At 36.8% G+C, this 144,179-nt stretch overlaps 1 protein-coding gene across 1 annotated transcript; it reads right to left on the reverse strand.

Moving 5' to 3' along the window:
• Positions 1 to 53,830: 53,830 nt before the first annotated feature.
• Positions 53,831 to 54,476, reverse strand: LOC147497299 (large ribosomal subunit protein uL15x). Its single transcript, XM_086559910.1, has one exon. The coding sequence runs from the start codon at positions 54,429 to 54,431 to the stop codon at positions 53,991 to 53,993; it is 441 nt and encodes a 146-aa protein (XP_086416036.1). The 5' UTR covers positions 54,432 to 54,476; the 3' UTR covers positions 53,831 to 53,990.
• Between the last annotated feature and the right edge of the window lie 89,703 nt (positions 54,477 to 144,179).

Raw genomic sequence — 144,179 nt, forward strand, 5'->3', positions numbered from 1 at the left:
GCTTTTATTGAGCCACATTTATGGGGGCCGGTACAGATACTGCCCCATACTCACATTTGTAAAACATACCAACTCTCTATAATGATCTTGTCCATGGTTTTCAAATAAGCCAAATGACTGTAAGGAACAATTCATCTTTGCCATAGAGTCATAATCAAGTAAGCGGAGCAAATGTTTTTGAGAGGGGTGGGGGGGTACGTGGCCTAAAATGTAGTTTGGTTTAGATATTTCTACACTTGTTAAGTCGTTAGTGTTTGCAGATTGAACTGTAATGGATCTATTGATAGCGTAAGTTGAAATGAGTTCCCCATGTATTTTAACTGTGAAATGATAATGGTCAATGATTGAAGAAACATCAATTCAACTTATACATAATGGGAAACTTAAACTTACTTACATAAGTTCGTAGAAAAACAACTAGAACTCAACAAATGGACAATTAGACAAACACCAATAGATGTGATAGATAAATAGAGGGGTTTCCTGATTAAGTTTGTTAACCTGTTAGAGAAATACTATGTTGTCTTACAGTATAGTTATATTGTGTTAAAAGGAAACCTTAAGGAAAGGACATGACATGTTTAATTAAGTACTAATTGAACATAATGCAGTGCTTCCTGCAAGTCCAACACAATGACTCTATATTTCTGTAAGCAAGGGATAAACAAAGGTCACAGGTTTATAAAGTGCAGAAGTCAACCTAGATGCGGCGCTTTCAAATGGATTGATCTCCCGGATGAAGAAAGCCATGAAGCCAGCCATCAAACAACTAAAACTAGGTAAGAAAAGGTCACAGAAGGAGGGAAGGTGAAGGTAACAGTGGAGGGGAACTATACCTCCAAAATTACCATTGAAGGGACTGTTTCAAATATTTCAGCACTTGTCAAGTCTTTAGGGTTTGCCGATTGAACTATAATAGATCTACTGATAGCATAAGTTGAAATGAGTGAACATTTTGGATGTATTTTAACTGTAATTGATGTAGTTTAACTATAAAATGATAATGGGTAATGATTCAAGAAACATGAATTCAGCTTAAACATAATGGGAAACTTACACACAATTACAAAAGTTCATAGAAAAACAACAAGAACTCAACAAAGGGACAATTACAAATAGGTGTTTCCAGTTATGTAAGTTACTCTATTAGAGATACACTGTGTTGTCTTCATACATAGTTATGTTGTTGTGTATTTAACCATTGACTAAAGGACATAACATGTTTAATAAGTAATAATTTCACATAACCATAACACAATGCAGTGCTTCCTGCAGTTGATACATAATAAGTACCCAGTCTATTAAAACATACTGACTAACAGGAAAGAAATAATTACATATATAAATGATTAGTTAAATTGGGTTTCGGCAAAGTCTGACATGAATGGGAAAATGGAGTGAATGCCATTTGCTGGGATTACTTGATCTGCTAGGACCTTCTTCTCCCTGAAACTATACCATATGATCTTGTTATACCAACTGAAAACTCCAATGTCTGATGGCAGTAGGTCGACAAAGTTTGAATGGCGAAAACTTTCATACAATATAAACATCCTCGATTCACTCCCCACATAGTTCTCGTACCACTGTAAAACCCGGAGTTCTAATATTTCAGTGTCGGTGACTTCCTCACCCCAAGAAGAGAACATAATAGATATGGAGCCATCATAGGGAAACAACGTGTACGACTTCGGTGGACATTGAGTCTCCAGTAGCCTAATCCTTATCCATTGCTCACGTCGAACGTTAAAAACTAATATTCCCGCAGCCCAAAGAGACCAATGAAGATTTCCTTTTGCAACAACTCCAGCATTCCTTTTAAGGAGTTCATCATTAAAAGACAACTCTAGGTCCTCCAACCTTCTCCATTGGTTAACTTAGGAATCAAACAATTCAACGTGATAGATGATACATTTCTTCAATTTGTTGTCCCTTGAAGGCCTTACAATGTTGTGGTTGGGTACTGAGAGCCTAACTATAGTGAATCGCAAAGGTTCCACAGAGTTAACCACCATTCCCACACATTCTGTGAAGAATCTGTTCCTAGGATTATTTAGGCGATGAAGGTTTCTAGTCATTGGTTTGCATACATAGAACTTTTGGTTTTTTTTCGTAAGGTGTTCAAGAGAACAATACCTTCCATTGACAAGGCAAAGACCGATGTGCCATCAGGTTTGAAGTCCAAAGTTGTGCCTAGAATTGGTGGGTTGTTTACAATGCTGGATGCCAAAGATATCCTGGATTCCCATTTGTATTCTGTATTTATGATGTAACCAAGAAAAGATCCCATCAGCAATGCATAGTCCTTAGTGAAGGAACTTGAACTTGTAAAGGATGCCCATTTTTGGCAGACAAACATTGTTTTTTTGAGAACTGGAAGTGGAGTACATTTGACTATCTCTTCAGAAGTTTCATCTGGCATTTCCATGTTGTTGTTGTTGATGTTGTTGATGTTGTTGGTGTTGTTGCTGTTGTGGTTGTTGGTGCTGGTGTTGGTGTTGGTGTTGGTGTTGGTGGAGTTGTTCTTGTTTTTTTTGGATACAGATGAAGAAGATCCTTCTATTGTTGTTCTGTTCAGGTGGGTTTGATATCAAGTGTGTAGTTTTTAGGTTTGATATCCTCTCAATGCTTACAAGTTTCCCAATAAATGGAAATGAATGCTTTTAATCTTGGGAGACGTTTAGTCTTTCAGAAAACCATTTATTGAAGAACTGAAAGGTCGTGACTTATTTATAAAGTGAATCTAACAACCTAATTAATAAAAGAAACAAAGATCTATGGTGATCACTTTAACCATAGTTGGAAAACACAATGTTGTATAGGTGAAGTATGTTGTTATATAAGGAACGTTGTGTCTTTAGAGTTATCTAATTTGAATAACGATTCTAGGCTTAGATTCTAACCATAAAGATAACACATAAATTGATGTTACACTCTTTCCTACTGTATGGAATCCTAATGGTCTATATGACAGCTATGTTGTCATATCATTTAGGTGTGTGTTCAGGGCAATCTAATTTGAAATTTGAATCTAACCGCCTAATGAACTTCTAAAACATTTGCTTCTCAAATTGACTACAGGATGGTATACATAATGTCTAAACCAGAATCTATGTTGTCATATCACGCACGTGTCATCTTCGGGATGCACTAATTTGAAATTTGAATCTAACCAACTAATTAACACAATCACATTTGTTCCTCATTATGACTAGAGGATGGTATACATATACATAATCTATGCTGTCACATCAGCAATATTTCGTCTTCAGGGTGCTCTAATTTCAAATTTGAATCTAACTACCTAATTATAACCTTGGGAAATGGTGCTTCTCTCTTGCCACTAGATAATTGTACACTTACTGGATTATATGGATGTTGCATTGTCATACTTGGTACGTTTCATGTTCTTTGTGTTCTAATTTTTAATTTGAATTTGACCGCCTAATTAACACAAAATCGTTGGTTCTCCATTCCGACAACAAGATGGTGTACATAATGTCATGTAAGGACTTTAAGTTTCCCTATTAGAAACATGTTTTGTTCATGCATGGTGCTTTATTACAACATCTAATTTTAAGTTCCAAATATAAATACAGATATATATTACTAGTTATACTGAGTTAGGCCAAAGTGAGTTTCGCCAAAGTTTGACATGAATGGTAGAATGGAGTGAACGCCAATTGTTGGGATTTTTTATTCTGATAACACCTCCTTGTCCTTGAAACTGTACCATATGATCCTGTTGTTCCAACTGAAAACTCCAACTTCTGTTGATAGTAAGTCAACAAATTTCGGATGACGGTAACATTCATACAATTTGTCCAACAAATACTTCCTCGGTTCACTCCACAACCTGTTCTCGTATTGATGTTATACCTTCAGTTCTAATATTTTAGTAGTAATGTTGTCCTCACCCCAGTAGGAGAACATAACAGCAATCGTGCCATCGAAGCGAAAAAGTTTGTAGGACTTGGTCGGGGATTCGGTTTGCGGTAACATAATCTTTGTCCATTGTTGCCAGCCAATGTTAAATACCAATATGCCTTCTTCATAAAGATACCAATGGAGACATCCCTTTGCATCCACCCCGGGTTGCCTGTTTATGTGTTCAGCATTAAAGGACAATGCCAAGTCGTTCAACCTTTGCCAATTGAATGTTTGTGAATCAAATAATTCAACATGGTGAATGATTGAAAATTCCTTCTTGTTGTCTCGTCTTTGTCTAACAGTGTTGTAGTTGGGTTTTGAGATCCTAACTATAGTGAAACTTAAAGGTGCCATGGATTTCACCGACATTCCCACACATTGAGTGAAGAATTTGATCCTAGGATTATTCAAGCGACACACTTGTCTAGTCGTCGATTTGCACACATAAATTTTTTGGTCTTTCTCGTGTGGGGTGTTCAAGAGAACTATACCTTCCAATGAAGACGCAATTGCCGACATACCATACGGTTTGAAGTCCATAGTTGGGGTTGGAATTGCGGGGTTGTGGCCAATGCTGGAGGCAAAAGATATTATTGATTCCCATCTTCTTTCCGTGTCTATCATGTATCCCAGAAATGATCTTGTCTTCAACGCGTGCTCCTTTCTGAAGGAACTTGAATTTGTAAAGGTTTTCCATTTTCGAGAGACAAACTTAGCCTTTTTAAGAAATGGAAGTGGAGCATGTTTGACAATTTCTACACAAAGGTCATGCGGCATGTTGTATCCTTGGCTATGGTAGTCACCATTCGAAGAAAAGACCACCATTGTAAGTTTCTGGTTGATGGTGTTTTTGAAATGGTGAACTTATGTGACTTTTCAGGACCTACTTCTCTATGTTACTGGTTTTATAACCGTGGTATTCGCTCTATGGGGCGGTTAGAAATAGCCAAATAATTTGGATAACTGTATTTCATCAGTACTCTAACTGTATATCAATTCAAAAACCGTTTGACACTATTATCTATAATGTCCCAAACCATCTTTATATTGTCTTATAATGCAGTTGGTCTGTCCTGAAAAGTCTATTGTGATGGGCACATGTGGTTTTCAGATGGGCCACGCTACCACTTTAATGATGATGTGTGCGGCATACCAGATAACATCGGTTATGGGGGGGAAAAACCATTGGGAACTGAAATGAATGCTTTTCGACACATCAACTCCAATTTCTTCTCAAACTGTGACCACATTCCTCCTTAAACCGTGACCAAATTTATTCTCAAACTCAGAAATCGCCTAAATCATGACAAACCCTAAAATGATACGCCCCAAAACTCGAAGTAATGGCCGAACTTATATCAAAGCCCAAAAATGTGGGGTTTTACAGATGTGGACCGTCCTTTGTGTGTTATTTTGTCCTATAGAGAGCAAAAAGAACCCTATCTTATTAAATGGACTAGAATTAAACTCGTGGCTATGCCACTCAAAAGTCATGGGGATGCCTTTCATACTCAGCGTGTCAACACTACAAATTACATCTAGTCTTCGTGGAGGCGATAAAAAATTACATATGTTTCCAAATAATCATACACAATTTATCTAACTTGAATGACATTTTTACAATACGAATGTATAGTAACGTGATCTAGAAATTACCCTTGTCTTCAACCTGAATGATTCTTGATTTTGTTTCTCACCATTTACTATGTATCTAACAAAGTAATATAAAACCTTGGAATTCATTTTCTCTTTTTTCTCAACTCACAAAGCTTTATAGATAACAGCCGATGGAACTAAGTTATCTCAGCCCACCCCGAGAGCAAACTAAGATGAAAGGGGAGTCATTAATTTCGATTATTGGGAGCATACCCAGAAGAGTTCATGGATTATTGGAGGCATCTTCAGGTTTCAAACCATAAGTAGCAAATCACTTTAACATGGATTATCATTTTCCTTTCTCTATCAAACACCTATCTGCACACTTGCACTGCAAATAAGATAAGCATATTGAATATTTGCTACACGTTTTCATAAAGATTGTTTCCTAATTTGAATCAACTTACTCTTTAATCGTGCCAGTCTACCATTAGATGTACTTATTACATTAACTATTAGGCATCTGATGTAGGAATTTGTCGATAAAAAGGCTATGAGGATTAATATCATCAGTACGTTAGAATTTAGATAACTTTAGATAAATTTAGATAAGTTATTTAGATAAGTTTCATAAATTATAGATAAGTTAGTAGTAATTTCTTTGAGTATGTTTTCATAAAGATTGTTTCCTAATTTGAATCAACTTACTCTTTAATCGTGTTGGTCTACCGTCAGATGTACTGATTATATTAACTATTAGCCATCCGATGTAGGCTTCACACAAACCACTTAAAAACCTAAGAAGTGGATTATCCTCTTCTTTCGTATTTCTTTGCATTCCAATAAACATTCAGCTCAAACTCTCTCCCCTACAAAAACATAATGATGTTTTATATTTACTCACCATTTTCCAAGAATCATGACTATAACCAAACACACCTCCATTCTTTTTTTTCACAGAAAAATTAGACATTACAGTCAGTTAGGCCCTATGACACAAGTTATGAAGCTAACGATCAATCAAAATCTTTACAAGCTTTTGAGTAGTTTCCTAATTGGAATCAACTTAGATTAGATTTATATAGCCTTGGATCCTGTGGATATATATATATATATATATATATATATATATATTCAAATGAAGATATTAGATATAATTTAATATATATATCTATGAGGATTAATATCAATCAGTATCTTTGAGTAGTTTCCTAATTGGAATCAACTAACTCTCTAATCGTGCCGGTCTACCGTCAGATGTACTGATTGTATTAATTGTTAGTTGTCTGATGTATGCTTCACACAAAGCGCTTAAAGACCATGCTATTTTATTATATAGATAATGCCTTTAACCGTCTTTATATTGTCCTATGAGGCAGTTGGGTTGTCCTACAAAGTCTATTGTGATGGTTACACTTGGTTTATAGACGGACCACACTACCACTTTAATTATGATGTGTGCGGCATACCAGATAACATCAGTTTTGGGGGGAAAACATCCCAAATACCATTAGGAACTGAGATGTACGCTTGTTCGACACATCAACTCCAACCCCTTCAAATTCCTCCTTAAACCTTGACCGAATTTCTTCTTGAACTCAGAATCACCTAAATCATGACAAACCCTAAAACGATACGCCCCAAAACTGAAAGGTTCGTTTTTTTTTGTTCCTTGCTTTTATATAGTTTCCTTTGATTACATGTTTTTTTTAATAAAAAAGAAAACCTTAGTAGGGTTATTCCTTTGTCTGGTATTTTAGTTTTTAATTCAATACTTTAGTTATCTGTGTTTTATATTCGGTCGACCTTAGAGAATTCGATTATATTTAGGCAGTATGCGTCTAATTAATTTAATTACCTATAGCCATAGTTTTTTTTTACCCATGCTTTGTTGTCCTAATACTATCACACTATGGCTTGATGTGTGCTGTGTAGTGGAAAGAGGAAGAAACCTGAAGCACTGGCATGGATGTTAGGAATGAAGATTACTTATCGATGTTGTCCTAAAATGCTTCGAGAGAAGCTTTTCCGAAGGTTTGATATGGAGGAAATAAGTAGTTTTGCTTCATCTTCATTTGGGTTTGTACTGACTGTTTATGTCAATGTGGACCCTCTGGATCCAAAACAAAGGAAGTACAATCATTTTACCCACCCCCAATTGGTTGTCTCCATTCTGAAAAGAAGAATTGCACCATTGACTTACCATATTGGGAACAAATATATTAGTTTTAAGTCTTCCGATTTCTCGCTACTCACTGGGCTTTCCACCGCCCGTCCAAGCAACAATAAGAATCCGACTGATTTCAGATTGAGGCATTTTAAGGAAAGTCGTGGTTCCCTACGTGGTCAAATTGGACTAACTGCTATTGAGCGAGCTAGGGAGGTGGCAACAGCTAATGCATTACACAATGTGGAGATGAAGAATGACATACATCGCCTTAATAGGTTGTACGCTCTTGGATCTTTCCTCATACCTACTGGCTCGAAAGGAGTCGATGTAAGATGGGTTGACATTGCTGCTAATTTGGAGGTGTTTGATGCTTTTCCTTAGGGGTATCTTGCCTATGAACTCCTTTGTAAAAAGTTAGAAGAGTTGTATCATAGTATTACAGACCACTTTCTCCAAGGTGCTACCCAGCAGTATACTGGCACACTCCAGGGTTATGCCCTTGCATTCACCCTTTGGGTATTCCTCCACATTCCATCTCTGGAAGCAAGAAGGTTGGATCCACTAACCTTCCCATGGTTTAAAGGGTGGGTGAAAGTTGCTGGACACAGTTGCCGTGACAGTGCATGGGATAAAAGCTTAGTAATAAGAAAAAACTAGTGGTTCTGGAATGGTTAGACATTCCCCCAGTTGTTAGGGAAGAATCGGTGGTTAGGGTTGTTTGGAGGTGTATATTCATATTCATTTACCCAACTGTTCACAGCCTTCTAAATTCGTTTGTGTTAAACATATTTTCATGCTTGTTTTAATACTTTTATGTTTTATTGTGACAGCGAGAGTGGCTCAGTCTGACTATGGCATACAATCTCCTGTTGGAAAACAAAAGACTAGACCAGAAGACTGAATCGGTATGGCTATGATGCATACCTTTTGTTTGCCTTGCTATTCTTATACTATTTTTGCATTTCTGTTTCTTATTGTTTCCTTTATGTTTATTCATTTCAGGTGATGAACAAAACTGCAAAGGAGTTCCTTGTTGCTGCTCATGAGACTGGCCAACCCAATATAGTTGTCAGGAAAAAGGTTAGAAGAGAACTTAGCAATGAAAATAGTGAGGGTAATGGGGAAGAGGATGAAAAGGAAGAATGGCTTAGAAGTGAAGAAGAGTCCACTGCTAAAAGGGTGCGACGTCCCACTGCCAGGGAAAGCAGCTCCACAAAACTGGGGAGTCTGGCTAAGAAACAACATACGGTCATCACCATGAAGACACATGTTGCTGCTATGACAAACAATCAAGAAACCGCAAGTTTGAACAAGAAATAAGTACCACCACCTTTGAAGAAGACACCTCCAGCAACTATGAAGAAGAATGGAAACCCTCCAAAAAATAAGGCTACAACCCAAAACACAGTCCTAAATAGGGTGTCTGGTATTGCTTCCACTTAGAGGTTACCACGATCAGCGATGAAGGTCACCACGGATACAACAACTTCTTCAACTAACAGTTTGCCTGACACAATGCCTGTTGCAAAATATGTCCAAAGCAAACGTAAACCATTGTCCAAGGTAGACAGAACTCCATTTGCTTCCCAGCGTGTTGGGGGGACTGAACCGGAGCCTCTATCGTCCCCTGGGAAAGTTGAAGATAGGCGCCTTGAACTCGGAATAAGCCGAACTAGCCTACCAAAACATGTCAACAATCCACTACTAGAGGAGGAGCCTGCTCTAAATTAGAGACTGTGGAAGCCAAGTGAACGTTTGGTGAGTGAAATGGTCATTTTCACGACATAAGTGGGACATGGTTTGTTAGTTGTTTTTGCAACCACCTCTGTGGCTAAGTATGACAAAATAACTTCTATTTCTATGTTTTGTCTCTAACAGGATTTCAATCACATCCACAATGCATCTGAACTGGGTCACACCACCAACCACCAAGTGCCAACTCAACTTCAACTGGGTCAGATTGATAACCCTAGTGAAGATACTGAGGTGCAACAAATAGTTATGTGCACTGCTCATGCCATTAACTCCTCTGTCCCTCCCGATGAATTGGAAAGGATGTTCAGAACCTACCGAGGCGGGCAGTTGTCTGGGAGTCAACCTGATGTTATTGATAGGGGAGGAGAAGACTTGCTGAAAGATGTTTCCGCTGAAGAATTTAACAAGTGTTATACTGAGCAGAGTCAACCTGAGCCGGCTGTTAGGGCTGGTGAACACCTGAGGGGGAGCATGAGTGACATGGAAGTCTACCAATCGTATGTGTCAAGGAATCAACAATTTCAAATAGAGGCAATGGGTAATGAGAAGATGCTTCCTGAGATTGAGACAGCGGGTATCGATGGGGATCAAACTCATCGAGAGGAAAATTTATGTAATGAAATTACACGAATTTCAGCTGTGGATGTCGTAAGTGCATCCAAGGTAATTGAAATTTAAATCTGTCCCTATAACTTATTATCCCCTTATTTATCTTCTCAGTGGAAATTAAATACTTTGTATATGGGTGGGACTTTATGTGGCTTCGTTGAGACATCATATCTACTTTCTGAGCTTATATAAAGTTTGTTTATTTAGGTTGTCTGTGTGACTCCTAGTGATGGTGATGGTGAAGTTGAATTTGTTCTAATTTGTGAGGACAACTTAGAAGATGGGGAACTATAATTTGATCCTAACGAACAATACACTGATGATTTTGCATTTGATATGGTAATACCGATGCTTGGGCTTCACTATTAATTTTTTTTTCAAAATATTGTCGTGTCTATAGGTTATTATTATGTTTTTTTAGGCTACTATTTTGAAGTAATTGGGGATGCAAGCCAAAGAAAGATGCACAATGCCTGCTGTGAGTGTTCAGGGTGGTGGTGTTGATGTTATGGAAGGTGTTGATTATGAACAAAACTGTGTTCGTGGGAACCCTATGTCCAAAATTCTAATTGCTCCAACTACTCCTTTAGAAGGGGAAACTGCAGTCAAGGTACATTATTCTTTTTTTACCTAACTCCCAAATTACTCTAAGTTATCATCTAAATGTGGATGGAAAGGTTGCTATTTTAGTGGGACATTATGTCCCTGCTATGAGACATCATATATGCTTTTTGACTTCTTCCATTTTTGGCACAGGATACTTTTGAGACATCTGTTGTGGATGATCGTGTTATTGGACTTTCTGATAATTTGTTGTTGTCAGAGAATATGGAGGAAGATTGCATCATGGTTGATGACGAAGAAGATGAACACAATTTTGTCCCTGCTTCTGTGCTGCAGGATGATAAGGCACGGAGGTCGCATCTACGAATGTTCCCAGAAAACAAGAGGAGTCAACTCGAGGTGGAAGTGGCTGACATTTGCCATGATTTGATTCTTGGTGTTTTCAATAAGGGAGTGGGATTGCTAAAAAGAGCTCCTGGTGTTGCTAGTTGGAAAAGTGTTGGAGATGACCTGACGGAATTGCATACCTCGTATGTACAAGTGCCGTGTTACTGGAATAAGCACGACAATGATGAAACCAGTCACTCTGAAATTGTTAGACGGTACGAGAGTGAGTTTCAAGTTGACATTAGCAGCTTTTATAGACTGTTTGGGGGAGGATGGCTTAATGATGTGGTATGTCTCTTTTTATTAAAAGTACTTCCTCTGCATATACTTGTTGCTTATTTATTCTTGTTTTTTGGGTTCTAAGTACTAGACTCCTACATGTACTTACTGAGTCAGTGGTACACTGCCATAGCACACCCCGGTGGAATGGAGAATTTGTACATCATAGTTGTCGAGTCGTGGTTCTCGGTAATTTCACACATGTTTCTAGTCATTTATTCTATAATGATTTATTTGTTCAGTATAATGATTTATTTAATTTTATTATTGTAATGACAACATTATTTGTGTGATTTGAACAACGGATTGGCCACAGTTTTAGAAGAAAATAAGATTCCCATAGAAGATAAGCTTTCTGCAGCAAGACTGCAAATTGTAAGTAATTTAAAGACTCGTATCACCGGACTGGTTCAGCTTGACAATTCGGGGCCAGACTTGAGAAACTATCGTGGGTTGATGATGATGGTGAATGTTGAAGGAGTGTATTGGATCCTCATCATCGTTAACTTTGTCACGTGGGGTGTTCAAATCTATGACTCATTGGAGAAACCGAAGGATGGTGCCAACTGGGTTCTTGACCCAACACCACATTAAACCAAGTTGTTGACAGTGCTTCCTTACACACTTCTGAGCCTGGATAGTGGATGTATAGACATGGCCAAATTGGGTAGTTAGTGGAATCTGGAGTTTGCGAAATGCGCCAAACAGGACGACGACAACAGCTGTGGCGTTACCCTTGCCTTTGCAGACTGCCTACTCCAAAATTTGTCACCTGTCTTTGCATCGAAAAGGCGAACATATATTAGGAAAAGAATAGCAAAGGACTTGTTAGAGTGTGGGATTACTGAGGAAGAGAATTGTCGGCGCCAAGGTGGTCGGGGTTTGGACTTTGATGCGGCAGATAAAACTGCTGATGTTAATGGTTTAGCTTTTAAAAATGATGTTGAAAGAATTGCTGATATGAAGGGCCGAATATATGAAGTCCAAATTGGACCAACTGCTGCTACAAAGGTGGAACAGGCTGACAAGGTTGTTTAAATATGTACCAAACACTATATAGTACATTATGTGGCAGTTCTAAGACATTTTTGGGGTTCCTGATAAGCACCCAAAACTGTAATATTAAACTCTATTGAGACATATAAATTTGGTTAATTATGTGTTTAATAATCATGAAATAAGTATATTTTCGTACTTTTGCATGTCTTCGCAGTAAGCATAAAAATATTGGTTAAACCTACGTTAAAGCACGGGGAACGATGTATATATGAATTCTTCCAAATCAGCAATGTGAAGCTAAACAAAGACGAATCAAAACCGATGACTCAAACATGATAGAATCGAGTCAGAACGGGACTATGTAAAGGAAAGCGTAAACTTTCGGAGCTCATATCTCGTTAACCTGGACTCCGATTTTGGCAAGTAAGCTGCCTAAATGATCAGCATGACTAACTCTACCTTAGGCCAGAAATTGCAGAAATTGACTTCCAGACCCACCAATGGACATTGCGCATGGACCCACCTTTCGGGCCCACAAGAAGAGATGGGTCATCAATCATGGAGCATGTCAAGACAAAAGTGCCAAATTATTGGTGCAAAGCTGACACCTTGCATGTAATTAATAAAATTAGGTGTTAACAGTGAAAAAAAACAAGGTGTCACTTTGTTTTAATGTGGTGGATAAAAGTGAATTAAATGTGTGTGTGTGTGTGTTTCCACGTGGGATGAGGGAGAGAATTCTAGAAAGGAAGAAAAAAACAAAACAAGTGGGGATGCACTTCATTTACTTCCTTGACTTCTTTTCTTTTATCATGCATTATTTGTTTTAGCTCCTTAGTAGGAGAAGTAGTAGTAGTTTTAGTTTTTAGTTTTGGATTTTTTTTTATGAAAAAACTTGTAATAGCTTTAATGGTAAAACTTTTTGTGTTCTTGTTTTAAATGTAATCTAAACTCCTTAATGCAAGTGAGTTCTTTTATTATTCTTCTTCTTCTTCTTTCTCATTTTACATGTCTATTTGCTTCTTTCATTTATATCCCTAGGATTATGAGCTAAATCCTTCCCATTGTGGGGGCTAAATGATGCTCATGTGATGGATATTCTTAGTGATGTGATTTCAGTAAGTTGTTTAGGAAGAACAACTAGACTTACATCCTATCCCAAAATGGTAGTTGGTGTAGAGTCTAGTTAGGAATCAAGGTGATGGTCTTAGAGATAAGTCATTGCTTTGGTTCTACATGCTAGCAATATGATCTTAGAGATGAGTCATAGTGTGAGGGATCAAGTTAATCTTTATTAGGACTTGTCTATGAGTTCTAGGAAAGTTAAGATGCAAGAACCTAAAATCATACAATAGAGGTTATCTTCACATGAGGAGAACTAACTCTCCACACCTATCTAGAAGTAAATTGTTATCTTTGTTTTAGTTGCATGTTTACGTAACTTAAAGTTTTCATTTTGTGCATTAAAAGAAACCAAGTAGTTATTATTTATACAATCATAGCTAAACTTACTCACTAGTTTCCTAAAATAGTAAAACCAAGTTGTAAGTGGTCTTAGACTTAGGATGGTTCAAAATCCCTACTCATAGCTATACACACGAATATCGTGAGTAAGGAAAATTCTTTGTTTTCCCACTTTGTCCAATTAGAGAAACAAATCTCTAACACTACCAAAAGGTGAACATCAAAATGGCGCCGCTACCGTCCTAAGGACCAAAAGACTTTCCATTACAAGCTGGAATTGCTCTAAGGGGAAACCCCCACTATCATTCATATCCATCGTTTTTTCGTTTTCATCGTTTTTTTTTTTTTTTAAAAAAAATTCCCGCATTTCGCTACTAATCCGTGTTTGAACTTTTGGTTGCACTTACAGGAACAAAAAGTTAGGACCTGGAACATAATCTATACACTAAAATAAGATTGTTGTAAAAATTTGGGCTGACTGCGGAAGAATCCTACACGTGCGCGATACTGGACACGCGTCCGCTAGTTGAACTCGCGTCCTCGGGTGTCTATTCTCTGTTGGTGCTACTTTTCCATCTCCAGCATCCACTGATAAATCTTGTTCCATTCCCAGGCCTTACTCTCTAGACCTGTAACAAATACTTCAAATATCTTCTGGGATTAAGGATGTCGACGGGTTGAAGCGTCTGTTTCATTTCTTCAACAAACTTGCGGGAAGCTACAGGTTCCAAATTTTATACTGTTTTGGCATGAATACCATGTATGTAGTTATTAGGTACTAGTTTATAGATTATTATTTATGTATTAGGCTAGAAATATGCATGAATCATGTTAATACGCCTGTAAATATATATATGAGATTAAGTGGTTATGAATTGCATATTAATGTATATATACATACAAATGGTACTTTTTTGCATGGCTATATCTATCTATACGTATAAGTGTCTATTGTTGCATGTTTAGTATTTCTCTACGTATAAGTACACGGTCTTGTTTAATATGTCGATTTTGTCAAGAAAGAGGAGAACATTCAAACGAGGCTTAAAATCTGAGTTGGGTAAGTTGTTTCTAAACCCTACGGGGTGAAGCTGCTCTCTATATGACAAATCTCAATGAGTATTGACGAAATCGAATTATTATGCAATACAAGAGTCGTATTTTAGTTTAGGTATAATACGTTGCATGTTTAGTTTACATTTTTGCATTGTCATATCTATCCACGTACGTATAATATCTTCGCATGCTAATGTATCTAGATACGTATGAATGATTACAATTTGCCTGTTAGTGTAGGTATACGTATACAAAATATATATCTACCTATTTGCCTACATGTACATATTATTGATGTGTATTTGCCTATACGTATTGAAGTATTTATTGATGATACAACCTTGCCTATTCGTATTGCTATACGTATGAGTAAAGTATCTTCACATGCTACTGCATCTAGTATTGTATGAGTAGGTCGTATTTGCATGCTTATACTTTCTCCCATGCATAAATCTTATATAATAAAAAAAATAAAAAAAAATAAAAAAAAAAATTAAAAATTAAAAATTAAATAAAATAAAATTAATTAGGACCTTGCATAAATTTTAATTCCATAAATCTTAATCATATTCCAACAGTGTCTAGGAAACTTGGAAGATTGAGGTTACTTAATTAGAACCGTGGTTGCACAGAAAGCCTCCTTCATAACTCTCTTGTGACATGGTTGTTGGTTTATGCACACGTATTCCTAGCTTCACTGCTACGTTAGCAGCAGCTTAGGCCTACGTTGTTCAACTCTAATGCTTGAAGATAATCAGAAAATTCATGAAATAATAAGTTCCTTCTGTCAATTAGATCTAATTTTATGCTTGCATGAGATTAAGGTCTGGTTCTACTAAAGAATTTGAACTTACTTATCGTAGGAGAAAATATGATAAGCATTTGCGTAAGTTTTCACCTCCACAAAGTTCTTCATCTATTAATCCAAATCAAAAAGATTTGTCACCATTCACATCATTCATTATGGCTGACGAAAATCCGCCAGCTGAGAAGCCCCTTTCAGACTTATGTACAGCATTACAAGAAGGACCTTCTTCTGGCATCAAACTAGAAGACATTGTTGGTGATTTTAGAATTCTGCCAAACACTTTTAGTTTGTTGCCTGTGTATCATGGTTTGGATCATGAAAAACCATACAATCATCTTCGTAGGCTTCAGCAAGTGGCCACAACATGTCACCATCCAGCTGTCTCTAAGGAACAACTCTTGCTGCGGCTGTTTCCATTCACTTTAGCGGAAAAAGCGTTAATTTGGCTTGTAGGACAACAGCCACAATCCATAGATACATGGAATAAACTTGTTCAAGCTTTCATGCTTCAATTTGATACTCAGAAGAAAACTACTGAAATGCTTCAGAAAATTCAATTCTTTCGTCAAAATCCTCATGAATCCTTTACGGAAGCATGGAGTCGCTTTACTGATCTTCTTTTAGAATGTCCTCATCACCAACTAGACAAAGTTGTCCATGTTCGTTCATTCTTTAATGGACTTTCTGATCATTAAAAAGAAACTCTTGATATAATGAACGGCCGTTGCTTCATGGACAAAGGAGCTACTTAAGCATATACTTTTCTAGAAAAACAAGCGAAAAAAGGTACACATTGGGGTAACACTGATTCTTCTAGGTCATCTAAGGATACTGTTACAAAAGCTACGTCTATTTTTGAGGTAAAACCCGATCCCAAATTAAAAAATTTGATAGAATCTCTCACTAAAAAAGTAGATGCCCTTGCAGTTCAAGTAAACGATCAACTCCCAAAACAGGTCATGAACGTTGACACATCCCCATGTGTTCTTTGTCTCAGTCCTGACCATCCTGATGCTTATTGTCCCTTGTTATATGCCTCCCCTTCTCAACCATCAGAAGAGGCAGGTGCATTCAACATTCTTAATGCACCTTGGCGACAACATCCAAATTTCTCTTGGCGCCCACCTCCACAACAGATGCCTCCTCCAGGTTTTGCTAATCCACCTGTTCAACCACCCAACAACTTTATTCCATACCGCCAAGGAAATAATCAGCAATACCAACAAAGTCAAAATCAATTTCAAAATAATTCCAATGCTAACTATCAAACCAACCGCAGCCTTGTTCTAGCCAATCCAAATCCCAGCTATAATCAACAACTTCTCAGCAATAATCGTGAACTAGTACGTGTTGCACAAACTGCGCCACTCGTTACGGATAGGACAAGCGAGACTTTCTTAGCTTATATGAACCAACAATCTCAAATTCTAACGTCTATCTAACAATCACTTCAATAATTGACTGACGATCAAGAATCCCATTTAATAGATGTCATTCAACAACACCGTTCTGCTATTAGATGGTCCATTGATGACATTAAGGGCATTGACCCTAGTGTATGCACCTATCGCATACATCTTAAAGAAAATGCTAAGACGTCGCGCGAACCGCAGCGTCGTCTAAACCCAACCATGAAAGATGTGGTACGCGAGGAAGTTTTAAGGTTACTCGATGCGGGTATTATCTATCCTATCTCCGATAGTGTTTGGGTGAGTCCAGTACACGTTGTTCCAAAGAAATCCGGCATTACAGTTGTGCGCAATGATAAAGATGAATGCATCTCTGCTCGTATTCCAGTGGAATGGCGAATATGCATTGATTATCACAAACTTAATGCAGTCACTCATAAGGATCACTTCCCACTGCCCTTCATCGATCAGATGCTTGAATGGTTAGCCGGTCATGCATATTACAGTTTTCTTGATGGTTATTTAGGATATTTTTAGATAGTCATAGATCCTGCTGATCAAGAAAAGACTACGTTCACCTGTCCTTTTGGTACATTTGCAATGCACCTAGTACTTTCTAACGCTGTATGCTTCACATTTTCAGTGATATGGTTGAACGTTTTATGGAAGTATTCATGGACGACTTCTCAATATATGGCGATTCTTTCGATAGCTGTCTATCAAATCTGGAAAAGGTTTTCACACGTTGTGAAGAGAAAAACATTGTTCTTAATTGGGAAAAATGTCATTTCATGGTTACAAAAGGAATAGTTCTAGGACATATTGTTTCAAAGGACGGAATCGAAGTCGATAAAGCTAAGATTGAAAAAATTGCTTCATTTCCTATACCAAAAATAGTTCGTGACATTCACGCATTTTTAGGACATGCAGGTTTCTATAGGAGATTTATTCGACCTTTAACCAATCTCCTGCTTAAAGATGTCGCTTTTGACTTCACTTTCAATTGCAAACAAGCTTTTGAGACCTTAAAATCCGCCCTAACTACCGCTCCCATAATTCAACCACCTGATTGGTCTAAACCTTTTGAATTAATGTGTGACACGAGCGACTATGCTATTGGAGCTGTACTAGGACAACGCCGAGAAGATAAGCCAATTGTCATTTACTACGCGAGTAAAACCCTTAATGAAGCACAACGTAACTATACCACCACTGAGAAAGAGTTTCTCACCATTGTATATGCCTTGGATAAGTTTCGTCCTTACCTAGTGGGTTCTTCTACAAATATCTACACTGACCATGCGGCGCTTCGTTACCCGAAAAAGGATGCAAAACAGAGGTTGATCCTTTGGATTCTCCTCTTGCAAGAATTTACTCTAGAAATTAGAGATAAAAAAGGTTGCAAAAATGTGGTTGCAGATGATAACCCGGTAAAAGTGAATATAATTCTACTCCGAATAAACGACGAAGTCTAAATGCAAGTAAAACTATTTCTTTTACGTATACTATTTATCAAAGATTTCTACTCTCGATACTATTGAAATAGAGTGGAGAAAAATATTCGTTCCACTCCTAGTTCTTTAGCATTCAAGTTTCCTACGACTATCAATCCTACCAAAGTCAATGAGAGTTTTACGAATTATACTATGATGCAATTTATACTAACAAGATATTGAGATTATAATGATTCAACTACGAAATGCTATGTAATACTCAAGTTTGAATTTAGAATAAGAATTAGGGGGGAATTGAATCCACCTTGAATCCAACTTAAAAACTAGCATAGATTGTTGTAATCTAATTTTTATGTTCTTACGGTAAGAATTGGTCGTTCTAATCCCTAATTATACATGTCATCTCTACCAATTCATAACTAGCATGTGAGGAAGTCCATCAATTCTCATGGCGAATCAACGACTTTCTAAAGTGGAATAGACTCTTACAACGATTCTACACTACACAATCAAGTTTTTATCAAGGTTTCATCAAACACCTCTAATGGAGGTTTAGCCTTGATTCATCAAACTATCATTTCCATATGAATTAAAACTAGACATCATAAAAAGATTAGAACTTTACAAATTTAACTAATCAACAGATTCAAATCTAAATTAACAACTAAGAAATAAAATTGATAACTAAATAATTTAAACTAGATTATGATTAACTAATTAACAATTGAAGACAACTACTTTACAAAATTAACAATACTAAAACTAAACAAGAATTGAATCAATAAACTAAATCAGAATTAAAGATGAATACTTTATTATAAAACTAAATGTGATTCTAAATTAATCATTTACTTGTTCTAACTAATCTATTGCAAAGTAAAAACTAAATCTAAAACAAGAATAACAACTAATTAAATAATTGAAAAACTAGATCTAGAACTAAGCTTTAATGGCCACTTTCTATCCTAACCTAATTGATGCTTAAGAGCTAAGTCTTGTGTGTGGAAATGGAGGACACCAGATCCACATTTTCGTGCATGGGCTGAGGGTCCATATTTTGGGCCGAAAAATCGAGCCCAAAGCCTAATTTCTTCAGTCCACAGGGCCCTTTTCAGCTGACTTTGACTTAAATAGGCTTTTCGTCCACGTCTGCTTCTCTGATTGGGTCAAGATTTGAACCATTGGAAAGCTCTGTCCGAGCCGGTCGTTTTGACATAAGGTATGCCCAATTCCAAGGCCTGAGTCCAAAGATACTGTCTTCGGATATTCTGCTGACTTTTGTGTGTTGTTTCTGCCCACCTTGGCCTTTAATCACAGAACTTCTTAGCAACCAACCCTTGCTCCTTTATATCGCCAAAGTGGCACATTTCTGCACATACTTGACTTCAATACCTGAAATACATAAAAGCACGTAATTAGCATTAACTCTTATTTATTACTCGCATAATTAGTCTAAAAGTATTATTGTTAAGGGGTTAAAACTACAGTTTTTGGCTCTTATCAAACCACCCCCAAACATCATTTTGCTTGTCCTCAAGCAAATATGAGAAATTAGTATAAGTGACCAAAAATAGAGTTCTAACTAATCTCGTTTCGCCGAGTGCTATTGCATTGACCATATGCAACAAGGCCTTAAACCACTAGGAATTTCCTAGTGAACGAGTTATAGCCTCGTGAGAATTTTCCAGTGAAGGTACTCACAAACTTCATCTATACTACAACGACTCAGAAATAAAACTATTGTTTCCTTATCTATGTCTCAATTATCTATACATCTCACTAGCAATGAATATAGAATAATCAAGTCAAAATCTAAGCTAATATATGCATAATAATTAATCATCTACGAATAAACATATATACAATGAGTAATACTATGAGATGAACTAGCAGGTCCGTTTCTAAAAACTCGGAATAGCGTCCTTAAGTAGGTCCTCACATAAATGTCAAGACAAAAACCACTCTGATTTTTCTGCTCAAGTTTCACTACTCTAGTGTGCAGTGGGCACACTTTACCTTACAATCTCAATGACACACAAGAAAGTCGGAGTCGATCAAACACATCTACCACTTACTATCACACTAATATATTCCTAATTGAGCTAGAGGTCTTTATTAGGTGTTGCAGGGCTTAGGAGATGGTTTAAGAAAGAAGGAAATGGATATTCAAAAAGGACAAGTCTGAGATAATAGAGGTTTCATATTATGCAACTAGAGAAACCCTTGTTCTTTACTTTTACTTCTACACTTTGTTTCCATCTTTAGCCATTTTTTTTTTCTTTTTCTTTGGTTTTTGACTACTTGATTCTATTTTTAGAGTTCTAACTCTTTATTTTCTTTTATTTTTTTTTTTTTTTTTTATTTTGGATGGAAACTTACTTTTCTTATCTGAAGCGACTAACAAATTCTTGATTTCAAAGGTTCTTCTCTTTTCTATTTTTCATCTCTATTCTCAGACTTATTCAAAGAATTGGGTAGGTTGATTTTTTTTTTTTTATTTTGTTTTGTTTTGTAACAAGGTAAAGGATTTGTTGTTTATGAAAGACTAAAGAAAGGCTCAGAGGGGCGACTAGCAGAAAATAATTCATAGGTTTGAATTTCTGGCTATATCGATCCAAAGAGGGCCTAAATTGTCGCTTAGGATATGGTATAGTGATCAAGCAAGTGGACGTGTGATTTTTCTATCCTGATTTTACTTCTCCTTTGTGTCATTTCTCAAATGTTCACTCATATAAAGCTTTAGGCTATATTCTCATAGGATTTGTAGAATAAGTACTTTAGCCTAGATTTCAGAAACTTACTGCCAACAATCATAGATACTCATGTAACATATTTATAGATAGATGTAAAGATTATTACCTACATATTAGCCTAAGTTTCTAAAAACTATTTGATAAGAGCCTAAAATTGTAGTTTTAACCCCTCAATAATACTAATTTTAAACCAATTATGCGAGTAATAAATAAGAGTTAATGTTAATTACGTGCTTTTATGTATTTCAGGCATGGAACTCAATTATGTGCAGAAAGGTGCCACTTTGGCGATATAAAGGAGCAAAGGGTTGGTTGCTAAGAAGTTCTGTGATAAAGGCCAAGGTTCAAGGAGACAAAGCCTTTATGAAGTCCGGTCAAAAGCTGAAAAGTCAACATTGGCAGAAATAGTGCACAAGTTAGCAGAACTTCCGAATATCATATCTTTGGACTCAAGCCTCGGATTTGGGCCTACCTTATGTAAAAATGACTGGCTTGGAAGGAGCTTTCCAATGGTCCAAGCCTTGACCCAATCAAAGGAGCAGAAGTAGACGAAAAGTCTGCTGAAGTCAAAGCCAACTGAAACGGGCTCTGTAGACTTAAGAAATTGGGCTTTGGCTCGATTTTCCGGCCCAAAACATGGCTCCTCAGCCCATGCACAAAATTGTGGATCTGGTCTCCTCCTTTACATAAAACAAGACTTAGCTCTTAAGAAAGAGATAGTTAGATAGCTTAGTTAGAAAAGTAGCCATTAAAATAGCTTGTAGATCTAGTTTTTGAATTAAATTAGTTAAATTAATTAGTTTCATACATTGTTTTAGATTAATTCTTTGAACCATAGTTCTTCATTGATTAGATAAATAAAATAGTTATTTCTTGTTCATTTTAATTTTGTCATTTAAAATTGTTAGATCTAAATTCAGTTGTTGTTATTCAATTCTTAGTTATTAATTTAGAATTCAATTATTGTTAGTTAAATTTAATAAAGTTTTAATCTTTATATTACGTCTAGTTTTAATTCACATCGTAGTATAATTCCCACCATTGCTCTCATTAGACTTTGAATAGATTAGTCAATCTAGGAAACTTGAATGCTAAAGAACTAAGAGTGGAACGGACTTTTTACTCCACTCTATTTCGATAGAATTGAGAGTATAGAAATCTTTGATAGCAACGCGTAATTAAGTTTAGTTTCACTTGCGTTTTGAGTTTCATCGTTCATTTCGTAGGTAAATTATTCAATTTTACGTATATCACTATTCTAATGCAAAAGCTACGTGAGATTTGTAGATTATCAAGGGCCTAGAGAAGGAAACAATACCAATATTCCTAAGTGTATAGCATAAACTCTTTATTTTCTTTTTCTTTTTCTTTTTTTATTTTTGAATTTTTAACTAGAAAACAAGTGCATATTATACATATCTTTATCCTAACAAATGCCTTAATTACATGTGTTTCTATGCCCCCAAACAAGAAGCATGTTTTGTCCTCAAAGTATTTAAATAAATAGGGTAGAGAAATACCATAGAAACGCGTGAAATTCTGGAACATCTGCAAAACAAGGTTAAACATACTAATATAGAAAATAAAAACTGACGCAACTCTATAAGAGTTCCACCCATTATGGGTTTAATGAGAAATAAATTGCTTGGGACATAAGCAGACACTAACTGTAATAAAAACAAACCTTAACTCCCGTTTAAGCATTTTCCTCATTTCCCTCAATAAAGAAATGAGGTTCCTTCGCATCTTGCCACGCCATGGTAATTTGCCAAGCCCGCCGCCGTGTGTCATCAACTTGTGCTAACTTGTGTAGTGTTACTATGTCTGATGGGGTGTAAGGAACAACCAAATGAGGTTGCACCTGCCATCCCGGCCAAGTCATTACTCGATATGAGCGAACCACCCAATTGGTGGGTCTCATGACTTCAACCCTTTTCCAATCTGTGAACTGGGTATAGAATTCAGGTAGACAACTAAGCATGATGCGGCAAACCAAAACAGGCATAAGAAGATACTTATGTCGCATGATTTGGGCTCTCTTAAGACTAGCCACTAATACTCAGGGAATGTCATATCGGTGACGTCCCTCAAAAAAAAGCAAGGAAAACGCCACACCACCGGTACTATTTGCAGAGGTAAACTGCCAATCCCCTAAAATATTCATTAGGATGAATAACATAGTGGTGCCTACATTTAGGGACAGGCTACCAAGGGCTATGTTGTAACGCCCTTAGTCCATTATAAGAAATAGCCCTCCCCCATAATACTTATGGAAATATGTATAGTCATAGAGGTATGCATTATCGGTCATATATCCCCACGTGTGAATAGGATTAGGTATTGGTATTCCCGAAACTAATGATACCATATACTTAATGAATTCTAGGGTGTGTCATCAACCGTGACGGAGAATTCTTGTTCTCCATCCTGGTTACAACAGAACTTAACATTATTGTAAAAAAATTCAGTAAGCTTAGGTGAATACGAGTCGTCTTCACTTACCAGAAGATGCCTCCATCCGAACTTCATGATCCTTTCGCGAAACCAATGTCCATAAGACTCGCTCCCCAACAAGTGTTTGAAAGACTGCTCCGGTATTACTATAGGAGAAGTTATCACAAAACTACTCTCTAGAACAGCTGCAACAATCTTGGAACAACCCACAAAAAATTGGAATTTTTCTTGGCCACGGGGTTCTGGGCGCGGGTGTGCTCAACCTATGCCTGGGTAGGGCGCGGGGTGCGCCTGGGTGATTTTCGAGTTATAGGCACTTGGGCGTGGGAGGCGCTCACTTTTTACCTGTGATGGACGCGGGTCGCACTCAGCTCTAGGCTTAGTAGGGCGTGGGTCGCGCTCTGATGAAATTCTGGATGGCAGTGCCTAGGGCCCGAGCGTACTCCGAGCTGCTAAGTTGCTAAAATGGTGAAGAAAAATGGGAAACGTGGGAGTGAAAGGTGAGAAATGGAAGTGAGGTGTAGTGTAGGTTGTGAGTGTAGAATGAATGAAGTTTTTATAGGTTTTAAGTTGCTAAAACTAATCGGGAAGTTGCCAAAAAGCTTTAAGGCAATTGCTGGAAACAAAAAAAATTCTAAAACAGAAAACGGAAACAACTCATATTCTTGATTCTAAAACAACCCTAATATCTTTTAGGTTGAATTTAGGATAGAAACTGCCTAACTTACCGAGATTTCATCCTACCACAATATCTATTCATAGCCATGCCCATATCGGCAATATTCTCAATCCTCACTCCAACACAAATTCTAAATTGGAGGATCATATCAAAAATCATGCTAGAGTAAATAATACCACCCCCAAACAATTCGGGAAGGTGGGATTAACGATAAAAATAATGCACAATTTGAAAAAAACCATATTATATTAAAACTAAAATTCAAACAACATTTAACAACCAAATTCAAATTTAAATACGGATTCATAAATTAACATCCGAACTGAATAAAAAGCAAATACAAAACAACATCAACTCATAATATTCCCAAACCACTCGTTGCTGGTAGTGGAAGGGACATGGGAAGGTGATGGCTCCTGAGCTCCTGATGGGCCAGAGCCATCCGTCCTGCGGCGAAGACGCTGGCCTCATAGACTACTCCTCAAAAGAAGCACCCCCCCTGGGGTGGAAAACGTGCAAGCATATCGTCTCGAAACTTGTACTGAGCTTCCATCTCGGCCTTCGTCTGTTCCCACCGCTCATCCTCATGCTGAGCACTAGTCTCGAAGTTATGATGCATGGTAGCCTGTCGAGTCCAGAGGTCTTCGCAAATAGTATTGAGAGAACGCATGCCACGATGAATCATAGCCATACGTTCTGCATCCGACCTACACCTCTCCAAGGCATCAGCATCAAAACATGTCGTGTCCTCCTCAACCTCCAAGTCATCCTCTTCAACTACCCTCTCTTCAGGCAACCTCCAAACTCTTTTGATACACTCCGTATAAATATGAGGATTTCGGTGCTCTTTCAGGCAAATCCTATCAGACGTCGGAGTCGGTCTCAAGGTCATCATGATCTTCGTTATCAAAACAAGGAGAGGTGCAATACTCTTCCCAACTCCCCTAATCATGTTACTCAAAAACTTCAAAATACAGAACTCATACTTCTGCTCCTAGAGTATCCATAGAATGTGAAGGCAGTTCAGACCAATGTCGCTGACTTTTTCCTTTCCTATGACATTCCTACCAATCCACTAAGCTACAACCAGTTGGTTGGTTCTGAGAGATGACTGGCGAACACAATGCGAGCTCGCATTGTAGTTCCCTTCCGAAACAGTTGTGTTCATCAATGGCTCGACCCCAGTAAATTAGGAATCCTATAATGTGGCATTGAGATGGCGTCTAGGCGGAATGCCTAAAATCTCAGCCAACAACCCAATAGATACTTCTCTCCTCCTCCCAGCCACCTTAACAAAAATCCTATTTCCATCCAACTCCCTTGTCCTATAAAACTGTTGGACCAAATCTTCATGGTAAAAATCGTATGTCAAGTACCACAAGCCACTCCAATCTCTCCTAACCATCTCGTCACCGTAAAACGACGCGAAGTGGTCGGCAGTAAATGCATGCTCCGGCAAAATCCGACGTCTTTGAGCCATTGATATTTTCGAATGATTTGGGGGTTTAAAGGATGTGTAGGAACAAGTTGAAACAACCTTACAAAAAAAAAAGATGGTGATGGCGCGTGGGTGGCGCGGCAGTTCAATTTTTTTTTTTTTGGTGGTTTCGGTGGTGGAAATTGTTAGGGGAATGAGTTGGAGAAGAATATATGGTTTGGGAATGAATTTAGGCGTGGGTTAAGTTTTTTTATTATTATTATTATTATTATTATTTTGGTTCTTGGTTGAAAAGATGTTAATAGCGGTGGTGAAGGTGAGGAAGAAGAATGCGATGTGTTCTTGGGTTGTACTGTGGGCTTGGGCCCAAGCCCAATTCGAATTCCAAAAAAAAAATTGATTTTTAGCGCAACTTCAAAATAAAATTGCCGCTTCGTTACCGGTCCGATTTTTGTGAATGAGATATGGAAATGATTAGGAGAGAATTTCCAATCCAATGAACCATAAAACACTCTATTCAGATCGTGGATGACATATAAGAAGATGAAAAACGCCTCTAAATGCATGCATGACGTAAGTTATGCGAACGAATGAACTCTAATTTCATAGATAATGTCAACCCGAATCGGAATATAATTAAATGGCCTAAACAACACAACTAGAAAGTTGAACAATCCAGGACAGAAACGAACATCCCACCCCCAAACAAATTTTAGACAACAGAGTTTGAAAATTTGTTTTTAAAAGTGGGTCTTTTAAAGTTAGATTCCCGAGACTTCCTAACTTACTATTTTTATGATTTTAACAATTTTTTTTTTATGAAAAATATTTAATACAAGAAAAGAAGAAAATAACAAGAGTGGAAAACGTGAATTATGTTTAACGTGGACTTAGGATCCGGTACTTACAGCCACACACTCCATAGGGAGGTCCCGGTTATCTGAATGGTGCACTTACCAATATATGAAAATGAACGGAAGTACACCAACGAAAAGGTCAGTCTGCATAGATAGGGTCCTGTAAATGGACTTCCTCTACATCAGGGGACAAAAGCTCGTGGAAATGTTTCAACCGTTGGCCATTGACTTGGAAGGTACTGTTGTCCTTGGGATTTACCAAGGTGATTGCCCCGTGAGGGGTGACTTCAGTAACCAGAAAAGGACTAGACCAACGGGTTTTTAATTTCCCTAGAAAAATATGTAGATGGGAGTTGTAAAGTAAGACCTTTTGACCTACCACAAACTCTTTGCGCAAGATTTGCTTATCATGAACACGTTTCATGTTACCTTTACAATCCTTCACAATATCATAAGAATCGCTACGGATTTCTTCAAGCACATTCAATTATAACTTGCGCTTGACACCCGCCTCATCAAAATTGAAGTTAAGGCTTTTTATAGCCCACATAGCACGGTGCTCCAACTCAACGGGCAAATGACAAGGTTTTCCAAATACAAGTCTAAAGGGAGACATACCTATAAGAGTTTTGAAAGCAATCCTATATGCCCATAAGGCTTCAGATAGACGCTTTGACCAGTCTTTCCTATCAGGATTTACAATTGTTTCTAATATCTTTTTGATTTCCCTATTAGAAACTTCTACTTGTCCGCTAGTTTGTGGATGATATGGAGTTGCTACCTTATGTATAACTCCATATTTTTTCACGGGAGATGCAATAACTCTATTGCAAAAATGTGTTCCACCATCACTAATGAGGGCTTTGGGAATGCCAAATCGATAGAAAATATACTATGTACATTGTTACGGCATGCCATGGCCTCTATCCATTTAGACACGTAGTCCACGGCAACTAGAATATAAATGAAACCGTGGGAAACTGGAAAGGGACCCATAAAATCAATGCCCCATATGTTAAAAATTTCTACCACCACGATTGGATTTAATGGCATCATATTACGCTTCGTGATTCGCCCAAGTTATTGGCAATGAATGCACGTCTTGCAATGCACTTGGGCATCCTTAAAGGGAGTAGGCCAATAAAACCCACGTTGAAGAATTTTAGCAGCTATTTTCAAACCACTAAAATGGCCACCACACTCTTTGTCATGGCAGAATGAGAGAACCTCATTATATTCCCATTGGGGAATACAACGACGAATAATCTAATCCGCACAATACTTGGAAAGGTAGGGCTCATCCCAGTAGTATAGCTTAACTCTGGCCAAGAACTTCTTACGTTCATTTCTTGACCAATCATAAGGAATAACATCAGACGCTAAATAATGCACAATGTCAACATACCATGGTGCAGAATAAATAGCATACAGGTGCTCATCAGGAAAAAAGTCCGGTATGGAGTCAGAATCACTATCATCGTCGTTTGTAAGTCTAGATAAGTGGTCGCCAACTACGTTTTTGACCCCATGTTTGTCCTTTATTTCTAATGTGAATTCTTGCAGGAGAAGAATCCATCGGATTAATCTCTGCTTACCATCCTTCTTTGTGAGAAGGTACCTAAGGGCTGCATGGTCCGTGTAAATTAAAGTCTTAGAACTAACCAAATAAGGACGAAACTTATCTAAAGCATAAACGACAGCTAAGAATTCTTTTTCAGTAGTTGTATAATTCCTTTGAGCAGCGTTTAGAGTTTTACTAGCATAATGAATAACAGTGGATTTATTATCTAGTTTCTATCCTAAAACAGCACCAACTGCATAATCACTAGCATCACACATGAGTTCGAAAGGTTTAAACCAATCGAGAGGTTGTATAATGGGTGCATAAGTTAAGACGGCTTTTAAAGTTTCAAAAGCCTGTTTACAGTTAAAATTAAAATCAACAATGGCATCTTTTAAAAGCAGATTAGTTAACGGCCTAGCTATTTTCGAAAAATCTTTGATAAAGTGCCTATAAAAACCTGCATGGCCTAGAAAGGCTTTAATATCATGGACAGTCTGTGGTATAGGTAGAGTCGCTATCTTATTTAGTTTTGCCTTATCTACTTTGATGCCATCACTAGATACGCTGTGACCTAGTACTATGCCTTTTTTCACCATGAAGTGATATTTTTCCCAATTTAAAATGAGACTCTTCTCTTCACATCATGTCAAAACTTTAGACAGGTTAGACAGGCATTCAGTGAAAGTGTCTCCATAGATAGAAAAATCATCCATGAACACTTCCATAAAATGCTCTACCATGTCACTAAATATATGAAGCATACACTGTTGGAAGGTACTAGGAGCATTACAAAGGCCAAAAGGCATTCGTTTATAGGCGTATGTTCCAAAAGGACATGTGAATGTAGTCTTTTCTTGGTCATCAATATCAGTAATAATTTGGAAATAGCCAGAGTAGCCATCCAAAAAACAATAAAAAGCATGACCAGCTAGACGTTCAAACATCTGATCTATAAAGGGTAAAGGAAAATGATCCTTTCATGTCATGGCATTTAAATGTCTCTAATCAATACAGATCCTCCATTTCATAGGACCATGCATGGCAACATATTCACCCTTGGCATTACGTACCATGGTAATCCCTAATTTCTTTGGAACTACATGAATGGGACTTACCCATTCACTATCAGAGATTGGGTATATGATTCCCACATCGAGTAACCGTAAGACCTCTTCCCTAACCACCTCTTTCATGGCAGGGTTCAAGTGACGCTGAGGTTCGCAAGAAGGCTTTGCGTTATCCTCCAAATGGATACGATGAGTGCATACATTATGGTCAATTCCCTTAATGTCGGATAGGGACCAACTAATCGCAGAACGATGTTCCCTAATCACCCTGATCAACCGTGTCTCTTCCTCCTTAGATAATAGAGAAGATATAATTACCGGATGACTACCATCCGAATCAAGTTGAATATACTTTAACTCATGAGGAAGAGGTTTAAGCACCAGGGTGGAAGGAATATCGATAAATGCTTCTGGAGGGTCCTCATCTTGAGTAATGAATACTTGCTTAGGCAGCAGGTCTTCAAACTCTGTATATGGAGCAACCGAAGGGTCTACAATTTGTGTAGACTCGAAGATGGTGTTGACTTCCTCTACGTAGGAGTCATCGACAAAATCTGAACTTCCAAAAGAAAGGAATTTATGCATATAGTTTTCTGGAAATGTGTTATTAAAGTAATCTTGAGCTAAGCTCTCGATCATGCTAACCTCTCAATCTATAGACGAATCTGGTAACTGCTTCATCATTTTAAAAACATTTACCTCAACTGAAAGATGGCCAAAAGACAAGGACATCGAACCATCGCGGCAGTTTATAAGCGCGTTGGCAGTCGCCAAGAAGGGACGCCCTAAGATGATCGGAACAGAGTCGTTAGCAACTTCTGTATCGAGGATAACAAAATCAGCAGGATAGTAGAAATCCTAGACCTTAACAAGCACGTTTTCAACCACACCCTTAGGGTACTTAATAGATCGATCCGCTAATTGCAATGTCATTTTAGTAGGTTGCATCTTTTGTAGATCTATTTGTTTGTATAGATAATACGGGAGTAAGTTAACACTCGCCCCCAGGTCTAGTAAAGTGGTCGTCATGTGGGAATCTCCTAAGGTGCATTATGCGATGGGGGATCGACCGGGGGTCCTTGTACTTAACGATTCAATTGTGTTCCGTTAAAGTTAGAAACTGTTCAGTTAAAAAGGCGTCTTTAGGAATATTTGTCTTACGCCTTTTAGTGCACAACTCTTTGAGAAACTTAGCATGGTGAGATAATTTTTTAATTGCCTCCAGAAAAGGTAAGTTTATCATTAGATTTTTTAAAACTTCCCTAATCTCATCGAAGTTTGTATCTCTATTTAACATAGCTAATTTCTGGGAAAATGGTGGTTTCTCTCTATATTTAGCGTATGGATCAACTGGATGTTTAACCTTTGCTTTCTGTTTCTTAGGTTGTGGTTTAACTGGTACCTCTACAGGGGTAGGCTCTTCAGTTTCTATTACGGTATCTAGTTTAATCTCCCGTGTAGGGACAACTGGTGGGATAACTATAGGCATAGTTACTTTATTATCAACCACTCTCCCAAAACGGAGAGTGGAGATGGCATTTAGCTCACCTACGTTTTCATTTTTCGTACTAGTATTACGATTTACCTCAAAGGCTGTGTTTGTTGTTTTAGGATTAGCTATCGCTTGACCTGGAAACACACCTTTGGGTTGTACTTTCTTTTGAGCTAACTGATGTAAGGAAAGTTGGATGGGCTTGTAAAATCTGTTGTTGAGATTGCATAATGGTATCGAAACGATCCGGTTGTGGAGGAGTGTTAGGTATAGGTTGTGTGACAGGAACTATGTCACGTTGATTATTAATTGGTGGATTTTGATAGTTATTATTGACCAGAACGATATCTCTATTAGTATTATAATTATGATTGTTATAATTATTATAATTACCCTGACCTTGTCCTTGTCGTGGTTGAGCTTGGTTGCTATAATTATAATTACCCTGACCTTGTCCTTGACCTTGTCGTGGTGGGCCTTGGTTATAATTGTTTGCTGGCTTAATATTTTGATTATTAAATCCTGGAGGTGTTACTTGTTGATTATTTCTCCAACTGAAGTTGGGATGTTGTCTCCAAGGGGCATTAGGAATATGAAAACTATTAATCGAGCAAACATTATCTTGTTGTGACTGTTGTTGTTCATAGGCGAGAGGACAATAGGAGTCGGGATGCTCTGGACTCAAACAGAAATTACATGGATTGGAGTTGACATTCATGACGGGGATAGGCGTTTGTTGAACAGAAATAGCCTCTACTTTTTTAGTTAGAGATTTGATTAAATTTTTAAGTTCCGGATCGGGTTTCATCTCAAACATACCGGCAGCTTTAACTGTTGTAGAAGAACTAGCGGAACGGGAGAAATCATCACTACCCCCCCAGTTATTATTATGCTTAGTTTGATCTTCTAAAAATTTATAAGCCTCTGAGGCTCCCTTACTTAGGAAACTACCATCATTCATTATGTCAAGCACCTCCTTGTGGTGGTGTAACAGTCTCTTGAAAAAGGCACGAACTAGCGTGTCTTTCGCGAGGTTATGGTGTGGACACTCTATAAGAAGATCGGTGAAATGATTCCAAGCCTCTGAAAATGATTCATGAGGATTCTGTCAAAAGAAATAAATCTTGGAAAGCATTTCATCGGTCTTCAGTGGTGGGTAAAAATGTTACATAAACAGTTGAACAAGTTTAGCCCACAAGTCCACGTAATTAAAGGCTAGGGCGGCGCTTAACAAGACGCCCGCCTTATCGGCTAAAGTGAAAGGAAATACCCTTAGTTTAATTTGTTCAGCACCAACCGTAGGATGGTGGAATGTAGTAAGGACTTGGTCAATCCTACGCATGTGCTGATAAGGCTTTTCATGGTCTAACCGATGAAAAACGGGTAACAAATTAAATATATTTGGGGGGATTCGGAAATCCCCCACTGGGTCTGATAGAACGATGCAAGATTTAAGGCTATCGTTCAAGGCTTTGTAAAAGTCCGAGAGAGGAGACTCTTTTTCTTCAGCCATTATTTCATGTGGTGTGTGTGGTATATTAGCTAGAGGTGTAGTGAATGGTATACTAGAAAGGCGTGTTTGTTAACGTTGTTGGTTGATTACATTAGGCGTTTTTCTTCGGCCTGACCTTAATTTCATGCAAGGCTAAGCCAATCTTAACAAAACACAACAACACTTCAAACAATCCTGATATGCTAGTATGAACCTCTAACAGGAGATGCGAGGTGTTGAAGAAAAGAGTACCTGAATGCCTCCTTGCTTCGCTTATGAATAGCGTCTTCTTTACGCATGCTCAGTGTGTATAACAAGTTAGAACACTGAAAACTATGAAAGAAATGGAAGTTTGAAACAAACCTGTGGAAATCGGGCAGTTTCAACAGAGGGCGCAGGTCGTGCTCAGGTCAAGCTGGAGTTCCAGGCGTTTGGGCGAGGGTGGCGCTCCAATTTAGCCTTGGTAGGGCGCGGGTCGCACTCAGGGAAAACCTCAAGGTCCAGGCGCTTCAGCGTGGGGGGCGCTCGTGTTTTGCCTTGGCAAGGCGCGGGTCGCGCTCAGCCAAAAACTGGAGTTCCAGGCGTTTGGGCATGGGTGGCGCTCCAATTTAGCTTGCCCAGGACACGGGTCATGCTCCGTGTAATTCTTCGAGGAAAATTTTCAGTGCTGAAACGGACAACCACAGTGAGAATCAAACAAGGGTGGGTAGGTTATGGGATTTTAGAAAATTAACAATTCTAAAGAAAACAATACTAAAGGGAACTAAGATGGCAGCGGCGCCATTTGATAACCCGTAAAAACTATTTCTAACCTTATTCTTACGGTTTATCAATATTTTATTTCCTAATCTCACATATATATTCATGCAATACATAGAGTACGGAATCGTTCCACTCTTAAACTAGCAAGACATAAGTGAATTCAACTAATCAAACACAAGGAATAATGGTGAGAGTAATGAGATGTAAAATTTCTATTCTAAATAACAACTATTCTAATAAGCAATCATCCTCATATGGCTTCCTTAATCTCCTCTAATGGAGGTTTTAGCCTAATATCATTATACTATCATTCCCAACACAAGAACAATAATAACAAGTCATAATTTAATAACTAATTTAAACTTTATAAATCTAATTTTAACAATAGTCTAAGAATCAAAATGAAGACAACCTAATTTATGAATTTAAAACAACTAAAACTAAACAAGAATTGAATCAATAAACTAAATTGGAATTAAAGATGAATACTTTATTATAAAACTAAATGTGATTCTAAATTAATCATTTACTTGTTCTAACTAATCTATTGCAAAATAAAAACTAGATCTAAAACAAGAATAACAACTAATTAAATAATTGAAAAACTAGATCTAGAACTAAGCTTTAATGGCCACTTTCTATCCTAACCTAATTGATGCTTAAGAGCTAAGTCTTGTGTGTGGAAATGGAGGAGACCAGATCCATATTTTCGTGCATGGGTTGTTTTGGGCCGGAAAATCGAGCCCAAAGCCCAATTTCTTCAGTCCACATGGCCCTTTTCAACTGCCTTTGGCTTCAATAGGATTTTCGTCCAATTTTGCTCCTCTGATTGGGTCAAGATTTAAACCATTGGAAAGCTCTTTCCGAGCCGGTCGTTTTGACATAAGGTATGCCCAATTTGGAGGCTTGAGTCCAAAGATACGGTCTTTGGAAATTCTGCTGACTTTTGTGTGCTGTTTCTGCCCGCCTTGGCCTTTAATCACAAAACTTCTTAACAACCAACCCTTGCTCCTTTATATCGCCAAAGTGGCATATTTCTGCACATAATTGACTTCAATTCCTGAAATACATAAAAGCACGTAATTAGCATTAACTCTTATTTATTACTCGCATAATTGGTCTAAAATTATTATTGTTGAGAGGTTAAAACTACAGTTTTGGGCTCTTATCAGCAGACCATTTATCATGACTCGTCAGTGAGGTCGATAATGATACAGAACCCATCTGTGATTCCTTTCCTGATGAACACTTGTATTCTATTTTTTCGTCCCCTTGGTACGCTGACATAGTAAATTACTTAGTTACCGAGGAAGCTAAGTTCTTTCATCTTGGTCTCGTAATAACCAAAAAAATTTCTTATATACTGTGAAATTTTATTTCTGGGATTATCCCTACCTCTTCAAGTATTGTTCAGACCAACTTATAGGTCGTTGCATTCCCGACTAGGAACACAATGACGTGTTATCCTTCTTCCATGAACAATCTTGTGGTGGTCATTTCAGTGGAAAGAAAACAGCAGCCAAGGTTCTACAATATGGATTTTATTGGCCAACACTGTTTCGAGATGCACATGAGCATTGCAAAGAATGCAACCGCTGCTAGCAGCTAGGACGCATTACTCAATGGAATATGATGCCCTTAAATCCCATTTTAATTGTAGAAATCTTTGATGTATGGGGCATCGACTTCATGGCTCCCTTTCCAAATTCTCATGGCTTCCTATACATACTGGTAGCCATTGACTACGTGTCCAAATGGATTGAGGCTTTGGCATGTCGTTCTAATGATCATAAAACGGTCGTTCTGTTCATAAAGGAAAATATTTTCTCACGATTTGGTGTTTCCAAAGCTATAATTAGTGATGGGGGAAAACATTTCTGTAATAAAATTTTTGAATCATTAGTAAAGAAATATGGAGTCACGCACAAAGTGGCAACTCCGTATCATCCTCAGACTAATGGCCAAGTAGAAGTCTCTAATAGAGAGATCAAATCCATTTTGGAAAAAATTGTTAATCCATCTAAAAAAGACTGACCTCTAAGATTATCTGATGCCTTATGGGCATATAGAACAGCTTTTAAGACACCTATAGGGATGTCTCCTTATCGCCTCGTTTTTGGAAAACCTTGTCATCTGCCGGTTGAACTTGAGAATCGTGCTCTATGAGCCATCAAAAGCCTCAATTATAATAACAATGCGGCAGGCGAGAAGCAAAAATTGCAGTTAAATGAGCTTGAGAAAATTCGGAGCGATGCCTATGATCTCTCGAAGTCCTATAAAGCCAATATGAAAAGAGTGCATGACAAGCACATATTGAGAAACGATTTCAAAGTTGGTCAAAAAGTTTTGTTGTACAACTCGAGATTACACATTTTTCCAGGAAAATTAAAAACTCGATGGTCTAGTCCTTTCACTGTCTCTGTTGTCACCCCTTATGGGGCTATATCTTTGAAAAATTTAAACGATAGCAGCGAATTTCAAGTAAATGGCCAACATCTAAAACATTATCATGAGTTGCGTTCTCCAGATGTCAAAAAGACTCTTCTCCAAGATCCAGTCTACATAGACTAATAGATTCGCTGGTGTACCTCCTTTCATGTGATTTAAATAGGGAAAGTACGCCATTAGGGTAGCCGGGCCCTCTTCTATTTTCTTTTCTAAAAATCCCTAGAGTGTGTGGTTACAAGTGTCAGAACCTTAGTCCATAAAAACTCTAATCAAAACTGAGTATAAATGTCTTCTGTTAATCGAGCAAACGTGCCTTCTGGTAAACAATGGGTACCCAAAATTTCCCCTCCTTCCTTCTCTTCCTTTTTCTATTCCCTTCCTCGCAAACTTCAACTAATCATTTGGTGTAAGTCTCACCCATCTCGAATAGGTAATGGTCGTAGTACTTTTGCTTGAAAGCGACTTGCACAAAGGATGGGGTGGTGTATGAATTGTCAAACACCTTTCTTTCCAAGTCTTGATCTACTATCCGATATGAGCTGGTATAAGGTATATTATTGTCTGACACCAGTTCAGCAAGACAAACTTCATCGTCGTCTCGTTGCTCCCACAGGTTGGGATTCATCTTGAGGATCTGACGTTAAAAGACTCAACATGTATATACTCGTGTCTTTTATTTTCACCTTTGCACTAAGTGTTGTGCACAAAGAGAGTCATGATATGCAACATCAAATGGTCCCTCGTTCGCACAGGCAATGGATTTCACTAGGCTAACCCCGAATAGTTTTCTATTTGATGACAGTTCGGGGCGGTTTGAGGCTATACCATATGTACTAAGGGTAATATTATTATTAGACCATTGCACATTGATCAGGGATGGTACCGTCTTGAACCCTAGGCCCCCAAAACATAAAGGTTAAGCCACAGTTTGGCTGGATTGGGTTCGCCCCAGAGCCGACATGACAGTTGCCTGATTTTACAGTAATGGTTTTCTTCTTGAAGTCCGAGGTTGTTGACACATTCATCTCCCATTGTAGAAAAAAAAAGGGGGGGGAGGGGGGGGGTGCGTTTTGTTTTTACGTATTCAACCCCCCAACATTCCCTCCAGCGGAACCAACTAGCAGTCACGCAATGGTTGGCCTACAACGTCATCGGTACATCGAAGACTTCTGACATCAACAAGACATTCTTGCATCTGCTCTGGATACTTCAGGAGAAGAAAGAAACTTTCTGCATGGTCCATTTCCTTGGCCATGTACTTAGGACTGCTTCTAACAGGTCAGCTCCTCTTGCTGTACTTGTTACACAGATTATGACAAATTTAGGGTTCCAGTCCGCTAGTCCATTAATTCAAACAAAGTCTTTCAAAAATTTTGCAATTTTCGAGACTTGTGTCATGGACCACTGGGAACCTATAGCGAGAGATAATATTGAGCGTGATAACGTACCACCTCCTCCTCCTTCACCACCCAACTATTTTAATGAGGATACCATGCGCTAAATTAGCACTCCCATGGAAGCTTTGAGACACATAAACTCAGGAATGTGTAGCATGTTTGTCCGCCAGGATAAGTTTCAGTAGAAATTATGTGATCGTCTGGGCCATTTCGAGCGCATGATGATGGCTAATCAGCAACAGTTTCAAGAACAGGTGGTTAGGTCTTTGGCAACCATACAAGAACAGTTATCTCAACCAGGAGTTCGCAGTACTCGTCGTCGTCGGAACCCTGGTTCATCATCAGCTAACCCTGAGGATTCACAGTAGCAGCTTGTTCCTCTTAGTCTAAAAAAATGACTCTGTCATTTATTTCCCTTATGCACTGTATTTTTATTTTTCTAGTGATGAAAAATGATATATCATTTCATTTCTCATAATTTTGTATCTCCATCCGGTTTGAATGAGAAATTATTTATGTTATGCGATTATTGTCTTTCCTAAAATGGTAGCTTGTTCCTTGATGCACTGGGCCTACTCTCTAAGCCCAACGGTCAGATTTTCCATTATAAATCCAACTCTCCTCTTCAACCTTCACTCATCCCCTTCTCTCACTCTCCTCAAATTTAACTTCACAAATTCTCATTTTCTTCAACATAATGAATCCAATCGAGCTCGATTGGAAATGGAGCAACGCGAATGGGCTATCACATTATTCGTAATAACAGTGTTTATCATTGTTCTACTGTTGCTCATGCATAGCATGCTACAAAATATCTAGATCTATGTAATCGACATCTCTCTTTCCCTATGTCGTTTTGTATATTAGTATGGTGTGTTAAATAATTCTCACACATTTATACGGTTTACGTATTAAATGGAGAAGTTCCCTATTTTATATTTGTGTGTGTTAGTTGTATTTTTAAATTTCTAAAAAAAATAAAAAAAAAATGATCAAAACCATAACAAAGAAGAAAAATTAATAACTCACCAAAATAATTCAATCTCAACTCATGGTGTTCATAGAAGATCGCACACGCTACACGATACGCCTAAAAACCATTGAGCACGCTGCTCAATTATTTTTTTCATCTTCCATTATTGAGGTATGATCAACAATTCAGAAATTACATGTAGGTCTAACAGCACTGTGAAACCTTCATCCGTATTTTCTAACAATGAAACATCTCATTAATTGTTTTTGGAAATCTAGCATGAAAAGACTTACTATGGATACCCATATTTGCCGTTCATAAAGGTATGTATCAAAACAACACATGAGTCACTTGTGTTTTCATATAGTAATTCCAGATTTAACTACACTTGGAACCCAGATTGGTACAGACTCATAGATTGGCTATAAATCTCTTCTTTTCAGCCATTCTCATATCAAGCATTCTTCACTATCCTTCCCTCCGTAATACTTCCAAATGGATCACCCAAGAAAAATAATGTCTGAGAAAGACTACCTAAAAATGTTTGATGATGGCCAGTTTTCTCCTTATTTTGACACAAAATTGTACGTCGAGGATGGATGCCCCTTCTATATCATTCAGTAGTTGGTTATTCCAGAGAATTGGCTTTGATGTTCTACCAATTTAGCAGTCCTGAAGATGGAAAATTCTACTTCAATGTCTATGGACAACGATTTGAATTGACTAGGGAAATTATCTCCGACATACTTCAAATTCCAATGAATACACAAGAGTTCCTTTTTCCAGAGTCAACATTTGATTCCGTCAAAACTTTACTACGACCTACCGTATCTCGTGGCGAAGTTGGAAATAGATATCACGTTGTTCTTCAACGCTCTTTGAAACAAAATCAACGAGTTGTGCTCCACTGGTTGGGACATAATGTGGTAGGGACATCACACCAATCAGAAGTTACAAAGCCTCAACTTCACATACTTTGGATTTTGCAGACTCAAAGGGATGATTTTTGTCTAATCCAACATCTCTGGAATGCGATCACCAGGAAAATGAGAAGGTTAGCACCTCTACCTACTTTAGTCACGAAAATTATGATGCGTTGGGGTTATCTAATAATTTCTCCAAAGACACCCCTTTAAAGAGCAAATATTAGTGCACTCCACACAGACTACTCCGTTCGTTATTGGACTCTTGATAGTCTGACAGATGAACAGAACGACCCAAGCTTAAACTCTTAACATTTCTTTGATGAACATGCTATGCTAAACATTTTTAATCCCATGGAAGGCATTCAATTTCTTCATCAAGGTATGTGAGAACTACACGCTCGTCAGGAAGTAATCATTAAAACTTTTAAGGATTTCCAAGAACGTCAAGCAATGCATGATGTTGAAGAGGAGGAAATCTTGGAAAATCATTTTTAGTCCTTGCAATATCACGCTCTCCTAATGGAGAATCAAACTACACTCTCTGCTAGCCAAGGGAACATTCAGATGCAGCTCAGCCAACAAATTGAAGAACTAAACAGTGTGGTGCACGATATGTGTCTCCAGAATCATCATAATAATCCATGATTTTCTTATTGAATAAAAATAAAATAATAATATTAAGTCAATAAATAAATAATCGAATATATCATTACGTTTTTCGTCATATTATGAATTTTGTTGTTATCTTTGTGTCTTCTTTTGTAAGAAATGCCTACTAGAATTGTCATAATTCACGTTGTGACAAGAACAATTTTAACATGTGATTTTCAATGTCATTACAGGAGGGTCTATTTTCTTCCATACTCATTTATCCATCCAGTTTGTCATTATCCTTACCCATTTCTTTGGCATCTTCATCCAACATGGCATCTTCATCAAACACTGCATCTTCATCAAACATGACACCTCCGAAACTCATTCCTGAGCAATCTTTTCAGTCTATGATGGATTCCAATACTTATGGCCATCTCTTCCGTGACTACATCACTAACATTGGGTGGTCTTCCCTAGTTCTTCAACCTGATCAAACTTATTCACCAAGTTTGGCTGCATACTTCTATGCTAATATGGAAGACACACCAGTTGGTGGCACAATCATAGTTGGTGGCACACGTCATATTTTTTCTAAATAACAGCTTGCCCTAACTTTGGATCTTCCCTATCACGATCCAGCAGAAGCATGGTATTACAACTTCCATAATTCTCACATGTCCTTTCATTGGCTAGCTTTTCGCGCAGCATACGGTGATGGTCTTGAAATTAAACAAGTAGGAACTGGACCGATACAATGGCGAGCCATCACCATTCCCTTAGCAAGCATGACCATGAACATGGGGACTGTGATGTTGTTTATACTCCTGAACGTCATGGGAGATTGGCATTTTTCTACGGCCAATGAGGCTGCCTGCGTAGTATTCAATGCACTTGCTCAGCGTCATTCACTATTTGATATTTCAGGTCGTGTCATCTCCAATCTGAAGTAAGCACGCATTGTTCAGGATCAGTATATACTATTGCCAGTAACTGCTTGCCGAATCATGAAGACACATTTCCCACAGTTTTTAGCTACATTTCATGACTGGGTTAAGGTTGATTCTATGTGCCCGACAAACAAAATAATCTGCTCATTGAGGTTTCGGCAATGGAGACGTCCTGCTAGATACCTGAGGCATGTTCGTTGTTACATGAACGATGAAAAATTGTTGGAACATTGGAATAACTCCAGAGAACAACGATGGGCAGAAATTTGGCAGCAAATTATCTTTTGGCGTGATGCTAAGGAAATGCATTTCATTCAAGAAGACGCCAGACCAGCAAGTCCTACTGGATGGTGACTTTGTAGGACATTGTACATATATCTAGCTATAAATAATAATGTTTCGTGTGCTATTGTTTTTCGTTGTTTCTTTCTAAATAATATATTATGTTCTCCAACCTTTCGATTCCAGCAATCCAGCCCTAATTTTGCTCAAGGTTCTCAGGTACTTTCTTTCTTTATCTATTGATACTTCGAGGACTAAGCATCATTCAGTTTGGGGGTGCTTTAAACCTGTAGCAAAAATTAGGCAAATTGTAGCATGTATATAGTTTTTATTTTCTTGTTAATAATTGTACTTGGTGGCAAAGTCTTGTTTCCTTTTCAATGATGAAAATTGTCTAGAAATCTCACATTAGTACCCGAATTAGGATTTGTTTTTAAGAAACTTAAGATAATACATATGCAATAGTTTATACATCTTTTCATGAACATTCATGCACTGAGTATCATCGATTGTACATAGTAGTAAGTTTCTGGAACCAACGGTTAGTTACTTAAATGATCAATCCTGTGAGAATCTAACCAAAAAGCCTCGATATGTATGATATGTGAGTAATGACATAGAGGAGTAGTTTTTCCGAATATAGAAAATCACGCGTCTACTTACTTGATCACCACTCGAACTCTAGGTGAGAATTTAGGCCTTCTTTGGATTGACATAGCTAAAAATTCTTATCTGTTATAAATTTTACCGCTAGTCACTCCACTGAACCTTTCATTAAACCTTTCACTTTCACCAAAAATTCATTGCCCATCTATTAACCATAAATAGAAGAACCTACCTAAGTGATGAGTATAAGAAATAGGATGAAATGTAGAAAGGTAAAGAGAAAGACTTGACCTAAATAAAAGTTAGTTACTTGCTTCAGCCAAGGAAAATAGAATTATGTTTCTTAAGCTTCTTGTTTTATTAAAAAAAAAAATAGAGTGTGAAATAAGTACAAGGCTTAAGAGCAAAGTAGGAAAACTCAGGTAGAAACAGGAAAAGAAAACAAGGATTTCTCGAATGTAAATATCTTGAAGACCCTATTCTCTTATACTTATCATTTTTTATTATCCATTTCCATTTTCTTCTACACTACCACCTAAGCCCATAATAGCTAATAAAGACCTCTAGCTCAATTAAGAGTAGGATGGTGTGATAAGAAGTAGTAGATGTGATTGATCGACTTCGGCTCCTTAGACTGTCATTGAGTATGTGAGGAAATGTGTGCCCACTGCACACTGAAGTTAGCAAAACCTAAGTGGAAAAATTATGAGTGAATTTGTGTTTCGACACATACCTGTGAGAACCCATTTAGGTACGCTCTCCAAAGGATATGATCATATGTAGATGTTTTAATTATTGAATGCATATTAACTTGAGTTTCAAAGAAATCAATTCTTGTTCCTTGCTAAGGAGATGTATGGATATCTGAGATCAATTTAGGAAACGAGTTTTTGTCACTGAGTCGTTGTAGTATAAATGAAGTTTGTGAGTATCTTCTCTGGAAAACTCTCACAAGGCTATAACTCGTCTACTAGGGAATTCCTAGTGGTTTAAGGCATTGTTGCATATGGTCAATGCAACTGCACTCTGCGAAACGAGATTTAGTTAGGAGTACACATTTTTGGCCACTTATCTGTTTTAATGTCTCTTCTTTGCTTGAGGACAAGCAAAGTGCTGTTTAGGAGTAGTGTGATAAGCACCCAAAACTGTAATATTAAACCCCATTGAGACATATAAATTTGGTTAATTATGTGTTTAATAATCATGAAATAAGTATATTTTTGTACTTTTGCAGGTCTTCGCAGTAAACATGAAAATATTGGTTAAACCTGCGTTAAAGCAGGGGAACGATGTATATATGAATTCTTCCAAATCAGCCATGTGAAGCTAAACAAAGATAGATCAAAGCCGGGGATTCAAACATGATAGAATCGAGTCAGAACAAGACTATATAAAGGAAAGCGTAAACTTTCGGAGCTCATATCTCGTTAATCTGGACTCCTATTTCAGCAAGTAAGCTGCCCAGATGATCAGCATGACTAGCTCTACCTTAGGCCAGAAATTGCAGAAATCGACGTCCAGACCTACCAATGGACATTGCGCATGGACCCACCTTTCGAGCCCACAAGAAAAGATGAGTCATCAATCATGGAGCATGTCACGACAAAAGTGCCAAATTATTGGTGCAAAGTTGACACCTTGCATGTAATTAATAAAATTAGGTGTTAATAGTGAAAAAAAAACAAGGTGTCACTTTATTTTAATGTGGTGGATAAAAGTAAATTAAATGTGTGTGTGTGTTTTCACGTGGGATGAGGAAAGGAAGAAAAAAACAAAACAAGTGGGGATGCACTTCATTTACTCCCTTGACTTCTTTTCTTTTATCATGCATTATTTGTTTTAGCTCCTTAGTAGGAGAAGTAGTAGTAGTTTTAGTTGTACTTTTAGTTTTTAGTTTTTGAGTTTTTTTTTATAAAAAAGCTTGTAATAGTTTTAATGGTAGAACTTTTTGTGTTCTTGTTTTAAATGTAATCTAAACTCCTTAATGCAAGTGAGTTCTTTTATTATTATTCTTCTTCTTCTTTCTCATTTTACATGTCTATTTGCTACTTTCATTTATATCCATAGGATCATGAGATAAATCCTTCCCTTTGTGGGGGGTTAATGATGCTCATGTGAGGGATAACTTTAGTGATGTGATTTTAGTAAGTTGTTTAGGAAGAACAACTAGACATACATCCTATCCCAAAATGGTAGTTGGTGTAGAGTCTAGTTATGAATCAAGGTGATGATCTTAGAGATAAGTCATTGCTTTGGTTCTACATGCTAGCAATATGATCTTATAGATTAGTCATAGTGTTAGGGATCAAATTAATCTTTATTAGGACTTGTCTATGAGTTCTAGGAAGATTAAGATGCAAGAACTTAAAATCACACAATAGAGGTTATCTTCACATTAGGAAAATTAACTCTCCACTTTTATCTTAGTCAATTTTTATTTTTGTTTTAGTTGTATGTTTACGTAACTTAAAGTTTTCATTTTGTGCATTAAAAGAAACCAAGTAGTTAGTATTTATACAATCATAGCTAAACTTACTCACTAGTTTCCTAAAATAGCAAAACCAAGTTGTAAGTGGTCTTAGACTTAGGATGGTTCGAAATCCCTACTCAAAGCTATACACACGAATATCGTGAGTAAGGAATATTCTTTGTTTTCACACTTTGTCCAATTAAAGGAACAAATCTCTAACACTACAAAAAGGTGAACATCAGTTCCCTTCTGACTTCTAACCATAATTTTCGCAGGTGGCTTGTGGGATTAAAACTCCATTGGTAATGACTATGGGGAGATCTTCAAAATATATTAAAGTGTCACATATCATATTGTTATTGTTCCCTTGTCGAGACAAGATACTTACTATCTCTTTCGATTTTGATTTTTTCTTAGGTTATCGATGGGAAAGTTCTGGGTCAGGAAGAAATTGTCAATCATGGTACTGTGAGTTGCTCTAGGAGTTCTAGTCACACTGCTCTGGGAGTTGCTCAGTTGAATCGGTGGAATAAATTGAGTGATCTGGAGGAGCAAGCTGCCGAATTATGTGATCAGAGGCTTCTGGAACACATGATTGTGGGTGGCCCATTAATAAAGAGGAATTCCTCCATTGTTACCAGGAGAAATATGCCTTTGGAGCCCGCATTTTGCACTGATCCAAAATACCTTGCACAGTTGTATTGGTGGTACCATGAACGCAACCTATTAAAGTCTAGTGTTTCTAACTTTGTAAAGCTCAGGTTTTATGGTCGGGGTTTGGACTTAAGCATGAGCACATACCACTTGCTTAGCCCTAATCAGTAGCTAAATGATGAGGTATGTCAACTGTTGCTCTGAACTTACCCAACTTAATTCGCAACTCGTTTCGTCTTATTGATAAATTCGTTATTTCTTTTTGTCGCCAAGGTTATTTCGCTCTACATGGCGCTTCTTGACAGGGCCCATAACAGACTTGCCAACTCTGATGATGTACTCAGAACACGTGATTCGTCATAGTCCTACACTGTCATCCCCGATACACTGATCCCGGTTATTTGACCGAAACCCACTTCTTTTCTCATACTTTTCTAGGCTTTATGAGGCCGTGCAAATAACTTTTGTTTCAACTGATGCAGGTCAGCTGGGAGTCATTGTATATGACTGTTGAAGTGAGCCTTACCAATCCGAGCCTGACTACGAAACAAAAGATTTATGTCCTTGCTTCCAACCTTTCATCGAACCAAAAGATGACCTTCAGAGATATGCTCCAACCAAACACATGCATTGGATACTGGTGGTCTTCAACTTCCCCACTTGGACTTGCTGGATATATGATTCGTTGGCGGAGCCTATCGCCGATCCTAAACCCTACCTCGAAAAGCTCAGTACCCTACTTTAGTATGCCCTCTTAATGCTCGACAAAGGTTGTATACCACAATCGAAGCTCCGGAAAAAGTGGAATATCAAATACGCTAACTGTGTAAAGCAGACAGATTCTTACAATTATGGGGTCTTCGTATTGGCTTTTGCAGATCAGCTACTGCAAAATCAGCGTCTCAATTTCACCCGGACTGGGGCCTTGATAAGAAATACGGTGGCCAAAGACTTGCTTGCCTGTGGCTTAACCTGCTTGCCGGGTTGAACAGAATGGTAAAATCGGGGTTGACCGTGAAAAAACACAAAAATGCAGTGCTTTAGTCCTTGGATGGACAAACTAAACGACGTGCTATTAGATTTTGTTTTTAATTGCTTTAATTAAGATTAATCTTTCTTAATTAAGTACTTTTGCCTACACTACTAACATCACATAAACGAAGACGACATGCCGTCAATTGGAGTATGCCACGAATTGAACGTTTATATAGATCTTTCTTTACCACGTGATCTATTTTCGAGACTAAAACAACATACAATACCATTGAGACATTATAAACCTTCTTTGGAAATAAATTGATCTCTGATGCCTCTGCTCATATTACCAATTTCTAAACAACATCATAGCTTTCCAGTACTAATTATTGAAGCTGCTCACGTGGTGCTTCTTAAATTTGTTTGTATATTGGTACTTAATATATATATGAGCAAGATCATACTCCACTACATGTTTTGACTTCTCTATTTCGATATTGAGTTTTGGGCATACACATATTTGTTCTTACCCAGGTATACATTTGTACAACAAATAAAAACTAGAACTACAATGTTCTACCGTCGCATTCACATCTTTATTTTTTTCGGGTATACTTTTGTACTGATAAAAACTATGTTGTTCTGCCATATACTTATAATGGGATTAACAAAACCATATCTTTGATTAAAACGAAAAAGCAGGCCCTGTCATACATTTTCTATACAAGAACTTCATTTTACAACAACTAAACTAAGATATAAGACAATAGGAAAGCTCCCAAACATTTTCAATGCCATTTGGTCAATATGGTAGGAGAAAAGAGAGGGAAAGGAATTGGAATTTGGGCGGGAACAAAGAGAGTTTTCGTTGGTGACTTTGTACTTAATAGTGTAAGTTGTTGAGAGAAAAAAAGAGACGTCCTGTTTGGGTAGGAATAGGAGAGAGAAAATAACTTCTGATGTACTTGGTAGGAAGAGATGTGACAAGAGGGTGGGAAATGTTCAAGGGTATATATGTAAATTCGTATAATGATATATCATTTTTTCTAAAAAAAAAACACTAATACCTTGAAGGGTATTAAGGATATTTCATACAATCAGTAAGTGGGGGCCATGTCCAGCAGTGGAATAAATCATCTCTGCCGTATTCAACGGGTTCAGTTGTCCTAAAGATTAAGTCAACGTCCGATTCAGGAAGCTTCCCTTTTTTGAATATAGAGTCCAATTTCTTGAATTCACATTATATATCCCCACTATTCCCCAGTGTATAAAAGAAATGAGATTAAGATTCTCATAATCTCATGTTAGTACGAAAAAGCGATTTATGCTGAGGATATGAAAATCATAGGATGTTAACAGGTTACAAGTTACAGGTTACACTTCGTATTTTGGGATTCATTCAATGGGCTTATCCAAAAGGTTAAGGACCTAGTTCAAATAGAGTTCCAATATAGCACAACTTTATAGAAAAGATATATTGTCAGAAAGTCTCATTTAAAAATTTACAGTGAAATAACAGTACATGAAATATCAGATGATTTGAAATAGGATGCAGATGGTAATGTAGTAGTCATATTTATGACAAGTAACATCACATATATTATATGCCTAAAATATAGTACTTGCATGAGATGAGAGTACATAAACTTAATTCAAAAGGGGTACAGAGAGACAAGTAGGTAATTTTGGACCATGAGATGGAAAAGAAAGATCAAGAGTTAGAAAAACACTTAGGAAATAGTATAAAACCCATAATAAATAGGGTTAAGGAGGAAGAAGAAAAAGAAAAAAAAAAGGCTACTCTACAAACAAGAAAAAGAGGGATAGAGAGGAGAGAAAAAAGAGAGTTACAGCGTGGCTTGATCCCCTAGTAAGGGGGCACGTAAGGAACCCAAATGGGTTCAGCCGATCAATTCAAATGACCTCTTCCCCGATCTAAAACCAAGAAGAACAAACCAATTTAATTTCTGAATCATTCCCACACACTTGAGTTGATCACTATTTATAAAGGGTGACATATAAGGTTAATGGTATGAAAATGAGTTCATACAATAGAATTGAAAGTATGTTTAATAAAAAAAAAAGACAATCTGAAATGCAAAGTAAAGTGCATGCATCGGTTAGTGTATTGGCATGCACTTACAGAAGGTACAAGGAAGCAACTCATTCTAGCTTTATACTTTAAAAGAGTACTCACACCAGATTTACAGTGTCACGGATGAAGGACAACAGTACATTAAAATGTTTAACAAGTCTTGAACTACGATTAGTGACTGGGGAGTATTTATGAATGCTGCACTGTGATTCAGAATACAGCATAAATGCAGTACTAAAAATCTTTATGCAACATGGAGTTCCACAGCTGACTTCTCCAGTGGAACATAATTGTTGGAAACTTCATTAAACTTGCATTACAAGAATTCACACCACATATACGTTGTACCAGAAACCAAAATAGCCTCTCAGAATGACAATCTCGCTGAAAAATAAAATCTGTACCACTTTTATTTACTTCTGAGTTTCTAAAACAGAATAGCCAGGCAGGGATTTACTAAATCATACCAGAAGGAGAAACAAATTAAGTGTGAAGGGTGCACCTGCTTCCCATTTGCATATGTTGTTTTTCCTTTTTTGATATAAAACCAATTTTTATTTACAGAGATTGGGCCTAAAGCCCACGGTTCCAAAATAATTATAGAGAAAAGACACCCCATTTGTTATTTATGAATAAAACCCACCCAGTTGACTTTTTAGTTATATTACAAGTTTGCCCTTTAATACAAACGTCAAATATATGAAACCTGGCTTGCGTTGTTTTAAAAACTTGTGAACTTTGTTTTGAAATCTTTGCGAAATTTCTTCCGGTATTTTTGTCTTCAACCATTCTTTAGATTTCTCTAGCGAAATTTCTCCCGAAACTAGATATTCCACTACAACATAAATGTTGTAATGTCAAGCGAAATTTCCCCTAAAACTAGATATCCCACTGCAACATGAATGTTACAATGTCGAATGCACTTGACATTGCTACCAAGTTATTGTTCATCCAAGAAAGTCTCATGCTTCAAATATCAATTGGTGTTGAATATAAAACTTGTATCATTTATGGTAAAGAAGTATAATTGACAATCACAATAAGTCATATACACACTCAAAACCAAACTGTCACTAATCATAAGCTCCCTACTTATCATCTCTCTTATTCCAATTTATTGGACCTATCCTAACTTGTGTGCATAAAACGTCACAATTCTTAATCAATTTGCAATGTCAAGTACACTTGACATTGCAAATTCACAACGTCAAACTCATTTGACTTCCTAACCAACAAAAACAACATAGAAGCAATCGAAATGATAACTATCCTAGATCCTATTGTTTAAAAGTAATAACATTAATTTCTTTGTAAAGCTACTACAAATTTCGATTATAAGACATACGAACACTACCATCGAACCATATTTTTTTTCTAACTAAAACTAGTAGTAATAACTCGTCGGATCTAGATGGATTTCAACCATCACCCTCTCACTTAATAATAATTCTAAACTAACACATAAAAAATAACACGGTCAACTAACACAATGACATGGCACTCCAACATCAATATTGTACCATGAAAAACCACCACTGCAACATCAATGTTGCACCTAGAAATATCACTACAATATCAATGTTGCACCATGAACAACCACCACTGTAACATACATGTTGCACTGATTGCAACATCAATGTTGCACCTTGAAAAACCATCATTGCAACATCAATGTTGCACTATGAAAACCACTGCAACATCAATGTTGCACTATAAAACCAACTATTGCAGTGACTACAACATCAATGTTCCATCGAGAAATATCACTGCAACATCAATGTTGCACCATAAAAATCACTGCAACATTAATGTTGCACCGAAAAAATACCACTGCAACATCAATGTTGCACCGAGAAATATCATTGCAACATCAAAGATGCACAATGAAAAATAAGTAGAATGGATGATTTGCTATGAATGGAAAGAGAATAAGGTTGTGTTTGGTTCAAGGAAAATTGAGAAAAAGAAAGTGTTTTCAAGGAAATTGAAAACTTTTGAATGTTTAGTTCACAATGGAAAATGAAAAACTAGAAAGCAGATTCTTCAAATGTGTTCAAAAGGAGGAAAGCAACATCCATTTTAACAGAGAAGAAGTTGTTTTCTATTTTTGACGGAGGCTTGCAAGAAAGAGAGGGAGAGATTTTAGAGATTGTAGGTTTCAAAAGGTTTTGATTCTCTACTTTGCGCAAATTTCACAAGCCTTGATCCAGTACTCCCAAACTACAATCAACCACAACAAACTTTTCCATTTCCAACCAAACACACAAAATCCAAATTCTTAGAATATCAACATGGAAAACCAAATCAAAGAATCTGTTTTCTTTTAGAATCAGATTTCAGTGAACCAAACACAGCCTAAGTGTTTTTAGAGAGAGAAAATAAATTTTTATCTCTTATTTTCACCTAGGTGGACACAAGTCAACATGCCACGACATTGTGTCATTTTTTCTGTGTTAGTGTGCAAGATTATTGCTTACTTACTGAGTGCTCTTCCATTTTGAGCAGATCATTTGTCAACCCACACATACCAGCTTGAACTCTAAGCATTGATGTTAATGATCAAATTATTTTGTGGTCACATCCATATTAGCTTGTAACATCAATATGAACTGCTTATTCTCAAATGAGAAAACACAGCCATGACTGCACTTACCAAAATTCAAAAGAACTAATATAATGCTCTAATGAATTCACAAGCGTAAGTTGCCGTGCATATCATTCCATGGAAAATCTTATACAGTTGCAAACACACACTAAATTAAGTTGATCGACTAGTTAAATAACCAATAACACTTGAACTTATAGGACAAGAGCAAATGACTTGTCACCATAGATTTCATTTATTGCATAGTTCACATGTTTATCTGGCTCTATATATATATTAACAATTAACATCTAGACATAGCTTTCAGAACTGAAAAGGTTTAAGCAACAAAGTCAGGCAAGCTAACGATTATGGATATCCAAGGAACATTGTATAATTCATCTACTCATGCATACTCTATATAACTCATTGATATATAAGTACTTCATGCATATCGATTATAAATTAATTATATGGTCTGCTTTGTACTGTGCACCACCTAAGTGGATGACTAACATTGCACACCTAAAAAGCATCTTCCTTTACTAAACTTTCCAAAACACAAAAATAATACTTCCACACCTAACTCAAATTCAACTGCAACACTCATTTGACAGCACGAATTCGATTCACACTTGAGTATTCTAACATTTACATCTTTAAAGTGATCAATCTCAAACAAATTCAAATGCAAAGCTCAATTGAATGCAAAACACCTCAATGTCAATTTGATAAAATACAAAATAAATTGGACAACGTTAACTTCCACCCTCTGTAATTTTGACACACAAGAAACACAAGAGTGAGTGGTGGAGAAAGCATTATCGATTGATGAATTAATTTGGAAAAGAGAGGAAGATGTTGATGTTGGTTATTAGGAGAAAGATTTTGTTCTTGAAATGGAATGGCCGAGAACCTTTCCATGATCAGACAATGGTCTCCATCAACTTCTTCATCGTCTTCTCTGTCTTTTATTTTCTTCCGGATCTATTGAGAAGAACTACTAACTCATGATAGAATAGAAGAAAGGTTAAAACAGACATTAAAAAAACTAAAGAAGATGAAATAGTTGGGTCAATGCCCTTATCCTACAAACTTAATGTATCGGACTCTTTTAAATCATAACTAAAAAAGCCAGGTGGGCTTTAGCCGTAATTGCCGAAGTCAATGCCTTTTAAGCTAATTAATTCTGGATTCAGGGTTTTAAACCTAGTTTTATGTTTTATTTATTGAACCAGTCCAAAAGTGGCGCTTACGAAGTAGTTTTAGGCTTTTAGCAAATATAAGAAAGTGTGTGCATTAACTGGTACCCTGTAAAACTTCTCATCCTGATGTTTACAAGGACAGGAAATAACTACACAGTACATGGTACTGAACCAATCAACAAACAATATATATCAACAGCCAACAGATTGAAAATACAACAATCAACATACATGCCACAACAGGAATTCAGAATTGCTGTGCTCAGGCTAAATGACTGGCCATATGAACTTCGATATCACTTGCAACATTCATAATATACAACTGCACTCATTCAGCATTATGCCCATCAGAAGATGGGTGAATTAGTTGAATCATTTGGGCACCACAAACAATGCAAGGGGTCCTAACTGACAATTTGTCAATGAAATTCTATATCACCTAACCATTTATCTTTGATCCAGTACACCATAAAATTAGATCTATAGGAAATGCTCGACACAATGACAAGTGTAATCTCTTTCAATTTCATCGAGTCTCCTGAGTCAGGGTCGGCCCTGCCTATAGGAAATGATCCATAAAAAATATAACAATCCAGTTCACCAAAATCCAAAAGAAGAAATGGGCACAAATGAATCAATTAAGTACAGACAACATTTAAGGGTCCATTAAAAAGAGATAAACTTTCACTAATGCATACTGCAGTCATAATACTAGTATTTCCCTAAAGCAGTGTCCAAAAGAACCGTTGCAGTTAAAAAGAGATTAACTTTCACTAATGCATACTGCAGTCATAATACTAGTATTTCCCTAAAGCAGCGTCCAAAAGAACCGTTGCAGTCAAAATACAACAGTGATAAAAATTAACATAGTTCTCTATACTTGATATATTTGATAGAGCTCAAACAATGCAATCCAAAGCCCTTTCAGCAGGAAACACAGGGTAACAAGGCAATCAAAGAGCAAAATACAAAAGGATCCGCATCGCAGAATACACAGGGTAACAAGGCAATCAAAGAGCAAAAACAAAAATACTTCAAAGAATTTTTGCTAAAGATCTTGAAACATGAAAAGAATGCAAAAAACTTGCTCAGGCCAAAACAGGATAGAATAACATTTTCTTTATAATACAACTTTCAGTGGGTAACCAAACAATAAAAGAGTGAGGAAAACAGAAGGGCACAACACGTGCCAAATGGGGGACATTAGAGGTGGTCGACGCATATGTTCAAAATCCCACAGCTTTTGACAAATGACAAAAGCGAAAAAATCCAAAAGAAACAACTGAAAGAGCAACATAACAGACTGCTACCACACAAAAATAAAATATTTATATTAATAACAAGTTTGTAGCACAACCAACCAAGAAGAGTGGCCTTGTCCTCGATTGAATATCCTTCAAATGGCTTCAGAAGGTACCAATACTACTATCAGTCTAATCAGCCACTCTTGGGTTTGCAAAAACATTGCGAATGTCTGTATAAACTCTTAACCACTCCCTATCTAATACCCTGTAGATCATCATCTTTCAAGTTGGATTCCAATAGATCTCACAGTAGTCTTACACCTGACCATACTTACAGTTAACACCAAATATTGGAACAAAAACTTCCCCAATCAATGGTTGCCTCCACAACCACCAAGTTTACTCTAAATCTATTTATTCCCACTTGTGCAGTTACACATCACTCGTCAACAATATACGAGAGAAGAAACAATCTAAGAGCTTAACAAATAACCCTGCCTATGTTATCAAATTCCTGTTTCTCCTTTCTCAAAGAAATGACTGCAGTAAGAAGCAAAGGCAAAAGTCGTCATATCTCGTCCAAACTTACCTTCCCTTTCCTAACAGGTTCACTATAAAATTTGGCCTTCTAGATCATGTAAAAAACATGAAACATCAAGGAATGCCTTTGTTAAAATCTAACCTCTGAACCTATTTGAAGTTAATCATTTAAGTAAGGTACCATTAAAAAGTATTTAATTATAAGACAGTGACTGATAAAACCATGCTAAACTTGAATATTAACATTACAAAGTACGAAAAATAACAACTAAAGTACCCCTAGCATTATAACAAAAGATTTCCATTATCAGTAAAACTTAAAGGTGCAATACATGTAAAACTCACTGTCGCTTCCCACAAACTGACTCTGAAACACTTAGTTCCATTCCACCTTCCTTTCATTTCAGTAACTTTTATCATCTAGGGCTTTTAATACTTCACTGAAGCAAGCGCTAGAATGTTAAAAATTCATAATTATTAGTTAAGGAGTGTCAAGGGAAAACATAGAAAGGTTATGCAGAACTGTTTCATCCAATAACATTGTTATTGCTGGCCTATTTTCAATTGTTCTACCTACTATAGTTCTTCCATATTGACTTACAAAGCATTGTTATATGGATAATCAACTAACCAACACTGTTTGCCTCTTCGAGTCATATTAATAATCCATATATAACATTTCACACTTTTACACTAATCATCCAAATGAGAGGTAAAACACAAACATCTATGCAAACAATTCAAAATTACTAACAAACAATAGACTTTCAAGACAACCATATAACATAAATCAAATCTTCAAACAACATCAATAATGACCACAATATCACGATATAAAATGACAACCAAAACTAAATAATCCAGCAATTAACCATAGTCAATAAAAAAAGGAACATATAACAATGTCTTAAACAGAACTTAAATCACCAGATCCAAAGTAAACATTTTACCTAAACAATAGAACATAAAAATAAAAGTCTTTAAACCAAATTTCCAAAACATCAGACACCTCCTAGGCAGTAAGAACAACAGCACCACCAGCCTCCTTAATCTTCTTCTCAGCAGTCTTGGAAATCAACTTAGCCTTAACAACAATAGGCTGATTCACAGGCAACATACCTTTACCAAGAACTTTAAAATACCCCATTTGAGTAACATCCAAAACAGGTGCATTATCCTTAGTAGCTTTATCTTTAGCTTCTTGTGGAACCAATGACCAGAGTTTGTCAATATTAACAATAGGACAGTAAAACTTGTTACGTAGTTTATGGAAATACCTCATACCAACTTTACCGAAATAACCAGGATGGTATTTGTCGAATAAGATACGGTGGTGGTGCATTCCTCCTGCGTTACCACGTCCTCCTGGATGCTTACGGTGCTTTCCGATGCGTCCATGTCCTGCTGATACGTGGCCTCTCTTCTTTCGGTTCTTCTTCAAACGAGTGGTCATTTCTCTATTTTGGGTTTGGGGAAAAAATGAGGCGAGGGAGAGTTTGAGGTAGGAATTGTAGGTTTTATAGTGAGGTGTGGTTCTAGGGTTATGAATTTGTGTGACGAATTTGTCCTTCGTGGGTTGGGTTTTTGTTTCTGGGTAAGGCCCATTTTATATAGTTAGATTTGTTTGTTTGGACTTTCATGTCTGGATGGATCAATGGCTTCGCAATGTCGACCGAGTTAGAAGTTCTTCTCAGGCTGATGCGGACTTTGGGCTTAGAATTGACCAAGGCCCAAAATATCGATATCGATCAATATATCGGTGTACTCAAAAACCGATATATATCGGATATATCCATTTTTTTGGTAACCAGTCCAAACTATTTAAAATATCGGAAATATCGAAAATATAATATCGGAAATATCGGATATATCGGAAATATATTGGAAATATCGGATTTATATTTTAAAATGGTAAAAAAGTCAACCGATATATATCGATTATATCGGAAATATCGATTATATCGGCGATATAAAGTTTCATATCGGAAATTCCGATATATATCGGAAAAAAAAGAGTTCTATATTCGGTGGATATATGTCGGAAATATCGATGTCGGTGTACCAAAATACCGATATATATCGGCGATATATCGGATATATCGGCGATATTTTGGTCCATGGAATTGACTATGTTTAGCACTATGGTTTAGCTTTAGATGCTAGATAAAATTTTGATTATCGATAAGCCTATCTTAAAGGAGAATATCTACAATCAAAAGAGTAGAGGCATGCTACACGGACCTACTTTTTAGACCTACTATTGCGACTCACTATTTGAATAACGTTGGTTTGCATTACAATACACACGGACACGTATTTCTATGTAAATCAATGGTTATTATTAGTATGTCAAATTAGTATGTCAAATTAGTAGGTCAATGTATCATTACTGTAATCAAAATGGTCACGCTAAGGCTAGCTAGGCTAATGATGCAAAAAGTAAGATTATTTTTAGGGTCCCGTTAGATACACGCCCCGGTTCCTAAGAGGGCACTCTCCGACATGGGAACCAGTTTGGGTTAAGAAAAAACCGCCCAGTCCACAAGAAAATTAGAGGGGCATGCTCCATGTAAACTGGTGACTGGTTATATTGGTTTTGGTGTTGTTATTGTCGGTTAAGGGTTTGCAAACTTCGAATTTATCCATTTCAATTTCCTTAACACTTTCCTCCTCCCTCTTCGCCACCTCTCTCCTGCGCTAGTTTTGTTTCCATCATTCTCTCTCATCAAAACAAAAACTCTACAAAACTAGTTTTGTTTCCATCTTCCATCAAAAATTTTTGTTTTCGTTTCGTTGTAAAAAGTAAAAATAAAATATAACTATATAACTGCGTTCATGATCAAGAAAACGAAAAATCGATGAAAGAAACTAGAAGATAAACAAAGAAACGGGTTTTTGAGTTAGATGTCACTCAGTTGAGTTGCAAAGAAACACTAGTTGATTTTCGTTACATTCTTTGAGTAACCTCAATTGAGTTCAGGATCAAGAACACAAAGAAACTGGTTTACACTGCTCGTGAGACTTTTTATAATATGCCTGTTGCAAACTAAATCAGGCGAGTTTTACTTTATACTTGAATGTTGTTCCCTTATACAATGTCCTTAATTTCTAACCTTGGTGACACTGAATTTTGGCAAAATTTGTGGTTATATATATGCAATGGCTTAGAAATATTAGTTGGGTTTGTTCGAATATCAAAAGGGATATCTAATTATTTTCACTTATCTATCTCTTTGTTGTTGTACCTACAATTGTAGATAGAACATACTATTTGTTTGTTGTACCTTGTCCTTGTGAGTGCTTCTCTTGCTCCATCTTGACTAGCTCATTTCGTTTCTTCTCATCACATGCATGCAGATGCTCAGTTTTTATTAAGTTATGTTATTCCTCGCAAGGGGAAAGATTTCGCGTCTTCGATATTTGCAGCAATTGTCGAAACGAAATGTGAGTATGTCCCTCATTTGGTATTTGATGTTTTGATGAATGCTTATATGGATATTGGTTTAGTTTATGATGCTATATAGTGTTTTAGATTAGTTCAGAAGCATGGTTTATTTTAAGGTTCCTTATAATTCATGTGCGTGTTTATTAGATAATTTTAGGAAGTCGAATTCAAGTAGTGAAGCTTGGGCGTTTTATTTGGAGATTTTGGATGGTGGGTTTCCGCCTAATGTGTATACTTTTAACATTTTGATGCATAAGTTTTGTAAAGAGAGAAAAATTAAAGAAGCCCAATTGATTTTTAATGAAATTCTGTGAAGAGGGTTGAGTCCTAGTGTAATTAGTTACAATACTTTGATCAATGGGTATTGTAAGATGGGGGATTTGGAAGAAGGGTTTAGGTTGAAAAATGTAATGACAGAATCTTGATTTGAATTATATTCTTTATACAAATTATTCTTGCCGACTCTTATTTTAAATCCAAGTGGCGAGACTAAAAGAAATGAAATTTGTTTCCTTGATTATCTGAAGTGTTATCTTTTCTAGCCTTTGAAAATTTTGGTTTCAAGACCTTGTTTTTAATTTTGTCTACTCACCCTCACCCCATCCAGATCCCCTGCCAACACAAGTAAAAAAATAATCACAAGTTAGAGTAGAAAAACTTTATGTTCTGATCAATACCCACCCATTGCTTTAATTTGAAGTTATTTTGTATCCTTAGTTTTGGTAAGTTTCGATTTTTGTTTATGTAATTATGTAGGCCAGGATGGAAGGAAACGGATGGGTTTGAACTTCAATAGAGTGATCGAAGTAAGTATGTTTTACATTCTAATATTCATTGTTAATTTGTTATGGTTCTTGGTAGTCTATGAAGTGATATTCTTTTTGAGGAATGCAATATTATATTAGTTCTATGTAAATACGTAATATAATGACGGTAGCTTGGGATGAAGGTGACCATCGCATCAATAAGTTGTCAATTCATGAGTGATAATACAAAAGAATAATGAAATAATGTTTATATGTAGAACACATGGAAGATATGCTCCCACCTTATTAAAGGGATGGCCTCTTTTGTCAATAAGTACTCTCCTTTTAACTTAAGTGTTATTGACACGCATATGAAGTATCCAACACGGCATAGGTATATAAGTTTCAATATGTCCGTGTGTCCAATTCAACACGAATACACTGCTAGCTATCCAACGAGGACTTTCTATTTTTATTTTTTTCGGTTCAATATGTAGTGTCGATGTTGTATAGCTATTTTCTAGAGTTAGTGGCCTTCAATTCATTCTTGGACATGAAGAAACCTTCAGTATCAAGTATAGATTATGTCTTAGTTTAATTTGATGCAATTCATGCAATAAATGTTTACATTGTCTAATTTAGTTAAGAAGATGTTCTTTGGAGTGTTTTCGTTTATCGTAAATTTAAGGTTTATGGACTAATGACCAAACACAAGTCATTAGTCCTTATTAATTTCCATTCTTCCACTAAAGTAGAGCTCTTTCGTTGTGGAAGGGCAAGTATCATATGTTGTTGGTGAAACATTCGACAGTTGTGAAGCGTTTGCTCTTTTCGGCTTTCTTCGCACTCAAGTATAGCTTATTTCTTTCATTTTTTTTTTCATTTTTTTTATTGTGATTTAATTGGTTTTAGGCTTATAATTTATATGTATGATTGCTTGGGTAGTGATGTTTTTTAGTTGTAGTTTATAGTTATGTATGTTATTACGTTCAATGTAGCATCACTGCTTACATTTGTAACTTCTTCTATCAATCTTTAAAACTTCATGAATTTTTCATTGTTAATTCCTGTCCAATGACCATAATTGAACACAAAGAATTTGGCAATAGGAGGGGAAATTTGCAATTTGAATGGAACAAACATGCAATGAATAATAATGTGATCATCTTTTAGTATTTTACAATTTTAACCAGGGGCGGCTCAAGACATTTGGGGGCCCTAAGAAAAATCCGAATACTAATGGATGCGAAGAGTTTTTTTGTTGGAGAAGGATGAGGAAAACGTAGGATAGAGCGAGGGAACGAAGGGTTTTAGAACTAATTTAATTTTCTAATTTCCAATTTAAAACGTTATAAACCGTTAAAATAATGGGATGAAAAACAATAGTGGGCTAAATTATATTGGGGCCCTTGGGCTGTGGGGCCCTAAGCAGTTGCTTATTTGGCTATAGGGTAGAGCTGGCCTTGGTTTTAACAATGCTTGAAGCTTCCTAAAGAAGTGCCTGGCTAGTGTTTCACTTCTAAGTTTGCTGTATTATATATCAGACAGACTTAGATTAAGATGGACAAACCATAGTCACCAACAAATTTGCATAGGTCAAATACAAGAAACACCGAAGTCCACTAAATTAGGAATTCTAGGAGTTAATTATTTTTGTTGTATTAGTCTATTCTAATTGGTAAGGAGATTTATAGGATGTGGGAACATTATAAAATTGAAATTCTTGGAAATATAGAAGTGTCATTATCACCTTTATGATTGAGTTGATTGTTTTGTAGCAATGGCAAGGACAACGATAACCAAAAGATAGGATAATGAACAGAGGAAATTAAGATTTCCTAATAAGGCTTTGGAATTGCATCCCTCGAAAGAATTGGTTAGTAACGAAGAACCTTTAAAAAATAAAAAAAAGCCCCCGACTACTTCAAACCGAAGGAAGAACAAGAAAGTAGCAATGGATTACAGAAAAACCCATTGTGTTGAGGTTGAAGTAGAAAATAGTGAAATTCGTATGGATGTCAATGAGACTGAGAATGTAGATGGCGGTAATAGTTCCCATCTTGTGGCTAGGGATGGTAGTGGTGATGATAATGATGGTAAGGGTATGGAAGAAGATGTCAATGGTGAGGGTATAGAAGAAGATGTCGACAAAGATGGTGAAAATGAAAGTGATGGTGATCAGTCTAAGGAAATGGGTGGAGGAGGTTGGAGTGAATAAAAAAAGAAAAGGTAAAGCTCAAACTAAAGACTTGGAGGCTAACGAAAGCAAGTTTTGTGGTGGTCCTACAGACTCCTCCATTTTGTATGGTTATAAATGTCACTTGGCTCATGATGTATGGATTGGAAAGCTAATTTAAATGCACTGATAATTACATCCTTTGGTCCTTTTATAAACCACTTACTAATAGTTGTAATTCATGTTGTTTGTCATTTCCTTTTCATGCGTTTGTAATTCACGTTGTCTTTCTTTCAGGAGTGTGGTGTTATAATAATGTGCATTCAATAGTTGGCCAAATTGGATCAGTGAAAATTGGAAAATGAATGTAAAGGTTTCCACAAGAAGCTGAGAGAAACCGGTTACATGGTTTGGTGTATATAGACATGTGAATCTAGTGTTGGCTTGTACCTTTTTTGAAAGATTGCATTCGGAGACCAACTCTTTTCATCTTCTGTTTGGGGAGATGACCATCACCCTGGATGACGTCGAACAAATTTTTAACCTTCCTATCAATGGAAAACCAGTGTTTGGTGAGTTGAAAATATCAAATGCTGAGGCGAAAACCTTGCTTTTTGAAGGTCTTGGGTTAGAAAAAAAATTGATTGATAAAGTGATGCCAGGAACCACCACAAAAATAAAGCTAGAACTACTTAAGAAACATTTGGTGGAGAAGGTGAAAGACCCAAAAGAAGAACTCAATGGAAAAGAAGATAATGAGAAATGAAGAAGAAGAAGAAGAAAAGAAGAAGACGGATGAAGGATGAAGGATCAAGTGAGGAAGAATTGAACGTGTTGTTAAAGGATACCTTTTGTTCTTCTTCGGTTGTACTGTGTTCTATGACCAGTCCAGAGTTTCCTGATAGAGATTTAATCGGCCTAAATTAATAGACTAATCTAACCCCAGTATTAAACCGCAAGCGCACAACTATCGTTGAAAATAGTTGCGGCAAACGGGTCGATCCCATAGGGATTGCTACTTAGGACAAATGAGTATTAAAATTATACTTAACTAATTCAGACAATATTCTTTTTATGGAAAATGGAATTAATTACTCACTAAACTATTTAAACTACGAAAACTATAAACTAAATAATTGGGTTTTATCAAATAGAGAGAATTATAGAACTGTTGAATCCACCTTAGACTTCTGTTTATATTTCTAGTAGTAATTTTAATATTCTAGATTTAATACGAGTAGCACGAGAGAAAGGTAACCCTTGCTTTCTCGAAGATATGATCGTGATAACTTTTAACTAAACATGTATCTTCTAAAAGTTCAGCACTAATGATCAAACTCAAAAGATTACTCATCTTTTTATGGCACGAGTAATATCTAAACTTGATACAAACAGTTAAAACAAGCTTAACCAATAACGACGAATATCGAACTATATCGCATGCGTGACATACTATATGAAAGATAAATTCTTGCTATCAAATTACGAACTTAGAAGAATATAACGATATTAAACCAACTGGAAATCATCAAAATCAATCCCAATACACAAACAGTAATCTAAAGTTTCATCAAAGTCCTAGACAGAGTTTAGTTACACAGGATAATAATAAAACTAAAATTAAAGTAAGGTAAAGAAAAACTCATGTCGACAACAAGTTCGGCTTGGCCTTCCTTCTTCTCGCTCTTCAGCTCTCTGTTCTTCTGTGTTGTGGAGAGCTCCCTCAATCTTGGTTTTTCTTTTCTATATATACTGGATTAACAATGAGAGTTTGATCTGAATTAGAACTATCTAATTCGGTTGAGTTGCGTGAGATTCGGGATTGGATCGAAAAGAATCAATTTCCTGTTCGTGAGAAAGATGGAGACTAAAAGACTTATCTGGTGGTGCAGGTTCTAAACTTATTGAGGTGGATTAGATAGATTGAGGGCTTGGGTGTTAATTATTGGGCCGGTCTATCTTGGCGCACATGGGATGGTCTCTTTATCATTTCAACAAAAGCTACAAGCTTTAGTAACTTTAGTCATTTGGCTACTAAGCCCATGAGTCCAAAACCTTATTTCTTTTATTTCCTCTTTTGACTAGTCTGGCCCAATATCAAAAGGCCCAATCAAAACATCCAGGAATCCAAATAATAACCCAGTCCACAAATAATCTTTCGAGTACCTCCAGTGAACAACCAACCAATATACGAACTCAAGCACTAACATCCCAAATCATGATAATTTCGATGCATTTAACTTTTAATCAAGTTATTCCAATTCCTGCAAAAATCACCGAAAATACACTAACTAAATCAAACAAATTAAATAAATTAACTAACTAATATAAAAAATGGGCGTAAATATATAGCATTTACATGCTTACCAAATCCCCCAAACTTTTTGCTAGTCTCCGAGCAAAACTAAATCTAACCAAATAACAAAAACAAAAATCTTATCTCATTTTTGTAGGAATCACGATTACACTTAGCGTGTGTAACAAGCCTTTAAACCTCTAGGTTACCCCTAGTGGACGAGTTTAGTCTCGTGAGGGTTTTTAGAAACGGTACCCACAAACATTAACATAGCATAACCAATGGTGATATAATTTTCTCATAGATAAAAACTTTTCCAATTGATAAACAAGTTCAAAAAATATTAATTATCACAATTTCTATCATTATCACCAAGACGCATCACTACTTTCAAAGATATAAAACACTAATTACTACTCCAAACCAAAGCGTGTGTGTGTGTTTAGCCAAACTAATACATTCTCATATCCAAGTAACAGAATTCCTAACTTGCTATCCAAAGAACATATCAACTTCAATCCTCACCATTCATACACTCACAAGAAAGTCTCTCTCTCAGATAAGTTTCAATTTTACCTCTGTATGCAGGGAAATTAGTAAAATAATAGAGCATCCCACATACTTAGCCAGAAAGACGGGCATATGAAATTTCAAAAACAAATTAGTCTCATGGAAAAAATGTCAAAACATGTGAAGTGTCGTGTCCTTCACTTTACCATCCTCTCACCTCTTCTACACTTCATATCATACTTTTGTGACAAGTTTGGGTATTAAGACGGGGCTTAGAATATGTTAACAAGAAAAGGGTAAAAGGATTAAAAAATTTCTGAGAATATATTAAAGACTTTTCTTGCATTTGATCTTCTTAGAAAATTTCTTCACTTTGTATAGACCATTGTAATTTTATTTCTCACCACTTCTACTAAATTATTTCTCTTTCTCTTTCTTTTTCTTTTTCTTTTATATATATATATATATATATATTTTTATTGAATCACTTTAAGCAAAAGGAATGATTTTCTTCATTTGATTTTGGTAAATTTTTCTTCCGAATCTTCTCTTCTAGCTTTCTCCTTAATCCATTAGAAATTTTCTAAAATATGGGTAAGGCCAATAATATGGGTTTACACTCCTTATCTGGAGTTGGGTTAAGGATAGTTGGTTTGAGAAGAAAAGGCTTAATATATAAGGCTTAAAAGGGTTTAACATGATGATCCTACTAGGTTAGATAAAGAAAGGCTTATTGGCTCACTACTTAACTTATTAGTATGATATTCAGCTTCAAATAGACTACAAGACCTAATGGCTATTTCCCCAGTTGATGTCACTTCGTGATCAACCAAATCAAGAATAATGAGACTATACAACGAATTTAAGCACAGAATAATGAATGAGTCAACTTGGACTCTGAATTTATGTAAAGACTCTCCAAAAAATTCAAAGGCTCAAGTCTCATGGGTTAAGTCTCTATATTCCTCTTCTAGTTCACTAGGAGATTAAATTACTCTTCAATTTGACGTGTATCAGGTGGCTAATAGTGCAAATTTCACTTTGGCTTAGACTTTCATCAATAAAATCTATTTCTAAAGGTAGAAAATAGTCTAAGCAACAACAACTTCAAAGGTGACTCTTCACTTCTTAAATTCCTTGAAAATCAGTGGCATTAGAAATAAAAAATTCTTAAATATTTTTATCATAGAAAATCACCATTTATCATACAATGCTAGAGAATTTTTATTTTTCGCAAAACAAAAGCTTTTGTTCCCACCCCCAACCTATCATAAACATTGTCCTCAATGTTGACATATATGCTCAATTAAAAGATAACAACATGGCCAAATAAAAGAATAAGGAAAGAGGTTACTAATAGCTCTATGAATGAACAATAAATCTCTGAGTGACCTGTAGAAATTAGTACCTTACAAAAGATAATAGAATGACGATATATAAAGAACCTAATCACTACAACGACTAAAATGTTTTACGTGTCTCATTCCATAGAGTTACACGTCTCCAAAAAGACGGAGAAAAGGTGCTAAAGTGGAATGCATGAGATATGTGCACAAAAAAAATAGTAATAATAAAAAAATAAAAATAAAAATAAAAAACTCAAATAAAAGAAAAACATGGGTTGCCTCCCATAAGCACTACAGTTAACGTCTCTAGCAGACGAATGCTTCGCACACCCAACCCTTGGATAAACTACCATATGAGTTCATGCAATATCATGTAGATAGTTAAATAAGCCAATTTTGAACAAAGATCATGTGATGCTATGTAGTAACTGTCACCCCCAAACCTAGACAAAACACACACCTAACTATGTATCACCTAATAAGATATGCAAATGCAATGAACCTTAGGTAAACATGAGATTACCACTTAACAAATTGTGATAATGCCATCAGATCTTCACAAATCTGACAGCACTCTCAAGTCATCTTTTCTCACCCAAACGGTATGTACATTAGTTGGAAAGTGTCTAGAGTCTGTTTGTTTAAATCTTACTTTTCTTTTCTTAGGATGAGTCATAGGTAGACTATAGGTAGATTCCAAAGAAGAGTTAGGAAGCGAATTAGACGTGAAAAACTTACTAGGAAGGTCATGAGATGAAATACCTGATTGTGGAACCTGGTTCAAAGAGTTACCCTGGTTTACACTAGTATTAGATTTATACCAAAACTGAAATGCTCGTTTTCTAACCTAACAGTGATACTTAATATGCCTAATAAGAGCCCAAAACTGTAGTTTTAACCCTGTAACAGTCATACTTTTAGACCAATTATGTGAGTAATAATTAAGAGTTAACACTGATTACGTGTTTTTATGCATTTCAGGTTTCAAAGTCCATTATGTACAGAAATGTGCCACTTTAGCGAGATAAAGGAGTAAAGGTCGGTTACTAAGTAGTTCCGTGATTAAAGGCCAAGATTCAAGAAGACAAAGCCTTCCTAAAGCCCGGTCAAAAGCTGAAAAGTCAACACGGGCGTAAAATTGACACACAAGTCGTGAGAACTTCCGAAGGCTGTATCTTTGGACTCAGACCTCGGAATGGAGCCTACCTTATGTCAAAACGACCGGCTCGGAAAGAGCTTTCCAATGGTCCAAGCCTTGACCCAATCAGAGGAGCATAATTGGACGAAAAGTCTGTTGAAGCCAACTGCAGCTGAAGAGGCCTTTTGGATTTGAAAAGAATTGGGTTTTGGGCTGATTCTCGGCCCAAAACATGGCTCCAAGCCCATGCACGATTTTTGGATCTGAAAGTATAAAAACCAAAGCTTAGCTCTTTGTTAATGGTAGCTAGTTAGACCTAAAACAATATAGATAATTCTAGATCTAGTTTTCGTAGATTAATTAAGTTTTAGTTCCATTTTCAATTCTTGTTTTAGATTAAGTCTTTGAATCATTGTTCTTGATTGATTAGATAAATAAAATAGTTATTTTGTCAATTTCTATTCTTGTCATTTACATTGTGTTAGATTTGATTTCATTTATTACTTGGTATTCAATTCTTAGTTATTAATTCGATTTTAATTATTGTTTAATTTAGATTAGTAAATTTCAATTCTTTATATCATGTTTAGTTTTAATTTACTTTCGAATGATTAGCGTAATGATTCTCGGCTAAACCTCCATTAGAGGGGTTGAGAAGCCTTGATGAAAGCTTGATTCGATTATCGTAGAGTCATCGTAATTTCCTTTCCACTCTAGAAACGATTAGTTCACCATGAGAATGGGTTTAATCGTTCACATGCTAGTTATGAATTGGTAGAAATGCCATGTGTAATTAGGGATTAGGAAGTACCAATTGTTCTCAAGCCGATTTAAGTCGGATTTCGACGATTAAATGGTTAATAGGATTAAGTTGAGTTAAGGTGGAATCAATCCCCCTCTAAATCTTTATCATCGAATCAACGTAGCATAACCATAGTTATTTTGATAATCGACTAGTTGCATCTTGTGGGTAGTTGCATCGTTGTCTAGTTGCCACTTCGTAAATCTCTCATTTGACTTAGAGTAGAGTAATTAGACTTGAAAACACAACATGCAGAAGGACTAGGTGTGGGACGAACTTCCTACTCCACTATATCTCATAGGATTGAGAGTAGAAATCTTTGATAAAAATAGACACGTAGATAGTTTAGTTTACTTACGTTTTGAGTTCATCGTTCATTTCGTAGGTAGACTATTCAATTTTATGTTTATCAAATGGCGCCGCTGCCATCTTAGTTTCACTTTTGCATTGTTTTCATAGTGTAAGTACTTTGCTTTAAGTCCCATTTCACCCACCCACCCTTGTTTGATTCCCTCTTGGGTTTTCCGATTCATTTAAAAGTTCGAACAAAAATACACCGAAGGCGACCCGGCTATAAAGGCGCACTGCGCCTATAGCTGGAACACGGCGTGACCAGCCCCCATGTGGAGCGACCCGCCCTCTAAAAACACTGTAATTTTGAAAATTACACGGAGCGACAGCGCTATGAGATGACCAGCCAGCCTTTGCTAATTTTTCCTAATTCAACAGTTTTGACTTTCGAACTTTGATTTTTCAAGTTTTTCAGTGTTCTAACTTGTTATATACAACAACACGCAAAACAAGACGCTATTCATAAAAGCGAAAGCAAGGGCCTTGTCAGGTATTCCTTTCTTCCACACCTCGCATCTCCCTCGTTAGAGGTTTATACTAGTATATCGAATTGTTTGGAGTGTTGATGTGTTTAGCTAAGTTTGGTTTTAGCCTTGTATGAGATTAAGGTGCGGCGAACAAAACACCCGAGCGTAATTACACAACAATGTCAACAAACAAGTCTATCTAGTATACCACCCACTACACCTCTAGCTACTAATTCACACACATCACGACCTGATGCCCGACGAAGAAGAGGAGACTCCTCTCTCGACTTCTACAAAGCCTTGGCGATAGCCCCAAATCTTGCATCGTTCTAGCGGACCGATTGGGGATTTCCGAATCCCCAAATATTTTAATTTGTTACCCGTTTTTCATGGATTAGACCATGAAAAACCTTATCGGCACATCGCGTAGGATTGAACAAGTCCTAACAACATTCCACCATCCTACGGTTGGTGCGGAACAAATTAAACTTCGGGGTATTCCCTTTCACCTTAGCCGATAAAGGCGGTGTCTTGGTTAAGCGCCCAAACGCCTAATTACGTGGACTCATGGGCTAAACTTGTTCAAATTGTTTATGGAACATTTTTACCCACCCCTAAAGCGGATGAGATGCTTTCCAAGATTCATTTCTTTCGACAAAATATTCATGAAACATTTTTGAGGCTTGGAATCATTTCACCGATCTCCTTATAGAGTGTCCACATCATAACTTAGCGAAAGATCGTTAGTTCGTGCCTTTTTTCAAAGGACTTCTACACCACCATAAAGAAGTCCTAGACATAATGAATGGGGGTAGTTTCTTAAGCAAAGGAGCCTCGGGAGGCTTATAAATTTTTAGAGGATCAAACTAAAGCGAAATAACAACCTGGGGGTAGTGATGATATCCACGCTCCGCTAGTTCTTCTAATACTGATTAAGGCCACCCGGTATGTTTAAAATTAAACACGACCCGAGCTTAAAACTCTAATCAATCACTCACTAAAAAGGTAGAGGCCATTTACGTTCAACAAAAGCCTATCCCCATCATGAACGTAAATTCAAATCCATGTAGTTTACTTTGGAGCCACGAGCATCCCGACTCCCATCGTCCATCTATTGCCTATGAACAGGCTTGTTCCATTAATAGTGAACCTAACCCCTTGGAGACAAAATCCCAACTTCGGTTGGAGAAATAACCAACACGTCCACACCTCCGTGGTACAATAATCAATATGTTAGGCCAACACAAAGTTTTAACCAAGCTCCACCACGACAAGGGCGAGGTCGGGGTAATTTTAATAATTATAACAACCAAATGCAACCTCGACAAGGTCAAGCACAAAGTCAAGGTATTTATAATAATTATAATGCTAATAGAGGTATCGTTCCGGGTAAATAATAACTATCAAAATCCACCCATAAATAATTCACGCGAAATAGTTCGGTCCACCACCCGACTACTACACCCACACAACCGGATCGTCTTGACACCTTCATACAAGTGAGCCAAAACTTTTCCAAACCATGGCTCAATCTAACCAAATGTGGCTTCTACAATCCGTTAATAATTTAACCCAACAAAGTTGGCTCAAGATAAAGCCCAACCCAAAGGTGTGTTTCCAAGTCACAAAATACCTAATCCTAAAACAACAAATACAGCCTTTGAGGTAACCGATAATACTAGTAATGAATATGAAAATGTAGGTGAGCTAAAGGCCATCACCACTCTCCGTTCTGGCAGAGTGGTTGATAACAAAGTAACTATGCCTATAGTTACCCCACCAGTAGCCCCTACACCTGCTATTTTACTAGATACTAAAATAGAAACTGAAGAGCCTACCACTGTAGAGGTACCAGTTACAACACAACCTAAGAAACAGAAAGCCACGGTTAAACATCCAGGTGATACCATTGCTAAATATAAATAGAAACCACCGTTTCCACAAAAATTAGCCGTGTTAACTAGGGATACTAATTATGAGGAGATTAAGGACGTTTTCAAGAATCTAACTATAAACCTTCTTTTCCTCGAAGCTATTAAAAAGCTACCACACCATGCTAAGTTTCTTAAGGAATTGTGTACTACTAGGCGTAAAACCAATATACCAAACGGCGCTTTTAAATGAAAACAATTCCCAACTCTATCGAACATAATGGAATTGTTAAGTACAAGGACCACGGTTAGATCCTCTTGTCTGATACACCTTAGGAGATTCTTATACGACGACCGCGTTATTAGACTTGGGGGCTAGTGTTAACTTACTCCCGTTTTATTTGTATAGACAAATAGGTCTAGACGAGATGCAACCCACTAAAATGACATTGCAATTAGCTGATCGGTCTATTATGTATCCTAAGGGAGTCGTCGAAAATGTTTTGTTAAAAGTTCAGGATTTTTACTATCCGGCTGATTTTGTCATCCTCGACACAGAAGTCGTTAACGACTCTGTCCCGATCATCTTAGGGCGTCCTTTCCTGGCAACTTCCAATGCGCTCATTAATTGCCGCGATGGTTCAATGTCCATGTCTTTTGGCCATCTTGCTGTTGAAGTCAATGTTTTTAAAACAAAAGACACGCATTACCCGATTAAATCTATGGATGGAGAGGTTAGCATGATCGAGAGCTTTGCTCGAGATTATTTCAACAATATTACGTTCCCTGATAATCATATGCCCAAATTTCTTTCCTTTGGAAGTTCAGACTCCAACATTTCCATCTCTACTCTAGTCGATACACATATTACGGATGAGGATGAGATAGATGACTTTCTCAAAGATGTAGAGGACTATCATAGTAACGAGGATATGACCAATCTAGATGAGCAATTCGATGAGTTTCTTAGAGCAGGTGATGATTCACCCTATCAAGAACTACTTTGCACAACATCCACCTCGACTTCCCTCCTTCCACCCTTTCAAAGGAATCTCGAGTTTGCACTCGATCCTTTTGTTTCTTCTGTGCTTTATAAGTTTTTAAATCCACCTAGTAAACAAATACTTCAGAAGACAAAAACGTTTGACACCTTCATTTTTAGACTTGAGATAGTCCCTACACACACCATGAATGAGTTTTGTGCTAAACCCACATCCTCATTTTTTACATGCTATCCTTCTACAACTTATCCATATCCACCATATTCTCCACAACCATTCACTTTTCCACACTTATTTACTAGAACACCCACTCGTTCAAAAATGAAAAAGAAGGTGCATGCTAGGTTACGTAATAGGGTGATCCGACTTCGCTTTCATTTCACTAGGTTGCGTCATAGGAAATCTTGGTGCTTGATTGTGTTTGGATATGTTTTCTGTGATATTTATTTATGGAATAATCCACAACTATTTAGGTTGTTGATATATGATAAACCTGCATGTTCATACATATGTTTAGATAAAGTCTCGAGTATCGACTATAAAAGCGACTCAACTTTTGTGTTTGGTGTATTTCCTTTCATTTCCATATATTGGTGAGTGCACCATTAAGGTAACCGGCCCTCCCTATGGAGTGTGTGGTTGTAAGTACCGGATCCTAAGTCCACGCTTTAACATAATTCCGTTTTCCACTCTTACATGTTTTTCTCGGATTTTTGAGTCATGTTTCTCTATGGGGTGAATTATGTCTTTCTTGTTTTTATTGTGTTTTTTTTATAAAAAATAAATAATATATATATATATATATATATATATATATATATATATATATATATATATAAAAATAATAAACATAGTAATCTAGGAAGTCTCGAGAATCGACTTTAAAAAGACCATCGCTAAAACAAATTTTCTAAGCTTCGTTGTAAAAAAAAAATTTTTTGGGGTTCAGGGGTGTTAAATGTTCCGATCCTAAAATATTTTATGTCCCATTAGAATTGCTTAGGCCGTTTAATTGTAGTCTGATTCGGGTTGACATAATCTATGAATTTAGAGTTTAGTCGTTCGCATAACGTACGTCATACACACACTTCAAGGCGTTTTCCACTATCTTATATGTCATCCACGGTCAGAATAGAGTGTTTTATGGATCATTGGATTGGAAATTCTCTCCTGATCATTTCCATATCTCATTCGCAAAAATCGGACCGGTAACGAAGTGGCAATTTTGATTTGAAGTTTAAAAAAATCGAAAAATTCACAAATTCGATTTGGGCTTGGGCCCAACCAGCATACCGACCGGTGCACCAGCCCCACCCTTCACCATCAGTTCATCGTTTTTTTTTACAAACCGCCATTAACAAAGCTTCAAACAAAACCTAAAAAAAAAAAAAAAAATAAAAAGAAAACCTAATTAACCTACGCCCATAATCAAGACCCAACCCAAATCGACTCCAACCGCACCGCCCCACAACCTCCACCAATTTACATCAACAAAAACCACCAGAAATCAAAATAAAATAAAAAAATTTGGTGCTGCCGCGCCACCACACCACCACCACCATCGTTCCTTTTAGTGAGGTGTCCCTCATTGCTTCCCCTTACCTTCTACAAACCTCAAACCGTACTCAAACTTCCAATGGCTCAACAACGCCGAATTTTACCAGAGCAAGCTTTTACAGCCACCACTTCGCTACCCGTTTTCACGGTGACAAAATGATCGGTCGAGACTGGAATAGCTTGTGGTACTTCGGTGGGCCTATTACCACGAAGACTTAGTCGGGCGGTTCTACAATCTGAGGGAGTTGGAAGGGACTAGGATTTTTGTTGTGGTGGCGAAGAGGAGGAAGGAAGTGACTACTGGGTTGTTGGCTGAGATTCTAGGCATTCCGCCTAAAATCCATCTGGATGTCACGTTGCAGGAATCCCAATATAATGGGGTAGAGTCATTGATGAACGTGGCGATTCTGAGGAAGGGAACTACAATCGCGAGATCGCGTTGTGTTCGCCAGCATCCCTAAGGACCAACCCGGTGGCTGCGGCTCACCGGATTGGTCGGAACGCCTGGGAAGGAGAAGGTCGGCGACATCGGCCCGAATCTGCCTCCACATCTTATGGATACTCGAGGCGAAGTACCAGTTTTGTATCTTGGAGTTTTACTTAGCATGATTAGGGGGAGTAGGGAAGTCCATTTGCACCTCTCCCGTGTGTTGATAACCAAGATCATTTGAAGTTGAGGAGAGCACTTCAGCGTCGATAGGTCTTACATCACCTACACGACCCTCGTGATCTATAAGGAGTGTGTCCAATGGGTTTGGAGGCTGCCTCGAGGATAGAGAAGAAGACGAGGAGGATGGTGGAGATGAGAATGCGAGGAGGATGGGGAAACGAGAATGCCTCGAGAGGATGAGGAGGATTTGACTTGTTTTGATCGCGGATGCCTTGAGGGTGTTGGTCGGACCGCGAACGCATGGCTATGATTCATCGTGGCATCGTTTAAGCTCAACACTATCTCTGCGAAGACCTCGGACTCGACGAGCAACTATCCATCATAACCGAGATCCGTACCCGGAGAGGATGAGAGGTGGAACGGATGAGGGGAGAGCTAGAAGCTGGCCCCCATTCGGACCGACATGCTTGCGATTCCCACCTCCGGGGGGATTCTCCTTCCGAGGACACACCATCGAGGCACGCCGGCGTCGTCGTCGAAGCTAATCGATGGTCTTTGCCCATCGGAGCTCGGCAGCCCATCTCCGGTTGTGTGTGCCCTCCGCTACCCGATGCCGAGTGATTAGGGATAGTATCGTTTGATGTTTCTATTTTTATTTGTAGTTTCATTATTGCCATTTATTTTAATGTAAGTTTTATTTCCGTAATTTGAATTTTGTAGTGAAATGTACTTCGAATGAAAATTTTAATATAATGTAGTTATTTTCATTATGCGTGGTTGTTTAATGTTGATCCCACCTTCCCAAATTGTTTGGGGGTGGTTTTATCTATTCCAGGATTATTTTTGTATGACCCTCGTCTTAGAATTTATTGCGGAGTCAAGGTGAAAATATGGTCGTTTAGGCATATCTATGAATAAGTATCATGGTAGGATGATATATCGATTAAATAGGTAGATTCTATCATAAATTCAACCTAAAAGATAATAGGTTTGTTTTAGAATCAAGAAAATGAGTTGTTTCCATTTTCGGGTTTGGAAATTTTGGTATTTCCGAAAACTGCCGTAAAAACCTTTTGGCAACTTCCCAATCCGTTTTAGCAACTTAAAACCTATATAAACTTCATACATTCTACACTCACAAGTCACAATACACCTAACCTCTATCACTCACCGTTCACTCCCATGAATCCCACGTTTCGTCTCATTTTCCGAGTTTCAAACTCCGGCGTACTTTCGCCCTCTACAGGCGCGCTTTCATCTCTGCAATTTTTTCAGTTTTTTGTCGGAGGCGCTTTTCGCTTCAAGGTGAAAGCGACCAGCTCAAACACTGGATTTCCAATTCTTGAGCGCTTTTCAGCCGAAGAGAGAACACATTCAGCATGCGACTTCGTGGACCTGAAAAATTCCAGTTTTCTGCGGGTAGTTTTCGGATCATTCGCACCTATTCCAGAGCGTAATTTTGAGATGACATCTCCAACATTGATACCGGAACAGTCTTTCAAAGATTTGTTCCAAAGCACTACTTATGGTGCTTTGTTTTGTAGCGATCATCACATCACGTTGGTTGGGAGCCGCTTATGGTAAGACCTGATGCACTTTATTCTCCAACACTAGCATCTTATTTTTACGATAACTGCATTTTCTTTGAAAGACCCGGATGGAGAACAAGTGTTCTCCATCAACATTGATAATGAACCAATGGAAATTACCGTGTTCTTGCTAGCATTTGTTCTTGGACTTGCTATGCCCATTTGAAATACAAGACCCATGGTGTTATTGGGTAGATAATATGTATGTCTACACTTATGAGTTTTTGCATGAGTCGTATGGGGCGAGCATTTTCCGTATCGAGGAGCAAGGGACTATAACGTCGCTTTTGGTAGCTTTGTCCATGAACATAGGAACTGTTATGTTTTGGATCATGCTAAACATTTTAGGGAATGGCGTTTTCTTACGTGAATGATGCCACTTGCGGCGTTTTCCTTGCTTTAGCCACGGGGCGTATGTGTCATGACCTTCCCGAACCTTGATGTCTAGTTTAGCTCGATCCCATAGCATGAGGCATAAGTTCCTTCTTATGCCCTGTTCTAGTTTCCGTATTATGCTATGTTTCTTTCCCGTTTTTGTACACGCTTTCACGGATTGGATTACGGTCGACCTTAATGTCACCCACCAATAGTATTATTCGATCCTTCCGTCGCAATGACTTGGCAGGGGTGGAGGATACAACCTCATCGGGTTGCACCCTACACCCGTCGGACCAAGTGGCTCTTAATAGGTTAGCAATAATAGATGATAAATGGCGGGAAGCCCGGCAAATTATCATGGCATGGCAGGGCGCTAAAGGAATCTCACTTCTTTTGGAAGAAGAGGATGAGGAAGATGATGAGTAATCACGGGGAGATAAGGTAAGTTTTCATTCTAGTTAGTGTCTGCGCTATGTCCCAAAGCAATTTCATTATTGTTAACCCCATAATGGGTAGAACTTCGTTATAGAGTTCGTCGGTTTTATTTCCTATATTAGTACGTTCTAACTTTGTTTTGCAGATGTTCCTGAATTTCACACGTTTCAATGGTATTTTTCCTACCCTTTTTATTTACAATACTTTGAGGACAAAGCATGCTTCTTGTTTGGGGGGGGCATAGAAACACGTGTAATTAAGGCATCTGTTAGGATATAGATATGTATAATATGTATTTGTTTTCTAGTTAAAATTTCAAAAATTCAAAAATATAAATAAATAAGTTATGCTATACACTTAGGAATAGTGGTATTGTTTTCTTTCTCTATGCTCTTAACAATCTAGAAGTCTCACGTAGATTTTGCATTAGAATAATTTTTAGAAACTTAGGTTAATATATAGGTAATAATCTTTGCATCTATCTATAAATATATTACATGAGTATCGATGATTGTTAGCGATAAGTTTAAAATCTAGGCTAGAGTACTTATTCTACAAATCCTGTGAGAATATAGCCTAAAGCCTTATATGAGCGAAACATTTGAGAAATGACACAAGGGAGAAGTAAATCCGGATAGAGAAAATCACACGTCCACTTGCTTGATCACTATGCCATATCCTAGCGAGAAATTTAGGCCCCTTTTGGATCGATATAGTCGAAATTCAAACCTATGAATTATTTTCCGCTAGTTAGCCCCTCGAGCCTTTCTTTAGCCTTTCATAAACCACAATTCCTTTACCCTGTTACAAAAACAAAACAAAATAAAAAATTCAACTTACCCAATCTAGAATAAGTCTGAGAATAGAATGAGTGAAGAAAGAAGAAGAGAAAAACCTGTGTAAACAAAAGTTAGTTAATTGCTTCAGAAAATAAAGAAAAGAAGTTTCCATCCAAAGAAAAGAAAAATAAAAATAGAAATAAAATAGAAACCCCAAAAAAATAGAATAAAAGGAGTCAAAAGCCAAAGAAAAGAAAAAGAAAATATGGCTAAGGATGGAAACAAAGTATAGAAGCAAAAAAAATAACAAGGTTTTCTCTAAGTTACATAATATGAAAACTCTATTATCTCAGACTTGTCCTTTTTGAATATCCATTTCTTTCCTTCTTAAACCATCTCCTAATCCCATGACACCTAATAAAGACCTCTAGCTCAATTAGGAATAGGTTAGTGTGATAGTAAGTGGCAGATGTGTTTGATCGACTCGGCTTCCTTGTCGTCATTGAGATTGTAAGGTAAAGTGTGCCCATCGCATTACCGGAGTAAATGAACTTGAGTGGAAAAATCAGAGTGTTGTATCTTGACTATTATTGTGAGAACCTACTTAAGGACGCTATTCCGAGTTTCAGAAACGAACCTGCTAGGCATTTCATAGTATTACTCATTGTATATATGTTTATTGTAGATGATTGATTATTATGCATATATTAGCTTAGGTTTCGACTTGATTACTCTATATGCATTGCTAGTGAGAGGAATAGTTAATTTAGAGCATGAATAAGGAAACAATAGTTTTATTTCTTAGTCGTTGTAGTATAGATGAAATTTGTGAGTACCTTCACTGGAAAACTCTCACAAGGCTATAACTCGTCCACTAGGGAATTCCTAGTGGTTTAAGGCCTTGTTGCATATGGTCAATGCAATCGCTCAGTAAACGCGAGTAGATAAAACTCCATTTTTGGTCACTTATTCTAATTTCTCATCTTTGCTTGAGGACAAGCAAAATGCTGTTTGGGGTGGTTTGATAAAAGCCCAAAACTGTAGTTTTAACCCCTGTGAATGATCATACTTTTAGACCCGATTATGTGAGTAATAATTAAGAGTTAACACAGATTACGTGTTTTTATGCATTTCAGGTTTCAAAGTCCATTATGTGCAGAAATGTGCCACTTTAGCGAGATAAAGGAGCAAAGGTTGGTTACTAAGTAGTTCCATGATTAAAGGCCAAGATTCAAGAAGACAAAGCCTTCCTAAAGCCCGGTCAAAAGCTGAAAAGTCGACACGGGCGTAAACAAAGACACAAAGTCACAGAACTTCCGAGAGGTCAGTATCTTTGGACTCAGACCTCAGAATGGGGCCTACCTTATGTCAAAACGACCGTCTCGGAAAGATCTTTCCAATGGTCCAAGATTTGGCCCAATCAGGGGAGCATAAGTAAACTAAAAGTCTGTTGAAGCCAAATCCAGCTGAAGAACCCTTTTTGGACTGAAAGAATTGGGTTTTGGGCCCGATTCTCTGGCCCAAAACATGGCTCCAAGCCCATGCACGATTTTTGGATCTGAAAGTATAAAAACTAAAGCTTAGCTCTTTGTTAATGGTAGCTAGTTAGACCTAAAACAATATAGATAATTCTAGATCTAGTTTTCAGTAGATTAATTAAGTTTTAGTTCCATTTTCAATTCTTGTTTTAGATTAAGTCTTTGAATCATTGTTCTTGATTGATTAGATAAATAAAATAGTTATTTTGTCAATTTCTATTCTTGTCATTTACATTGTGTTAGATTTGATTTCATTTATTACTTGGTATTCAATTCTTAGTTATTAATTCGATTTTAATTATTGTTTAATTTAGATTAGTAAATTTCAATTCTTTATATCATGTTTAGTTTTAATTTAATCGGAAATGATTGTGTAATGATTCTCGGCTAAACCTCCATTAGAGGGGGTTGAGAAGCCTTGATGAAAGCTTGATTCCGATTATCATAGAGTCATCATAATTTCCTTTCCACTCTAGAAACGATTAGTTCACCATGAGAATGGGTTTAATCGTTCACATGCTAGTTATGAATTGGTAGAAATGCCATGTATAATTAGGGATTAGGAAGAACCAATTGTTCTGCGAAGCAGTTCAAGTTGGATTTCGACGATTCGTCGTTAATAGGATTAAGTTGAGTTAAGGTAGAATCAATCCCCTTCTAACTCTTTATCATCGAATCAACGTAGCATAACCATAGTTATTTTGATAATCGACTAGTTGCATCTTGTGGGTAGTTGCATTGTAGTCTAGTTGCCACTTCGTAAATCTCTCATTTGACTTAGAGTAGAGTAATTAGACTTGAAAATACAACATGCGGAAGGACTAGGAGTGGAACGAACTTCCTACTTCACTATATCTCATAGGATTGAGAGTAGAAATCTTTGATAAAAATAGACACGTAGATAGTTTAGTTTACTTACGTTTTGAGTTCATCGTTCATTTCGTAGGTAGACTATTCAATTTTATGTTTATCAATGCCCTTCACCACCACAATAATAACAAACAGCAAGAGGCCTAGGACATTCAATATGAGTAGTGGAAGGGACAGTAGTTGAGACACGTTATAAAGAAGATGGAGCTAACTTCTAACAAGTAATAAGACGATCATGATCACTAGAACACTCCCCAACACTTGGGATTGTATCCAAAATTTCAACACTATTATATAGGTTTGGAAATGTCATATTCGAGTCAAAATTCTTCTTTAAAAGATCAAAATCCATTTCAATAGATTTTTGCCTTTCCTTAATCATGTCAGACTCACATTCTAAATATTTATTCATATCACTAAGAGTTTCCTTCTCTATCTTCAATGTATTAGCAACATGCATAGTCTCATTGGCTTTAGAATTCAAAATAATATTTTCACTCTCAAGAGATATTATCCTTTCAGACAACTTCTCATTTTCCTCCAGTAATTGCTTATTTTTCTCAAACAAATCAAGATAATCCTTAGGAAATTTCTCATGAAAGTCATTCACTACAACAACACAACTAGGGGCAAAACATGGAATGGAAGTACTAGAGAGAGGGACGATGGAATTGGGACATGAAGAGTTAACTTCAAGAGTACTATCAAGAGAGAATTCATTAGATAGAGTATGCACCACCGCTTTTAGTACATCATCATCATCGCTATCAAACAACCAAAAATCATCATCCAAAATCGAACTAGCATCATTATTAGTTTTTTTTTAATAATCTAGAGGTTATGGCTGACCTCAACCTATATTAGAAGAAAAATGGGGATACATAGTTCCTATTTTATCTGCCTCTATGATACGATGTAACTTCTCGTCTAGAGGAGGAGAGAATACAACATCACCATCATCTGGCGATCTATACAATTTTGAAAGATAGTCAGCTGCCTGATTTCCTTCTCGAAAGGTATGGCTAAAAGAGCATTTAGCAAAGGAGCAAGTAATACTTCTAATGTAGGCTACCGTATTAGCACAATACCATGGGCTGCATTCATTCCCTTTCAAAATGTTTATGGCTCCCAGAGAGTCCGAATTGACTTCCAGTTTTTCTATACCCATCTCTTGGGCCTGCTTAAGCCAAGTTGCAATGGCTTGGATTTCCGGTATATGATCGAAGTTCCTTGACGAAGCAACCCGCATAAGCTGCATTACTACATTACCCAAGCTATCTCAGATAGCCCCTCCATACCCACTTCCATTTTGCTTGGACCGAACCATCGTGTTAAGCATGTAAGCACCTTGTTCCGCTGGCTTCCACTTGCACCAAAGAACTTCCTGAGGTTTAAAGTTCATATGCAGTCCCAACCTTTCAGCAAGAGCTCGCAGAGAGTAAGAATCTTTGACCTCTGTTAGATTTTTCTGTATGTACAGTTTCATTGTGGTCATAATCTTTGAGATTAACTGTTGGGGCGTCAACAAGATGTTCTTCTTCTTCTGTCTATTCCTTTCGCACCAAATCTCGTGGACCGTAGCTCCAATAAAAGCTTTAAAGATATTAGCACAGGTGGTGGTTTGCCGACATAACCTGAAAATACTATACCATTCTGACGAGGAGTCTTTGACCAGCTCCCCTAGTCCAAGGTAATTTTTAACAGAGGCCCAGACCTGCTTTGAGTATTGATAGTCGAAGAATAAATGCTTTGAGTGCTTCGAAGACATACCACATAGACTGCATTCAGAGAAGTGCAAGGTCTTTTTCTGTATCAAGCGATCCTGAGTGGGAAGACAGTTTGAGAGCAATTGCCACAATGTAAAAGAGAATTTTGGGATAAAGAGCTTTCCCCAGACCACCCTGTACCATTTTACCTTTTGTCTCTCCTTTCGCAGAACTGCATATGCTGATTTAACTGAGAATTCTCCGCTACTACTCGCTGACCAAATAACCTCATCTTTGTCTAGGTAACTATTCACTTCCGTATTCAAGATGCGGTTTTTCAAGGAGCTGTCCGAGATAGATTCCACCATAGAGGACCAGTTACCTTGAGACAGAATTTCGCTGACCTTTGCATCCATTGGTAGCGCAAAGGAGTGTCTCGCTTCTGATGATTCCCAAAGTGGTTGACCTGAGCACCATGGATCATGCCAGAAGAGGGTGTTAGTCCCATCTGCTATAACATATCGGACATGTTTTCGAGCAATGTTCCGATGCTTCAGAATCCCCCTCCATACCCAAGAGCAACTTGCTCGCATTTTCATAGTCCAAAAGAAGGATTGCTTTATATGTTGGCTCCAAGTCCAGTTTGACCACAGAGATCCATCCTTCTCAGCTAATCGGAAGATCAGGCCGCAATAAGCCGCCTTGTTCCAAGTTCTGACATCTATCATGCCCAGTCCACCCTGATCTTTAGCATACCTTAATACCTCATGGTTGGCATGATGCATCTTCCTTGTCATATTGGGCCCCGACCATAGAAAACGGTTGCAGATCTTAGAAACATTGTCCAAGACTTTCTTTGGTAAAACAAAGGTTTTGGACCAGTATACTTGAAAGGATGAGAGAACTGATTGGATAAGTTCAAGTCGACCAGCCCTTGACAAAGAGAAATTCTTCCAATTAGAGATCCGAGAAGTCAGTCACTCTACTAAAGGTAGACAATCTCGTATACCTAACCTTGATGAGGTTAGCGGTAGACCAAGATATATAAGAGGCGGAGAGATAAGGGGTATACCCAAAGCATTTGCCAAGTCCAGACCTGCTGCATGTGACATACACCCAACCAACAGAGATGATTTATCTGAATTGATATTCAAACCTGTGAAGAGCGAAAACTGTACTAGGATTTCCTTTATTGCAAGAATAGATGCCATATCTCCTTTGCAAAAAATCATAGCATCGTCCGCAAAAAATAAGTGAGAGATACTCAGCTTCCGGCATTTAGAGTGCGGGTGAATGTGGCCAGCAGAGAGAGCTTGCTTTAGAAGGCCAGAGAGCACCTCCATCACCAGGACAAATAGATACGGTGAAATTGGGTCGCCCTGCCTAAGACCTTGTCCACCTTCGAAGAATCCTTCAGATGTTCCATTGATGATAATGGAATAAGAGGGGGTGGTGAAGCACATCGAAAAGCCATTCTATGAAGATAGGAGGGAACCCAAATCTCAAAGAAAATCATACCCATGGCTTCCCAATTGACTGAATCAAAGGCCTTCTTTATGTCTATCTTGATTGCACAATTCCTCGTGCCAGATTTCCGTTGTAACCTCGAATAAGCTCATGCACAAGAATAATATTATCTTGGATGTTCCCGCCTCTGGACACAAAGGCCGACTGTGTCCGGAGGTTATGAGTGGCATAAATTCCTTCATCCCCGCTTGTTAGAAGCTTGGCCACACACTTGTAAATAGTGTTTACAGCGAGGCAATGGGCCTGAATTCATCAACCTTTGAAGGCTGAGGGTTTTGGAATCAAGCAAAGAAGGGTGGAGTTTATACCCCTTGGAATGAACTTCCGATTGAACATATGCTGAATTGCAAGAGAGAAGTCTTCCCCAACTATATCCCAAGCTTTCTTAAAGAAGAAGGCATTGAACCCATCAGGCCCCGGCGTTTTGTTATCATCCATAGAAAAGAGTGCTTCAATTCCTTGATTTCCATGATATCAAAATCCTTGATCAAACTATATGCACTCTCATGAGGCAGCTCCTGAAGATTAAGCTGCACTCTCATTATTAGTGCTTAATTGTTTGCTAGCAGTCTCGATCATATTAACCTCATATATATTCTCTAACTCTCCAAGTTTTTTGCTCACATAAAAAACATTAAGCTCAACTGTCATATTACCAAAAGAAACTTTCATGACACCATTCCTACAATTTATAATGGCATTAGCTATAGCCAGAAATGGTCTACCAAGAATCACAGGAATATTTCCATTAGCATTTTGGACACGCTGAGTATCGCAAGAACCACAAAGTCCATAGGAAAATAAAATTTATCTACCTGAATCAAAACATCTTCAATGACACAACGTAAGATTTTAACAGATCTGTCAGCTAGTTATATGTGGATTGCAAGAAGGCTATTCATTTGTGGAGCCTTTGTCTAGTGGAACATGGAAAGTAGAATCTACTCTTTTTGTTGGGCATGCCAGAAGTGTCGAGGATCTCCAGGTACACTAACTTAATTAACAAAAAAATTTGTTTTTGTGTGTGGGTGTTTTAATGCGGTAAACCCTCAATTTGTAAACTATTCCATTCTGAAAGTTGTCTAAATTCCTTCATGCAGTCTATTCATAAGTTTTGTTTTGGAAGATGGGTTCTTACATGTGAGTAGTGTGAATGTATGGTGTATATATATTCGAAGTGTGGTATCTCAGGTTGGAACTAATAGAGGTGTATAACACTGATATAAGTGGAAGTGATGTATATGTTGTTTTCATTTTAATTTTGGTATATAATTTATAGTGTCCTTTTGATTCGAGGATTGGTTATTTGACTTAACTAGCATTGGTCGAGATGGTTAAGTAGCTGGTTCTATGAATCAATATATATTTGTGTAGCTAGTTCTACGAATCAATATATTATTTGATTTTCAGGTTATGACAGGATTTATGTATATGAAATGTTGAAAATACAGAGGAGACTCTGCCGAAATTTTTATGTCTTTCGTCAAGGTGTCTGACAAGGTTATATGGTTTTGGGGCGTTACATAAACTTTCATGTCTATACTATGCTTCTATTGCTACTAGCCTACTACCATATTCTCTTTTATGAATTCCGTAGTTTGAGTATAAGGAGCTACTACTTAAGAATAAGATATAAGTATATATCTATACATATTTGTTTTCTATTGCCTGAGTACTTTTTCTATATTTCTATTGGTGTATAGGATGAAAGGGACTTTTCTGATGATACCATCCCAAAGTCATCCCCTGATGCTTGCAACTACTGAAGGTGCTAGTTCTATACAAATGACGTGAGAGTTTGAGTTTAAGGACAAGTCCTATTGATTTGGAAAATAGTGTGTATTTCATTCATGGAAAGTCCTATTTATGAAAGATGTTTTGGTGATGTTATTTTAATAAAAGATTATGTGATTGGATGTACTTGTAAGATTAATTGCTTGTTTATGTTATGGACGATTGTAGAATACCCAATAAGTGGGGGCATTATATTATGCAGGTTCAGTAGTCTCCCAAAAAGGGTGGTTTTGGGGGAAATTATTTTTTTTTACATATGAAATAGTTTTGTAATGGTGGAAAACCGTAACTAAGCTTTGCAATGAGTAACACTTACGAAGCAGCAAAACTGTTACCTAAAGAAAATTAACTATTACAAATTTTATAAATTTTATAAATCAGTAACACAAAAAAACGTTACTAATTTTATAAAACCGTTACTAATGTTAGAAAAAAGTAACACAAAAAAACGTTACTAATTTTATAAAACCGTTACTAATGTTAGAAAAGAGTAACACAAAAAAAGCGTTACTAACTTTATAAAACCGTTACTGAAGAGTAATATAATTGAGCAAAGAAAACCGTTAGCAAATATTTTCAGTTACGGAAAAAACTGTTAGCAAAATAATGCTTTGTAATGCTTTTAAACCATTACAAATATTTGTAACGGATAAAAAGCGTTACAAAAATTTTTTGTAACGGTTTTGGACTATTAATAATAGCCTATTATGGTATAGTGGTGTCTTGATGAAATTGAAGGGAACTCTGCATAAAAAGATTAAGAGTGTCCTCAAGAGATGGTTTCTTAGATGGTGGAGGTGGTTGCTGGTATTGCTGAAACTGGTTGGAAGGAACTTGAGCATATGACTGGGAAGGAGGGTTCACAGGTGACACCCCTGGATTAGTTTGATGAGACCCATTTTTCCATGAGAAATTGGGATGATTCCTCCATCCAGGGTTATATGTGTTAGAGTAAGGGTCACCAAACGGTTTCTTATTATATGTGTTGAGTGCATTAGCTTTTTCAGCTATACACTCATTGAACGCAGAGATAAAAGGACACGTTTGGGCTATGCGCGTAGGACTCTCACATAGCTGACATACTTAACTGCCGACTTGACATGAGAACTCTCCCCTTTCAACTTCAAGGATTCCACCTCCCTAGCAAGATTGGCTAGTTTGGCACTCATCTCAAATCACCTCTCACCTCATAAACACCACCCCTCTTTGGTTCAGAAGCTACTTGTACACTTCTATCATAGACCCTCCCTGGAGATTCCCATATTGCTGAGAAATTTCAGAGATTGTCTCAAGAAGTTTCCAAGCTGCGTCCTCCTGCAAGAGGATATCTGCCCCACTTCGGGACTCAACAAACTGTCGGTGTGAAATCGATAACCCCTCAAAGAAAAATTGCACTAATTGCTATTTCACAAAATTATGGTGAGGACACCTTAAAAGAAAATCTTTAAATCTTTCCCAACATATATAAAACTCTTCACCCTCTTTTTGAGTAAAATGCATTATCTGTTGCCGAAGGCTAGTAGTCTTGTGCATGGGAAAGAATTTAATGAGAAACTTAATGTTCAACTCATCCCAGGTAGTGATAGACTTAGACTTTAAGGAAATCAACCACAACTTTGCCTTATCCTTCAGTGAAAAAGGAAAGAGGCGGAGTTTGATAATCTTTGGTTGGACTCTAGGGAAGTTAAGAGTACCATATATATCTAAGAACTCCTTAACATGAAGATAAGAGTCTTCGGAATCAAGACCATGGAACTGGGGAAACAAGTTTATGATGGTTGCCCTTAACTCAAAATTAACATCACACGCATGCAAATCTATGCAAGAAGGATTAGAATTAAGAACTGGATAATAGTAGTCCTTAAGGGTTTTAACTTCGGGCTTTACTGCCATTTCTAACAAATGTTTTTCTAACTCACCTTGGTTTGGATTAGTAGGTCCGTTATGAAATGTTCTTTCAATTTCCGGATCAAAAGGTGTTATATCAGGATTTTCAGAACGGGTTTCTACCATACACAACCTCTGACTCTAGATGATGAAAACCTAACTCTACAATGAAAGACAACGGACGTAAAATGAAAGATGCGGGATGATGCACAATCACAAAAAATAGGCAACAAATCTCAAACCGAATTGAATTTTTAATTAAGGTTTAAAATAAGTGCTCCTAAACCCGAATAACATGATTCCTAGTTCTTGTGCTAAAAGCACCGTCACTCGACCTACGTGTCAAACGAGCTTCCTAGTGAGCGGGCTAAAAACCTGTCCTAATGCAATATGTCTAAGGCTGGTCAAAGGTGACTTAACCAATCCTAAATGAAAAAAAAAATGAAAACAAACAAAACACACAAGTTCAACTGACAAAGTTAGAAGTGTACCTCCGGCGTGAGCCTTCAAGGGCCACTTGCGACACCAGGTGACGACAAGCAAGCTCCTTTGATTATCCTTTATAAAGCTTGGAACCTGTATGCTCTAATATATATATACAGTAATTCTCTAAAAAGTAGCTACTTAAGTTAACTTAAAATAAGTACGTACGTAAAACTTCACCTACAAAATGAATTCAAACCTATTTTTTGTGGTTATGAAGCACTCACCATAATGATTATCTTCCCAAAATTTCAACTAATTTGGAAACCTCTAATATAGATAAAAATTGTTGTCATCTTTAAAAAAAAATCTAACGGTTCAGAAATGTTAAATTTTTGTAATTGTTTTTTTTCCAATATTAGAGGTTTCCAAATGAGCTAAAATTTTGTAGAGATGATCTTAATATTAAGTATATCATATCCACAAAAAATAGGTTTAAATTCATTTTGTAGGTGAAGTTTTACTTACGTACTTATTTTAAAGTTAACTTAAGTAGCTACTTTTAAAAGAATGACTATATATATATATATATATATATATATATATATATATATATATATATATTTTCTTCTTTACCTAAACCTATAAAAATCAAAAGCAAACACTTAGACTATGGAGTAAAACTAAACTACAACTACACCTAAACTATGAATTACGTTAAGTAAGACCCTAAAACACGATTGCACCAGTGCAATCCCCGGCAGCAGCGCCAAAAACTTGATAGAGATTTAATCGGCCTAATTTAATAGACTAATCTAACCCTAGTATTAAACTGCAAGCGCATAGCTATCATTGAAAATAGTTGCGGCAAACGGGTTGATCGCACAGGGATTGCTACTTAGGACAAACGAGTATTAAAATTATACTTAACTAATTCAGACAATATTCTTTTTATGGAAAATTGAATTAACTACTCACTAAACTATTTAAACTACGAAAACTATAAACTAAATAATTGGGTTTTATCAAATGGAGAGAATTCTAGGACTGTTGAATCTACCTTAGACTTATGTTTATATTTCTAAGAGTAATTTTAATATTCTAGATTTAATACAAGTAGCACGAGGGAAATGTAACCCTTGCTTTCTCGAAGATATGATCGTGACAACTTTTAACTAAACATATATCTTCTAAAAGTTCAACAGTAATGATCAAACTCAAAAGATTACTCGTTTTTTATGGCACGAGTAATATCTAAACTTGATACAAACAGTTAAAACAAGCTTAATCAATAACGACGAATATCGAACTATATCACATGCGTGACTTACTATATGAAAGATAAATTCTTGCTATCAAATTACGAACTTAGAATAATATAACTATATTAAACCAACTGGAAATCATCAAAATCAATCCCAATACACAAACAGTAATCTAAAGTTTCATCAAAGTCCTAGACAGAGTTTAGTTACACATGATAATAATAAAACTAAAATTAAAGTAAGGTAAAGAAAAACTCATGTTGACAGCAAGTTCGGCTTAGCCTTCCTTCTTCTCGCTCTAATTCTTGCTCTTCAGCTCTCTGTTCTTCTGTATTGTGGAGAGCTCCCTCAATCTTGATTTTTCTCTTCTATATATACTGGATTAACAATGAGAGTTTGATCTGAATTAGAAGTATCTAATTCGGTCAAGTTGCGTGAGATTCGGGATTAGATCGGAAAGAATCGGTCTCCTATTTGTGAGAAATATGGAGACTAAAAGACTTATCTGGTGGTGCAGGTTCTAAACTTATTGAGGTGGATTAGATAGATTGAGGGCTTGGGTGTTAATTATTAGGCTGGTCTATCTTGGCGCACATGGGCTGGTCTCTTTATCATTTCAACAAAAGCTACAAGCTTTACGTCACGTGGCTACTAAGCCCATGAGCCCAAAACCTTATTTCTTTTATTTCGTCTTTTGATTAGTTTAGCCCAATATCAAATGGCCTAATCAAAACATTCAGGAATCCAAATAATAACCTAGTCCACAAATAATCTTTCGAGTACCTCCAGTGAACAACCAACCAATATACGAACTCAAGCACTAACATCCCAAATTATGATAATTTCGATGCATTTAACTTTTAATCAAGTTATTCAAATTCCTACAAAAATCACCGAAAACACATTAACTAAATCAAACAAATTAAATAAATGAACTAACTAATATAAAAAATGGGCGTAAATATATAGCATTTACGTGCTTATCATTTCCGTTCCAGTTGTGTATTTTAAATCACTTATGAAGTTCAAGGATATCAAAGATTATGCTTGCGGGGTAGCAATGGTGGCATATATATAAAAGAACCTTGGGATTGGTACAAAAGCTAACAAAAGACAAAGTACAGTGTTTAAGACTCTTCAGCAAGTAATTAATATTTATTTTATTTTTATTTTTTAAATTTGTTTTTGCATTCACAAGTGCGTACTTAAACTATTATTTTTTTGCAATAACTATAGGCATGGAAATATGAGCATTTCCCAATGTTTAGCCCTCCCTCGAACGTGGATTATGTGAATACATTGTCGCGTGTTATGCGGTGGGCAAATGGCATGTCAACATATCTCGATGACACATCATGATGTAAGCATAATTTGTTAGTTTATTTATATACATGTAGTTTTTGAAATATTGTTTGTTAATTTTAATTTTGAACTTGATAGATAATTTGGAATCCATACGGAAAAGATTGAGATGTTTGCCCATTGGAGGATATAACATTATACAGTGCGGGTATTTGCTTATTTAACATAAACAAGGTGTATTTTGGGGAAAGGGTGTTGCGTCAGTTTGAAATCCAACAATGTATACCGACGTCACCACCTCCATCTCTGTCATCTTCAAGAAACAAAACTAGAAAAATTGACCCGAATATTGTGGACCACTATTGGGATTATAGGGATCATTATGTTATACCAGTGTAGAAAAGAGCACCACTTTCTCAAACTCCCTGGGATTGTGCGGATACGTACTTGGAGTGGTATAATGTGATCAATCATCCTTACCATGTGAACTTTAACCCTCGTGATCCCCCTCCTTATATTACTCTATATAGACCACCTCTTTGTAATTGGGTAAGTTCAAACGTTGTTGAACTAATTTTGATTTTATTTTTTGTTTGAGATTATTTTAAGGTTAGAAGTGACTTTGATTTATGTTTTGCAGAATGACATTGTCAATGAAATTGGTCGCCTATTAGAAGTTGATGTCTTCTAGAGGAGGTGAAATTCTTCCGGAGAAGCGGGAGTACTTTCAGAGGGCTTTAGCACTGACGCAGTCAAAATACCTTAGAAATTTACTTGGAAAAGCGGGAGTACTTGGAGTAGAAATGACCTAATTTATGTATATTTTGATGATGGTACATGATAAGCACATAATTGCTACACATGGGTTCGACCTCGTTCTCGCTTGTCTACTATAATAGACTTTGTGCCCTTGTGAGAAGTATTATAATTGTAGGATTTAAAATAGCCATTTTATTTAGGCCGGTAAAAATCCTATCAAGTTTTTAGCACCACTGCCGGGGATTGCAGTGGTGCAATTAAGTCTTTGGGGGTATTGAAATATTTTAGGTTAATGATAGATAAGATGACACGTCATGATGTAAGCATAATTTGTTAGCTTTATTTATTTACACATAGTTTTTGAAATCCTGTCGCTAATTTTAATTTTGAACTTGATTGGTAATCTAGAATCCATATGGAAAAGTTTGAGGCGCCTGCCTGTTGGAGGATATAACATTTTACAGTGGGGGTATTTGCTTTTTTGAAATAAACAAGGTGTATTTTTGGGAAAGGGTGTTGTGTCAGTTTGGAATCCAACAACGTAAACCGTCGGCACCGCTTTCATCTCTGTCGTCTTCAAGAAACAAAACTGGAAAAATTGACCCAAATATTGTGGATCACTACTGGGATTGTAGGAATCATTATGTTATACCAGTGCATAATAGAGCACCTCTTTCTCAAACTCCTTGGGATTGTGTGGATACGTACTTGGAGTGGTATAAAACGATCAGTCATCTTTACCATGTGAACTTTAACTCTCGTGATCCCCCTCCTTACATTACCCTATATGGACCACCTCCTTGTGATTGGGTAAGTTCAAATGTAGTTGAACTAATTTTGATTTTATTTTTTGTTTGAGATTATTTTAAGGTTAGAAGTGAATTTGATTTATGTTTTGCAGAATGTCATTGTCAATGAAACTGGTCATCTATTAGAAGTCGGTATGTCTTCTGGAGGAAGTGAAATTCCTCTGGAGAAGTGGGAATACTTTCAAAGGGCTTTAGCACTGATGCAGTCAAAATATCTTGGAAATTTACTTGGAGAAGTGGGAGTACTTTGAGTGGAAATTCCCTAATTTATGTGTATTTTGATGATGGTACATGATAAACACATAATTGATACACATGGGTTCTGTAACGCCCGTATTCGTAATCTGATTTATTAATTTATTTATTTATTAATTAATTAATTTATTTAAAATTTGTTGGATTGGATTTGGGATATGTGGACCTGATTTCTGGGCCCAAGTTTGTGTTAGCCTTAGGTTTCAAACCCAGGTATATATATTCATATTTTTCCAGAGAATATGGTTTTTGGATAAAAATAAAATAAAATGAAGGCGGAGATAAAAAACTCGCTTGATAGAGAGTTGGAGCGCAACTATTCGGACTATGAGGGATTCGTGGAGCTTTTAATTAATGTGAGTAGTTATTTTGTTTTTCTATTTCACGTGTGTACAGAACTAGCTTTACTGTCAAAGGTTTTCGCTTTGTATTTTTCTATGTTTATTTATTTTGTAGTTATTTTGCAGTACTGTCGAATAGTTAAAAATGGTTCACTGTTGCTATTTTGATTTGCTGAACGAAACTGTTGAAACTCTAAATTTTGAACTGCTAAAACTCGGATATGTGTTAATAGCGGCGCGAGCCAAACATCTTACTGTATATTATTTTGAATTGTCGAAGCTTGATTGGGCTCGTTAATGGTGGCGCAAGCCCAGGAGAAAGAAATCATCCTGCATAGTTTTTAACTCTTTTTGTTGTGGCTTTAAATTCCTATTGTTGTGAAGTGTTGGGTATATTGTATTGATTGTGGGTTGTTGGTTTATGGGGGATTGTCGGGTTTAAAAATCTGTGGCTTATCTGTCGGGGTGTATGGGTGAAGTGTGTGTTGATTGAACTGTGTTTGGTGAATGGAGATTTGATTGTTTAGGGATGGATGTTTGGTTGTTGGCTGTCGAGTGGGGTTGTGGGAAGCCGTCAGACAGTGGTGAATGGAGGTTGAGATCTTGGAGAGTGATTTTGAGTTTATTAATTAGAGTTTTTGCTTTAATTAAAGTGGTAGGGGTTTTGATTTTGAGTAATTTCAATTAGGTTTGGAGTGGTGGCGGGTGGAATTCATGGTGGCTGGTGGTGGAGGAGAGGCTCCTGGTGAGGGGAGGAAGATGACCTCTCTGTTTGGCCTTGGTCCGGACCTAAGTTGGTTTGTTTGGGTTGGGCCAGTTTAGATTAGTTTTCTTTGGGTCAGTTTGGTTTAAGTTGTTGGGCCGGATTCTATTCTTTTGAGCATGGGCCGGTTTCCTTTTATTTTTGTGGGCTGGGTCATTATTGTTTTAAGTGGATCTATTTCTGTTAGATATTTCTAGTTGGGCTAAATATGTTTTTAGGTCAGTTTCTGGTTTGGCTTCTATGTTTAGTTATATGGATCCGGCTAACATTATTTGAATCTTTTGTTTGAGTCATGGGTTTGGCTAGTTGGGTCCGAACCATGACCTTAGCCATGAGCCCATGAGCCATGCACCTTTACCTTAGCCATAACATGAACTATGACCTTAGCCATGAACCATGGCTATGACCATGAACCTGTTGAACATGAAAATGACATGTTGACATTGACATTGACCGTTGACTTTTTCTAGATTTTCACATATTTAATTTTATGGACAAATGTAATAATAAAATGTTGTCAAAAAATTGTATAACCTTGTTTGTCATTATCTAATTAAGATTTGACGTGAGTAGTGTGTAAAACATATAAATATTGGCACGTAACAAGAGGAGAATTCTTATAAGAGTTAGATATATACGTTTTTATGAGAGTTAAACTACATACGGACTTAGATTCATGGACTTTAGTATTGGGCTTTCGACGGTTGATCAGTTTGACTTGACTTGTGATTTGGACTCGAATAATTATGCATGATATTTGAACTTGAGTTGTTCTTTCTTTTTAATGTCATTTCATTTTGACATTGGTAGAATGGACATATATTTTGATTATTTATTTACTATTTATATTGTGCACAAATGGAAATAATGCGTGCCTTTGATGGTGAATTGAGTTCACATAAATATATTGAACGAATACATTACATGATTGATTACCATTATGAGTTGCTACTTCAATGAATTGTAGTATTTATGAAAGCTTGATATATTCCATATGGTGTAGTGTAATATATGATTGGCACATGAAATAATAAGTTTTGTGATTTGATATAGAGATGCTTGGATATCGTGCAATGAATAGTATTGGCATGTGATAATGTGGATTTTATTATAACGAGAAACGTTGAGCTTCAGTACAATTAAGTATACTGGCATGAGATAGAACAAGAACTATTATGAGACATGAATGTATGACACCTGAATAAATTACGTAACGAAAATCTTAGAACCTAGCTACCACAACTCATATGATTAGCCCATGTGTAGGGCATGTGTAATTTAATTGACCTTTCTAGCATTTCAGTGAATCTGAATGGCCCTTCTAGCGTAGCCGAATAGTGGCTTGATTATTCCGTTCGCAAAAATTTGAATGAGACGCGTGATATTTTATGTCGAATAGTGGCAGTACTCACATAATGGCTTTCGTGTGAGGGTTACCTGGTATGCGATATCTCGCTTAGAGTAGCTACGCACGGAGTGGTTCATTATGTGAGAGGAGGCATGTGGATGTGCATGTTCTGCGTTGGAAAACGATTGTGGTAGCAAGGGAAACTAGGTAAGACATAGAGACGACGTGATTCTAGAGACACTTGAAGAAACTCTAAACAATAATTGTGATGATATATCGAAGCGTATGTTAAATTGATAATAAATGATTTATTATGGTTGTGAAATTGGTCTTTGAGACGGTTCTTGTCGGTTCGAATAAGATGTTTGGAATTAGGTATATGATATGCTTGCTCTATTGTAATTTATTTTGTATTCACAATGGGTTGGCAGAAGGGTGGGTTGGAATGATTATTTATGCAGGTCTGTGATTAGGCTTATACCCGTATAAGTATAGAGTAAGTTTTAGTTTTGTTATTTTATTATTAAATGTAGTTGATCTAGTACAGTTTGAAGCTAAGGCACGTCGGTGGAGGAACTAAATGCCTTGTTATTATTGGATTAGGAGCTAAGGCGCCTCGGTGGAGGAAATACCTGCCTTAATTAGTGTATTTAAGAACGCTGTATTAGTCATTGGAAGTTCAGGCGCCTCGATGGAGGAACTAACTGCCTTATTAATTGTGTATGTATATGTATAAATATATTTTGTATTTTAGGGCTACTAATACTAGCATTGTTTATAATGCTGACCCGATTTGCATGTTTGCTTATCGGGTGTGTTTATTAAATGAACATAGTTGATAAGTCTTGACATGATTAGTGTGGAAGAAGGTTGGGTGCTTCTTGTGGTTCGCGTAGCGTCTCATTACAAGATATGTTTGGTTTTCCCTTGAGGAGCAATAGATTTTTAATTAAGACAATGTTTTTGTATTTTCAGTTGTAATTATAATTAAAGAGTTGTTGAAAGGAGATTTGTAACTTAATTATATTTGTGAATTTTTGTAATGAAAATGACTTTTGTTAGAAAATTTATTGGTTTCAAATTATTAAAATAATTAAATAGATGATGGGTTTTTGGAAGTGGAGAGTGCATCACACCTCGAAAATCGAAGAGTCGGGAACAAATATTGTTTTTCCGATTTTATCAAAATTCGGGGTGTGATAGGTTCGACCATGTTCTTGCTTGTCTACTACAATAGACTTTGTGTGTTTGCGAGTAGTTTTATAATTGTTGGGTTTAAAATATCCATTTTATTTAGGCCGGTTAAAAATCCTATCAAGTTTTTGGCGCCGCTGCCAGAGATTGCAGTGGTACGATTGAGTCTTAGGGGGCATTGAAACATTTTAGGTTGATGATGGATAAGATGAAACGTCATGATGTAAGCATAATTTGTTAGTTTATTTATATACACGTAGTTTTTGAAATCTTGTTTGTTAATTTTAATTTTGAACTTGATAGGTAATTTGGAATTCATAAGGAAAAGTTTGAGACGTCTGCCCATTGGAGGATATGACATTTTACAGTGGGGGTATTTGCTTTTTTGACATAAACAAAGTGTATTTTGGGGAAAGGGTGTTGCGTCAATTTGGAATCCAACAATGTAAACTGTCGGCACCGCCTCCATCTCTGTCATTTTCAAGAAACAAAATTGGAAAAATTGACCTGAATATTGTGGACCACTACTGGGATTGTAGGGATCATTATGTTATACCAGTGCATAATAGAGCACCTCTTTCTCAAACTCCCAGGGATTGTGTGGATAAGTACTTGGAGTGGTATAACGTGATCAGTCATCCTTACCATGTGAACTTTAACCCTCGTGACCCCCTTCCTTACATTACCCTATATAGACCACCTCCTTGTGATTGGTTAAGTTCAAATGTAGTTGAACTAATTTTGATTTTATTTTTTGTTTGAGATTATTTTAAGGTTAGAAGTGACTTTGATTTATGTTTTGCAGAATGACATTGTCAATGAAATTGGTCGTCTATTAGAAGTCGGTATGTCTTTTGTAGGAGGTAAATATCCTCCGGAGAAGCGGGAGTACTTTCAGAGGGCTTTATCACTGACGCAATCAAAATACCTTGGAAATTTACTTGGAGAAGCGGGAGTACTTGGAGTGGAAATGCCCTGATTTATGTGTATTTTGATGATGGTACATGATAAGCACATAATTGCTACACATGGTTGACCTCATCCTCGCTTGCCTATTACAATAGACTTTGTGTGCTTGCGAGTAGTATTATAATTGATAGGTTTAAAATAGCCATTTTATTTAGTCCTTTTATAAAATCCTATCAAGTTTTTGGCGCCACTACCGGGGATTACAGTGGTACAATTGAGTCTTAGGGGGCATTGAAACATTTTAGGTTGATGATGGATAAGATGACACGGATGTAAGCATAATTTGTTAGTTTATTTATGTACACGTAGTTTTTGAAATCTTGTTTGTTAATTTTAAATTTGAACTTGATAGGTAATTTGGAATCCATATGGAAAAGTTCGAGACGTCTGCCTGTTGGAGGAAATGACATTTTACAGTGGGGGTATTTCTTTTTTTGACATAAACAAGGTGTATTTTGGGGAAATGGTGTTGCGTCTGTTTGGAATCCAAAAATATAAACCGTCGGCACCGCCTCCATCTCTGTCATTTTCAAGAAACAAAACTGGAAAAATTGACCCGAATATTGTGGCCACTACTGGGATTGTAGGGATCATTATGCTATAACAATGCAGAATAGCACACCTCTTTTTCAAACTCTCTGGGATTGTGTGGATACGTACTGGAGTGGTATAACGCAATCAGTCATGCTTACCAAGTGAACTTAAACCCTCGTGACCCCCTCCTTACATTACCCTATATAGACCACCTCATTGTGATTGGGTAAGTTCAAATGTAGTTGAACTAATTTTGATTTTATTTTTTGTTTGAGATTATTTTAAGGTTAGAAGTGACTTTGATTTATGTTTTGCAGAATGTCATTGTCAATGAAATTGGTCGTCTATTAGAAGTCGGTATGTCTTCTGGAGGAGGTAGAATTCCTCCGGAGAAGCGGGAGTACTTTCAGAGGGCTTTAGCATTGACAATGTAGTATATTAGAACACCTCTTTCTCAAACTCCCTGGGATTTTGTGGATACGTACTTGGAGTGGTATAACGCTATCAGTCATCCTTACCATGTGAACTTTAACCCTCGTGATCCCCCTCCTTACATTACCCTATGTAACATGTTGTCTGAGAATAAGTCCATGACAAGTACAAAAAGGTAAGGTGATATTGGGTCACCCTGTCGAATCCTTCTGCTTCCTCTGAAGTATCCATAAGATGAGCTATTAATCATTATAGAATAAGATGTTGTTTCCACACACGTTTTAATCCATGTCATGAACCTCAGAGGTATACCCACTCTTCTCATAGCAAATTCCATTGCTTCCCATCTCATAGAGTCATAAGTTTTTTTCAAGTATACTTTTATAGCACATCTTGGGGGAATGATCTAGATGATAATTATGCATAATTTCATGAGATAGCAGAATATTATCCTGTATACTCCTCCCAGTTTTGAAAGCTGACTGGTTGGGATTAATCACTTTTGACATTAGGTCTTTCATTCTTCTTGTCATTACCTTAGTTATGCATTTATACATTACACCACAGCATGCAATAGGCCTATAATCCCCTAAAGATGTAGTTACTTGCACTTTTGGAATAAGGGTAATACATGTAGCATTTGCCTCATTTAGCATCTGATTAGAGTGAAAGAAATTCTTTACTGCTCTTATGAAATCTTCACCAATGATTCTCCAGGTGCATTTGTAAAAGAAGGACGAGAAGCCATCACTCCCTGGGGCTTTTTCATTACCAATATCAGCTAGAGCTTATATTATCTCATCCCTTGTAACCTCTCTCTGCAATCTTTCATAATCTAAGATATCAATCTGTTGGCGAGGCTCCATCTTTTGAAACATAGAGAAGTTTAGTGCTGGCATGTTATCAGGATTGTACAGTACTTTCTAGTATGCCACACATTCATCTCCAATTTCTTTGAAGTCTTGAATAACATTCCCATCAACATCTTTCAAGCAAGAAATTATGTTTATCACTCTTTGAGATTGCATGGATTTGAAGAAGTATTTGGTATTGTTGTCTCCCAAACCAATCACTTGGTCCCTTGATTTCTGTTTGAACATATCCTCCTCTGAAGTAGCTTCTTGAACATGTGTACGTGTTAATAGCTTCTCGTTCTTTTCTAATCAGTTCCCTATCCAGAGGTTTCACTCGTAATTCAGTTTGAATCAAATCCATTACTTGTTTTGTTTCTGTAACTCTGTCATCCACATTTCCCACTTGCCTTCTATTCCATTGTATAAGGGCTGGTTTGGTTATCTTTAATTTCTTCATGAACACAAACATCGGATTCCCCACTACTTCACTCCTCCAAGCTTCTCCTATTGTTCTCATGAAGTCTTTCTCAGTGGACCAGAAGTTAAAGAATTTGAAAGCTTTCTTTTTCTGGTTTCTTTGGTTCATTGAAACCACTACAGCGGCTAAATGATCCGAAATAGCACCTGGGTTTAAAAAATCAGCTTCATGATCCTCATATGCACCTATCCACTCCGCATTGCCCATAACTTTATCCAGTTTACAACTTACTCTCTCCTCTTGTTTATTGGTCCAGGTAAGTAAATTACTTTTAAATTTGATATGAACTAAGCCTGCAGTAGTAACACAATCTAAAAAATTCGCAAAATGATAAGGCCTCACCTCTATTCCCCATACCTTCTCTTGTGTGCTTAAAATCGAATTAAAATCTCCCATTATCACCCATGGCTTTTGAATATTGCATGAAAGATCTATGATGTTTCTCCACAGCTGGCTTCTTGTACTCATATCGGTACTTCCATACACAACCGACATTATAAACTCCTCACCTGTGATTGTAGCCACTTCCATTGTAATATGTTGTGAATCTTTTTGTATCAGTTTTGTCTCACAAACTCTCGGGTTCCAGCATAACCATATATTACCAAGTTTAGTGCCATTACTATTCCCCTCCATTCTCCATTATGTGAAAGTCTTATTAAAAACTCTGTCTTGGTTCTTTTGATTTACTCTGGTTTCAACAAGTCCCATAATTACATCATACTTTCCCACTATTGCTCTGACTTCAACTTGTTTAAAAGCTTAGTTGAATCCCTGCATATTCCAACAAGCGAGGTTTATCATTTAAGTTTGCATGGGAGGTCCAAAAGGCTAGATTTAGCCTTTTCTCTATTGCTAGATCTCAGAGTTATTCTTTTGGCTTGCTTCATTGCTTGACTCCCTCCCTTCATCTAAATAATATATGTGCCATTGTTATCAATGAGGCGCTTCTATCGGGTATCCCCATGGCCTAAGGTCTGTACTCTGTTGGCTTCTGGCTCTAGTATCTTTTCTTTGTCCATTCTCTTCAGTCCTTTCTCTACTTGTTTCTCATCTTGTGCCTTGTTTCCATCACCTTGCATTGACGAGTATTTCAATACTTGTCTTGACAAGTGCTCAATACTCTCTTTATTATGCACCGTTTGCTTACTACTTTCCTGAGCTTTCTGTCCTATCTCTTTCTCAATAGTAATCGGTTCCTCTATGTCTTCGCTTCATCTACCCTCGAGCTTCCTTCTCCATGTAAGTTTCGACTTTTACATTAATGTTTCTTGCTAGGTGATTTCCAGCCATTTTCATCAATATTGATGACTTCAGGATCCTCATTGACTACTGCCTTCCCTTTAAGTTGTTGTAGTTCTTGTGTATCATGTTTTTTATTTGTTGCCACATCGTTGTTATTAGTCTTAGGTTTCTATATCCAGACCTTATTAGAGCTGTCTCTCTCCACATTCACCTTCTTAGCACAACTTTGCTCAGTGTGCCCAAAAATTTCACAGCACATACATCTCGGGGGATTCCAGTTATATTCAAAGGATACTTTGTAAGTTCTCCTCTGATCCAAGATTACGAGTATATCTGCTGGAGAAGGACACTTTGTGTCAATCTCTATGCATAGTCTTGCATAAGATGTCTGAGTCATATTCTCTGTTAACCGATCAGTGAACATTGGTACTCCGATAACACTCCTTATTTGGCTAAAGCCTTGTTTGTTCCACATTTCCATTGGCAACCCTTTAACAATAACCTATATGGGAATGGTTTTGAGTTCACGTGTTTCTGCCTCCACAAAAAGCTTCCATATGGCCTCACTACAAACAGCTGGCTTGCTATATGAAATGATCCCATATCTAATGCTCCTTTCCTATCATCATCGTTCTGAAAATTGAATGTGAACATAGTATCTCCATAAGGTTTCATCACGAAGTTTTTAGTTCCCCATGTACGGCTTACTGTGTCCTTGACAAAGTTAAAGTTCAACCTTATGCCAACAAACGTACTAATAACAAGATTTTCAAACTTTTTATTGAAAGCTGAAAATTGGGAGCTGTTAACGTGGATCATTGGTTTACCATTCACAATAGCAGGTGGAATATATGAGAGTTCATCATCACCCACTGACTTATTCCCAATAATAACAACCTATGTACTTCTTGTTTTGATTGGTTGTTGAGCCGTTGTTTCTACAGCCATCATACTTGCAGGTATATCTTTAACAGAAGCTCCCTCCAACACCACCCCTGTTGAAGTTGCTCCAGCTGTGTTTTCATTACCAGAAGTCTTCTCCTCTATCAGCTCTGAAGTCCTTGATGTTTTATCTGTGTTCATTATCATCTCTGCATCTTTGCTCAAGGTTTTAGATGCTTCTAGTTGTTTCGTTGCCATTGCATCTCTCTCTCTTTTCCAGATCCTAAATTTTCGGTACTAAGGTTTAGGGTTTGCAAGTCCATGCTTTCATTGTGTATAGATCCAATTCATCCAAGAACTTCTATCTCAGTGTTCTTTCCTGCATGTAATCCATCTCTATGGTTTGCAGCCTCCTCCTCCTCCTCGCTCTGTATTAATAGATCGTCATGAATCTTGACCAATCTTCTTTGTAGTAATCTTTCCAGATAACCTTTCCCATACATTCTCTCAATCTCAGTTTCTAATCTCTCATATTCCTCATTATCAGTTGCATCCCTAGTAGGTGTTCTAGGATTTCCTCTCTCAATCTCTCTTGTTTTTTCTCTTTCCATCTATTTTTTTTCTAAAAGACTAGTATACCCTTAGTGTAAAAATCGTCCACTAAATGCCACCATTAACAAACCTTCTAATCCCCAAACTCACGAATTGTATCCAAGACATGATATTCAACTCCACAAATCACCAATATGTGTAAAATGTATAAGTTAAAAAGTATGAGTGTCGAACAAAAGTAGAAAAGAAATCTATGCAAACTACAGTGAAAGACAAAGAATAAAATAGAAGATAAAAGCATAACTGAAGAAAGAAAATCACTTCTAAATCACCAAAAGTACTGGGCTAGATATTTTATTTTTCTTCACTTTGACAGATACTCACTTGACTTTGTATTATTTCCACTGACAATAACACAATGAAGCAAAGGATAATACCTTTAAGTAGCTACTTAATGCTCGCTGCAAGGAAAAATTAAATAAAAAATTTAAATAGTAAGTTTCTCCCAATTCAAATAATGCACTTCGTTTCATTTCAAAGATGAAAACCTATAAAATTTAAAGCAATTTATTAAAAAAAAAAAAACTTGAAACCTAACAATTCATAGAGTGCCAACTAAGCGAGGTTGAAAAGTAAAGAAGACGGAGAGTAGACAATAAACATACCCAATATGTTTCGTTTAGTACCCAATCGCTTCTTTGAATTGTTGGGAATTGGGTAAAAGGGCGCCAATGTGAATAAGTGAAAACCAAACTGGTTTCTCAAAGAATAAAAATACGGCAGTTAATACAATGGAAAAAAGTAATCTAGCCTCTTGTCATGTCCCATGAAGAGGTCACGAGGGTTTAACTGTCCTATGTATCCAAGTGAGGGTAGTCTTGTCAGTAGGAGTTCTCAATTAAATAGTAATAGAGTTTGTTTTACTTTACTTGATCAAAATGATTAGTTAGGTACTTAGTATGAGTGCCAGGTGGAAGCACTACAGAAATGTAAGAGTCTTAAGTCAGGGCGTAGAAAGCACGAGCATATATATTTGAAGAGAAAGTGAACTGAAGGTGATAACTAAGATTTGATAGTGTAAAAACAGCGTTTCTATAGTACTAAAACATGCTAATCAATAATAAATAATACTCTCAATGTCATAAAGGGAGTAGTTGTGTTCGATCAACTCTTGCTTGTACGTACTTGACACGAATTTAGACTAAACAAACGATTCACTAATGAGAGTAATTATATAATATGAAAACAGTAAACTAAGATGCTAAAAGAGTGATTTAAACTATGAGAAAGATAATAAAGAGGAGTAATAAATCCACCTAATAATTAGTTTCATGCAAGAATCAAATTACTCATTGAAAAGAGATCGTCTTTAGGTTTTCACGCAATGATCCAACCTAAAGCCTCAAACTTTATCATCCATTGCAACAACCTACATCTCTATAGTCATTATTACTAGCATGTAGGATTATTACAACCAAATCTTTCGACTTAATCATAACAATCCCTAGTTTAATTTACTATATACTTATTTTGGAAGTCATACAATAAACTAAACTCATTGAAATACATATACAATTAAATAGTTCTACTTAACAATCTATTCCTCATTAGGCTTCATAATCTCTCCCTCTAGTGGGGGGATTAGCATAATATCATTGGATTAATTAAACTAAGACAATAATGTAAAGACATAATATAAAGACAAGAATTGAATATAAAACTAAAACTTTTTATTGATAGGTTCTAATGGAAGCTACACTACAACTAATTACTTAACTAAACCTAACTAAACTAGAGAGAGAGAGAGAGAGAGAGAGAACCCTAATTATAACTAAACTAATGAGGGAGTAGCAAAGTTTTGTTTAGCCTTAATTCTCTTTATATAGGAGAGGGTTAGAGTTATATTTTCGTGCATGTGCTAAAAAGGGGTACTTTGGGCCTCTAATGTAAGCCTAAAGTCCATTAGGTAAAGTCTAAAAAGGCTACAACTACTGTAAATTACTTCGGTGCCTTTTTGTCTACTTTTACAGCTCTAATTGGGGCAAGGCCGGGTCTATTGGAAAACTTATTCCAAGATGGTCGTTTTGACATAAAGTAGGCCAAATTCCAATGCTCGAGTCCAAAGATACGACCATTTGAAGTTCTGTTGTCTTTTATGTTTTTTTTCTACCCAAATTGACATTGACTTCCCAACTTTGAATGGGCTTGAAAATGCTTTTTCTTCTTGATTTTTATGCTTTAAATATAGAACTCTTCTAGTAATCATGCTGACTTGTTTTCCATGCAAAATGGAGTCTTTAAGCACATAAACAACTTCAAGACCTGAAATTCACAAAAATACGTAAACAGTACGAACTCTTATTTAATATAAACATAATTGGCCTAAATATAATACTATTAAGGAGTTTAAACTACATTTTTAGGTGCTTATCACACTACCCCCAAACAACATTTTGTTTGTCCTCAAACAAAGATGATAAATAAAAACAAATAAGTGGCAAAAAATGTGGTCCTAACTAATCACGTTTCGCAGAGTGCGATTGCATTGACCACATGCAATAATGACTTAAACCACTAGGAATTCCCTAGTGAACGAGTTATAGCCTCACTCATAAACTTCATTTATACTACAACGACTAAATAATAAAAGTAATGTCCCCTAATTTTATCTAAGAATCTATACATCTCACTAGCATTTAAACAATGATCATCAATCTAACTCCTAAATTAATACATGCATAATAATCAAATCATCTTAAGATAAACAACTATATAATGAACTATGCTATGAAATGCAATGGCAGGTCCGTTTCTGAAACTTTTGGGTAGCATGCCTAAGTAAGTTCTCACAAGGAATGTGTCAAGACACATAACACTATGATTTTTCCACTCAAGTTTGCTAACTCCAGTATGCAGTGGGCACACATTTCCTACCAATCTCAATGACAATCCAAGGAAGCCGAGGTCGATCAAACACATCTATCACTTACTATCACACCAACTTATTCCTAATTGAGTTAGAAGTCTTTATTAGGTGATACGAGGCATAGGTGTTGGTTAAAGAAGGAAGGAAATGTATATTCTAAATACAAGTTTGAGATAATAGGGGTCTTCAAAATATGTAACTAGAGAAAACCTTGTTCTTACTTTGCTTCTACACTTTGTTTCCATCCATAGCCCTTTTGTTTTGAATTTTAACTCCTTTGATTATGTTTTTTGTAGTTTTGATTTTTGATTTTATTTATATTTTTCTTTTCTTTAGATGGAAACTTTTTTTTTTTTTTTTTTTTTTTCTTTTGAAACAACTAACTAATTTTTGTTTAGATAGGTTTTTCTCTTATCTTTTCTTCACTTATCCTATTTCTCAGATTTATCCAGATAGGTAGGCTGATTTTATTTTTTATTTGTTTTATTGGGTAAATGATTTGTGGTTTGTTAAAAGGCTAATGAAAAGGCTTAGTGGGGCAACTAGCGGAAAATATACTTGGGTCAGAATTTCTAGCTATAGTGATCCAAAGAGGGCATAAATTCTCACTTAGGATATGGTATGGTGATCAAGCAAGTGGATGTGTGATTTCTCTACTTGGATTTGACTTCTCCCTTGTGTTGTCACTCAGATATTTCATTCTTATGAGGCTTTTAGGCTAGATACCCACAAGATATGTATTTAAGTACTCTAACCTATGTCTCAGAAAAATACTGTCAAGTACAATCTTAGATGCTCATGCAAGATGTTCATGAAAAGATGCAATGACTATTACCTACATATTAATCTAAGTTTCAAAAATTAAATCCTAATTTAAGTACTACGTGAGATTTCTAGACTAATATCATCATGGAGAAGGGAACAATACCATTATCACTAAGTGCATAGTATAAACTATTTTTATGATTTTATACGACAAGTAATACGTAATATACAACCTAATATGTACTTAAACATTTACAACATGTTTCTATACCACCCCCAAACAGAATTATGCTTTGTTCCCAAAGTATGGAATGAAAATAAAGGATAGAAAGTACCATAGAAATGTGCTTGTAAATAGGAGCACATGAAAAAGAAGGTTAATCTATACTAATATAAATAAATAAAAACATACGTAACTCCTATATGAGTTCCTCCCATTATGGGGATAACATGAAATAATAAATAGTGCTTGGGACATAAGCGGACTCTAATATAAATAAAATAATATTATACGTTCACAAATCAAACATGCACATATCATGGCTCCTATAAGATTAGCTTTTGAAACTCCGCAAAATAGTGAAATTTCACAAAATTAAGGTACCTAATTATATTATGCATCCCAATTAAATCAAGATTTCAATATTTATACATGCAATTTTAATACGTGAACGTACAATGTGCTAAAATTAAATATACCACCCCTAAACAGTTTGGGAGAAGGGGGTTCATAAAATAATTCAATAACACAATTAAATTACTTAACTAACTAACTAACCTAGACTCTATTGGAGTAAACATGATAGGAAAAAGTGGCAAAACATTTGAAATGAAAGACCAAAATACGTCACCCCTAAACAAAATTTGAAAACCCTTTTTAAGATTGAAATTTTTTGTAGCCTATACTCTAGAAAGGTGGTATGTTACAAAAAATTATATGGGTCTTTTAAATTCAGATTCCCTAGACTTAATGTAGGGTCGTTTTAAGTCAGATTCCCCAAGATTGTGCACACCCCCAAACAAGCAAGAAACTGGGGTGGCACAAGATGGATGATGCGTGATCAACTATATACTAATAGTCGAAAGAGTTGGGGGTCTAGGCATAAAAACATGATACTAAATGCACCCCAAAACCGAATGAAGTGGTATAATTGGAAGTAATCATATAGAAGAATGAATAAAAACTTATGCAACCTATCAAAGAACATATGCAAACCATCATGTTGTAAATGTTTTAAAGAGTTAGAATGACCTAAGAGATGAATAACTAGTGATACTTTAGGTGAGAAAGAAATAAAGTATGGATCCTGATGTCTTTCATGAGGCTCAGATGATGAAAAATAAGACAACCTAGGTTTCTTACTACACTCAGTCAAAGCTTGGATCTCAACTACAGGAATGATGTACTCATGGGATTGTATGCTAGGCAAAAACTTTTCACCATGAGGGTTGAAAAAATTATAGAGGATCTTTGAGGCAAAATGCTCAAGTGCAAATTCGAGGTTCCTCTGAAATAGTAGAGGAATGGATGGCTTAGTTATGGTAGATGGTTGGATTTCATGAGGTTGTAACTCATGTGGATGGTGGTTGGTTGGTGGTGGATCCTCTCACGCTCTTGAGAACTCTACATCTAGTTAAGATTGGTCTTAGCCTTGCATGAGATTAAGGTCAAGCCAAAGAAAAACGCCTAACATAATCATCCAGCAACGTCAACAAATATGCCTTTCTAGTATACCACTCACTACACCTCTAGCTAATATACCACACACCACACCTGAAATAATGGCTGAAGAAAGAGAGTCTCCTCTCTCTGACTTTTACAAAGCCTTGAACGATAGCCCAAAATCTTGCATCGTTCTATCATACCCAGTGGGGGATTTTCGAATCCCCCCAAATATATTTAATTTGTTACCCGTTTTTCATGGGTTAGACCATGAAAAGCCTTATCAGCACATGCATAGGATTGACCAAGTCCTTACTACATTCCACCATCCTACGGTTTGTGTTGAACAAATTAAACTAAGGGTATTTCCTTTCACTTTAGCCGATAAGGCGGTGTCTTGGTTAACTGCCCAAGCACCTAATTTTGTAGACTCGTGGGCCAAACTTGTTCAACTATTTATGGAACATTTTTACCCACCACTGAAGACCGATGAAATGCTTTCCAAGATTCATTTCTTTTGACAGAATCCTCATGAATCATTTTCAGAGGCTTGGAATCGTTTCACCGATCTTCTTATAGAGTGTCCACACTATAACCTTGCGAAAGACACGTTAGTTTGTGCCTTTTTCAAGGGACTGTTACACCACCACAAAGAGGTGCTTGACATAATAAATGGGGGTAGTTTCCTATGTAAAGGAGCCTCAGAGGCTTATAAATTTTTAGAAGATCAAAGAAAGCGTAATAATAACTAGGGGGTAGTGACGATATCTTCCGTTCCGCTAGTTCTTCTACAACAGTTAAGGCCGATGGTATGTTTGAGATGAAATCCGATCCTGAGCTAAAAAGTTTAATCAAATCTCTCACTAAAAAGGTAGAGGCTATTTTTGTTCAACAAAAGCCTATCCCCATCATGAATATCAACTCAAATCCATGTAATTTCTGTTTGAGTCCTGAGCATCCCGACTCCTATTATCTTCTCGCCTATGAACAACAACAATCACAACAAGACAATGTTTGTTCCATTAATAGTGAACCTAACGCAGCTTGGCGACAAAACCCCAACTTCTGTTGGCGAAATAATCAACAACCTCCAAGGTTGTTTAACCCAAATGTTAGGCCAACAAGTAATTACAACCAAGCTCTACCAAGGTAAGGACAAGGTCAGGGTAATTATAATTATAACAACCAAGCTCAACCACGACAAGGACAAGGTCAAGCACAAGGTCAGGGTAATTCTAATAATTATAACAATAATAATTATAATGCTAATAGAGTTATCATTCCGGTAAATAATAACTATAAAAATCCACCCATTAATAATCAACATGACATGGTTCCTGTCACACAACCTATAGCTAACACTCCTCTACAACCGGATCATTTTGATGCCTTTATGCAATCCCAACAACAGATTTTACAAGCTATCCAACTTTCCTTACAACAAATAGCACAAGAGAAGGTACAAACAAAAGGTGTGTTTCCAGGACAAGGGATACCTAATCCTAAAACAACAAACACAGCCTTTGAGGTAAACGGTAATACTAGTAAGAACAATGACAACATAGGTGAGCTAAATTCCATCACCACTCTCCATTCAGGCAGAGCGGTTGATAACAAAGTAACGATGCCTATAGTTACCCTACTAGTAGTCCCTACACCAGATATTGAATTAGATACCAAAATAGAAACTAAAGATCCTACCCCTATAAAGGTACCAGTTAAACCCCAACCTAAGAAACAGAACACCAAGGTTAAACATCCTGTTGATCCATATGCTAAATATAGAGAGAAACCACCGTTTCATCAGAGATTAGCTACGTTAAACAACGATACAAATTTTGACGAGATTAGGGAAATTTTTAAAAATCTAACGATAAACTTACCTTTTCTTGAAGAAATTAAAAAGTTACCTCACCATGCTAAGTTTCTCAGAGAGTTGTGCACTTCTAGGCGTAAGACAAAGATTCCTAAAGACACCTTTTTAACTTAATAGTTTCCAACTTTAACAGAACATAATGGAATCGTTAAGTACAAGGACCCTGGTTGTCCTACTGTACAATGCACTTTAGGGGATACTCACATGACCACTGCTTTATTAGACCTAGGGGCGAGTGTTAACTTACTCCCTTATTATTTATATAAACAAATAGGTCTATAGGAAATGCAACCTACAACAATGACGTTGCAATTAGCTGATAGGTCTATCAAGTATCCTAAAGGTGTAGTGGAAAACATGTTTGTTAAGGTTCAGGATTTCTACTATCCTGCTGATTTTGTTATCCTCGATACAGAAGTCGCTAACGACTCTGTTCCGATCATTTTAGGGCACCCTTTCTTGGCAACTGCCAACGCGCTTATAAACTGCCGCGATGGTTCGATGTCCTTGTCCTTTGGCCATCTTTCTGTTGAGGTCAATGTTTTTAAAATGATGAAACAATTACCTAATACGACTATCGATGGAGAGGTTAGCATGACAGAAAGCTTAGCTCAAGAGTATTTTAATAACACATTTCCTGAAAATCATATGCACCAATTCATTTCCTTTGGAAGTTCTACTTTCGGCAAGCACTCCTTGGTCGTAGATGAAATTGAGGAAGATTTCCTTCAACTCTTTTGCAACTCTTCTTTGCCACCTCACGAGTCCTCACTTATCAACATCCATTCATCCCTTGACACTATGATGGAAGATGAATTTTTCACCCTCTATCCCAGTGATTCTTTTGACCCACCTATTGAGGAATGTCTTGCATATCTCAAGGCTTCTGATGATCTAGACCTGATAGCTTTAGTTGACACTCATTCATCTTCCCTCACCAATTTTCCCCACCTTCCATCTTTTCAAAGGAACCTGGAGTTTGTGCTTGACCCTCGTGCTTTTTCTATGAATTTCTAAATCCTCTTAATACGGAAATAATTCCCAAGGGAAAGGCACTTGACACCTTCATTTTCAGAATTGAGATAGTTCCTACCTACACCATGAATGAGTTTTATGCTAAACCAACATTCTCATTTCTTCCATTCCTTACGTCTAAAATTCATCCATATCCAACATATCTTCCACAAACATCCATTTTCTCAAGATCATTCACTTGGGCACCCTTTCGTTCAAAGATGAAGAAGACGGTGCATGCTCGGTTACATTCTAGATCTATCAGACCTCGCTTTCATTTCACTAAGTTGTGTCGTAGAAAATCTTGGTGCTTGATTGTGTTTGGAGGTGCATCCCATGGTAATTATTTATGGAACGATCCACAACTATTTCGGTTTTTGATATATGGTAAATTGCATGTGAAGTATATACATATGTTTTAAATATAGTCTTGAGTATCTGACTATAAAAGACTTATTTTGTTGTTTGGTGTACTTTTTTTCACTTCCATAGATTGGCAAGTGCACCATCTAGGTAACCGGGCCCTCCCTATAGAGTGTGTGGCTAAAAGTACCAGGTCCTAAGTCCATGTTTAACCTAATTCACATTTTCCACTCTTGCATGTTTTCTCGATTTTTGAGTCATGTTCCTCTATGGTGTGAATTAGGCATTTATTGCTTTCTTATTTTTCTCTATTATATCTTTTTCAAAAATAAAAATAAAAATAAAAATAAAAAATAAAAATAAAAATAATAAAAATAAATTTCTAAATCATAAAAATAGTAATGTAGGAAGTCTCGGGAATCTGACTTTAAAAGACTCATTTTTAAAACAAATTTTCTAAACTCTGTTGTCAAAAATTTGTTTGGGGGTAGGGTGTTCATTTTTCCGTCCTTGATTGTTCAACTTTCCATTTGTGTTGCTTAGGCTGTTTAATTGTATTTTGATTCGGGTTGACAATATCTATGAATTTAGATTTCATTTGTTCGCATAACTTACGTCATGCACGTATTTTGAGGTATTTTCCATCTTCTTATATATTATACATGGTCATAATAGAGTATTTTATAGATCATTGGATTGGAAATTCTCTCCTGATCGTTTTCATATCTCATTCACATAAATCGGACCGGTAACGAAGTGGCAATTGTAGTTTGAAGTTGCGAGAAAAATCGACAAATTTAGAAAATCGAATTGGGCTTGGGCCCAAATCTCGCATGCATGTATTAATAAAAACAGATCGCGAGTTTTCCTATTCATTTCCGCCATTAATAAAGCTTCAAAACCCTAACAAAAAAAATATATATATATATATATATATATATATATATAAAACCTAACTACACCCACGCCCATCAATTTAAAGCAACTTCAAATCTTCTCCAAAACATTCCCCCACCAATTCCGACCTTTTGGAATACGAAAAAAATACAAAAATTCACAAATTTCGAACTGCCACTGCCACCACTGCGCCTCCTCCCATTACTTTTAGTGAGTTTGTTTCAAAACTCGTCTCCCTACCTTATTCAAACCCACACATCCTTTCAAAACATCCAATGGCTCAAAGACGGAGAATTTTGCCGGAACAAGCTTTTACGGCCGACCGCTTCGCGCCATTTTACGGTGACGAGATGATTAGGAGGGATTGGAATAGGTTGTGGTATTCGACTGATGATTTCTAACACTCCGATTTGGTTGAACAATTCTATAAGAAGAGGGAGTTGAATGGGAATAGAATTTTTGTGAAGGTGGGTGGGACGCGGAGAGAAGTATCGAGAGAGTTGTTGGCCGAGATTTTAGGCATCAGCCGGAACGCCACCTCGACACCACCTTGCAGGGATCCCAGTATACTAGAGTTTCTGCATTGATGAAAGACACTGTCGTGGAGGGCCAGTACAATCCGAATTCTCATTATGTTCGATGATCGTCTGCTGAACCAACCAACCGGGTCAGAGCTCGATTGGATTGGTAAGAACGTCCTCGGGAAGGACAAAGTCAGCGACATTGGTCTGACATGCCTGCACGTTCTCTGGATATTGCAGACAAAAAGGTATAATTTTTGCATCCTCGAGTTTATATTAAATGTGATTAGAGGAGTTGGAAAGAGCTTTGCGCCCCTTCTGGTATTGATCACTAAGATCATGCTGTCTTTTAGAGCTGTTACAAAATCTGTTCATATTATGATAAATTTGCATTCAAATGCAATTATTTATACAGAGTGTATCCAAAAGACTTGGAAGTTGTCGGAATATAGTGTGGTTGATTCGGATGAGGAAGTGGAGGATATGACATGTTTGGATGAAAATGCCTTTGATAGGTGTACTTCTGATTTGGAACGCATGCAAGTGCTGCAGAGTGGCTTGCGTTGTGTTTATGGTATTTGTGAAGATATATGAGATAGGCAGATTATAATTCGAAATAAAGAAAAGATCCTTTAGATGAGTTTTGAAGTGCTCGACAAGAGCCAGGCGGATCTCCATTATAGCATGGAGACAGTCCTCCAACATCAGGTTGTGCATTATATAGAGATGAAGGCCGAGATAGAAGCACAACTCAAGTTCAGAGAAGATATGCTTGAACGCTTCCCACCCCATGGGGGTTCTTCTTCTGAGGAGGTGTCTGTGAGGCACGAACGTCGTCACCAAAGGGCGGATAGCTTGGGGCCATCGGGAACTCAGGCCCAATCCTCTTCTCATGTTCCATCTTCCACCAGTAGCGGATGGTTTAGAGAGTTTATGGATTAGATGTTGTTTTTATTGTTCCTTTTATGTTTTTATTTGTTTTTATTAGTTCAGATGTTAATTTTTGAATTCCGTAGTTAAATTTGAATTCGGTAGTTAATTGTATTTGAATTTGAATTTGAATTTAAATTTAATTTGGTTCTTTTCAAATTGTGCATTGATTTTATTGTTAATCCCACCTTCCCGAATTGTTTGGGGGTGATATTATTTATTCTAGCATGATTTTTATATGATCCTCAATTTTAGAAGTTGTTTTGGAGTGATTCTTTGAGAATATTGGCCGCGATATTGGCATACCTATGATTAGATGTTGTGGTAGGATGAAATCTAAAAGAGTTTAGAAGTTACTATTCTAAATTCAATCTAAAAGATATTAGGTTTGTTTTAGAATCAAGAATATGGATTGTTTCTGTTTTCGGTTTTGGAAATTTTTTTGGTTCCGGCAATTGCCTTAATTTTTTTTGGCAACTTCCCGATTCGTTTTGGAAACTCAAAACCTATATAAACTTTATTCATTCTCGACACAAAACTCACATCTCTCGTTTTCATCTTTCACCTTTCACTCCCAAATTTTCCTTCTTTTCCTTATCACTTCAGCACTCAAGCAGCTCGGAGCGCGCCTACGCCTCAGTGGAGCGTCACCCGCGCCCAAAACACTAAGAGTCCAAATTCTCCGGAGCGCGACCCGCACCCATACAAGGCTTAGTCGAGGCCTTACCCTCCCCACGACCTCCTTTAGGCAATCGAAAAATTCGATTTTTGTGGGTTGTTCTAGGATCGTTTGCAGCTGTTATGGGGAGTAGTTTTGTAATGATAGCCCCTCATATCATACTAGAACAGTCTTTTGAAGACTTGTTCCAAAGTGACACCTATGGTGCATGGTTTCGCGAAGTGATCATCCTAGCAGGCTGGGTGCCGCTATTAGTAAGTCCTGATGAACTTTATTCTCCTACACTTGCATCTTATTTTTATGATAATTGTAAGTTCTTTGATAGACCGGATGGAGAACAAGTGTTCTCCATCACCATTGGGGACGAACCGATGGAAATTTTCAGGTTCTTGCTAGCCTTTGGTCTTGGACTTGCTATGCCCGCTGAAACACAAGACTCATGGGCCTATTTGGTAGATAATATGTACATGTATAACTATGAGAATTTGCATGAGCATTACGGGGCAGGAATCTTTAGGATAGAGGACCTAGGGGAATATAACGTCACCCTTGGTAGCCTATCTACGAACGTGGGCACTGTTATGTTTTGGATCATGTTAAACATTTGAGGGGAATGGCGTTATTCTTTTGTGAATGACGAAACTTGTGATATTTTCCTTGCTTTAGCTGGGGGACGTACACTCTATGATATTCCCCAGACCCTCATGTCTAGTTTAGCACGAACCCAGAGTATGAGGCACAAGTACCTTCTTATGCCTATTTTAGTTTGCCGTATTATGCTATGTTTCTTCCCTATTTTTTGTGCCCGCTTCACGGATTGGGTTAGGGTCGACATTGTGAGACCCACCAATTGTATTATTCGATCTTTCCGTGCAATGACTTGGCCAGGGTGGAGGATACAACCTCATAAGGTTGCTCCTTACACCCCATCCGACCAAGTGGCGCTTGATAGGTTAGCTATAGTAGATGATAGATGGCGTGAAGCCTGACAAATCATCATGGTGTGGCAAGATGTGAAGGAACCTCATTTCTTTATTGAAGAGGATGAGGATGATGCTTAAATGCGGGAGTTAAGGTAAGTTTTTAGGTTTAGTTAGTGTCTGTTTATGTCCCAAACAATTTGATTCTTGTTAACCCCATAACGGGTGGAACTCATATAGAGTTGCATCTGTTTTTCTTTTTCTATATTAGTATGTTTTAATCTTGTTTTGCAGATGTTCCAGAATTTTACGCGTCTCCATGGTATTTCTCTACCCTTTTTATTTAAATACTTTGAGGACAAAGCATGCTTCTTGTTTGGGGGCATAGAAACACGTGTAATTAAGGCTTCTGTTAGGATAGAGATATGTATAATATGCACTTGTTTTCTAGTTAAAAATTCAAAATTTTTAAAAATATAAATAAAAAGTTTATGTTGTACACTTAGGAATATTGGTATTGTTTTCCTTCTCTAGGCCCTGAACAATCTAGAAGTCTCATGTAGCTTTTGCATTAGAATAATTTTTAGAAACTTAGGTTAATATGTGGGTAATAATCTTTGCATCTATCTATAAATATATTACATGAGTATCTATGATTGTTTGGCAGTAAGTTTATGAAGTCTAGGCTATAGTACTTATTCTACAAATCCTGTGAGAATATAGCCTAAACCCTTATATGAGTGAAACATTTGAGAAATGACACAAGGGAGAAGTAAAATCCGGATAGAGAAATCACACGTCCACTTGCTTGATCACTATATCATATCCTAAGCGAGAATTTAGGCCCTCTTTGGATCGATATAGCCAGAAATTCAAACCTTATGAAATTATTTTCCGCTAGTCGCCCCTTTGAGCCTTTCTTTAGCCTTTTATAAACCGCAAATCTTTTACCCTGTTACAAAAACAAAACAAAATAAAAAAAAAAAATCAGCCTACCCATTCTTTGAATGAGTCTGAGAATAGAGATGAAGAATAGAAAAGAGAAAGACCTTTGAAATCAAGAAATTGTTAGTCGCTTCAAATAAGAAAGGAAAGTTTCCATCCAAATAAAAATAAATAAATAAAAGAAAATAAAGAGTTAGAACTCCAAAAAATAGAATCAAAGGAGTCAAAAGCCAAAGAAAAAGAAAAAAATAATACAGCTAAGAATGGAAACAAAGTGTAGAAGAAAAAGTAAAGAACAAGGTTTTCTCTAATTACATAATATGAAGACTCTATTATCTCAGACTTGTCCATTTTGAATATCCATTTTCTTCCTTCTTAAACCATCTCCTAATCCCCACAACACCTAATAAAGTCCTCTAGCTCAATTAGGAATAGGTTAGTGTGAAAAAGAAAAAAAAAATACAGCTAAGGATGGAAACAAAGTGTAGAAGAAAAAGTAAAGAACAAGGTTTTCTCTAATTGCATAATATGAAGACTCTATTATCTCAGACTTGTCCATTTTGAATATCCATTTTCTTCCTTCTTAAACCATCTCCTAATCCCCACAACACCTAATAAAGACCTCTAGCTCAATTAGGAATAGGTTATTGTGATAGTAAGTGGCAGATGTGTTTGATCGACTCCGGCTTCCTTGTGTGTCATTGATATTGTAAGGTAAAGTGTGCCCACTGTACACTGGAGTAGCGAAACTTGAGTGGAAAAATTAGAGTGGTTTTTGTCTTGACATTTATGTGAGGATCTACTTAAAGTCGCTATTATGAGTTTTCAGAAACAGACTTGCTAGTGCATTTCATAGTATTACTCATTGTATATATGTTTATTCATAGATGATTGATTATTATGCATATATTAGCTTAGGTTTCGACTTGATTATTCTGTATTCATTGCTAGTGAGATGTATAGATAGTTGAGGCATAAATAAGGAAACAATAGTTTTATTTCTTAGTCGTTGTAGTATAGATGAAGTTTGTGAGTACCTTCACTGGAAAACTCTCACGAGGCTATAACTCATCCACTAGGGAATTCCTAGTGGTTTAAGGCCTTGTTGTATATGGTCAATGCAATCGCACTCGGCGAAACGAAAGTAGTTAGAACTCCATTTTTGGTCACTTATTCTAATTTCTCATATTTGTTTGAGGACAAGCAAAATGCTGTTTGGGAGTGGTTTGATAAGAGCCCAAAACTGTAGTTTTAACCCCTTAACAATAATACTTTTAGACCAATTATACGAGTAATAAATAAGAGTTAATGCTGATTACGTGCTTTTATGTATTTCAGACATTGAAGTCAATTATGTGCAGAAATGTGTCACTTTGGGGAGATAAAGGAGCAAGGGTTGGTTGCTAAGAAGTTCTATGATTAAAGGCCAAGATTCAAGGAGAAAAAGCCTTTGTAAAACCCAGTCAAAGCTGAAAAGTCAAAGCGGGCAGAAACAACAAATAAAAGTTAGCAGAACTTCCGAAGACCGTATCTTTGGGCTCAGACCTCGAAATTGGGCCTACCTTATGTCAAAACGACTGTCTTGGAAAGAGATTTCCAATGGTCCAAGCCTTGACCCAATCAGAGGAGCAAAAGTGGATGAAAAGTCTGTTGAAGCAAAATCCAGCTGGAAAGGCCTCTGTGGACTAAAGAAATTGGGTTTTGGGCTCGATTTTCCGGCCCAAAACATGGCTCCTCATCCCATGCACGAAAATGTGGATCTTGTCACCTCCATTTCAAGAGACAAGACTTAACTTTTAAGCAATTCTTAGTTTAGGTAGCAAGTAGCCATTAGAGAATAGCTTTTAGATCTAGTTTTATGTTCAAGTACTTAGTTTAGAACAAAGTAGATTATTAATTTAGTTATTGAATCATTGTTTTATTCTTCATTAGATTAATAAAAGTAGTGAGTTATTCATAATTTCAGTTTTGGTTTATTAAATTACTTAGATCTAAATTCAGTTCTTAGTTGTTAATCATTTCTTAGTTGTTAATTTAGATTTGAATTCTTGAATTGATTAGATCAATATAGTAAAGTTATAATCTTTATATGATGTCTTGTTTAAATTCAATTGGAAATGATAACATAATGATTCTAGGCTAAACCTCCATTAGAGGGGGTTGAAGAAGCCTTGATGAAGCTTGATTTGTGTTAGCGTAAAATAGTCGTGATTTTCCTTTCCATTCTAGAAAACGATTAGTTCACCATGAGAATGAGTTTGATTGGTTCACATGCTAGATGTTAGTTGGTAGAGATTACCATGAACAACTAGGGATTAGGAAGAACCAATTATTATGCGAAAGCAGTTCAATTTGGATTACGACGATTCTTCGTTAGTAAATTAACCCGAGTTAAGGCGGAATCAATTCTTCAAAATTCCTTATCATAGATTCAATTTAGCATTTCATAGTTGAAGTATCGTATCTCGCTAGTATAATTTGCATCATAGTATAATTTAGTAAAACTCTTATTAACTTTGGATAGATTGATAATCTCAGCAAATGCGAATTCTAAAGAACTAGGAGTGGAACAAATCTTTTACTCCAACTCTATTTCGATAGAATCGAGAGAAGAAAATCTTTGATAAATAACACACTCAAGTCCAGTTTTAGTTTTTCTTGCGTTTGAGTCTCGTAACTTATTCGTAGGTAAAACTATCTTTTTACTTTTATCATTAGGTGATGGTTTAAGAATGAAGGAAATGGATATTCAAAAAGAACTAGTCTGAGATAATAGAGTCTTCATATTATGTAACTAGAGAAAACCTTGTTCTTACTTTGCTTCTACACTTTGTTTCCATCCTTAGCCATTTTTTATTTTTATTTTTGGCTTTTGACTCCTTTGATTTTGTTTTTGGAGTTCTAACTCTTTATTTTTATTTTATTTATTTTTTCTTTTCTTTGGATAGAAACTTTCTTTTCTTATTTGAAGCGACTAACAAATTCTTGATTTCAAAGGTCTTTCTCTTTTCTATTCTTCATCTCTATTCTCAGACTCATTCAAAGAATGGGTAGGTTGATTTTTATTTTTATTTTGTTTTATGAAAGAGTAAAGGATTTGCGGTTTATGAAAGGCTAAAGAAAGGCTTAGAGGGGCGACTAACGGAAAATAATTTCATAAGGTTTGAATTTCTGGCTATATCGATCCAAAGAGGGCCTAAATTCTCGCTTAGGATATGACATAGTGATCAAGGAAGTGGACGTGTGATTTCTCTATCCGGAATTTACTTCTCCCATGTGTCATTTCTCAAATATTTCACTCATATAAGGCTTTAGGATATATTCTCACAAGATTTGTAGAATAAGTATACTAGATTTGTAGAATAAGTATACTAGCCTAGATTTCAGAAACTTACTACCAATACAAACATAGATACTTATGCAATATATTTATAGAAAGATGCAAAGATTATTACCTACATATTAATCTAAGTTTCTAAAAACTATTCTAATGCAAAAGCTAACGTGAAACTTCTAGATTATTAAAAGCATAGAGAAAGAAAACAATACCAATATTCCTAAGTATATATCATAACTTTTTATTTATATTTTTGAATTTTTGATTTTTTTACTAGAAAACAAGTGCATATTGTACATATCTATATCTTAACAGATGCCTTAAATTACGTGTGTTTCTATGCCATCCCCAAACAAAAAAAATACTTTGTCCTCAAAGTATAGAGATAAGAAGGGTAGAAAAATACCATGGAAACGAGTGAAATTTTGGAACATCTGCAAAACAAAGTTAAAACATACTAATATAGATAAATAAAAATAGACGCAACTCTATATGAGTTCCACCCGTTATGGGGTTACAAGAAGTAAATTGCTTGGGATATAAGCAGACAAGAACAAAAATAAAAACTTACCTCCTATCCAGCATTTAGGCATCATCATCCTCGTCTACATAGAAACGAGGTTCTTTTGCGTCCTGCCACTCTATGATAACTTTCCAAGCCTCTCTCAATGTATCATCAACTCGTGCTAACCTGTTAAGTGTTACATGGTCCGATCGGGTGTAAGGAGCAACCCATTGAGGTTGTACCCTCCATCTCGGCCAAGTCATAACACGGAACGAACAAACAACTCAATTTGTGGGTCTCATAATTTCAACCCCAACCCAATCCGTGTAGCGGGTACAGAAATCAGAGAAAAAATAGCATATGATATGACAAACCAAAACAGGCATAAGAAGGTACTTATGCCTCATACTATGACCTCTAGCTAGACTAGCCACTAAAACTTTGGGAATGTCATATAGGAGACGTCCCTCAACTAAAGCAAGAAAAACGCCACCAGCAGTACTATGCGCAGAAGTAAACTGCCAATCCCCTAAAATATTTAGCATAATGAAGAACATGGTAAGGCCTACGTTCAGGGACAGGCTACCAAGGGCTATGTTATACTGCCCTCGGTCCATTACACGAAAAACCCCTCCCCCATAAGTCTCGTGAAAGTACTCATAGTTATAATGGTACACATTATTAGTCAGATATCCCCATGAGTTTGTAGGAACAGACATATGTATTCACACAACAAAAGCAACTAAGAACTTGTTGAAATCCATAGTTGTATCATTAACTACAACAGAGAACATTTGTTCTCCATCTGGTCGACAAAAGAACTTTGAATTATTATAGAAATATTCAGTAAGTTCAGGTGAATATGAGTCATCAGGACTTACCAGTAGTTGTGTCCATTTTGACTGCACGATTCTATCACGGAACCATCCTCCATATGTGTCGCTTCGGAACAAATCTTCAAAAAACTACTCCGATATGATATGAGGGGATGTCATCACAACAATTACACTCTAGAAGTGCTGCAAACAACCTAGGAAAAACTCACAAAAATTCATAAATTTAAGTAGCTACGAAGGTCAAGGTGCAGGGTTCGCTCAGAATTGGCCTATGAAGGGTGCAGGGTGTGCTTCTGTCTTGCTCGAGGTCCAGGCGCTATAGCGCAAGGTGCGTTCACAATTGGGCTCTGAAGGGCATGGGGTGCGCTTCGTATACCTTGAGTGCTCTGCAGTGAAAAACTAAGAGAAAAGTGAGAAGTGAAAGGTGAGAGTGCAAGGTGAGAGGTGTGGTTTGTAAGTGTAGAGTGAATCAAGTATTTATAGAGGTTTAGTTTCTAAAACCAACATCCAGAAGTTGCCAAAATTGTTAAGGCAGGATGATGGAAACAAAAATTTCTAAAACCAAAACGGAAACAAGTTATGTGCATATTCCAAATATAAACCAATATCTTTTTGGTTGAATTTAAAATAGCAACTTCCTAATTCTATTCATTGAAATTCCATCACCACAACAATATATAATCTTAGCCACACCAATATTGGCAACATTCTCAACAACTCATATTTTCACAGTTTGCAAAATTTAACTTCTAAAACTTTGGATAAGATAAAAGCAATGCAAAAAATAATAATACCACATCATGGAAGGTGGGATTCATGGAAAAATCATCGCATGCTTGGACAAAAACCAAATTAAATTAAAAATTCAACTAGCAATCAAATAGTCGAAAGCGATTACATAATCCAAATCTAACTAATAAACTAAACAACTCGAAATAAAATTCTATGAAAATAGGGAAATTTCCTAAACACCAAACAACTAAACTACTCGCCATGAGATGAAGATGGTCCAGCGTCGTCAGTCTTGTGTCGACGATGCTCATGCCTCTCAGAGTTGTTAGAAATAGGACTCTGATAAGGTGGCAAGCATTTTAGAACTTCGTCTTCGAACTGCCGCTGTCCCTCCATAAATTCCCTCATCTCTACCCAACGCTGATCCTCGCGCTGGACGTTTGTCTCCATAGTCTTCTGCAGGTTAACATTTTCATTATGAATAACAACTTGCCTATTCCGCAAGTCTTCACAAATATGGTTCAGAGAACGCAAGCCACGATGCAGCACTGACATGAGTTCTATATCAGAATTACACTTCTCTAAGGTATTGGCATCAAAACATGATGTGTCCTCCTCCTCATCATCCGAATTAACATCTTCCACAACCCTATCTCCAGGCAATCTCCATGTCTTCTGGATACATTCCGTATAAGCAATTGTATTTGAAAGCAACTTCAACATAATCCGCTCAGTTTTTGGTTTCTCACTAAAAGACAACATTATTTTAGTAATTAAAATAGGAAAGGGTGCGGTACTTACTCCAACTCCTCTAATCATAGTTAACAAGAAGTCGATGATGCAAAAATCATACCTCTTTTGCTGTAATATCCAGAGTACGTGCAGACAGTTTAGACTGATGCCACTAAACTTCTCTTCCCAATGACATTCTGACCAACCTACTGAGCTACAGCCAGCTGGTTGGTTCTCAGAGATGATTGTCGGACGAAATGCAATTTCGCATTGTACTGTCCTTCCAACACAGTCTCTCTCATTAATGCCTTGACCCCACCATACTGGGATTCCTGCACTGTGGCTGCAAGGTGGCGGTTTGGTTGAATGCCTAGAACATGAGTCAACATCAAAGCACTCACTTCTCTCTTCGCACCATTCACCTTCACAAAAATCTTCCTACCCTCGATTTCTCGCTGCTTGTAAAAATTCAAAACCAAATCCTCATGGTAAAAATCAATCTCCTTATACGACAACCTTTGCCAACTCCTTCTTTGCATCTCATCATTGTAAAATGGTGCAAACTGTTCCATTTTGAAAACTTGTTTTGGGAGGATTTTGCGTTTTTGGACCATTGATGTTTAAAATCAAAAATGGGTTTAGGGTAAGGTGGAGGAGAGGTATTGAAACAAGAAATCGAAGTTTGGTTTAAGTGGTCGTTTGATTTAGGCGATTTTTATTTATTTATTTATTTTTTTGGTTTGTTCATGAAGGCTGATGGAGGCGGAATGGAGAAGAAGAACGCGATGCGTTTTTGCTAATTTTGTGGACTCACGTGCGAGAGACGTTACTATAATATTTTGGACCCAAGCCCAAACAATTTCGAAAAATGCCCATTCCATCCCTATGCGCCCAAACTTAAAATTGAATTTCTTGACTCGTTATCGGTCCGATTTTTGCGAATGAGCTATGAAAAGGATCAGGAGAGAATTTCCAATCCAATGATCCATAAAACACTTTATTCTAACCATGTTTGACATATAAAAAGGTGGGAAAAAGCCTTAAAGTGCGTAAATGACGTAAGTTAAGCGAACAAATGAAATCAATATTCATAGATAGTGTCAATCCGAATTAAAAAACTATTAAGCGACATAAACAACAAGAATAGGAAGCAATCAAGAATGGAAAGACCAACACCCCACCCTTGAACAAATTTTTGACAACGAAGTTTGAAAATTTGTTTTAAAACGTTGGTATTTTAAAGTCAGATTCCCGAGACTTTCTAGATTACTATTTTTATGGTTTTAATTTTTTTTTCTTTTTATGAATATGGATTAATATAAAGAAAAACAATAAGGAAATAAGGACATAATTCACACCCTAGAGAAACATGACTCAAAAATCGAGAAAACATGCAAGTGTGGAAAACGTGAATTATGTTAAACGTAGACTTAGGATCTGGTACTTACAGCCACACACTCCGTAGGGAGGGCCCGGTTACCTGAATGGTGCACTTACCGATATATGGAAGTGAAAGGAAGTACACCAAAAATCAAAGGTCAGTCCTCATAGATAGGGTCCTGTAGAAGGACATCCTCTACATCAGGGGACATTAACTCGTGAAAATGTTTTAACCGTTGGCCATTGACTTGGAAGGTACTGTTGTCCTTGGGATTTACGAAGGTGATTGCCCCGTAAGGGGTGACTTCAGTAACCAAAAAAGGACCAGACCAACGGGTTTTTAATTTCCCAGGAAAAATATGCAAATGGGAGTTATAATGCAAAACCTTTTGACCAACCACAAACTCTTTGCGCAAGATTTGTTTATCATGAACACATTTCACGTTAGCTTTATAATCCTTCGCGAGATCATAAGAATCGCTACGGATTTCTTCAAGCTCATTTAATTGCAATTTGCGCTTGACACCCGCCTCATCAAAATTGAAGTTAAGGCTTTTTATAGCCCACATAGCACGGTGCTCCAATTCAACGGGCAAATGAAAAGGTTTCCCAAATACAAGTCTGAAGGGAGACATACCTATAAGAGTTTTAAAAGCAGTCCTATACGCCCATAAGGCATCAGTTAGACGCTTAGACCAATCTTTCCTATCAGAAACTTCTACTTGGTCGTTAGTTTGTGGATGATAAGGAGTTACCACTTTATGTGTAACTCCATACTTTTTAACTAGAGACGCAACAACTCTATTACAAAAATGTGTTCCACCATCACTAATGATAGCTTTAGGAATGCCAAACCAATAGAAAATGTATTCCTTAACAAAAAATACAACTTTCTTATGGTCATTGCTATGGCAAGCCATGACCTCTATCCATTTAGACACGTAGTCCATGGCAATAAGAATATAAATAAAATCATGAGAAATAGGAAAAGGACCCATGAAATCAATGCCCCATACATCAAAATTTTCTACTACCATAATGAGATTTAGAGGCATCATATTACGTTTTGTGATTCGCCCCAGTTGTTGGCAATGAACTCACGTCTTGCAATGTACTTGGGCATCTTTAAAAAGGGTAGGCCAATAAAACCCACATTGAAGAACTTTAGCAGCTGTTTTCATACCACTAAAATGGCCACAACACTCTTTGTCATGGCAGAATGATAGAACCTCATTATATTCCCACTGGGGAATATAACGACGAATAATCTGATCCGCACAATACTTAAAAGGGTAGGGCTCATCCCAGTAGTATAGCTTAACTCTGGCCAATAACTTCCTAAGTTCATTTCTTGACCAAACTGATAGGGTTATATACTAAAAGCATTACTTTTGTATTAACTCTAATTCTTTATATTTTGAATGAGAATCATATGGGCAAATGTTATGCATGTTATTAGTTATATGCATGTGTCTAATACTTTATGTTGTAGATGATATGGTGTGAACACACAGAAGATCATATCATTAGTACCTTATGAAGTATAAGTAATCGTTCACAACCTAGATAGATTTGGACAAACCATTAGTACAGTTGTAGTATAATTTGGTATTAGCCTATCTTGACTATAGGATTACACTAGTACACTTTGTGTGTATTGAACAGGACCAAGTGAGGTTGTTTCTCTTTATACTAATTATATAAGAGAACAAATACGTCTCTATTATTATGGATGCTTGTCCTCCTAATCCGGATATAATAACGGGCACTTACATGCATTGTACATTGTTTTAAATCATCAATGAGTGAGATTCATTTGTGAATCAACAAACTCGATGGATTGGGTAATGAAATTGTATGTAAGGTGTGCTGTTGATTATAGAAGGAATCCGTGTCCCGCAAAAAGTCGGGTTGATGATGTCCCCTTGAGGAGCTCAACAAGATTGTCATGTAAACCCTACAAGTGGATTTCTTCCGACATGACAATGAGGTTGAGTGGTACTACTCAAGGACATAAGAAGTTGATTAATGCAGTTGTCAGTAACTTGACTTAATCAACGGACATGCGATATCTTAAACACGGGGAGATCAACGAGCATATAATATGGAGCCCATAAACGCTGACACGTAATTTAGGATTAGGGCGGTAGTGCAACAATGGCCTTTAGTGGAATAAGCTATTTGTTGATGGACTTGGGCCATGTGTTCTGGGCGAACATGGGAAGCCCAAGCCCGTCAGGAGGCCCAACCCTAATTTCTCCTCATGGTCCCTGTTGTAGCCTATAAATAGAATACTCTCTCTCTTGCTAAAATTCACTATTCACTGGATTAGAAAAAGAGGCAAGGAAAGATAGATCCAAAATTGGATCTAGCTTTGTGAGAAAGAAGGGGATTGGTAGATCGTTGCCCACACAACGTCCAATATATTCTAAAGGAATACAACAGAAGATCAAGAGGTTGATTTCGGATTTGATAAAACTTGGATTCTCAGAGTTATTTAAACAAGATCTAAAAGGTTTGTTCTCTATCCAAATCGTGAGAACCCATTAATTCCACTGCGCATGGTTCTTGCGGGTTGTAGAAATATTGATTCTGAAAATAACAGTTCCTTCACAAACATCATGAATAATATCAGAAGCTAAATAATTCACAATGTCAGTATACCGTGGTGCAGAAAAAATAGCATAAAGATGCTCATCAAGAAAAGAGTCAGGTATGGACTCAGAATCATTATCATTTTCATTTGTTAGTTTAGATAAGTGGTCGGCAACTACATTTTTGACCCCACTTTTGTCCTTAATTTCTAAGGTGAACTCTTGCAAGAGAAGAATCCATCGGATCAATTTCTATTTAGCATCCTTCTTTGTGAGGAGGTACCTAAGGGCTGCATGGTTCGTGTAAACTAAAGTCTTAGTACCAACCAAATAAGGATGGAACTTATCTAAAGCATAAACGATAGCTAAAAATTCTTTTTTTGTAGTTGTATAATTCCTTTGAGCATTGTTTAAAGTTTTACTAGCATAATAAATAACGGTGGACTTATTATCTAGTTTCTGTCCCAACACAGCACCAACATCATAATCACTAGCATCACACATGAGTTCGAAAGGTTTAGACCAATCGTGAGGCTGTATAATGGTTGCAAATGTTAAAGCGGCTTTTAAAGTTTCAAAAGCCTGTTTACAGTTATAATTAAAATCAAAGATGGCATCTTTTAAAAGCAGATTAGTTAAAGGTCTAGCTATTTTTGAAAAATCTTTGATAAAACGCTTATAGAAACCTGCATGGCCTAGAAAGGCTCTAATATCATGGACAGTCCGTGGTATAGGTAGAGACGTTATCTTATCTAGTTTGGCTTTATCTACTTCGATGCCATCACTAGATACAATGTGACCTAACACTATTCATTTTTTAACCATGAAATGACATTTTTCCTAATTTAAAACCAGACTCTTCTCTTCACACCGTGTCAAAACCTTAGACAGGTTAGACAGGCAGTCAATGAAAGAGTCTCCATAGATAGAAAAATCATCCATGAAAACTTCCATGAAGTGCTCTACCATGTCACTAAATATATGAAGGATACACCGCTGGAAGGTACCAGGAGCATTACAAAGGCCAAAAGACATTCGTTTATAGGCATACGTTCCGAAAGGACATGTGAAGGTAGTCTTTTATTGGTCATCAATATCAATAATAATTTGAAAATAGCTAGAGTAGCCATCTAAAAAATAATAATAAGTATGGCCAGCTAGACGTTCGAGCATCTGATCTATAAAGGGTAAAGGAAAATGATCCTTTCGTGTCATGGCATTTAAGCATCTGTAATCAATACATATCCTCCATTTTATAGGGACACGCATGGAAACATATTCACCCTTAGCATTACATACCATGGTAACCCCCGATTTCTTAGGAACTACATGAATGAGACTTACCCATTCGCTATCGGAGATTAGGTATATGATACCCACATCGAGTAACTGTAAGACTTCTTCCCTGACCACTTTTTTCATGGCAAGGTTCAAGTGACGATGAGGTTCGCGAGAAGTCTTTGCATTATCTTCCAAATGGATACGATGAGTGCATACATTAGGGTCAATCCCCTTAATGTCGTCTAGGGACTAACCAATTGCGGAACGATGTTCCCTAATCACCCTAATCAAACGTGCCTCTCCATCAGCAGACAACTGAGAAGATATAATCACTGGATGACTACCATTCGGATCAAGTTGAATATACTTCAACTCAGAAGGAAGAAGTTTAAGCACATGGGTGGGAGGAATGTCGATAAGGGCTTCTGGAGGGTCCTCATCTTGAGTAGTGAAGACTTGTTTAGGTAGCAAGTACTCAAACTCAGTAGATGGAGCAACAGAAGGGTTTACGATAGGAGTAGACTCGAAAATGGCATTAACTTCCTTTAAGTAGGAGTCATCGGTGAAATCTGAACTTCCAAAGGAAAGGAATTTATGCATCTGGTTTTCTGGAAACGTGTTATTAAAATAATCTTGAGCTAAGCTCTCGATCATGCTAACCTCGCCATCTATAGACGAGTCTGGTAACTGTTTCATCATTTTAAAAACATTTACCTCAATAGAAAGGTGGCCAAAAGACATGGACATCAAACCATTACGGTAGTTTATAAGCGCGTTGGTAGTTGCCAAGAAAGGATGCCCTAAAATTATCGGAACAGAGTCATTAGCGACTTCTGTATCGAGGATAACAAAATCAGTAGGATAGTAGAAATCCTGAACCTTAACAAGCACGTTTTCAACCACACCCTTTAGGATACTTAATAGACCGATCAGCTAATTGCAACGTCATTTTAGTAGGTTGCATCTCCTGTAGACCTATTTGTTTATATAAATAATTAGGGAGTAAGTTAACACCTGCCCCCAGGTCTAATAGCGCGATTGTCGTATAGGAATCTCCTAAGGTGCATTGTACAGTAGGACGACCAGGGTCCTTGTACTTAACGATTTCATTATGTTCGGATAAGGTTGGAAACTGTTCAATTAAAAAGGCATCTTTAGAAATATTTGTCTTACGCCTAGTAGTGCACAACTCTTTGAGAAACTTAGAATGGTGAGGTAACTTTTTAATCGTTTCAAGAAAAGGTAGGTTAATCGTTATATTTTTGAAAACTTCCCTAATCTCATGGAAATTCATATCCTTGGTTAACATGGCTAATCTTTGGGGGAAACGGTGGTTTCTCTATATATTTAGCATATGGATCAACAGGATGTTTAACCTTGGTTTTTTATTTATTAGGTTGTGATTTAACTGGTACCTCTACTGGGGTAAGATCTTTAGTTATTACTTCGGTATCTAGTAAAATATTAGGTGTAGGGACTACTGGTGGGGTAACTACATGTATAGTTATGGTGTTATCAACCACTCTACCAGAATAGAGAGTGGTGATGGAATTTAGCTCACCTATGTTTTCATTTTCATTACTAGTATTACCATTTACCTCAAAGGCTATGTTTGGTGTTTTAGGGTTAGGTATCGCTTGACCTGGAAACACACCTTTTGGTTGTACTTTCTCTCGTGTTAGCTGCTGTAAGGAAGTTTGGAGGATTGTAAAATCTGTTGTTGGGTTTGCATAAAGGCGTCGAAACAATCCGGTTGTGGAGGACTGTTTGTTACAGGTTGTGTGAAAGGAACTATGTCACGTTGATTATTAATGGGAAGGTTGTGATAGTTATTATTTACCAGAATGATACCTCTATTAGTATTATAATTATTATTGTTATAATTATTATAATTCCCTTATCCTTGTCCTTGTCATGGTGGAGCTTGGTTGTAATTGTTTGCTGGCCTAACATTTTGATTATTATACCCTGGAGGTGTAACTTGTTGATTATTTCTCCAACTGAAGTTGGGATTTTGTCTCCAAGGGGCTTTAGGAATAGGATAGCTATTGATGGAGCAAACATTATCTAGTTGTGATGGTTGTTGTTCATAGGAGAGAGGACAATAGGAGTCAGGATGCTTAGGACTCAAACATAAATTATATGGAATAGAGTTGACATTCATGACGGGGGTTAGCTTTTGTTGAACAGAAATAGCTTCTACCTTTTTAGTGAGGGATTCAATTAGAGTTTTAAGCTCAGGTTCTGATTTAATCTCAAACATACTAGTAGCCTTAACTATTGAAGAAGAACTAGCAGAGCAGGGGATATCGTCGCTACCCCCCAAGTTATTATTACGCTTTGTTTGATCTTCTAAAAACCTATAAGCCTCTGAGGCTCCTTTACTGAGGAAACTACCCCCATTCATTATATCAAGGACCTATTTAGGGTGCTGTAAAAGTCCCTTGAAAAAGGCATGAACTAACGTGTCTTTCGCAAGATTATGATATGGACACTCTATAAGAAGATCAGTTAAACGATTCCAAGCCTCTGAAAAGGATTTATAAGGATTCTAGCAAAAAAAACAGAATCTTGGAAAGCATTTCATCTCTCTTCAGTGGTGGGTAAAAATGTTCCATAAACAATTGAACAAGTTTGGCCCATGAGTCCACAGAAGTAGGCGCTTGGGCAGTTAACCAAGACTCCGCCTTATCAGCTAGGGTGAAAGGAAACACCCTCAGTTTAATTTGTTCCGCACCTACCGTAGGATGATGGATGTGGTAAGAACTTGTTCAATCCTACGCATATGCTGATAAGGTTTTTCACGGTCTAACCCATAAAAAACTGGTAACAAATTAAATATATTCAGGGGGATTCAGAGTCCCCCACTGGGTCTGCAAGAACGATGCAAGATTTTGGGCTATCATTCAGGGCTTTGTAAAAGTCAGAGAGAGGAGTCTCTCTTTCTTCAGCCATTATTTCAGGTGTAGTGCGTGGTATACTAGATAGGTGTGTGTGTTGACGTTCACGATAAATTACTTTAGTCATTTTTTCTCTACCTGACCTTAATCTCATGCAAATATAAGTCTAATATTAAAGAAACACGACAACAGTTAAAATAACCCTGATATGCTAGTATAAATCCTCTAACAGGAGATGCGAGGAGTGGAAGAAAGAAGTACCTGAATGCCTCCTTGCTTCGCTTATGAATAACGTCTTGTATACGCGAGCTCAGTGTATTTAACAAGTTAGAAACACTGAATAAGTTGAAAAAATGAAAGTTTGTACTAACCTATGAAAATCGAGCTGTTCAGAAGAGGGCGCGAGGTGTGCTCGGAATTTGCCTTACAAGGGCGCGGGTCACGTTCTTGCCTGACTCGAAGTCCAGGCACTTTAGCGTGGGGCGCGCTTAAAAAATACGCCAATGAGGCACGGGGCGCGCTCAGTGTATTTCTGCAAAAAAAAATCAGTTCTGAAGCAAACAACTACAGTTAGAACCAAACAAGGGTGGGTGGGTTTAATGGGATTTTGGTAGGATTAACACTACTAAAGGAAATGAAACTAAACACAACTAAGATGGTAGTGGTGCCATTTGATAACTATAAAAACTATAGTTTTACCTACGAATAAGTAATTAAACTCAAATGTAAGTAAAACTAAATGCAATTTTATGCTAATGTATCAAAGTTTTCTACTCTCGTTACCAATGCAATATTCAGAGCAGAGAATTCGTTCCACTCCTAGTTCGTTTAGATGTAAAGTTTCCTAGTTCATGTATTCTACCAAAACGATGAGAGTAATGGAATTAAATTTAACTACGATGGTGAATTAAGTAATCAAGATGTTATAAATCAACTACGACAATTCAATACTAAATTAACAATATGAGAAGGAATTAGGAGAATTTGATTCCAACTTGATTCGACTTAATAAACTAACATAGAATTGTTGTAATCCAAATTACAATGTTTTCACATAACAATTGGGTCTTTCTAATCCCTAATTGTTCATGGTAATCTCTACCAACTAACAATCGTCATATGAAGCAATCAAACCCATTCTCATAGTGAACTAATTAATTTCTAGAATGGAATAGATTATTACAACCATTTCTACTCTAATACAATCAAGTTTTCATCAAGGCTTCCTCAAACCCCTCTAATGGAGGTTTTAGCATTGATTCATTAAACTATCATTTCTAGAACAAGAACAATAAGAACAAGACATTATTTAATTAATAACAATTACTTTATTAATCTAATGGAAAGAGTCTAAGAATTAAACTGAATTAAAACTGAATTTATGAATGAAATTAAGACAAAACTAAAACTAACTAAGTTCTGAATTAGAAACTAAGTATTTGATAATTAATTAAGTAACTTAAGAGGTAAACCTTAGTCCTCTTTACATAGGAGAGGCTAGGTCTAGCAATTTCGTGCATGGGCTTTGGAACCATGCTTTGGGCCGGAAAATCGAGCCCTAAATCTCATTACTTCAGTCCACAAAGGGGTTCTCAACTGGAAATGACTTCAACAACCTTTTCATCCACTTATGATCCTCTGATTGGGTCAGGGCTTAGACCATTAGAAATCTCGTTTCGAGACGGTCATTTTGACATATGGTAGGCCCAATTCCGAGGTCTGAGTCCAAAGATACGGCCTGTGAAAATTCTGTTGACTTTTGTGTGCTATTTCTACCTGTGTTGACTTCGACTTTTCAGCTTTGACTGGGCTTTAATAACGCTTTTTCTCCTTGAATCTTGACCTTTAATCATAGAACTTCTTAGCAACCAACTTTTGCTCTTTTATCTCACAAAAGGGACACATTTCTGCACATAATTGACTCCAATGCCTGAAATATATAAAAGAATGTAAACAGCACTAACTCTTGTTTATTAATCACATAATTAGTCTAAAAGCTATATTTTTTAAGGGGTTAAAACTACAATTTTGGGCTCTTATCACTCCTCAACATTCAAATTTATATCACCACTACAAAGATTAGGATGTGTCATGTTGGAGTCCAAATTCTTCTTTAAAAGATCAAACATAGTTTCCTTATGAGTTTCCTTAATTATGTTAAGCTCATGTATCAGAGAATCATTCTTCTTCCAAAGAGATTCATTCTCTGCCTGTAACTTTTTAACAACACACATATTTTCATTAACTTTGAAACTCAAAACAATGTTTTCACTTTCAAGAGATGTTGCCCTCTCATCCAACCTCTCATTATCATTAAGCAATTCATGATTTTTCTTTAAAAGTGCAACATACAGCTCATGAAAATTTTCATTTCAATCACTCAACAAACTATCACGGCTAATACTTAGATAACGATTAGAAATAGGACATGAAGAATTATCATTAAGAGGATTACAAAAATAATAGTCCTGAGATATAGGATTCACTACCTCTCTTGGTTCCTCATCATCACTATCACTAAAGTGGTTTAGACGAACATACATGGACTCAGATAAATCAAACCAAAAACCTTCATTAGCGTCTACACTATTACCCAACAGTTGGCTATAATATTCAACCAAATTAAGCTCATGTATATTTTCTAACTCCCCAAGTTGGTTGCTTACATTTAAGACATTAGGCTCTAACTGGTTTTGGAGTTCTCTCTCATTACTCTCCACAAACAAGTTAATTAACTGATTGACACGAATTTTACTTAGTAGGGTTGCCTCATAGGTAACCTGTGCAACTCTCTTGATCTCTTGCATGTTCAATGTATTTTTCATGATCAATGTATTTTGCTCCAATTAAGCAAGAGCATGTTCTAAAGCAGATGAAAGTGCAGAAGAACTATATGTGTTATAACTCCACATGTTTTTTTTAAGACTCTAAATACAATAATCCACACAAACAATATCAAACAAATATATCAATTCCAAAAAATAATATGTTTAATATTGTTGCTCCTAAACCCAAATAACACAATTCCCAGTTCTTAAGCAAAACACCGTCACTCGATCCACGTGTCAAAAAGATTTTCCTAATGAGCAGCCTTAACTTGTCCTAATGCAAAATTCCTAAGGCTAGTCAAGGTGAATTATCCTTCCTAAATACAAGAAACACAAAATGAAAACAAAACACACAACGCAAACCAATTCAACCTCACAAGTCCGAAGTGTACCTCCCTTTTTCACTATGTCCTGTAGCACTGGAACACTATACGAGCAAAGTTTTGGATTCTACACATCAAGTGGAAGTAGCCTACAAAAAATTAAAAAAAAATCAGTAGCACTCAAGGCGTGGGCGCGCTAAGAAAGCACTAAAATAGAGTGCAGGTCGCGCTCTCTGCGTAATTTGTTGGGAAACAAGGTACGATCGCGGGCGCACTCTCTACAAGGTAAACTAGGGCACGGGAGTGCTCTAAGTTTCTCACAGGTAGACCTGCAATTTTTCAGAGAGGTTCCTACAGATGTCAAGAACTTATTAATGTGGTCGTATGCAGAAAAATCTAAATAGAAAATGAAACTATAAATTAACAAAATTTACGGTTAAACTAAAACAAAAAATAACGAATTACGTAATGCAAGACTCTAAAACTCAATTATACCACTGCAGTCCCCAACAGCGGCACCAAAAACTTGATAGAGATTTAACCAACCGAAATAAACAGGTTAATTAACGCCTATTACACTATTATTACTTGCGAGCGCACGAGGTCTATTATAATAGGTGTGCAAATACAAGGTCGATCCCACTGAGAATACGTGTTGGGTACAATTAAATATTAAAATACTACTTAACGTAATCCGAACTATATTGGTTTGTATGAATGATAATTATTAACTAAAACTAGTTAAACTATGGAAATAATAAAACTAATATTAAATACTATTAATGGAGAGAATGCTAAGGCACTCGAATCCACCCTAGACCGTTGTAGATTATCAAGGTCAAATCAGTTTAAAGTTCTCTCTTAATTATGAGTAGCACAAAGGAAAGGTAACCCTAGCTTTCTCGAAGATGTGAACGTTGAGCTCTTATATAAATCTAGATATTGGTTTGATTGAATTTTAGTAAACGAGAACATAAACTCCTAGCAAAAATCGTCTTCTTACAGCATGACTTCTCACAAGTTTACGTAAACGATAAAATCAATGCTTTGATAAGAACGGAATATTTATCTAACAATTAACTAGTCAAGTCATGAACTTTTAACATGCAAGATATAATTAATGAAAGTATACCACTAATATCAGAGAAATCAATCAGTTATTCATTGAGTTGGAGAACAATAAACTCATTAAACAGTAAAACCTACACAAGTCTAGGGTTTCATCTAAGCCCTAGCTTAGAACTTAGCCAGACATAATAATAATAATAAGACAAAAACTAAAACAAGGGATAGATGAACTCATGTAGACAATGGGTTCGTTTCTTCCTATTTTGCAAGTTTCTGTCTTCCAATTCTAGTTCACTTAATTGAGCTTCTCCAAAAGCTTCGGCCTCTCTCCTTTTACTGTTCCTTCTCTCGGCCTCTCTCTTTTCTACTTTTATTCTCTACTGTTCTGTGTTCTGGCGAGAGAGAGAGAGAGCTCTCCACTTTCTTTGTTTTTATAGCGATATATTAGGGCATTCAAGCCTTGTAATCCATTTTTGGAAACCTTTCCTTTCATATTTAAATCCTTTAGAACTTCCCAAATTGAAATCCAAGCGGTTAGCGCGAAGCTACGAAGGTTCTGGAAAACACTGTTATTCTGCGAAATTAGAATGGAGTGCGAGTCGCGCTCTGACCTCTTGACAATAGTACCTCAAATTTTTATAGTATATAGCTTTATAATGTCATACACATGTTATTGCATATCTTGTTTTGTGTATTCCCTCTATAATCAAGACGTGAGAATCTTACAACTCCATAAAGTCCTCAGTCTCTGCCTGTTTCTTTGTATTTGTGTTGATTTTTGTAAAACCAAGGAAATAGACTAATCAAAGGAACTTATAGTAATTAACTGGACAATATAACATAAATATGGGCATACATATGTTGCATTTATGTGCTTATCATTAAGTAATTTTTCCAAACGGGCAATGGATTTTACACATACCAACCCCTAGAACAACACAATCTAGGGGCGGTTTGAGATCAGCTTTGCTTACTAAGGGTATATCACTGAGCTATTCGTTCGGGTCAGGACATTCCATGTCTTGTGCAGTAAATCCCCCAACTCACGTAACTAAACCTCTGTCTATCTAGATTGGTTTCGCCACAGATCCGACACAAAAATTGCCTAAGATTATCTGTTATGATTTGTTTTCAAGTAGTAGCATCTAGAATCATAGTTTTTGAATACGAGTTTCTTAAAATATCTATCCATAGTTTTCAAAACAAGAGGATATAAAAATGAAAACTATATGCCCCTGAGTTACCAAAATGATACCGGATTAAAGTATAATTATATCTTTTTCCTCCACCTCTCTATTTTGTCTCGAGAATCTGACGTTAAAATAATCAAAAAATTTCAAAATTTTAAAATTTTCTTTTCTTAAAAATCTTTCCTCTATCGTTTAAATCTTTTCCCCTTCTAAATCTCTCTCGTTTCTAAATAACTTTTCAAAAATGTCTTCTGTAGCAAACAAAAACTCCCCACCTAGCAAGACTAGATGTATCAGTTTCAATGATCATGTGGAAGCACTTCCTAGAGAACTACAGCTTAAGATATAGACCAATATAATGAAAATCATTCCTGGTTTAGGAAAGAGTTCATACGCATGTAAGAGATGAGCTATGAGAGAAAGCTGGTGCTTGAACTGTCAAACACCAACTTGCCCCGATTTTCAACCTCATAATAATTCTGTTTATAAAGTCTACATGTGTTATCCTTGTCTCCAGTGCATTACACTTGGTCTAAGAGAGTAATCCAGCCATTTGGTTGGGATTAACTCAAGTTTTCAAAAACTTCCAAGTCTTGGGGATTTGACTTAGAACGACCCGCCTTTTTAAAATTTCAGTCAAACTTATTCAAAACCTAAAAAAATTAATTAAATTTTCCTTCTGTTATCTGTACATATTTCCCTACAGTTCCTTTACAGTTCTTTCCATCATCAGTTTTCATCCACCATTGGATGTGAGTGTACCCTACACCATTATGTTGCATTTTCAATACTAATCATTTTGGTACATTGATAAAACATAAAATGAATAGTTTACCTACGAAATGAACAATGAACTCTCAACGTAAGTAAACTAAAACTTATTACGAGTCTATATTTATCAAGTTTTCTACTCTCAATTCTATCGAAATAGGATGGAGTAACAAATTCGTTCCACTCCTAGTTCTCTAGCATGGAATGATTTCATAGTTAACTAATCGGTCTTAAGTCTAATGAGAGTTTTACGAGGGGGAATTATACTACGATGCAACTACCCACAAGATACAAACTATAATTGATTCAACTACGGAAATACTACGTTGATTCTATAATAAGGAATTAGGGGGGATTGATTCCACCTTAACTCAACTTAACTCACTAACGACGAATCGTCGTAATCCGAATTGAACTGCTACGCAGAACAATTGGTTCTTCCTAATCCCTAATTACACATGACATTTCTACCAATTCATAACTAGCATGTGAACGATTAAACCCATTCTCATGGCGAATTAATCGTTTTTAGAGTGGAATAGAAATTACGGCGACTCTACGATAATCGAATCAAGCTTTCATCAAGGCTTCTCAACCCCTCTAATGGAGGTTTAGCCAAGAATCATTCCATAATCATTTCCATATGAATCTAAACTAAACATAATATCAAGATTCGAAATTTACTAATCTAAATTAAACAATAATTAAAATCTAATTAACAACTAAGAAATGGTAACCAATAATAATTATAACTAGATCTAATAGATTGAAATAACAAAAATCAAAATGACAGGAATAATAACTATTTTATTTATCTAATGAATGATATTCAATGATTCAAGAAATTAATCTAAAACAAGAAATGAAATTCTAAAACTAAGTTCTAAAACTCATTAATGGAGGCTAACTAATCTAATTCTAATCTAGGTCTAACTATCTACCATTAACAAAGAGTTAAGATTTGGTTTTTATATGTTCTGATCCAAAAATCGTGCATGGGCTTGGATCCATGTTTCGGGCCAGAGAATCAGGCCCAAAACCCAATTCTTTCAGTCCAAAAAGGCCTCTTCAGCTGCAGCTGGCTTCAACTGACTTTTCATCCATTTCTACTCCTCTGATTGGATCAAGGCTTGGACAATTGGAAAGATCTTTCCGAGTCGGTCGTTTTGACATAAGGTAGGTCCCATTCTGAGGTATGAGTTCAAAGATACGGCCTTCGTAAGTTCTGCTGACTTGTGTGCTGTTTCTGCCCGCGTTGACTTTTCAGCTTTTGATTGGGCTTTAGAAAGGCTTTGTCTTCTTGAATCTTGGCCTTTAGTCACGGAACTCCTTAGTAACCGACATTTGCTCCTTTATCTCACTAAAGTGGCACATTTCTGCACATAATGGACTTTGAAGCCTGAAATGCATAAAAACACGTAATCAGTGTTAACTCTTAATTATTACTCACATAATTGGTCTAAAAGTATGACTGTTACAGGGTTAAAACTACAGTTTTGAGCTCTTATCAAACCACCCCCAAACAGCATTTTGCTTGTCCTCAAGCAAAGATGAGAAATTAGAATAAGTGACCAAAAATGGAGTTCTAACTACTCTCGTTTAGCTGAGTGCGATTGCATTGACCATATGCAACAAGGCCTTAAACCACTAGGAATTCCCTAATGGATGAGTTATAGCCTCGTGAGAGTTTTCCAGTGAAGGTACTCACAAACTTCATCTATACTATAACGACTAAGAAATAAAACTATTGTTTCTTTATTTATGTCTCAATTATCTATACATCTCACTAGCAATGAATACAGAATAATCATGTCGAAACTTAAGCTAATATATGCATAATAATCAATCATCTACAATAAACATATATACAATGAGTAATACTATGAAATGCAATAGCAGGTTCGTTTCTGAAACTCGGAATAGCGTCCTTAAGTAGGTTCTCACAATAATAGTCAAGATACAACACTCTAATTTTTCCACTCAAGTTTCGCTACTCTAGTGCACAGTGGGCACAATTTACTTTACAATCTCAATGACACACAAGGAAGCCGGAGTCGGTCAAACACATCTGCTACTTACTATCACACTAACCTATTCCTAATTGAGCTAGAGGTCTTTATTAGGTGTTTCGGGGATTAGGAGATGGTTTAAGAAGGAAGGAAATGGATATTCAAAAAGGGACAAGTCTGAGATAATAGAGTCTTCATATTATGTAACTAGAGAAAACCTTGTTATTTACTTTTGCTTCTACACTTTGTTTCCATCCTTAGCCATATTTTTTTTTCTTTTTCTTTGGCTTTTGACTCCTTTTATTCTATTTTTTTGGAGTTTTTATTTTATTTCTATTTTTCTTTTTCTTTTCTTTGGATGGAAACTTCTTTTCTTTATTTTAATTTTAATTTTTTTGAAGCAATTAACTAACTTTTGTTTACACAGGTTTTTCTCTTCTTCTTTCTTCCTTATTCTATTCTCAGACTTATCTAAATTGGGTAGGTTGAATTTTTTTATTTTGTTTTATTTTGTAACAGGGTAAAGGATTTGTGGTTTATGAAAGGGCTAATGAAAGGCTCAGTGGGGCGACTAGCGGAAAATATACTTAGGTAAGAATTTCTAGCTATATCGATCCAAAAAGGGCCTAAATTCTCTCTTAGGACATGGTATAGTGGTCAAGCAAGTGGACGTGTGATTTCTCTATTCGGAATATACTTCTCCCTTGTGTCATTTCTCAAATGTTTCACTCATATAAGGCTTTAGGCTATATTCTCACAGGATTTGTAGAATGAGTACTCTAGCCTAGATTTGAAACTTCTTGCCAAACAATCATAGATACTCATGTAATATATTTATAGATAGATGCAAAGATTATTACCTACATATTAACCTAAGTTTCTAAAAACTATTCTAATGCAAAAGCTACGTGAGACTTCTAGATTATTAAGAGCATAGAGAAAAGAAACAATACCAATATTCCTAAGTGTATAGCATAAACTTTTTATTTTTATTTTTTATTTTTATTATTTTTAAGACAAATAATACGTAATATACAACCTAATATGTGCTTAACATTTACATCGTGTTTCTATACCACCCCAAACAATTTGGGAGAAGGGGGTTCATGAAACAATTCAATAGCACAATTAAATTATGTAACTAACTAATTTTTATAATTTTAACATTTTATAAATAAAAGTCGTAATTTACATCCTAAAAGTGTCTAATTTTTGCAAATGTTTCTATCCCACCCCCAAACAATCGAACGCTTTGTCCTCAAAGTGTAAAGAGATAAGGAAAGAATTTACCATAGAAACGTGGCAAAATTGGCGCACTGTTAATGTAAAATATTGTAAAGATGATCACGATAATATGAAGCACAATTAAACCGGTATGCGTTACTAACTAACACAAACTCTACCGAGTAAACATGACAAGCTTAGGGTGGCAACATGATTTGAAATGAATACCAAAATCATGCCACCCCAAACAAAATTGGAAAACTCTTTTTTAAGTTTGAAAATTTTGTTTGGCCTAGACTCGAAATGTTGGTATTGTACCGAAAACTTGGGTCTTTTAAAGTCGATTCCCTAGACTTATCTAAACATATGTATGAATATGCAGTTTATCATATATCAACAACCAAAATAGTTGTGGATCGCTCCATAAATAAATATCGCAGAAAACATATCCAAACACAATCAAGCACCAAGATTTCCTCTGCAACGCGACCTAGTGGAATGAAAGCTTAAGTCGGATAGACCTATAACATAACCGAGCATGCACCTTATGTTTCATCTTTGAACGAGAGGGTGTCCTAGTGAATAAGTGTGGAAAAGTGAATGGTTGTGGAAAATATGGTGGATTGGGATAAGTTTTAGAGGGAAAGAATGGAAAAAATAAGGATGTGGGTTTAGCACAAAACTCATTCATGGTGTAGTTAGGGACTGTCTCAAGTCTGAAAATGAAGGTGTCAAGTGGTTTATCCTTGGGAAGTATTTGTTTATTAAGTGGATTTAAAAAATCATGAAGCACAGGAGAAACTAAAGGATCGAGTGCAAACTCGAGGTTCCTTTGAAAAGGTGGAGGGTGGGGAATATTGGTGATGGAAGGTGAATGATTCTCAGCTAGAGCTCTCAAGTCCATATCATCAGAAATCTTGATATATGCAAGACATTCCTCAATAGGTGGGTCAAAAGGATCACTGGGATAGAGATTGAAAAATTCATCTTCCGTCATAGCATCGAGGGATGAATGGTTGTTGGCAAGGGGCTCAGCGGTAAAGAAGCGGTGCAAAAGAGTTGCAGGAATTCTTCTTCGATTTCGTCTACTACCAGGGAGTCATTGTTAAAGTCGGAATTTCCGAAGGAAAGGAATTTGTTAATCTGTTTCTCCGGAAACATGTTTTTGAAGTAATCTTGAGCTAAGCTCTCGATCATGCTAACCTCGCCATTTGTAGATGAATCGAGATACTGTGTCCTCGTTTTGAAAACATTTACCTCAACAGGAAGATGGCCAAAGGACAAGGACATTGAACCATCGCGGCAGTTTATGAGCTCGTTGGCAGTAGCCAAGAATGGACGCCCTAAAATAATAGGTACAGAGTCGTTAGTGACTTCTGTGTCGAGGATAACGAAGTCGGCTGGGTAGTAAAAATTTTGGACTTTAACCAGCACGTTCTCAACCACACCCTTAGGATATTTAATTGACCGATCACCTAATTGCGATGTCATTTTAGTAGGTTGCATCTCCTCTAGACCTATTTGTTTATACAAATAAAACGGGAGTAAGTTAACACTAGCCCCCGTGTCTAGTAAGCATCGTCGCCGCGTCGTGTGAGAATCTCCTAAGGTGCATTGTCACAAAGATGGGGCGACCGGGGGTCCTTGTACTTAACAATTCCATTATTTTCGGATAAAGTTGGGAACCGCTCAGTTAGAAAGACGCCTTTAGGTATGTTGGTCTTACGCCTAGTAGTGCACAACTCCTTAAGAAACTTAGGGTGGTTAGGTAGCTTTTTATAGCTTGAGAAAAAGAAGGTTTATCGTTAGATTTTTGAAAACGCGTTCTAAATCTCCTCAAAGTTAGTATCCCCGGTTAGCATGGCTAATTTATGAGGGAACGTTGGTTTAAGCTCTATATTTAGCGTATGGCTCGACTTGATGTGTAACCTTGGCTTTCTCGTTTCTTAGGTTGTGGTTTAACCGGGTACCTCTACAAAAGTAGGTTCTTCAGTTTCTATTTCGCATCTAGTTCGATATCCGGTGTAGGAGTATCGATGGGGTAACTATATGCATAGTTACTTTGTTATCAACCACTCTTCCGAATCGGAGTGGTGATGGCATTTTTAGATGACCTACGGATGTAGTTTCCGCACTAGTATTACCGCTTACCTCAAAGGCTCGTTTGTTGCTCTAGGGTTGGGTATCTCTTGGCCCGAAACACGCCTTTTGGTTGGGCTTTCTCTTGGGCTAACTGTTGGTTTAAATTATTAACGGATTATAGAATGTGTTGGTTAAATTGAGCCATGGTTTGGAAAAGTTGTTGGCTCACTTGTCTGAAGGTGTCAAGACGATCCGGTTGTGTGGGTGTAGTAGTCACGGGTGGTGTGACTGGAACTATCTCGCGTTGATTATTTATGGGTGGATTGTGATAGTTATTATTTACCGGAACGATACCTCTATTAGCATTATAATTATTATAACTACATTGACCTTGTGCTTGACTTTGTCGAGGTTGCACTTGGTTGTTATAATTATTATAATTACCCCGATCCTGTCCTTTGTTGTGGTGGAGCTTGGTTATAACCGTCGCTGGCCTAACATATTGATTATTGTACCTGTAGGTGTGACTTGTTGGTTATTTCTCCAACCGAAGTTGGGATTTTGTCTCCAAGGGCGTTAGGTTCACTATTAATGGAACAAGAATATTCATAGGCTATAGGGACGGTTGGGAGTCGGGATGCTCGGGACTCCAAATGTAAACTACATGGATTTGAATTTACATTCATGACGGGATAGGCTTTTGTTGTACAGAAATGGCCTCTACCTTTTTGTGAGGGATTCAATTAGAGTTTTAAGCTCGGGATCTGATTTAACCTCAAACATACCGGTAGCCTTAACTCGTTGAAGAAGAACTAGCGGAGCGGGAGTAATCGCCACTACCCCCAATTATTATTACTTTAGTCCGATCTTCCAAAAATTTATATGCCTCTCGAGGCTCCTTTACTTAGGAAACTACCCCCATTCATTATGTCTAGGACTTCTTTATGGTGGTGTAGAAGTCCTTTGAAAAAGGCACTAATTAACGGTCTTTTGCTAGGTGATGGTGTGGACACTCTATAAGGAGATCGGTGAAACGGTTCCAAGCCTCTCGAAATGATTCATGAGGATTCTCGCCGAAAAGAAGTGAATCTTGGAAAGCATTTCATCCGTCTTTAGGGGTGGGTAAAATGTTCCATAAACAAATGAACAAGTTTGGCCCACGAAGTCCATTGAATTAGGCGCTTGGCAATTAACCAAGACGCCTTATCGCCTAAGGTGAAAGGGAATACCCTCAATTTAATTTGTTCCGCACCAACCGTAAGATGGTGGAATGTTGTAAGGACTTGTTCAATCCTACGCATGTGCTGATAAGGTTTTTCATGGTCTAAACCATGAAAAACGGGTAACAAATTAAATATATTTCGGGGGATGCGGAAATCTCCCACTGGGTCTGCTAGAACGATGCAAGATTTAGGGCTATCGCTCAAGGCTTTATAAAAGTCAGAGAGAGGAGTCTCTCTTTCTTCATCCATAATATCAGGTGGTGTGTGTGAAATAGTAGCTAGAGGTGTAGTGGGTGGGAAACTAGATAGACTTGTTTGTTGACGTTGCCGTGTAATTACGTTAGTTGTTTTTCTTCCACCAGACCTTAATCTCATGCAAGACTAAGTCGAACTTAACTGAACATGCAACACTCCAAACAATTTTGATATACTAGTAGAAACCTCTAACTGGAGATGCGAGGTGTGGAAGAAAGGAATACCTGATTGCGTCCTTGCTTCGCTTATGAATAGCGTCTTGTTTACGTGCGTTCAGTGTATATAACAAGTTAAAACACTGAAAAACTTGAAAAATCGAAATTCGAAACAAACCTGTGGAAATCCGGCAAATTTCAGCTTAGGGCGCGAGTGCGCTCGCTTTGGGCACGGTTGCGCTCCGTGTTCCAGTAACTTAGCACGGGTCGCGCTCCGTGTTCCAGTAACTTAGCGCGGGTCGCGCTCAGTATGGGCGTGGTCGCGCTCCGTGTAATTTTTCGCAGAACTTTTCAATGCTGAAATGAACAACCACAGTATGAATCAAACAAGGGTGGGTGGGTGAAATGGGACTTAAAAATGACTAATTATACTATGAAAACAATGCTAAAGTGAAACTAAGATGGTAGCGGCGCCATTTGATAAAACATAAAATGAATAGTTTACCTACGAAATGAACAATGAACTCTCAACGTAAGTAAACTAAAACTTATTACGAGTCTATATTTATCAAGTTTTCTACTCTCAATTCTATCGAAATAGGATGGAGTAACAAATTCGTTCCACTCCTAGTTCTCTAGCATGGAATGATTTCATAGTTAACTAATCGGTCTTAAGTTTAATGAAAGTTTTACGAGGGGGAATTATACTACGATGCAACTACCCACAAGATACAAACTATAATTGATTCAACTACAGAAATACTACGTTGATTCTATAATAAGGAATTAGGGGGGATTGATTCCACCTTAACTCAACTTAACTCACTAACGACGAATCGTCGTAATCCGAATTGAACTGCTACGTAGAACAATTGGCTCTTCCTAATCCCTAATTACACATGACATTTCTACCAATTCATAACTAGCATGTGAACGATTAAACCCATTCTCATGGCGAATTAATCGTTTCTAGAGTGGAATAGAAATTACGACGACTCTACGATAATCGGAATCAAGCTTTCATCAAGGCTTCTCAACCCCCTCTAATGGAGGTTTAGCCAAGAATCATTCAATCATCATTTCCATATGAATCTAAACTAAACATAATATCAAGATTCGAAATTTACTAATCTAAATTAAACAATAATTAAAATCTAATTAACAACTAAGAAATAGTAACCAACAATAATTAAAACTAGATCTAATAGATTGAAATAACAAAAATTGAAATGACAAGAATAATAACTATTTTATTTATCTAATGAATGATATTCAATGATTCAAGAAATTAATCTAAAACAAGAAATGAAATTCTAAAACTAAGTTCTAAAACTCATTAATGGAGGCTAACTAATCTAATTCTAATCTAGGTCTAACTATCTACCATTAACAAAGAGTTAAGCTTTGATTTTTATATGTTCAGATCCAAAAATCGTGCATGGGCTTAGATCCATGTTTCGGGCCAGAGAATCAGGCCCAAAACCCAATTCTTTCAGTCCATAAAGGCCTCTTCAGCTGCAGTTGGCTTCAACCGACTTTTTGTCCACTTTTACTCCTCTGATTGGATCAAGGCTTGGACAATTGGAAAGCTCTTTCCGAGCCGGTCATTTTGACATAAGGTAGGCTCCATTCCGAGGTCTGAGTCCAAAGATACGGCCTTCGGAAGTTCTGCTGACTTGTGTGCTATTTCTGCCCGCGTCGGCTTTTCAGCTTTTGATCGGGCTTTAGAAAGGCTTTGTCTTCTTGAATCTTGGCCTTTAGTTACGGAACTCCTTAGTAACCGACCTTTGCTCCTTTATCTTACTAAAGTGGCACATTTCTACACATAATGGACTTTGAAGCCTGAAATGCATAAAAACACGTAATCAATGTTAACTCTTAATTATTACTCATATAATTGGTCTAAAAGTATGACTGTTACAGGGTTAAAACTACAGTTTTGGGCTCTTATCATACATCACGGGTCAAAATCGGATGAGTAACGAAGCGTGGATAGGCTCTTGAAGTTGGCAAGGCACTGAGGACAAGATTGGAATTTCCTGATTTCATTTGGGCTTTGGCCAAAATTTCAATTTCATTAAAGAGGCACGTGAGAGGAATATGCCATCGACCCATTTAACCCACGCAACTGCCCAATTTCCTTTCTTCTTCCTCAGTAAATCCCCAGCCCTAGCTGCCCACACCAGCTCACGACTGCCCCTTCTTAACTCGTGATCGCGACCTCACCTCAACATACCACCACTCCAAATTTTTACAGCCTGCTCCATTTTCAAACCCAATTCTAACTCAAAACCCCAATTTTATCAATCCCTATTCTAAATGGCTCGAGTTATTAAAATCGTGCTGGAGCAAAATTTTCAAAACCTCTTCAATTTCGATCTATTTAAAGTGCACTTATAGGCTGAGATTAGGAGAAGAGGATGGGAACCCTTGTTTTTGTTGGAAGGTGAGGCTTATTCTCCCTCTCTTACTCTTTTGTTTTATAACTACATGCTTAGAGGGGAGGATGACCGCATCACAGTTGTCAAGGATGGCCACTCGCTGAAACTCACTAAAGAGGTGGTGAGTGGAGTTCTGGGGATTGCTTCGAAGGCTTATGTTCAAACGGAACAGTCCCCAGAAGGAAAGACCATCGACGTGATGATGGTAGAGACACTTCTCGAGGGAGTGAAAAACCCCAAGTCTCACAGCGCGTTTCAGAGTTCGCTATGAAGGAACCAGCTAGCAGTATCTCAGTGGATAGTCTACAACCTGCTAGGCTCAGCCAAGCCTTCAAATATAGGTAAGGCAATGCTTTATCATTTATGGATTCTTCAAGAGTAGAAGAATAGCTTCTGCATCGTCTCCTTTATCTTTGAACAACTCTGCAAACTGAAGAGGTCAACCACTACCAGTGCTAGTCACCAGGATCATGCAGCACTGGGGGTTCCAGGCCACAGACACCCTAGTGGAGGTCAAGGATGCTACCATAGGTCCTATCTATGCCCACTGTGTCCAAAAGTTATGGCTTCCACCTAAAGCCAGAGCTGCTGAGTAAGCATGCCCGACTGAGAAGGTTGATTACTTCGCTGAAGATGCCACTCGACAATTCACTCAACCCATGGATAGAATTCACTTCCTCCATGGAGGCCAAAGGATTTTGCATACGTATCTCCACTAGCTCAAGGAAACTCAAGGGAACATTATAGCGGAACAATGGACCATCAGAGAGGAGCAGCGGTCCTTCCAGCAAGAGAAGCAAGGTTTTCAACACATTGTCACTAGAACACTATAGAGCATCAGAGACACACTCCCACGTAGTGATAGACATGCTAGGTCTCGACGTCAGCAAGGAGAAGGATATTGCATCAATTTAAATAGTGACATGGCCTAACGCTTGGCAACTATTGAGCTTGGAAGCAAGGTGCTCTTCACAATCAGTTGGGAAAGAAACAAAAGAAAGTTGTTAGAAACAAGCACTTTATAAGTTCCCTCCCTTGGCAATTGCAAACAGAGCTATTGCCATAGGCAGTTACTTTAAAATGTAAGTAACCCACTACATGTCATTGTGCAGCATCCAGTCCAAGAAAAAAATTGTTGTTTAGAACATACTGATAATATATTTTACGTTTCCCTAACATTTTTCACATTCAAGAAAAAACAAAAATATAAATTGTAATGCCAGACAAGTGCCTAATTATGGACTGAAACAGAGCTATTACCATACTTATTAAGTAGGTACACTTTTCAAGTGCTCAATGATGGAATGAATTTAGCAATAATGCATCTTCTATTCAGTCTCAAGCTTAATAGTGGACTAAAAATTGAAAATTGTAATGCTCAATATTTAGGTAAACACTTGCCTTGTAATTCTCCAATGATCTACAATGTCAAATGCATGACTAAATTCTCAAATTTTAATGAATACTTCAAACATAATCTATGAAATATTCATGTGGGCGAGTGTATGTTACATTGTCCTTCCTAAGATTTGAGTGTGTGTGTGTGGGGGGGGGGGTCTCCAATGATCTATAATGTCTAATGCATGACTAGATTCTCAAAATTTATAGAATACTATGAATGCACAAAAAGCAATAATGTAGATGACCCTGACCAATCAAAATTACAGTTATAGGTCAGTTTCCTACTACTAAATCACAAGGGTAGCAAGTAGGAATGTATATCACTTGCCTTGGTATTTTCATTATCTTCTTTGAAATAGAGGCAAACTCTTCTTGTCTATTAGTTAATTCCTACCTTGCAATCGTCTTTTCGTCCCTTCCCACAGAGTTTCCTCTCATCCTAATAAGATCAAGTAATCGATCATCACCTCTTTTGAACTATGTACACAATGATGATAGAGAACCAACAAATTCAATGGATAATAGGTCATTAGTGAAACTGAAAAATAGAAGTAATGAAGCCTTAGATTCATAGAATATCATATGTCCGCCCAACATGGAAAAATCACCAACAATTAGGGGGAAAAAAGTATTACTTGCATTTAGTTCATCTATGGGTTTCCAACATTTTGAGGAATGCTTACACAAAGGATGTCACCCATGACATTAGTGAAATGTATTATAAGAAAGATATATACACAAAAAAGTCAAAAACAGATATGCACCTTGTTTAGATACCACCTCGTGTTGAATAAATTTGTCTGATCAAACAAGAACAAAAGAAAGGAAGACCTTTCTGGTTCTAAACTTTGTCTTCCTCCATCATACCGCCTGATTCTTAAATCAAAGTTCAAATTTTACAATCAAACCACCAACTCAAACTTTATATAAAGAAGCAGGAAAAAAAATATAAAAAATGGCTTTAATTCCTAAGCTCCTTCTCAACCAAAGAATTGGAAGTTGATAGAGAATAAATACATACAGTTAATTGATTTATAATATCCAATATTAATTTAACAATAATGCAATACCCTTGATAAAACAAATACCCAATAAGCAACAATCTTACTATCTGGAAAGAAACCAAGGACTTATATTCAAGAGAAAGAAGAAGCAACAAAATAATGGACAAAACTCTTAGCTTAGTACCCTAATACACTACCCAACTAAAT

This window comes from Coptis chinensis, chromosome 5 (genome assembly GCF_015680905.1).
Source record: "Coptis chinensis isolate HL-2020 chromosome 5, ASM1568090v1, whole genome shotgun sequence".
In the NCBI taxonomy this organism is placed as follows: Eukaryota; Viridiplantae; Streptophyta; class Magnoliopsida; order Ranunculales; family Ranunculaceae; genus Coptis; species Coptis chinensis.

What these genes read in the sequence shown, in the direction of transcription:
- LOC147497299 (XM_086559910.1), bottom strand. Translation starts at nt 54,431, where the DNA reads ATGACCACTCGTTTGAAGAAGAACCGAAAGAAGAGAGGCCACGTATCA.